Here is a 144179-nt window from a genome sequence, read left to right as displayed (position 1 = left end):
ACGGGAAAAATGACGCCAAATTGGTAAAATACCTTGTGTTTCTATAGTATTTATAATATTACTCATCTTTATATTATTGAAAGAAATAAATTAAGAAAGAAAGTTATAAAACATTAAATTGTAAGGAGGAAAAGATAATCAAATGCCTCACTTCCTTGACCTATTTACCTATATTCTCACTTATTATATTTACACCACAGAGAAGTCCAAATCCTGGTTCTTGACGGCACTGGAGTGAGCTGGACATAATCCTGATACTCATTTTGTTAGTACTAGAAGAAACATTGAAGCTTTCAGTAGATATCTTCCCCCAGAGCTGGAGAAACATCTTGAGATTTGTGGATTTAGTATGCAAAATTGTATATTTAAGTTTTCTTATCCATGTTTGCTTTCAAGTTTTTAGTTCATTGAAAGTATTTTGTTCTATTTAATGGTATGTTTACTAAGTATAGCAAAACAATTGAGGAAATCAGACAAATATTGGGATTTGTTAAACAGCTTTGTTTATGCAATATGATACTGTGCTTCATTTAATAACATGAGTCATTCAATATAACTTAGTCTGTAACCTTAAATAATAAGTGGTTAAATTATATTTTAATTATATTATATTTAAAAAAAAAAAAACAAAAAACTTTGGCCTGCGTGGTGTATTTTTACATTAATTACAATATGTTTTCTGTGCCGTTTATTTCATGAAAAGTAGATTAGATGAGAGGCAGTTGGATGAATAAAATCTAAAAATATGACAACTTAAGCAAGAAGGGAGATATTGACAATTCATAATACAGTATGTAATAAATACAGTAAGAATCATTTTTTCATCTTACCAAAGCTCTTCTACAACCGGTTGTTTAGTGAATAAGTTACGTGTTTCTGTATTTAAGAATGTCACCAGCTGTTTAACTTGGCCTCTGAGTGGAAATCCTACAAAGAACAAATACGTATTTGTCTTGGTAGTAGTAGTAGCTAAACTTCATGGAAACCTTGTATTACCAACCATCTATCAAGGTCATCTTAAAACCTCCAAGTTCCACCAAAAACTGGAACACATGGGAAGAGCAAGATGTGGGAGGTGTAAAAGAATTACACTTAATCCGATAAATGAAAGGAAAAGCAAACAAATAGTAAAGTAAAAATCCATTATTTTTTTTTTTTTATAATTTTATGTACATTTTGTAGCAATAATATGTATATATATATAATGCAGCTCCGACTTTCTATCGTTAAAGCAGAATAAATGATTATATACGTCAATGGATTGCCGTTATTGCACATAATTGAAAATATTGAAAAGGGCTTGCTGTTTCCAATAGTCACGCATTCACCTTGGAACATCTTACCACTAGCTATATGAAAATACATGTATTACTGTAATAGAATCAGGGTGTTTCTTTATAGTCGGTGGGACTCTGCATTCATTCACATCTTTTATTGTTATTCTTGGAGTTTTTTTTTACCAATTTGAAGGTCTGGCAAAGCGGTGAAAGGTGGCAGCATGTTTTTTTCAGCGTGCATGATTATTAGATATTTGTATAGTCTACATTAACTGATCTAGTATCTTTAACAAAACTTTGCGATACAAATAAAACATTCATACTTGTCTGATATAATTTACCTTGAGACCTATGGGATGCCACACAATGGTTCATAATGGTATAATGTTGTCGTCATTGTTCAACATTTAGATTCATTTCTGCAGATGTATACATTAACAATTTCATTTAAAAAAATATAACTAGTATCCAATTCTCATTCATTGTCTAAACCTGATTTTGGGAACCAGAATTTCAAAACGAAATATATAATATTTATATTGAAATATGTATATATACTATATTAGTTGAAAATCATACCTAGAACATGTTTATTATTTCAGATTGGTCAGTGACCAATGGTTGCTCCCACTATGGGCTAACCCAAGATCATTTGTAGAAGTGAGGTGAAGCCATGATTAGTAGATGGGATGACAGAGTATGCATGAACATGTATAAAAGGTGAGTTAGACCCGCAATTAGCCAACACCTGAGCATCCAAAAAACATCAACCGACAATTTTTTATTGTTGCAAAAGTAATGGAGTAGATATTCAAAAGAATAGGCAAATAGAAACAATGAAATTGCTGAACTTGACAACAGATAAGAACGATTCAGCTCATCTAATCTGCCATTTCTTCCTGATATGAAGACCCTTAATGAGTTCTTGGTTTTTGTCCTAATATGAAATATATGGAAGGTTTCTGTTTCATGGGGGGGGGGGAACTTCCTAACTTTTCACTTAATCTTGTCCCTTTTTTAGCTTTCAGTTATAAGTCAATCGTATCTGAGCCACATTTGATAAATCCGCCCACAAGACAATTCATTTAAATACATTTAACTTTAGGACATTAGCTTTAAGTTTTCGGTAATAATCTAGAAAGCTGTCCCAGTGATTGGCTAGTTTCTCAAGATGGCACCGAAAACGGGACATTCTTTTTACTAAATATAATGTATTTTTAAGCAATGGTACTTACATTTTCACATGCTAAAGAAATGAAGTTTCTATTTAAGCTGCTTTTTTTCCTTACATCCATAGCACAACAACAGAAGATATAAGTATGGTAAGAGTTCCATTTTAAGAAGACAAATAAAAGAAAATGCAATGCTAGGATGGTTGCCTTTGGCTCCCGCACCCCGGTGAAGCTACCTTTTCTGTGCATGACAGGCCTTCACATCCCACTTTGTGACAGGTTACAGCCTGTCCGACCACAACAGAACAAGTGTTTTCCTAGCCAGAAAACACTTAGATGCAGTAAAAACACAGAAGTTGATTTATGTTTCAAATACTTCATTTAAAAGTCCTGTAATATCAATTCCGTCTATTTATGTACAAGGACAAGCCAAGCTTTGATGCGTACGCGTTCTCTGCAGCTCTGCTTCACCTAGAAGCAGGCCAACATGTTGAGGTTTTCAGCTAATAAACTGTATTGAATGTCTACACAACAGACCATCAGCGCACACCTTTTACACAATCAATGTCAGAACCCAGCACAATGCTGAGAAGTTGCAGAAACGCGATACACACTCATTCTCTAAAGATTCATTGATTTCCATGAAAAAAAAAATCATACACAGTTATATAAAACACTTTTTTCCCCCCGAGGACACAAACTATAGGATGTTTTAAGCAGATCTCCAATTTCAGAAATGTGCTCATTGTTAGAGAAATCTGACCTCCGGAGTAATCTGCATGTAGTGACTATTTAGCCAAATCAACTTGGGTCCACAAAGAGTTTTGATCCAGCGGCTCTCTTGTTGATCTATGACTTCAATAATTTCCAAAAACAGGTATATTACAAATTTAGAATTCTGCAGTTCTATATCAGCTAGAAAAGTCAATGACCGCTCATAAAATTAAAGAACAGATGGCCAGATGCCCCTGTTTTCAGATTACAGACACCGAGAATGTCCATAAAACCCTATGGTAAATCAAAATCCATAAAGGGGCTGTCTTTTGAATTAAATGCCTTAAATATATCTACCATAGTCAGTATCATTGTAATATTATATTTTAAAACGTTCCCAAGCAAGTTATCTTAAAGATTGTACCTGGGAACTCTCTAGGTCCCACCTGGAGTCTGTGGGTGAAGAGGTGTGTATCTGCGTCTCACGATCACTTTCCTCTTTCTGTGGGCAGGATAGTGGTGTTTTACTATGCCCACCCTCCTCCAATCCTACCCCAGCACTGTGCACAGCTAGCCATGCCCCTCACTAGTTACTCACCCTGCAGAAGAAGAGCTTTGGGTAGTCCATCCTGGCAAGTTCCCAGGTATGATAATGCATCAATGCATCAAAAAAGACATTATATGTTTTAACATTGGTTGCAAAATGTGAATATTTTTGTTTACCAAGAAAATTCAACTTTCATTCATGCACAGTGATCACACCTTAATTGCTCTGGGCTCTATGCCCTAAAGTGGGAATTTTTTGCTAGGTTTTAACTCATTTTTTTCTTTAATGCTGATAAGTTTCTCCTGCAAGAGCTGGCCCTTTATAATGCATACTCCATTTGGTGAGATGACCTTCAAGAAACCTCACCATTAGTTCCAATTGCATAGAGGCAAACCACAGTTAATAATGTGTTTATAATTTAAAAATGTAAAATGTTTGTCACTAGTCTTTTTAAATGGTAAACTAAGTAGCAAGGTATTAGTTGCCCTGCCATAGACACATCCTGTCTGGGCTATGGAGCGCTATTGTGGCATGTAAGCACATCAGCGGCCAACTTCTTAAAAAGTATGCCAAGGATTGAGGAGCCAGTTGTATAACAGCCCTGATAATCTGAAAATTTTCCTCAATAGGGAATTTAATTTGTCAGTTTCAAATAACAAAAATGTCTAAATACCAGCAATTTCAGGAAAATGAAAGTAATGTATTTTTAGTGACCGTATATCTTCCTAGTTTTCATGTTTCTATCTCTATTAATTTATTGTATATCTGTCAAACCATTAATCAATTAGATTAAGTAAGGATCTGATGACACTTTTTGAACACAACTGGCTACAATATTGTTGGGCATTGGCTCTATGGTAAATAGAAGGTTGAGAGAGTATTAGTATATTTCCAGTACCTTATTTAAATATGTAAGTACAATGGTATATGTTTATTTAGCTCCATTTAACATAATATGTTGTAGTGAACAGTCATCTACATCATCAATATGTACTCTAAATAAACATTGTCGGTATAATGCTAGCGAGTCGTCAAACACTGTACTCATTCTATTACTTTTGCATACAATGAAGGTCATGTACAAACATCACAAAGTACATTGTTTAGGACAAAGACGCTTTTTATTGTAATCATTGGTGGCATCTACATAGCAGGTATAAATCTAAAGCTTATAACATAAAATTTACTGATAAATACCAATAATTAGCTGTATCTTGAACAGGTTTTTTGGTCACTTTGCAGTTTTGTTATCCATTTATTGTGACCATTTCCAAAATATTTTTTTTATTTCAGTGCACCAAGTAAAGTAACATTGAATCAATAATTTATAAACACTTATTATCAAACTCCGTGCTTCAACCCAAGTATATAACTCCATGAGTTGAAACATCAACGTACTGGATCTCATGACACTTAATGACACAATCCATTCTATTTAATGGGACAAAATGTGGCATTGCTGCTGACATTTCCGAGTGGGTAGAAATCAATGCTTGATGTCATCCCAAATACTATCTGTTATACGGATCTCACTTATTCTGTACTCTTGAGCATGAAAAAGGATTATATATAAAGAAAATAAAGAAACAAATAAAGGAATACAAAAACACCTTAGATAGATTTGTGTTTGGCAGCTGTTAGAGCTCATTAAACAATTATAACAAATGCTTTGTCCTTGTGGTACCGTAACGTATCCTGTATCCAGGGCCAAGAATCTCAGTCCTGCAGTCCCAAATTTACATGAAAAAAAATTCTGAAAAATCTCAGCGGTTGCATGAAGGTGGTGGTCAAGGTGACTGGTGGCTGCTGTAGAAGACATCCACTATTCACTCTAATATGCCTCTTCTGCTCGGAGCTTCTAGTGTGTGATAGCAAAAGTTTCATGCGTGTGGCTGCTATAAGATGGCATTTCAATTCTAATTGGCTTGCTCAATGAAATTGCGACTCGTGCAGTCTATTTTGGGTGAATAATATTTGTTCTGGCTCGGGTTGGCCTGTGTGCACTTGTGGTTTTTAGCAAACCGCTCTCCTTTTAATGTTAAAAACAGCTACAGATTATTGTAGCATGCTCCAAAATACTATTCTAAAAAAATGAAAAATTCTGTAATTCACATAGACATTTCTGAATAACCAAGTTGTTTCTTTTCAACCAACTTTGGCTGGAAGGAACAGCTTGGCTGCCAGCTTCCAACAAGCTGCATACAGGTGACGTAAGCTACCTAGATAGATAAAATAGACAGATATGGTAAGATAGATAGATAAGATGGATAGATAGATAAGATGGATAGGTAGGTATATAGACAGATAGATAAGATAAACAGATTAGATAGATAGATAGATAGATAGATAGATAGATAGATAGATAGATAGATAGATAGATAGATAGATAGATTAGATAGATAGATAGATAGATAGATAGATAGATAGATAGATAGATTAGATAGATAGATAGATAGATAGATAGATAGATAGATAGATAGATAGATAGATAGATAGATAGATAAGATAGAGCATCATATGTAAAATACTTAATGGATTAGAGGATAGAAAATAATATCTCAAATACTTACTAAATTAGTCTTATGTCAATGAATATAATGATCTAGTGATATTGTATCAGCAGTTTTGAACGGTTTTGAAATGTGGTTGATATTTAAAAGAACAAAAACTAACTTATCCCACAATCCCCTGAAATTCTGTTCTTCCTATATCAATGTTTTATCTTTGTTAAGTGGTATATGTGTATGTTTACAGCATTTTTTACAACTAGAAATTATCCATTTTCCCTGTCCTTTCTCTGTAACTTGCTCAGCACACTCAGCATGTATATCACCGTATATATATATTGTTCCAAAACAGCAGAATATTTGCAGCTTATATAAAAATGCATTATCATAAAAAATGCCTGGACATATGAATAAATGTATTAATATATAGGCGAACATTCTAATTATGCCTGGCTATGTTGGAAGGTCCCCTCTGTTTAGCAGATGCCAGGCCTCTCCTTTGACCTAACACTGAGCTTTTCACGTAAACTGCCAACAGCCCATGTCAAATTGTTGTAGGTAATTTGGAGTATGAAATGTGTTAAATTATTCAAAGGGCTGAATAAGCATAAGCAGCCAGCACGATGGAAGAGATAGGCATACCTTGCGATTCCGGAATGACATTTAATATATCATATTAGCAGTATTGTTAGTACAAACACATCCAACCACTGCACCCTTGTCATGTCTCAGGATAAGGTTGAAATCGCTAGAATGTATTTTCTAACCTTAGAAATATTTAAAGGTACATTGCACACTGGAGACAACAGGGATATTTCCCACTTCGACAACATAATAAACAAGGAAAGATCAATGTTTTATCAAGAAAAACCTTAAATAGAGAATATTTTTTTTCCAGTTTACACAAACGCTTTTGTTGGTCACTATTAATCATTATTAATTGATCTGTGTGTTGTGTAAGTGGTATATGATAAATGCCTCTATAACAAAGTGTATGTCTTCTCTTTTGTTTATTAATCAATGTTTATATGTAGGCAATAAAGATTCATTTTATATAAGGTTATGTGTATGTATGTATGTATGTATGTGTGTGTATATATATATATATATATATATATATATATATATATATATATTTATAAAGGAAATTAAAAATGCATTGTGGCATTTTATACCCATATTTGATCCCTTACCTGACTTTCAAATACACTCAAAAACATTAATTCTCGAAAAAACAATACATATTTATTAGCGATCCCCCCCACACACACACACACACACTGTGAGAATAGCTACCCTAACTTCCTTTTTATTTGGCTTGCTTGAGTATTTGTCCCCATTAAGTTTTTTTTTTTTTATCCCATTTTGTAATTTTTCTTCTTTGTTGTGAAGTTGCTATTTATGCAAAGGCGAGGTTGGAATATAATATCAGCAATGGTGTATTCTCTCCTAGATCTTCCTTATTACCGAACTAGTTACACTATGGATATCTTCTCCTAGCTGACATATCCTCCTTCACTACCTTATCCAGCGCCATGTATCCTTAATAGCTCACCCACTGGGACATGACATCATATCCCTGCTCAAGCTTAGAGGACAGCTGCCATAGAAGTGCATGGTGATGGTTGGGGTGCTGCATTAGGTCAGGGCTAAGGCGTTGCTCCACAAAAAACACTGATCTCTGTGCAAGGACGGAAGATGAATTCATATTTTACTTCTGCCACCAACGACAGTTTGTCTGGGGCATAAGTAGGGACTAATTTAAGTGCAAAAAAAAAAGATTCTACCACTATAGGATCCAATTCTGTAATTTTACCTTGATGAATATGGGACCTGGTATTGTAATTAGTGTGTATTTAAAGCAATCCTTATAGCTAAAGTCACAGTCCTGTCTTTGTTGGTTTTTTGTTTGTTTGTTTGTTTTGTTTAGTTTTTTTACAAAAAAAACAATAAACTGAGAAGATAACACAAAGTTAACAGTTCCTAATTGCAAAAAAAAAACATTAATCAATTAATGGCAACGTATTGCGTCTCCTCTCGTTCTACGGAAAGAAGAAAACACAGGGGTAATAAACTTCCATTCCTTTATTCATGCTTTCTCTGACATTGCACATTTGCATGGTAAGATTCGCTCTGCAATAACACAGCTTTTGTACGATATCACAGCTGCATCGACTGTTAATTGCAAGTAGACTCTATGGGAGAATTATACTTTGATAATACTTAGAGAGAGAGGAAGAGATCATCAAACCTTTTTCATGCCAATAAATTCTGGGAACATTTGGTGATTTAACAACTGAGTAAGATACTTTTCTTTGGGCTATGCACAAATGATACCCTATAAATATTCTTGACAGGTACAGTAGATGTTTATTTAGTTGATAAAACAAAAAAAAATACTGTTAAGAGAGTGCTTCAAATGCACAGACAATAACATATTCTTTCTACAATTAACATAAGCATCTTGCCTACCTTCCACAAATATAGATACACAAAAATATAGTATAATTATGTAATGGGGACTAAAACTGGTTTATTCTTAATATAATGCATGATATCACAAGTGGGCATTCCTTTACTTTATCACTAGAAGTAAGTATGGTACAGTGGCAGATGATAAAATAACCATTAATGGTATATGTAAAATAACATTTGATCTGATGTTAAGCACATGTAACTCTGAAAGCAAATCTATGGGCAGCCAATTGATATCAAATTTATTAAACGACTTGATCATTGTTAAACTAGCCATATGTCCAGATCTCCTTTATACAAACTGATATAAGATTGATACAACTTTTACATGCATGTCACCTACCTGTTGGTCTGCAGTCAGGGTAGTGCCTTGAGGTCCGCAGCCCTGAAATGTTGTCAGAGACATCCACCATCTGGTGTCCCACTCCACTCGAAGGGTGTTTCTCCATCTGATTCCTCTCCTTCTGCTCCTCCGGTTGTGTGTATAGCCACACACATGATGGACAGGGGTGTACATCCAAAATGGAGCGACTTCACTCCTTCTGGGTTTTGGCACCAAATCTAAATTTGCCGACTTATTTCCTCCTCAGCCCTATAAGCTTTAGAAACCCATTACACCTTCCCCATACAGAACTAAGGTGCAGCCCTGCCCCTTACTTCCAGCTATATGAAGGGAGAAATAGCTTATGATGTAACATCCTGCTATTCAACATGGAGGGAGAATGCCATTAGATAATGGATGTATGGTGGTGGTTGTGGCAAGCCATAAACATTGATGAAGTAGTCCTTGTGGCCCTGAATGATTTGTTAAAAGGTTCTTTATTTGAATTACACGATGGTGTCAGTGTTCACCTGCACAATTGCCCCTATGTGCTCTTTTGTTTCTTTGTTTTATTCTTTATGAATAGGCAAGGGAGGCCATATTTAATGCTCAACACCATCCGTGTTCTAGGAAGGAGCAAGTCAGCATAAGTACAGGTCTCTGCTCCTGTAAGAACCCATGCTGTTCACACCTCCAACCAGCAGTATCACCCTCTTCTTGAACTGTTGTCTCATCCAAGATGGCTGGTGAAGATGGAACCCAAGCAGGAAGTGTGCCTCTCTTTGGGAATGCTTGCTGGTCATAGCAGTACCCTGTGTAGAAGATCTAGCCATGAGTGATTCTTGTAATGTCACATCTCTTGAAATGCCATTTTGACCCTTCAGTTTTGAAACCAGTAGTGTTACAGCTCCCCATTCAGTCCATACAGAAGCAGACAGAACACAGCTGGAGAGTTTCAGTTTTAGAGAGTCTCATGGGAGTGGGAAAGCTGTCCTTGCTAAAGCCTTAGGTTACATTCCTACTTAAACACTACTGATAAGCATTTGCTGAAATTTTTTAATATTGTATGTTTTTTATTCTCTTTTCCTTAATGTTTTTGGTGTTGAAGGTTATATGAATAAAGTAACACCCACGTGAAAACATTGCAGGCTTAGTGTGCCAAAAATTAATGGTATTAGCGAGCGCATTATTAAACACTCAACACATTGCAGCTGCATGAATTTATACTGTGCTAGTGTATATGTGTGTGTATATATATATATATATATATATATATAATTTGTTTAAAGATCATTGTTAAAGAAAAAAGTCTACAACAAATGCTAGAATAACTGTAAAAAAAACTTCTGTATTTCATTTTTTTGTTTTCTGTCTTCTTTGATCCCCTTTTCGTACGCCCCCTCCCCCCACCTCACATTGCACTTCTGTTTCAAACTATACGACATGGAGAATGAAAGAGCAATTACCTAAAAATTCACAGACAACATACCATGTCGGTGGATCAGATGTGTTGATGTGTTTGACTTTAATACGTGCAGCCAGCCCTGATGCCCTGACTTTGGGCATATGTCATGTCCTTTTACCGTCAGCGGTTATTGGCCTGATTCATCTAAGCCTAAAGTGCTTGCTCTGACAATGTAGCTACCTTGTAGCTCTTAATCCACAATCCATGCGGCTATTGTTCACCTCTTTTTTTGGAAACACTTTCAAAATAATGGCTTCTTTTATAACAGCGATTATAGACGGAACGTGTGCGTGTAAAATGTAACTTCTAAAAGATTCAAAAGTTTAAAACTAAATAGATCATGTTATTTGTTGAATGTACACACACACATATATATGTATATATATATATATATATATAAAATATATATATATATATATATATATATATATATATATATATATATATATATATGCATATCTGTCCAGCAGGGGCCCTAAAAGAGCCTCAAGCTGATTTAAGAGGGTCCCTCCAAACATAGTTAATGGAGTGTAGTTTATGCATTTTTTTAAATTGCCTACTATAATCTATCATGTGCCTATCTATAAACCGCTAATACAGTATATTTAAACTATTATGCTGCAATTCTTTAGAATTCACATCACAAACTTTGAGCTTTGTACGAATGGCGATGGCCAGGAATGTTTTCCCATCTGTACAAGGGCCTAAAACAACAAAACATCATTTATTTGGAATATACTTCAAGCAGTCATTTTTGGGTCTGAGTATTAATGAACCATGCATATATACACATACAGTATATGGACCATTTATTATAGCTGTCGGCGTTTCATAGAAACCAACAAACATCATTTCTCTGTAATTTCCGTTTCTTTTTTTTCCTACAGGCTTCAGCTTATTACATAAATCAATATATTTAGTTTACGGTGTGTACGTGAGGCTCTGATCACAACAATTGATTTAAGCCCTAATTGGACAAGCCTTTATCGTGAAAAGTCAGTTCCTTAGACACCTTTGGTGATGTCATATGAAGAATGGGAAAAGGAAGAGAAGACTGAGTGCTTAAGTTTTGACTCCTCATTATAATTTAAAAGCCTCCTCTGTAATTGATTTTTGAATGTCTGACGTGGACGTTTGACATCTGTATTTTATATCATTGAAGGCAGTACTATATGTATAGCTTTCCAGATAAATATTATTTTTATTAATGCACAATAATGGGGCAAACTATTTCCAGTAAAAACTGTTTGTAGAACAAGCATTGCCATATTGTTTTTAGGAATTTCCCATGTGTAACATGCTGAGGAGCAGAGATTAGGCTGACCTTTTTCTATGGTCTGGTAACCTTCTAACGACTTTAAATTAAGGTATAGAAAAGGTTTCTTAGAAGAAAAAAAAGACTCTTAGGTAGGGAGATGCAGATGAAAAGAATGATCTGATATTCCACATCTTCCAGCTGTGAACACTTCCTAAGTGTATGGAAATTGCATCAGCTTTCACCATGTGTAGTTTCTGAACAAATTTGAAGAAGCATTTTGATGATTAGTGCACAGGATAGGATATGGTCAGCAGTATATTACTTAAAGTAAGTCCATCTGAGGAATCGAATTATCAACCACACTAGTGTCTTGAATGTAACTTATTATTATCATTAGACTAGCTATGATGCTGAACTCGGGCCTTAGTAGATACTCTGAATTTTTTCAGTTCAGAAGTTCTAAAGGGTTGAAGAGATGAACATTGACTTAACCCAGCTTTTCAACAGATTTTGCAGAAGAGGAAACGATTTGCTATTTTTGACAATTGGGACAGGCTCCATCCGACATAATGTTAATATTATTGTTTGTAGTGATTTGCACAATCTGGGGATTGTTTTGAGTTGCTGTTTTTATAACTGTTTGGGTGTGATATTACGTGGCTTCGGTTCTCGGTGTCAAAACTGTTAATTATACGTGGTGAGGATTCTTTCCACCTTCAGACCACACAATACTCTCACCTATTTCACAGTAACTTTGACTCTTTGGTAAAAAATTTTTCTATCACATACTGACATAACTCTATAGTATCATTATCTATCTTCTCTGTTATTTTGTTCTTCACTCTGCATCTGTAACCCGCTGCTTTTAAAGGTTGAACAAAACACTAAAATGCTGTTGCCCCAAGCAAATAACACTTTTATCTAACGTTTACTTTAGATATAATTTCACTTTAATACCTAATATACATGTCATATAAAGATATGGCATCCCATGAGTCTGCAGCTAGACACTCAAACAAACGAATAGTGAAATACAACAGGGCTATAATTGCATTTTACATTCCACTAAGAGGATCAGGTGTTTGCCCATACTATCTGTACTCTGAGCTACTGGTATTATTTGTTTCTAGAATATGCCCCTAACCTATCTATGTGTCTGTTTAAATAAGCATTAGGTTCATAGTTTCCAGCAGCCAAATGAGACAGCTGAGTATATGAGAACACTGAGAATAACTCTGCCTTTTCCCTTCATGAATGGATGAATGAAGTTTGGATTTAACCAGAAATTCCAAGGTTAACGGAAGTTTTGTTTAGGAGCCAGAAATGATTGCCAAGAGTATAATAATACATTTATTGAATAGTTTAGAATTCCGTATCTAACTTTGCCTCATTAGATACTAAGACTTAAACACCATGCCCTTCTATTTTAGAATTTGGCTGTGATTGCTTAAATGTATGACCTTGGAGTCCACAAAAACATTTTTAATTAAAGCTGAAGAAATATTAATTGTTAGATTGCTAATAATCATATATGTGTACAATCCAGTATGTATTTATTTAGCATAGGTGCATAGTAACTAAAGTGGTTATCAAAGATATTGATCTCTCTTGACTTGAGTTACTTTTTAAAAAACTAGGACCATTACAACTTATATGAAGTTTCACTTTTCTTATGAAAGTGAATTTTATTTAATCATAACAGAGCAAGGTTAATAAATATTATTTTTATCATTTATGTATATATTCCTTACAATTTGTTCAGTGTTTCTTACAATACGTACATTCAAAGGGTATGAACAAAGCTAGAATTGACAGACTAAGACAAACCAAAAAATTAGGTAAAGAGGGTCATGCTCACACACTTACAATCTAGAAGGCATGGGGTCTAGAAAGACAAAAGGTAAAGAGAATGAGTGTTGCCTGTGAGTCACACTTTGACTCGCATGCTGCTGAGTTACTGTTGGCTAGACTTGCTTACAAGGCTGGTGCCAGAACAGTTGCTACAAAGAGCAGGAGTGGAAGCAGGTAAATATGTGACAATATAGATGGACTATGATGAAAAAGGGCATGGACATAAAATAACTGAAACTATTATAAAACATATTATAATACCAGTAAATAATAAATCCCAGATTTCAGAGTGGTGTAGAGTCATTTAATGTCAGTACTATGCAATACATGGCAGAAATTATTGGTCTGGGAATGACAAAGTGGCCCTGGCACTTTAAGGCCAGTGGCTGCTAAATGAACCGCTTCATCCTCTCGCACAGCGCAGCTGTGGCTATCCAGCCACCAACCACACACTGTAGTTGAACAATGTAGTTCAGGTATAGATGCAATAAACAAAATAAACAAAAATAAAACACAGCCTGATATCAACTGAATAACACACAAACACAGCCTTGCAGGTATAGATCAAGTGAAAAATCACAAACTCAGCACTGAAGCTATAGATCAAATAAATAATGTATGGGAATGTTAAATTGCAGATCACAGGTAGCAAACCCAAAAACCAGCCCTGGCACCAAGACTGCACACCTAGGACTTGTCCCAGGACACAGATTGCATCCACAGGGCCTGCCTAACATCCAGATTGGAGGCATGACACTTGGCATCTTTGCCTCCATATAGCCTGTGGCATCATTGACCCCATAAAGCCTCACTGTGGTATTTGTGCCCCCAAACAGTCCACTTGTGGCATCTTTGTCACAAATAGCCTCCCTGTGCCATGCTATGCATTCTAACACACATATTCATTCTTTCACTCACTCATTTACTAATTCACAGGTAATCAATCACAGATACTCATCCATTCCCTTATTCAAATACATCTGGGTTGCTCACACACTGTGCGAACAACTTCTCTTTTACCACGCAGAGGAACCAGGAATGCAGCAGGCTCATGGGACGTAAAGTAACGTGGCTCCACTGGGTTGCTGCATCCACTGGGCTGTACAAGAAACATTGCTCGCCTCTGTGGAAGTAATTGCGGGGGTCAACAGGGCCCCCAGGAGTGGCGGACTCGGTCACAGTTGCGACTCTTGCAACCGCGGTTGCTGCGGGCTCAAGGGGCAGCTGCCCCGTTTGTCCCACATTAAAGAAGGCCCTGACTAAATATACATTGACTTGGTCATTTATTGCTTTTCTCTACCGTCTTTTTTTTTGTGATTGTGTATGAGGTGGATATTTAGAGAGTAGTAGATAATTTAAGACAAGACGGAGCAACCTTTAAGGAGAAGTGTTAGATGTTAACCCCTTCAAGACCGGGACATACCTGGTACGCCATGATTACATGGTATCTGCAGACCGGGACGTACCAGGTACGTCATCTCAAAAAAACACCCCCACATTGCCACAATTGTGATGATCACGGGGGAGCTGCTGCTGTCTGCCCGGGTGTCTGAGCAGACCGCACAGCCACCCAGAGTCCACCCCCGAGCCTTCAATCACTCCCACTGATTTTGTCGGCTCAAATCCGTTTTTGGTATTGAAGGGGTTAATACAGTAATGGAATTTAATACATAGCATGATACTATGCTGAATATAAGGTGAAACCAAGGAACAAATAAGGTTAGAGATTTGTACATCTGGCAGACTAGAAGTGCTGAATGGTTCTTATCTCCCATCAAATTTTATGTTGCTTAACAAATGATTCTGAAATACTGAATTTTAGTTTGTTGACTTTCTGCAGAACTAGTATAATCACTTTAGTGCTGCATTTGGGAAAGCCTTACCTGACAACTAGCAGAACAGACAAATGTACCTGGTTCGTGAAATTCTTTTGGACGGATTTGAAAAATCATTTGTAAATAGCTCAAAGCAACAATTATTGAAGTTGTTATAGTGCTACAAGTTAAAGTTACATTACAAAGTTGCCTTTAGAATGTACCTACCTGAACTTGTTGAAACTGGAACACAGTGGCTTATTTTCCTCAACACCATTCTTCAGCTTCTTGTATTTGAAGTCATCTCTAGCCTTAAGAGTGCATGCTTTTTTTCTGCACAGGTATGGGGGACTTCAAAAAGGAACCAATCAACAAATATAGTATTGACTTTCTAAATCAGTTTAACTGTAATTCTTTAGAATAGCTAAATAGAAAAGTGGAAGAAGCCTTGGCTTAATAATTGTAATTAAGCTAGACAAGGGGGCACCAAAGTTAACTCTTTGAAATCATGGGGCAACAGCAGGAGATGTGGGGATAATCATACCAGGTGAAAACCAAGAATTTAATTCTCACTCACACAAATCATTTACACATATTCATTAATGCATTCTCACACATTCATTAAATATCTCCCTCATTCAGACAATTCATCCGCACATTAATTCATACTCTTCCTCATTCAGACAATTCATCCACACACTAATTCATGTATTCTCTCACTCAATCTCACTCTTTATTCATTTCAGTATAATCTACCCCCCTCTCCCTCCCTTCTCATCTACCCCTCTCCCTTCCTAACTTCTCACAATCTACTCCCTCCATCCAAATTATCTACCCTACCCCCCCCAACTTTGTACTTCACTTACCTTCCAGCAGTTCTGCAGCGAGAGTCTCTCTGCCACTGTGCACGTTGCTTCTCTGCTGAGCGCCGGAAGTGACATTATATTCAGGCGCTCAGCATTACAAGCCGGCACCGAGACCGAGCAAGAGGGCTTGCAGAGGAGAGAGAGGGGCGCCGAACGGGTACTAAAAACTTGATACATAAACCACTCGGTGTCCCTCTCTCTCCTCGGCTTAAAAAAAAAATGGCGCTTGGGGCGGCAAAGTGCCGCCTCTTCAAAAGTGCCGTCTGGGGCAATTGCCCCACTCTGCTCCATGGTAGGGCCGGCCCTGAATACAGGTACTTGTATATATGTAACAAGCCTGCTCCAAACTTTGTTTTTGTCAAATGTAGTTCTCTATTGTGATATTGACCTGGCTCTATGAATTGTTTTGGATTTATCATCAATAACATTGAACTCTTCTATATTTTGACACCAATTGTTGTATTATTTAAGAGACTTTTTTTTATCGGGCTGGACATGGGCAAAAAATCAACCCTGTATAAAAATAATATAAGCAACTAACTCATTCTTCTTACTCAGCACATAAAAACTCTTATCTATTTCATAGACCTTTGACTATCATAGGCTAGCATATTCCTTGACACAGTGTCCTCATAGCAGACTATACTATACTTATCCTGGCCCAAACTCTGCATTTCCAGCATTTTGCTGAACATGATACACGCCTATTTCTGGTTATTGTTCTCACAATGGAGCACCTGTTATCAACATGCCTAAACCTTTGACTTTAAGCCATATTGATTCACTAGCCAGACACTGCCCATGAACACTATCAGAAAAAAACGACAGACAGAACTTCCTCTGTTGAATGTTAGTTTGCATTAACCCATATTACAATTAGAGCATTACATTTACGTATTATTTACTAAAGTATAAAAAGTACTTATTGGTCATTATTATTCCAGCAGCCACCTGGGAATCCTGATGATTATGCTATGCTTTTTAGGTTGTGCGCTCCCCTTTCTGTATATTATTTTGCTGTGCATATTTGCAGGTTCTGTCCAGAGAAGGCTTTAAAATGCTTGAGAGTCTCTTTTGGGTTAAAATGCAGTGCAGTCCCACTGATCGAGGTCCTTGGTAAGCAATATAGCCATGGAAAATGAGATAGGGCTCGCCAAACTTTGACGTAGTGGCGGACTTCCCCAATATTTATGTCTTAGGTGTTTTTTGAATGGTATGCACTGAATTCTTTCTTTATGTGTACTTATTGGTAGATATTATTCTAGCAGCAACCCGGGAATCGGAATGTGTATGCCTTTTTTATTGTGAGCTCCACTATTTTGTATATTTTTTGTATTCAATTAAAGTATTAGACTGCTAAAAGAATAAATGGCAAGTCTAGTGGACATGTGTTGGCATGGTCATTCCTCTTGCACACCTCATCCTGTGTTATAAGGAGAAGGCAAGTACATTTCAGACGCATTCTCAGCTGTTAATACAATAGGAGATGCAAATAGAACAATAAGAACAAACTATACGTCTTCATATTAAAGCTGGAATAGTGCAGTAAATCCATCATCACAGTGTAGAATTGAAGCACCTCTTATTAAAGCAGATATGTGGTTGGCATGGTCCAAAATGCTTAAGACCTGTTGAGTCCTCCTGCGCATCCTTGCTTGTCAGCGATATTTACTGATATTAAAGTAGAGATATATGCCTTGTCATCGGCAGAGCCATCAAAAAATAATGAGAAAATAATAGGACGTTCGGTCAGGGTATACTATTACTTCCTGTGTTGTTAAGGGTTCATTTTTGCGTTGCGGAATGTAATATTTAAATATTTAGATCTTGTTTAAACATATTCTTGGGCAAAGCTAGAGAATTATATTCTGTGAATTCTAAACCAAACGCTCCGAACGACACAGTTACCCCACTTTACCAAACACCAAAATGAGTACAGAGAGACAAAGTATAATGCCTATAATTAAAGTGTAAAAACGACTATTGCAAATGAAAAGAAATTGCAGCTTTTATCATTAAAGTATTGTTGAAGAACAAATGAAACCCTGTGTTGGTTCCTATAAACAGGTTTGTGGGTCCATCATGTACACTTTTCAATAGCCAAAGAAACAAGAACATGCATACTAATAGAACATGTTTCCTCGCGGAATTATTCTATTCATTGAACTTGAAGCGAGTTTACTCTCTTATATATGTGACCACCTAATGAAATGAATGCCAAGAAGCTAAATGTATATTAATTAGACATCTCAAGTCTGGCATCAGCTACAGTAGATACAATAATCCCAAACTGATGCCATTGCAGGCGCTGATAGCTTCATTTAAATGTCTGAATAAAACATGAAATATCTATAATGAGAAATGGATGTACGTGTCAGCGGGGGAGTAGTTGTGATAGTGTTACTAGTGGAGATATCACAAATGAATGCATTATACAAGCTGCTTCTGTATTACGGAACAAATGATGGTTGTTAGATAATGTAAATCCTCTTCAGAGATTTCCTCCAGCTTCTGTTTTATAGAAAATTGATGATTGTAAGATAATGCAAATCCCCTTCAGAGATTTCCCTAAGCGGGTGTTCCATTGGTACTAAGAGATCATGGCTCACACCACGATATTTTCAATGTATAACTTTTCGGCTTAAAGCTGCTGTTCCACTTACGCAAGACATTAATTGCAGTGTCTGTACTGTTAAGCAAATAAACAGCACGTCTGTTATTTTATTCTTCCCTCTGAAGGTTTAAATGTACAGACAACACAAAGTTTTAAGAAGCATTTGCACAAGGGTGGGAAGCACCATGTTACCCCTAGTAGTTATCTCCCATATCCTTATCAACCCCTTAAGGACAATGGGTAGTGCTTTGGTACGGGCTTTGTCATTAAGGGGTTAAACAGAGATGTTAACACTTTTAAACATCTCACACTAAGACTAAATGAGATCCTATCTATTATTACACACCATAACTAACCTTCATGAAGGCTGTAAGATGAATCTGATGAATCTGATGAAGGCCGGAGTGTCCGTTTTAAGAAAGGATTTGGTTAGATAACGTGCCATCTCCCATGTATCTCCCCCCCCCTCCCATGAGTAAATCTGACAAGAGAACATAAGAAATCAAAGAAACCTGATTACAGATTTAAAGTCAAAATCAAGGTTTTATTTTATATAAAAATCCAGTCACCACTTCTACTACTTCGCTTTTTTTGTAGTTAATAGGCTGTGAGTTTGAGGAACCATGAGGAACGGAACTATGATTATGATAATACAACAAGTATCAAAAATATGTCTGTACCTGTTTTATTTTATATTATTCTACACTGCATTTTGCTAGCAGTAACGGACTTTTGTTAAAAGTATCCAAAAGCGTTTTGGAACAGAAAGGAATCTCATAATTCTAAGAGGCCATTACAATCTTCAAACAACAGGGTTACTGATTACAATGGGGAAAAAAAACCTCAACATGTTGATATATTTATATATTATATATTATAATATTATATATTGGAGTTTACATGTAACTAGTCAATAGTTGAACTGCTTTTTATTACAATTTAAATTATATGCGCTGTGGAACTTCAACATATTGATATAAAACAAGGGAAAGGGCTCAGTTCTAATAAGTTACAACGTAGATATTAACATATAGGCTACAGCTACAGATAATACCCTCTTGAACAATTCTACCTTACCTTTACACCAATACTTCCAATGTTAAATTAGACCGATACTCAGCAATATCACAGTATCCTACCCCAACATTCCAGGTGTCCAAATTGGGACAACTGTTGGAAGTGTGGCAAGACTAGGTGCACCAGCACCAATGTATTTTATTATTTAAATTTTTATCCGTATTTATATTTCTATTATCACTTTGCGCATCGCTTATTTGTTTTTTTTTCTTTATACTTCTTTAAACACCTTGTCCTAAAATGGAGGGTAAGCTATTTATCTTGTAAATGGACAATGATATGTCCCTTGCATGTCTATTAAACAAAGTAAGGATGATGGTGGTAGACCCAGCTGAACTTGTTACACTAATTAAAATACTAATTAAATAATTAATTTAACAACACGTATGTAATTTGTTTCTCATTTGTGAATGAAATTCACTAATTTATTTGGGGGGGGGTATGTACGATGAAGGCAAACAGTAATGTCAGTTTTCCATCCCTTCTTGTATGATGCCATTAACATAGTACAGGGTATGGCGATGGTAATCCAACTGATGCTTGCACACTGCACTGACAACATCCCCATTAACATTACTTATGACGCCTCTAAACCTTGCCTATACGATCTGAGTTTTCTGAGGGAATAAGTAAAAGGACAGCTTTAGCAGGTAGATTTAAGTCAATCACCATACATTTAGTCACCAGTGCTTTCTAGGGCTGTCAGTTTCTATCTGGTTTACAATGTTGAGCCTGTGCATAGCTGTGATGTTCCGCACGAGTCCACCAGGTGGCAGACACAACTATCTCTGCGAGTCTGTCCCAACGCATGAAAGGTAAGACATAATCACTTCAGGTAGCCAAAGAAAGAATGAGCGTTTGAGTGTTAAAAATTTTAGTGTGGCAATTGATACATAGATTTAATCATGTTAATGTTAGGGGGAATGATTGAGATTGGTGTCTATGCTATTGAACCCTATCCTCTAGATGGTAAGCTTGTTTCTGTAAGTCAGATTGTTAAGAAATATATTACTTATGATTACTTATCAATTATTGTATGTCCTGCCTACCCATTGTACAGCACTTTGGAATATGATGGCGCTATATAAAACTATAAATAATAACACAAGCTTTGATATTAATCCTAATAACATGGAGGATAAGAAATAACATTATTCCTTCTGTCTGATGATGACTTGCCTTTATCTAGATCGATGGAATTATATCTTTGAATGGTCAACTCAGTTGACCCCTGCTTTTTTCAATCTTCCCACTAAGATTCCCGCTGTATTAACTATTAACTCCTCTCCCCCTTACTCGTCTTTCACTATGCCAACCCAACCTGAACACTGCGGCTACGCTTTCTTTTGTCACCGTTCATTTGTTGCCTCATAATGCAAATCGCTTCATTGGCTCCCCATACCCTCCAGAGTCAAATTGAAACTCCTGACGCTGATAAATAGAGCCCTTAACACCTCTCCCCCTCTCCTACATGTCTACCAACCCTATCCACTCTCTTTGTTCCTCCCATGACTTGTGTCTCTCTTCTACACGTATTACCTCTTCTTATTTACATGCTCTACTGCTTTTCTGGAATTTCAAACCCCCTTGTATGTTAATTTCAAAACTCTCTAAAAACCCACCTTTTCTGATACACAATACAACCTTTCCTTCTATTACTCTCAATCAAGCCACCTGACAGATAATCAATTCTACATATACTCCTTACTTCAATCAACTCATCCTCATCCAAGAAGTCCCCTCCTATTGTCAAGTGCCTTCGCTTCCTTCGGTACCAGAATGTGTTAACGTGTGTTACGTCATTTTAAATTGTTGTTTATTTTTACTACCTCTTATTATAACAGTGCTTGCGCTATATAAATAAATGTAATGTAATACTAAGCATTTAGACATTTGCTCCTAAAATAAACTGTTGATAAATAGAGGCGTACTGAGAACATTGAGTGTAAGGTACTGAGTATGGAAACCCAACTGCTGCTCAGTGTGGATACATGTCAGAGGTTTTGCATTATCACTCTGCTTTTGAATACTAATGGATACAGCAGTAATATAAAAAAGGAATACTAAAATACAGGTGTAAAAAGGTGACATTTCTGTCTTTCTGAGAACATCGAAAAGTTTTCATTCTGAATGTATGTGTTGCTCGGTGTATAATTTCAACAGGCAGGTTGAGAATGTTCTCAGGTCAAACAGGTATATACATTACTTTGTTGTGTCAGTGCAGATGCTCCAGCAGGTCTTCAAACATCAAGTTACATCTTACAAACTGCTCAATATATACAAGAAAATGTTGCAGTAATTGGGTGCCAACTACTCAGGAGGATTGCAAATGTTACAACCTCACTTGTTTTGATTGTATCAGTTTCTTCAGCCAAAGAACGGGTCACAAAAGTCATTTCTCAGTATGTAGTCACACATATGGTGTATTTTGTGAAACAAACTGAGCGGAAATAAAATCTAACGATAAAATGATTTTTATTTAAATCTCAACTTCATTTTATTACATAGTTTGGTCCAAGACCTTTGTATCCTCTTCACTTATTTTTATTTTTATTATGATGATTATTGGAGTTTTAGGGAGCGAAGAGGCAACTGTAGACTCCTGCAGCTCTGCGACCTTGCCTGCTGGTCTAGAATGATGTAAAGAGATATTTACCCCCGCTGGTAAACATTCTACTACTTCTTATGATGTTATTGAGTACTTAGGCAATCAATTAATTATTGTATCTGGTAAGGTAGCTAAAAGCCATTTTCACGTTTGCGTCATTCCAGTGAATTTGTCCTAGACTGAGAGAAATAAAATATTACAATGTTAATAATTGGAAGTAAGGTGTTCGAGAAAACGCAAGTGGCATAGATGTTTGGTTGTTTGGTCCCCTCTGTTGGTGCTTTTACGGTTTCCATTTACATGTACTGCATGTGGTGGCCACTAGAATTCTTCAACACCAAACTCGTCAAACCATGTCTTTATGGACCTTGCTTTATGCACAGGGATGCAGTCATGCTGGAACAGGAAATGGCCTTCCCCAAGATGGCGCCACAATGGAAGCATACAATTGTCTAAGGTATCTTTGTATGCTGTAATATTAACATTACTCTTCACTGGAACTAAGGGTTCTAGTTCAAAACCAGCCCCAGACCATTATGCCTCTTCCCTCAAACTTTACAGTAGGCACTATTCGTTCCCATAGGTAGTGTTCTCCTGGCATCCACCTAACCTAGATCTCAGGTAGTAAAGTGTAATTTGTCACTCCAGAAAGCTTGTTTTCCACTGCTCCAGAGTCCAGTGACGGCATGCTTTACTCCACTTAGCATTGCGCATAGTGAGCAGCGGCTCAGCCATATAAGCCCATAAGCCCACTTTTTACATGCCATGCACACTTTAGCACTCGGCAGCCCCACTCTGTGAGCGTGCGTGGTCTACTGCTTTGCGGCTGAGCTGTTCCTAGATGCTTCCACTTCACAGGAGTAGCACTTACAGTGGACCGGGGTACATCTAGCAGGTCAGAAATTTCACTTGTGGTAAAGATGTAATCCTATGACAGTGCGGCATTTATCTTCACTGAGCTTTTCAGTACCACCCACTGTACTGCCAATGTTTGCCTATGGAGATGGCTGCTTATTTGCTTGATCGTATACACCTATACATATATTCTATAAGGGGTTCAGGTTGTATGGTCTGATGTTGTAACCTGGTTCATGGACTAACAAGAGTGTGAGAGGAACGATCTCTGTTTATGTATTAAACCCTGGAAGACAGATTGGGACCGTTTTCACCTGGGTTTGGTCTCTACTAACCAAGTAGGGCTTATGCCAACTAGACTCTAAGTAAACACAACAGATTGGTTGAACATAAGGAATATTAACAGCAGTCATTCTAGGAGGTAATGGTGGCATGCTGAATGAGTCCTATAATATTATTATTCTTTGTATAACTTCCAGCATAATCCAGTTTAACTACAAATTAAAATATAACTTGAAATAACATAATAATTATTTTTGTTTCACTGCCTTGAATCTCTGTAACATAAAACACAATTTCTTCTTTATGGTGGAATATTGAATTAGAAATGAACAGACATATGAGTTCATCTGTAGCTACAGTCACCTCTATTCACCCGGCATAGTATTGAACGAGTCATATGTGTCTACTTTAAATCCCAAACATGTCATTCTTGGCTAACGCGCCATCTTATTATCTCTGTTACTAAGTATAATAGAAGTGGCAAAAGTAAAGTATTATGATACTGGCCCATGAGATATAATAAACTTTATTCCTTATACTTTATTTCAAACATAACCCCATGAATTTTCCCAAGATATTAAGTTCCAGAATTTAGAATTCCTTTTATTGTAATTTATATGGAAGATAGCTACTTTCTCTAATAGCTACCTGTGGGAATGGGGAGGGTACATTAAAAATTAAAAGGCTGAATGTAAGATTGGTGCACATTCTTAGTTTTATGGACATTCTTAGTTTTATGGACAGAAAAATGTTTAATGACAGGTGTTCCTGGAATAGCTCTGGCCTTGGAGACACATATCTCTTTATTTTATTTTTTAATTAAGTTTTTATTTTCAATATTTCCGCGGCTTTTCTGCTGATATGTATTTTTAAATGATGTTGGAACTTGCTTTTAAGACGAGAAATCAGTGTACTTTTCACTCCCTCGAGGGTATGTGCGAGCCGTGGAACAGAAATACAAATGACTTGTCGTTGTACCGATGTAGTTCCACAATGATCCGGTGCAGAGCAACTGAGACTTAACTAAAGAATATATTAGGTAATGCTTAGCACTGCCAAGTGTTGAATTACACAAGGAATCAGGCACACTTTTCCCTAAACAAAATGCAAAATCTAATTACATTTCTGGTATTACTTAACTTACATGTTGGACTTTCCACTAATCATGGATACAAAACTCTAACTCCTAACACAGATTCACATTGTTGGCATATATATAAACTATGCTGTGCAGACCCATCAAGGACAGCTTCCTAACCCCATCTCTCCATTCCCCAGCAGAATTCATGTGCAGCTGCCTGGGGTCTTCAGTCCCGGTCAAATTCATGCTGAATGTCCAAAGATTCCTGAACAGAATCAATCTTTCTTGGTCTTACATAATTAGAAGCAATAATCATCAAAAACTACAAAAGGTTTTTATCGTCCTGAAACCCAGACCAGGCCACTTTAAAGAAAATCTCTTTCCTTCCTAAAACCACCTATGAAGACAAGCTCAAGAGAGCTAAAATATGTGGCAAAAAAGTATCCAAAAAAATCCCCCCTTAGCTATTCGCAAAGATTTCAACATCAAAACGGAGTAGTAACTAAGGAACAAAGTAGGAATAATCTTGCAAATACTGCATTAAGTAAGTTGGTTGCTTAAACATACGTTTATTAAATGTAAAATGTGTTTTTAGACAAAATTAGGGATTTGACTTAATTTTTTAGTATCCTTGATGCTTATACTAAATGATGGGACCAGAAATGCATTTGCACCAGTGGCATGCACTGTAGAAGAGCATCAATTAAGGGGTAGCCCCTATGTCATATTAATAGTGACATCTACCTGTTGGGCAGTGGGGCTCCACCGTGCACTGCGGGTCAATGGGGAAAAGGAGGTCCAACCGTAGTATGTTGTACCCTGTGGTGTACATCACTCTTTGGTGGATATGACTTCACATCCTGGCACATGGCACAGAGGGCACATGACGCGAGGTAGGAGACACTGGAATGTAGGTCTTAAGGGGCTACGAAATAAAGCACTGTGTACTAAATGTGTGAAAAGAACAAGGTTGTTTCCCAAGGACACAACCTGCAGAAAACAATTCCTCACACAGTTTTTATTTATCTTTGCAAAAACAAGAAGGCAATCAAATTCAACTATATCCACGAGTCCTATAGGCACGATATTCTAATATCTACAAGAAACAAACAATCAATGATGTTCCTAATGCACAAGGTCAGAAATAATCTCCTCTGTGAACTGAAAAACTTTGAAAAGCAAAGTTAAACTTAGGAAAAATGGGTAAAAAGTTATTTCAAATGTTAAATCCCCCCCCCAATCACCTCTATCTCAGCATTAAACCTGCATAGAGATAAAAACTAGGTGCCAGGTGTGCTGGGCATGTACAGGCACACAACCACGATCCTTTACACGATGTTGTTAAATCCCAGAATGATCTATGCGCATAAAATTCAATAGAAGGCAATGTGGATGAGTGTACATTCATACGCATTACACAATTTCATAAACAGTTTACTGTACAGAAGAAAAAATGTGTTTGTGCCGATGATTAAACCCTTTGTTTATCTAAATAAGCGCAAGGTCATAATTGGCATTGACAGAAACGATTAGTGTTTTGTTGAGGTATCAGTGTATGGCTATTGGTATACAATGGGATTGGAGTAATGGTGTATTGCTCTTATAGAACGTTCTCCCACTTGCGTTAGAATCCATCATGGTACCGAAGACAAAAGCTCTGTTATTTTTTTCTTTTGTGACTTGAGAGTAGGTCGCGAAAATCAACTTAAGAAAGCGGCCACGTTTTGATTCAGTAGAACCGAGGATTTCAAAACGAACCTTTTAAAAATGCCATCGCCTCGCTATAAACCCATTTATGTCATAATAACAAACTGCTCCAAGGACTTTTAAAGAGGAAAGGTCTCACATTAGTGAGTCTCTGTACTCTGATAATTGAATAAAGAGTGGTTATCCTTCAATGCAGAAAACAGATAAACATCCACGGTATTTACACGTCTCTCTATAGACCCACTGTGTGACTAAGTGTAGCCAAACGCAAGCTTAAATTCTAAAAAGCAAAGAATGTTTTTGTTCGGCTAATGGGAACCTGTTATCACAAAAGAATTTTCTGCTCAAGGTGAAAAATCCCAAAGAAGATGCATGAATTATATTGAAAATGCATTAAGATGTGAGTAATGAAAATTTGCATACAAAGGTAAAATAAAAGAACTTTGTAAATAATGTGAATTTTGCCCAATGACCCTGATGTTCCCATGCCTATGCCTGCCGTAACAATATAACTCCTGGTTAAATCACAAGTGAATGGGTGAATCTGTTGAACTAAACGAGCGGTATTAGAATTGGCGATAGGCTTAATACTATGAAAACACATCAATCCTTAACTTTTGAAAATTAATATTTTCATGATCTACCGTTGTTATTATTAACACACCGCAGTTAAGACTCTTGACTCTGCGTAGCCGCTGCTTAAAGAAAAATACGCGAATAAAAAAATACAAAGCCGGGTGACCTCTGGTAAGGTTTGTATTTGATTTTGAGAATTGGTTCTGTTATACAGTTTCCAAAGTATGCATTACCAGATAAATACCCAGGAATGGAGCATGTATTAAATTTGAAAAGATAATTCACGGAGTCCAGACAGGAGCCCTGACAGTCCACTCTAAAGGAATACTATCAGGTGCACTCACTCTCAGCATTTGAGGTGCAATTAATAGTCTTTGTTGAGAAGGTTGTGGCAACCACAGACTGACACTAGCTCATAAAGGATCTGGTGAGTTGAGATGAAAACTTCAAATTCAATTAAGTTGGTACCATTAAACACAGAAATGAATGTAACTTAAAGACCCCCCTTTATTAAGAACTTTTTTGGGCTTTTTTTTGTACCTTACACTATTTAATGTCACAGTAAGAGCCCAGATTTAACAGTTCATTGGTTTCTACTTCTGGTCCTTTGTAGAAAATAATTTTCATCTTCAGAATGGACTTAAGTCTCTTTTAGGGAAGAACTTAAACATTTCTTGTGGGAATGTTGTTTACTATCATGGCTCACTTGCTATATATAGGACAGCCTTACAGTTTTGTGTGTCTGTCCCAATTGTCGTCATTATTATGGTTAAGTTCACCTGGTACCTTTTAATTGCTATGGAGTGGTAGCATATAGAATACCCACACAACTGCTTTCTACCTTTCTGTGTCTACTGGTGTATTCCCGTGTCTCTTGATGCTCCCTTCACATGCTCTTATCTCCTACATCCTCTTGGACCTTTGCCTCTGACAATGCTGGTCATTCTCCAATTCTCCCACAAACCTTTAATTCTCATAGCATCGGTGACATGGATCTACGTGAAATCCTACCTCTGAAACCTTTTTTTAGCGTGGCACTAATTCCCACCTCATACAGCTCTGTTGGTGTGCTTCAGGTCTTAGTTCTGGGGCATTTACTCTTCTCTACTTAGACCTCCTTACTTCAGAAAACTAATCATTTATTCTTGAATCTTGTACCACCTCTATGATGTCTATCAAATGTATCCTTCCTCACACAAGAAACTAATAATAATCTATTGCTTTGTACAAATCGTATGCCTACTAAATGACCTCTGCTTTAACTGGTCCGTTCCATGTTGAACAATTCTGAAAGACTAATTTAACACCTCACACTTCATCCCACTGTGCCAGTCCATCCACTGTCTCCCCATACCTTCCAGAATAAAATTTTAAGCTCATTATCTAACATGGCACCCACATATATATGCTCTTATCTCCAAATACTCCACTCTTCCTTTCTTTATTTTCTCTCCCCACTCCCATATCAATATTTTTGTAGTTCCATACTTATTCTCTGATATTTTGTTGTTCTATCACACTCTTACCCAACTTATTCTAAAACTAGCTATTCAACGAGGCATACAATCTACCCTCCAAATCCCCTTAACCTGCATCCTGAAAGAAACCATCTATCCTTCCCACCTTCTGGATCTCCACACCACTGCCTTCTCCACCTCACTACCACTACAATCAAATCATCTGCACCCTAACAGCCCCTCACCTTCTGTTTCATTTCCCCATCACAACCAATTGTCATCTTGCAAGAGCAGGGCCTTTACCTTCTGTACCATTACATCTTATTGTCCGCTTAAATGCTATTGTTCATTCTCAATGTCCTCCATGGTGCTACAGAATCTGCCCGTGCTTTAATGTAATTAAATGACATGTAAACTGGATGCCCTGTCACTTTATGCATGCCGAGTCCTGGAATCAAAGTCCTGGAAACACTCACAGAAATAATTGGCTTTTTTTTTTATTTATTTTTTTGCAGATTTCAACTTTCACTCACCTTAAAATAAAAAAAACGTCTATGCTGATTCATTAAGATTCTTCAGTTACTGATCACACAATCCATTTCCATAAATGAATTCATTGTGATGTGGAGATGTATTGTAAGAGAACACACGTTTTAAAGACAGGCTCTAAATCTTATTAGAAGTGAGACGTCAGTCTATTAGTATGATAATAGTGGGCCTTATTCAACATCCCAACAATAAAAAACTTATGCGTGGCACACACCAAGATGGGAATGACTGAGCCTTTTCTTTCCTAGTTTTTATTATAACAACAGGACCTTTTTTTCCACAAGGTCAGCAACTTTGGTTTCCAGTTTTCTCTTGCTCCCCGTTGGCCCGGCAGAAATAAAAATTAATCAGAATGAATTTGTCTCTCTCCATTAATGAGTACTTTTTAAAAGAAAATAATCCTTACATTTTTTTTCTCCCATTTCCCTGAAGAATGTAAGATTTGTATCTATGCCCCCTTTCAAATTTACAAGATATTTCTGCCACTTTGTCTTTCATTCACACAAGGGAAATAACAAAGCTTCTTGTGATGACTGTGGTGCGTCACCATGGTTACGGTTCAGAGATACGGTAAAAAGCAATTATGGAGAAACAGAGGAAGAAATGTGCCCTTTTGTCAGAACTTCATAACAGCTGTAATAACAGGACAGCATCAGGCCGAACGCAAAAAAAAATGGGAAAAAACTAAAATATTGTGGCATGTTAAATGCCAGCGCATTAAAATAAGGACTTTGCTGTCATATTATTAAAAATGACAGGAAACATTAATTCATGATTCTGTGAGATGCTAGTTAGGAAACACAAGAAAACAGACTATTGTCCACAGATTCAAAGCAGGGACTGTACTTTGGGAATTTTTACAGTGGGTCGGCCATGTTGTTCTATGTCTCTATGTGCCTAACACGGACAGTGGAGTACACAGTTTGACAGTATGATGCATGTATATGCTATTTATTAGTTTATAAAAAATTCAATTTAAAGGTTTTTTAACATTTTTAGCTACCACTTTTGTACCAATGGTTTTATGTCAATAAAACACTAGAGAAGCTACACAAGTTATGAAGGTATAGGTGTTTGTCTGCTTACAGTGGCTTCTCCTATAGCTTCAGGGTTCAGGTTTGAAGGTTGTCATCGCCTGCTAGACGTATCCCACTGATGGGAAGTAGTGTATTCTAGCCTAGCCCCCCACCCCCCGGGCGGCAGCACCACTTCTCCATGAGCTGTTGGGGAGTACAGAGATCTCCCTTGTAACTGCCCCAAGCTGGCACAGAGTCCATACCTAAATGTCAGCATGTTCTATGTCTTGAGAATGCAGAGCGCAGGGATACTATGTCAAATCCCAGTGCCTACCTTAGAGGATAAATGCCATGGAGGTGGCAATTGGGGTGGTTAACTGAGTAAAGCATAGGACAGCTCCCAGCCAAACGACACTCCTGCCTACCATCAAATAAAACAAAAAGGGTCAAGCAGCTCTGCAGAGTAAAGCATTGTAGTCTTGGGGACTTCAATATTTGCACAAAGGAATTGTCATGTAAACAAAAAATATGAATTAGCTGATTACAAGGCTCGTAAACCTAGGAAGGCACGTTATCTAGAATTGGGTCCAAACTAGCCATCTGGCAAACATGTCCTGGGCCAGGGCTGATGGTGCATACACTTACCTTTAGTGTCACTTCCGGCAGGGTGCTTATCTTCCCCAGGCTGGTTCTGCCTAAATATCACTTGTGTAAGGGTGCTATGGGAGGCAAAAGGGAGGTTGTAGCTCTGTCCGTTCCTGCATTCATACTTCATTTTGGGGCATGTGACTCCCAATTTGTGTGTTCTAGGCCATGCCATACCTAGAACAGGGGAATGTAATGTCATTCTTTTGCCGGAGGACAACTGCAGTGTAAACCCAGCCCTGCTGGTGACCGGTATCTGGAGCCCAGACACGAGCTCCTGTAGGTCCATGTATAAATAGGATATATTGCAATGAATATTTAGACTTATCACCAGCAGTGTACAAGAGTGAAGAATTTTCACTGGGTAGACATTGGGGACTGAGTATCAAGATTCTCTTTTAAATGTTTTTGTGGGTCTACGGTTGTCAGTCTCCTAGAATAATTATGTGTCTTTCTTGGAGCGTAAATTAAACTACAATATCCATAACATAATGATATTTTATGATGGATTTTCTGTTCTATGCCCATTTGTCACATACAGACAGGCAACTGATTATCTGCATCATTCGGAAAGTGTGCCAATGATACAATCATATTATTCAACGTATTCCTTCTGCTTGTAGAAAGATAAGACTTCCACGTCCTCCTATTGTGATAAGTAGAATCATTTCCAGAAAACTGGGAAAAAATATAGTGAGGTAAATTAAGAAAGAAAGTAGTGTTGTAAAGAAATGTATGCTTTCATGAACTGGTAATGTGCTATGATCTAACCCAGTCTGTAATTCAGATATTAATTTCAGCAAAATTATAAAATGGCAGACATGAAGTTTGTTTTAATCCAATTAAACAAAATATATTGTATAATAGATACTGTATTCATAGATTTTATAGTGTACAATATAAATTTATATATATATATATATATATATATATATATATATATATATATATATATATATATATATATATTGTACATTATAGTGTGTGTGTAAATAATCACAACTACTTCTTGTGCTGTTTTGGTTTATTAACCCATGGTACAGCGCTGCGGAATATGATGGTGCTATATAAAACAATAAATAATAATTACAATTGAGAAGACTCTGTGAGGACTATGTGTTACATCTCTTCATGAAGTGCCCTTTGGCTGAGCATGACAAGGATTAGGTTCATTTTGTACACATGCACCCTATAGCATTTTTTGTTGGGAACCCAGAAATAAGCATTGCAACATTTGGCAGAAAGCCTAATGTTATGGAGTCAAAGCAAACCAGTAGCATTTTCTAATTGCCACACAGAATTGATTTACATATTTCACATCAGATCAGCAAGCAGATCACACGTGCATAGAAGAAAGAGATCACACGTGCATAGAAGAAAGAGATCACTCGGCCAATGGTGTGGTTCACAACAGCTGGAGTCCACTAGGCACCCAACTCACATTAACCTCAGCCAGCAGCAACAAAAAGGGGTTAAGATTTTTACTTTCAGGGTGATAAGCGTTAAAATTAAAACACTGTAAAAATAAAATTAGAATCTGGCATTTAGGAAAAAAAACAAAACATTCTGGCAATCTGGAAATCAAATGTTACTGGGAAATGCATAAGGTCCGGGTCCTGACTGGTTTGAAAGTGAACACCCTTCATATCATTCAAGCCAAGCGGTGACAGGCGCATTAAAACACTATTAAACTGCTGAAAGAACACTGTGTAAGAACAGATTTAACCTTCACACCACATCCATCTAACCCGGTTTCTTTCCTTACATTTTTGGACAACTGGTTTATAATGACTTTTACTTATTTTCTTGTTGCCACTTCTGCGTTTCCCAAATGCGAGTGTTATTTGCAGATGCTTGTGACAGATGTGGGATTACGATGTTTCTCTGCGTTTACAATATTGAGCTGTAATAGCCAGTGATTGCATGTGTTTTTTTTGTCATTTGTGTACACATGCGCCACACTTTTTGTATGTCATGACCACTATTGCTTTTATTTATAGAACAGGAGGGGGTGGATTGAAGTTTAGGGGAAGCATTGTTAGTTTAAATAATCTATGAAACTAGATTGGATACTGTGAGTAACTCTTACCTTCTGTTACTACTTTGTGTAATTCGGACCCACATTTCACTAAGACAGACAGACTATGTTTAGATCCAGCTGAGGACAAGGAGCAGGCTGACACGTGGGCCTAGGGGGGGCAATTGCCGCCTGGGCTTGTCCAAAATTCTTCAAACAGGGCCAGTATGACTTGGACCAGGCCACTCTCTGAGGCAGGAGCAAAGCGAGGCCATGTACCAACATCACACGTGCGAGCAGGTATTAAAAAAGGCTCTAGGTAAATGTGATGTGGAATAGTGTGTGAGAAAGTGAGGTGTGAGAGATAGAGTGGCATGTGATAGAGAATGCATGTTTTAGTAATGGGTGAAAAAGAGGAATACATTATGTAGTATTTGTTACATAAATAATCACACTGGGGGGGGGGGACAGGTGCTAAGGACCGCGCATGCAAAACTTTATGTAAGTTTTCCTGCTTCAAGTAACAAAAATCTACTTACTTAGGTGTCCTATTGACAACAGAAACATGCTATGTATTTAATAGTTTCATTTTTTTTCTTACATACACCAGTCCTGTTCTGGTATAAATGGCACTCCATGTCAGAAGAAGACCCTGCAGGAGCATCAGGGCTTTATGCTGCAACCCCCAGTGTGCATGTGCAAAGTCTTCCCATTTACCTCAATGGCAGCCTATTGAGTTCATTAAACGTATTTTACTGCCACTGATGGACAGTTTAAATAGCTAACTAGTCACATAAAAATGTAAGATCGTGGAAGAAGATTTAGCAAAATGGCTGTAAATTCTGCGTCTAGTAAATGTGTTATTTTTGTTTCAGAATAATGCATTTTAAAGTATTCAGAGGGTTAGGGTTACTCACAGAATACCTTAATATCCATTCCTATATAGTAAGGGTGTCAGGAACGCTAAACTGCCCCCCTTAATGTATGCCCTTGTTGAAAGAAACAATTGCCCCACCAATCCCAAACCATATATAATCTATTAAGGAAGTGGAATATCGATGTCGTGTGCACAATACAACTCCATGTTTTTTCTTAATATGCCACTCATATTCTTAAATATATCTGTATTGGTAATCTTAATTGCTTACTCTTATGTTTAAATAATGACAAAAACCTACAGCCTTGGTAATGTTAGTATTGACCTTTACTTGCAATTTTCTTGTCAAACCCATGTTACATAATTTGGCATCGACTTCAATGGCCACCTCAAGGTCATTTGTTAATAAAATGTAAAAACATAGGATACGGAATTCAACATTGTGAAACTCCACTTTCAACTATAATAGCATCAGAGAAATCTGCATTTAGCAGCCATCTGCCGTCTAGAATTTAAACCAGCTTTCTATCAAAAGGACAAATGCATTTCTGGTAGACAAAGTTCCCTTGTTTTTGTAGGTCAATGTCATGACTGTACTGGAACAGATGCTTCAGAAAAATGCAATTAGTCTGCGTAAGTGCTTCAATATGTTAACACCTTCACTAGCGTCCACCTACAGAAGTGATAGTCCCTCTCGGAGAGCCTAATCCCTCTATTTTTGTTTCCTCTCGGATGTACTCTTAAGAGCTCCAAATTTTGGAAACACTAGTCCTAAATGACCGAGTTACATAAATAGTTAAATAGCTCTTAGTAGTTTACAATTTCACATAAGTCTTGGTATAGTCCATCTCTAAAACAAAAGTTGAGACTATGTCAGAAGTTGGTAGATATGTTTCGGTTTGTTTCAAAGAATTGTTCCATGTTAATCCTACCCTGGCGGTTGGGTTAATGAAGTAAACCATCCATGATGGGTCCAAGCCTATTACCCTAGGTAAATATATCTGTGACACCACCCCACCTGCATTCATTTTCTTTCCAAGCTAGGAGGAGAAATAGCCATCTTGTTATATCCCATGTTATACTAGCCAACTAAACAGACCAATATTCTGTCCCGCTCAAAGGGTGATGCTTAGCCGTTTAATATGGTAACATGTCATTGTGTTGCATAGCGTTTCACTTACAAAAGCTACATTGTGTGAAAGTAGCAAAAAAAATTCCACATTCGCATTGTGATAAGGCAGGAGGGGGAAAAAAGTATTACTTCAAGTCAAAGACAGTCTGAGTAATCCCTGAATCAATCAGATTTAAACACATATCTGCTAATGATGTCCCTTGCATCAAGATGATATGCATCCGTCTTAACACGCTTAATTTTCTTAGGATTCGCTACAGAGGAACACAAATCAAATATTTACAATTAAATGTCTTGAACATAACATACATTGAAATACCAATTAATCGTGCTGCCCAACTCAACTATGGACTCCTTGCAATCCTCGAGGGAGCATGGTTATTGATCAGGAGGAAACAGTAGCAGCCTTTGGATGCTTATCACAGCATAAAAAGAAGCACTTGTGATGAGAAGTGATTTAATTAGTGGACAATCACAGTTAAGAATGCGCCAGGAATACCAAAAATTATGTAGAATACGATTGGCAATGATAAATGCACAACACTTAAACGGACTGTAAAAAGTTATATAAATGTAGTAAGGTCAGCAGCTCAAAGTCAGACATCTTAGAAATGTATGTGTTTAGGAAGACAAAAATAAAGAATAAAAAGTGTACTAAAAAGTGAAACGCGTCATCAAGCAGATAGGTAACAATGACCAAATGGCAATCTATTTTGTGAGCACCATTATAAGTCATACCTAGAGGAGGCTGTATTATTATGCTAATATTTCTCATAAGGTAGCTTTAATATTTATTTTTTGGAGAGTTTTAACCAAGACCCACTTAACATTCCAGGCGCAAAATCAACTAAGCCCACCTCTCAATAAAATGTACAAATGTCATGGGTGTAAACTTGGCGACACATGACTAAGTAGGAGGCAGTGCTTCATTTGGCCAGAATATGTGAAGAATGGACAATAGCAGGTGGGGTTTTTAAGTCCTCCTCTTCCATTTACCACAAGGCCAGTAAAAGTAAAAACACGGCACTTTGCTTGTCTGGTTCATTGGAAATATAGTCCTTATTTTCTGGATAATATGCAAAAAAAATGGTTCCTCTTCTGATACTAGACGCTAAGATAAGCCACAGTCTAAAGGTTATGAGAAGAAGTACAACCACAAATGTTAACAGAAAAATGCAAAGAAAGAAAAATGCAAAGCACTCCAAGGGTTTCCTCAAAATACAACTTTACTGGGCCACGCTGGGCCATACATAATCGCTCATTTACAACAAAAATATCTTTATTTGGTACAAAAATACAGGTCTAGGTGATGACAGACTATACATTTCAAAGAGACAGTTTTACAGTCATTAGAAAGCTACCACCTTGCTTAACAAGAGTGAAGCATTTATATTCCCAAAATCTGAAGAACAAGCAATTCCTTATAAAATCTGATTGTCTTTGATTTCCATGGAAAAAATATATATATTTTTTTTTTATTGGTAACAAATATACACCTTTTTAAAAATATCACTTTTTGAAGAAAAAAAAAAAACAGAACACGTATTTAAATAATTCTCTGATTGCTTTAAAAGAACAAGTATACACCGAAACACACACAAGGGAGTGTTTGACCTTTAAAAAGTACCTGAATAAATTCATCAAGGTCAAATATGTCTGTACAAGCCTACAACAATGACTAAACTCATCCAACCCACAATGAAACAGACACAAGTCCCTCAATCAAATGCTCATACAACAATAACGTTATTTGGTGGTTGGTCTTCGTGGGAATTAAAAATTAAACATTTTTTTTCTTTTTTAAAGACCTTTTTTTGAGGTATAAAAATACAGTTCTTTGGCATGTTTATTGAACATTCAACAATATTTGAATCTTAAATTCAAATGGGCAAAATGGCTGGTATCAGAAGTAAATTCAATATAAAATACATAAAAAAGGTACAAATTATTTTCTTTAACAGAATTAGACATGCATTTTTTTTCCTTCTGAAGAATGTTATACCACATCTGCCTACAGTCTGATATGTATACAAATATATATATATCTATCTATCTATATCTGTTAAATAATTCAACCGATTCCCATAGTCTGTGCAGAAAGTGCAAGTTATTCTATAAATATACATATTTATCTTACATAGCTATTTACATAATTTGGCACCGAGAAAGGTGCTAATGCAAAGTTCCCTTTTTTTTTTTTATTTAAAATTAAAATAAATACATTTCTTTGGGGGGAGCTTTGAAATCCAGTTGGATGTTGTCACAAACAGGGCAGATTATAAGGGTATCGCTGGTTAACCATAGGCGTGTTAATCACCAACTCCACAATTCTGATTAACACGCTAATCCGCAAAGAACAGGTTACCCTTAAATCAGGACTGTTTGCAACGGCAGAGATCGGGGGCCTTCAACTGGATTTGATGATTTAATTTTAGGATAAATGGTTAATAGATTAGTGGTCTGTATAGAACAGGAAACAGACTCCCTTTTAGGGCTAATTTAACACAAAGTTTACAGCTGAAACAGGCAAGCCTTACGACTATATATTATAAAGCTCCAACTCCAGTCTGTTTCTCCTGCCAGAAGGGTTGAGGTGGTCCTGTATCATGGATAGTTCAGTCGCTGGGATGAGGCCCAATACCCAGCCTCCATTAACAATACATTATGCAGGGCAAGCTTATTGGGTTTCAGATACAAATGCAATGTACACCTGAGGACACATCAGGAAGTGTACAGTATGGGACAAGCAAGAGCTTATAGCAGGTACCTCCGAGTGAATGTTTTAAGGCAGTTTTTATAGAATCTCTTCCAAAAAAATAATTTTAAAAAAGCTATAAAAAAATCTAGGTAAAAAAAAAAACAAAACAAAACTAGGCATTCCCACCATTAAATTATTTGTTTCTCTCATTCCTTTGCATGACATTTTTTTTTAGCAATAAATTATCTTTCAACAGCCACTTAGGGGGGAAAAAAACAAACATGATTGACTGCAAGACAAATGGCATGTTCTGTCTACAAAATGGTTGGGAATATGAATCAGAACATTTGGAGATGTCATCTCTCTACAATGTGTCCTTAAAAAGTTGAGGCAGTGGTGGAAATTAGTGTTAATTATTTCTCGTGAAATGGTAAAAAGATGTCTCTACAGCCCGCTCCGCTTCTTCCTGGGGACACCTTGGTTGCTACAGGGTTTTAACTCGCCATACTGCACCTGTGAAAATAAATAGGCATGGCGATTACTATTAAAGGCCTCAAGCTTTTGCTGAGAAAGTTAATGGCTCCCTGAGGAGAGAGCCAAAGAACCTGATGAAGACGAAGGCTAATGAATCATTTCCTAAAAACAAGAACACAGAAAAATAATGAAAAGGTTTCAGAAATCTGACTTGCAATTAATTTCCTATGTACAAATATTATATGTAAACCGGCTTTAATGAGTCGTATGGCTTACTAGTTGATTTTACCAGTGCCACACTGGCATCTTTTATGGACTTAGGGCTATTAAACAGCCTCCAGAGTATAATTCTTGTACCCCAGCTTCCTCAAACATCATTGAAAAGTAATAGCTTAAGTATATGCCTATTAACATAAACATGCGCAAGTGCACAGAAAACCACGGGGAATTTATTTAATACAATAACAGGAAAAGGTCTTCATCGCCTCTTCTGATCTTACCGAAGCATTAGCGCCTTTTGGATACGTCCGATTATAATCAGAAGGGCAGGGTGGAAAGCAATCATAATAAACACCAATACAATATTTTGTAACTTTTTCTACACAGAACTGCCGGTGATGATTGTAGTAAATGTGTATCACTTCTGGTAAGTGGAGATTGTTTTGATTAAGGTCAGACTCTTGCTTCAGGAACAAAATGGACAGACTAGATGAAGCAAATGGTTCTTTTGTTCCATCAAGTGATATGTTTCTGTGACCATGATTTTGTCTTTTTTTTTTGCTAGTCAGGATAGGGTGATCTGGTTTGTAAACGTTTGTGAGAGTTTTTCTCCACGCTTACTTTAATACGCTACTATTGCCCAAGCTATACTCTATATCAGATGAGGCCACTCTATAGCGACGTTACTTACGCCTTACGGAAGTGATCGCTAAGCGTTTCAAGGCTACCTAGTCTATGTTGAGAAGGACATTTTGATTAAAAAGACCCTTGCATTTTCCTAAATATAAATGTAATCCTCATATAAGGGAAGCAATATTGTTTACAAGAGCAGTAACCCTTTTTGTGCCAGAATAAGAAGTAATACACTTGCTGCTTCTAGTAACCCTGTTCTTACCAGAGCATACGCTGGACAGGTTTCTGGCATCATATCTGTAGCAGGCACTTTACAGCAAACAGGATAATGGTTTTGAATACGCTACCTATACAATTACACAACTGGAATTTAGAAGCGTTTACTTGCCTTTTGAACATCCGATGGTACCCTGGAGAGGAAATCTAGAACTTCGTTATTGTCAATGGCATATGGGTTACGAAGCTTTTTTGTAAATTTATTGATGCCTGCGAAAACAAAAACATAAAATGAGACTCTTCCGACAGTTCAGAACGACAGAGTACCAGCATACCAAACAAAGCAAGGTGAGCAAATTCACAGGTTAGGAATGAGTGTGAATCATGTTGCTGGGGTTTTTATTACTCACACATGGCTTTCTCAGGAGGGAAATGAAAAAAGGACATCCAGCTTTATATACAGTCTAGCACTCATCTAAGACATAACTTTCACTTCAACAATTTTTGCTAACCGACATGGGTTTGGAAAATTGCATGTCTAGTAAAAGGTCTGCATTGATAAGTTATCACCCTAAGTACTGCGCTTAATGCAAGGTCGATTCACCAAACTGTGAATGTACAGATGAGCAGGAGTGATATGAGAAGCTTCATCCCTTGAATCTCCTTGATGCAAAGCTAATTGCTAAAATTACAGCCAAAAAAATCTCTTTCTACAGTTTTATGCATGTTTTGGGACTACAACACTGGGGCAAAGAAAAACAAACCAAAAAAAAAACACTTACCCCAAATTAAGATGATGTATCTTAAAGGTATAAAATACAAAATAACTGTGGCCACCAAAAGCACAGAGCAGGCGAGAATTGAGAGGAATGGAACACTCCAGTTAAAAGTGCTGTCAAAAGGAAAAATATGTTAATAAGGTTTAAGCAATCACATAATTACAGTCACATGATCTATACAGTCCAATACAGGCCGTGTGTACCATTGAATAAGAACCAAAATCTATAATCACATCCAAGCCTAATTTTATGTTAAAAACATCACATGAAACGGTTTTAGATAATAACCCAACTCTAGATCATTCTCCATAAAGGTTTTCTATGATTGTCATCTCTGAGCCAGAACATTAGCTCTAAACAGACACATACGTCATCCATCTCTTTAATAAATATACACTTTTCATTTTAACAGCTGCTGTTGCACTACAACTCCCATGGTGCTTTGCATACCTCTTGGAAAATAAAGTTTTACACGCTTTCCATCCTTGCCGTATAGGTATTAAAATTAGGGCACAACTTTGTATCGAATTACAAGCCAATAAGTTTTCTTGATAACGCATAAGATCTGATCTCCAAAAGTTGCGTGTAACAGACACAAAAATAAATCCCATAGTGGTCCCAGAGAATATATTCCAAGTATTTGTGTGATGGCTTTTGGTGGACCAGGCTTCATTCGGTAAGATGCAGTCACCTAAGCTTTCAAGACCACTCCCAACTTTTCTCCTTTGCCGCTAGTATGTCCTACCGCAGGCTAATTTTATTGTCAATTTCAATGGTTTTGTCAATTTTGTAATTGTAATCACTAACTGTAATAGTGCTCAGGAACTTTTCATGGAAAAGACCTCAGCGGACGCTTCTACATTTGAGGTCTTAAAACTTTGTAGGCTCTATGAAGACTGGTCCTTTTAAAGGCATCGTGAACCTCTTCAGACCATCTAACGGACTTCTTTTTTTTTTAACTAAGTTCAATGTATAAAGAACAAACTTCTTATGAAGATTCTGTTCTGACACAGGATCTAGCTGTAATATCACTTCAGCTGTTAGTCAATGGAGATGGATCCCTGAATGAGCAAAACTGTGTACAACAGACACCAAATTAGAAAAATCTCCTCTTATGCAGGCTTCATTCATTTACAAAGATAGTAGAAACACTGTTTAGATGCACGTTTAATACTTTATGAACATGCTTTAAGCGCGTGTCACAAGAACACATATTTTGCTCACAGGGAATCCATTTGCAAGAGAATCAATATATTTACTAGATATCTTCGTAGCACTCTGTTTGTCTGGTGCTCTTACATGAGTGCACATGTCCATGCATAAACAACACTGTATGAGCCTTGACAGCGGTTGAACAAGAGCTCATGGGGCTGCTGGTCCACCTCCCATCACCATTTAAGTGTTCTGTACGGCTCTTGCCGCTTCACAGTGGAATTCTAATTTGAAGCCCTATGGAACTAGCGCTCTTCTCAAAATAACCGCTTGCCCAAGTTTCATGCTGAACAGGAGATGCAGCGGTGTGTAATCAGGAGGGAGTTTAGTCAAGCTCCTGGGGAGTTTGGAAAGGTTGGATTGCCTTTTTTTCCTTGAATGACTTTAAAACCTCTTACAGGAAAATGCACTGACAATTAAAACGCATACCCTGAAAAGTACAAAAAGAAAGCACTGCCGTTTGACCACACGTTTCTGACATAGATCAAACACTAACATTTAGACCAAGCTGACTTATGTGTTCTAGAACACTCGTCAATGCAATTAAAAACTCCTCCTAAAACACTTTATTACAGCATCATTTGAAACAGCTTTCTAATTTTCATAAATTTTGATTACCTATCAGGTCTTACTCTTCCAAATGGACCCTCTGGCTAATGAAAGTCTATGAATGAGCATAGCCATAAGCATTCAGCTTGGTGCGGTATTTTTGAAAGTGACCCAATTACCATGATGACTGCTAACAATGGTAACCTACATTGCTACCCTAAATTACTGTATACAGAGATGTTTTTAAAATAAAATAAAAAAAATTGTCCAGAATGGGCAGAACTAGAACGCAAGTAGTCTGGGTTATTGTCATAATTATTATACCCACGAGAAGGATGCTCTAGGTATACAACAAGACATTCTAGAGGGTAATCGAACTTGACTATGCTACTGTGGATTTGTTGCAACACAAAGCCCTAAGTCTCCACTAGGGAGTTGAATAGGAGTTTAATGGGGAAAGTGTTATGCCACAAAGTCATTAAAATGGAAACTTACTTTTTAATCCTTTCGCCAAAGCATGCTATTTCTTCTAAGACGTTCTGAACAGTTATTACAATGTCTTGTACCATCTGTATCCGGTCTCTTATGCTCTTTTTTTCGGATTCCTAGGAAAGCATGGAAAAAAAAATATATAATTTTTATACATACTTACACACACACACACACACACACACACACACTATCAACTTTTAGGAGTTAGCAACATGTAAATGTATTAATAAATTGTTTATTAAATCAATAAAATCATGGTATCAGGCTGGCAAGTTACAAATACAAAACCGGCTCCTTTTGAATAGAAGCTTTTGCAGCTTACAGGAGTCGGTTTCTAGGGATAACCCTTCACTAGACCCTCCACCTAACCCCCAATGTGTCATATAATACTATTTTCTATGAATATGTCAATATATACATGCCATACCCAACAAACACATAGCATGAAAGGATTTTATTCCATATACACCAAGTTTGTCTAATGAATTAGCATTACTTTTATCTCCTTTCATACATATATGTATGCTGGGTTATCGATTATGCATTCTCTCAGAATGTCATCTGTTGGTGAAGCCTGAACACCCTTAGATTATATAGATCTACATACACATAAGCTATACATATATAAGACGGCAAAACCCCCCGAGACTGTGTGCCAAGCATAAATAAAAATAGATCAATAGGCAACAAACTAAATTATAAAAGGCCCTAGGTTGTTATATATATATATATTTCAACTGACTCTTTGTCAAATGGAAAATTTTCTGTAAATAATACGTTGGGAAGGCTGATCTTCCAGGACAAGCCTGCTCCTGCTGAAATGAACAGAGGGAGCAGGATTGTCTGGCAGAGACAGAGACATCATGCTGACTTTATTTACACATTTCAGATTGAACCAAGAAATGTGGCGATAACACAGTTTAACAAGTACCACATTACTTCTGCTGTAACTACCAAGCTGCTCAGGAAAAGCCAATGTTGATTCAATTTGAATCAGAATAGCAATCATACGGGACTTGCGTTAATAGACAATGGAGAAAAAAGGGCTGATCAAGAGGTTGTGTTTTCTTCCTAAGGGCTTGACAAGTTTCTAGACAGTTCAGAAGGGCAAAAGTCGGTCTAAAGCGATCGGCGAGGTGATGCGTTAGAAAATGCTAATTTTACAACAAAAAAAACCTGCCAAAATCAGAATGTTTTGTCCTCTTTATGCATAATATTGTGAAAACTGTTATCTTTTCCTTCAGCCTGTAGATTTATATGCTTTTTATATACAAAAACAAGGGTCGCAGGCAAGTTGAGATGCAACATTACCATTCGCTATGGATTTTAAAAGCCAGCTGCAGCAAGATGGGCCAAGATCCGGAATGTCAATGCAGTGATGTTTCTTCAATGTCACCTCAATGATTTACCTGCAACTTTTTGCAGATTTAACTGAACTTTTATTAGTTATGAAGGCTCAACACAAGCTAATGTCTCCAGAATGAGTGGCTGATCTGGCCATGTACGCTGCATCACTTAAATAACTTTTACTGTACACTACCCAGGGCCAGCCAAGGTTTCGCTGCAGCAGAATCTCACTGGGTTTGGGCTGATGTATATTGAATCTCTGTTGGTGGCATTTACCTACTTAACTAGGGTCTCTTAAGGGCCAAACTCAATTTTTAGTGAATACGCCACAAAACATCTGTTTGTTGGGATTTCTGAATGTTTTTCCTTACTTTTTCACTCTAAACAGCATTTACAAGGGAAAGGGACAAGCAATAGATATATGTGTGCCGCCGCCATTTTAACTTGTCCGTAGCAGCAGTTACAGATTGATGAGAGATGGAGTTTGAGACAGTGACAGCTTATGTACTGTTGTAGGGTGGATTGGAGAAGCTGTAGCGACTACTGTGTGTATTACAAAAACTGTAGCAGACATCCCCCCCCCGTTCCTGGGTAGAGTTTAGTTGATTAAAAGCAGTTGCCCATTAATGCTACTAGCCAACCTATAATTTGTGGACAAGTCAATTTTGTGTTATCTTTCGGTCATATAATCACTCTTCATTGATAACTATTGGTGACAAACCAGGTATTATAATATATAATATTGGGGAATCCAGTCCTGCATGTGCCCATCATGTCCCACCAGTGTCTGCCTGCCCAGGCCCAGTGTGCTCTACTACTGCTGCACCTCTTTGACCGTTCTTACTCTGGGGAACATTTTTAAAATTTCTATAATGAAAGGAGAGTCGAGACTGTGTCAGGGACCCCCCCCTCCTTTTTGAAATGCCCACCGAATGTCGTTCCAAATCAAAAGACCTCCAAATTTAGTTTAGAAATGAACGTCCAGGAAACAAAATGAAAAGTTCGTCCAAACCGATTTTGCTTGCCATGCACGTCTACATCCTTTGTTTACATAGTGGATCTGAACATCTTTAAAGATAAAAAAAAAACCAAACAAAAAAAAAAAGCAGTTCAAGTCAACTATGTATACAGGAGATGTAGACAAAAAATACATGGGTACTGATACACCTTCTTGAGAAGGCATATGCGCCGTCAAAGCCATATCTCGTTCCATCAAATTCCACCACTACACCAAAGAACAAAGCTTTGAATTCCAGCCATAGTAAATATTCCCACTGGTTCAACTAAAATGAGGACCAGACAAAGAAACAAGCACTGTTCAGCTTCAGCACACAATAAATCAGACTGAAATTAGAAATTATGTGATAAACCAGCATAAACTAGTACATACTCTTACATGAACTGTGCCTCTTATTATAGCAAAGATTAAAATAAACCAGTGGTCAATCATACGCAGTCAAAAGAACATCCTGTTTCTATAAGGAGCTTCAGAATTAATTAACATCTTTAAGTTACATTTTGCATATTCTTTCCACGGCCAGATGTGGAACACAGAAGCTCCTATGTTGCACCCTCTTAAAAGATTCCTGTGTATTCGGGGGGAAAGGCAGACGCACAATACAGCCAGATTTGTTTTTGGCACGGATCATTCAACACTTTTATTATGCGGTGTAAATTTGTGTTTAGAATGATCCTTTAATTTGTTATACTATACAGAAGGTTAAGCACAGTCAATGGACCTACCTAGGAGCCACTTCAAAGGGGCCATTTGCAAATATAGTATACTGATAAGGACACAAACCAAATATCTGAAATTGACTTGTATTTAGCAGAGATACACGTGATGCAGGAGGCAAAATAAATCAGAAAGAATCCAAAATGCAAACAGGACGGACTTCAAAGCAGCTTTCCCCAAAAGATCTGTGCCCCTAAAATCAAGACTTTACTTCCTTGTACGTGAGAGGCTTGCCCCATTAGTTTTAAAGACATCCCAGCAAGGGAGTTCTACAATTGCCCCAGATAACCCATGGCAGGCAGAACAATATAATTGTTATAAAACAACCTCCATTGATTAATGTTAAGCCTCTGCCATAGTAGGGGCATTTAGCCATGACTTAGTTTGAAGACTAGCAAGCAGGTGAATAATTCAGATTTGATATTGTGCTCTTGCTCAACTGAAGGACTGGATGATATATATATATATACATATATACACTTTCAGTCATATTAATCAATTAAAGCCATCGTGTTTTTGACATTCAAGTACATAAATATTTAAAATATGCACCCTTGGTATCCAAATAGGTGCTCTTTTTCAAACAGCCGATACTGATAAGTGAAAAGAGAGGGTAGTTTGTCACACCATACTGCATTTTTGCTAATGCCCCAATACACAATCTGAAATACTTTTGCTGGCTTCACTGAGCGCTCACTTATCTAAACTATTTTTATCAGTCCATCTATAACGGTGTACGTAGTGTTTGGAGTTGGAGCACTTGCTATAATAGTAGCCAAGCAAGCAAGCAAAAACACATTTGGGAAGTCTTAAGTGATTTTAAGATTTCTGGCACACGCACACATTTTCGAAAAAAAAATATTTTGCCATAGAGATACTGCAAACACTAAAATTATAGAGATATCCATAAGGTCAAAATATACTTTTACTATAAACACACACAAGCAAACCTTACTTTTTCATCATCTTCGTCATCCTCCCCGATATCCATCCCCTCCTGCGAAGAGAGTCAAATTAATGAGTGTTTTTAAATCCTAACTCCATATACACCTATTGAAAGCTGCTACGTGAATAAACCTTAGTTAACCAAGGTATTTATAAAACAACCAGAAAGGATAAAGGTTAAACAGCCAGATATTATCGCAAAGTTCTATATTTCAAGCAGTTACTGGTAAGCAGGATCTTAAGGAAACAAATGGCTCCTCCAGACATAAAGAGATTAGAGGTGAACAATCATATTGCTCCCTTAAGGAGGCCCGGCATCTAGGGACATGTTCTATAAGCTAATTAGCCCATTGCCTTGGGATAAACACAATCAAGACTCCGTCTCCTGAAGGCAAAACATATGTATCTTCGTACAGCAGCACGAACAAATACAACTAAATCAATATCAGCCTTAACTTACCAGGTTGTCCTGAGTGCTGACCTTCCCCGTCGTAATCATGGTGAAGTTGTAAGCAAAGAGGAGTAACAGAAACAGAGGAATCATAAAAAGCTCCAGGTTCCAGATCGTTAACACAAAGATCTGCGAAGAAATAATGAAGGTGAGGTTATACTCATTACTCATTTCAATAGACTTTACTAAGAATTACTAGATCTGACCTGCTTGTAAACAAGTTAAATCATTTTAGTCTGGTTTTAAGGCAATGGATTAATATAAAAAGTTATCAAAATGTAATTTAACCCCTTAAGGACAACGGGCGGTCCCTAAACCCATTGAAAACAATGCATTTTGAGCCCGTACATATACGGGCTGTCATTAAAGGGTTAAAGGAAGTTTACTTCTCTTCTAGCAAACGTGATGGAATTTAAAACAATTTTATACTAAATATAAAAGGCAAATATGAAAGACCGAATAAGGTTTTAGGCTTTCATAGCAGAAAATTCTGCAGGCTAGATGGGTCGAATGACCGCTAAACACAGTTTCGGCTTTCAAAGATTAAATCTGGAGTGTGATTCACAGTTATGGGTGGAACAAAGACTGGCCCATCAGTGAAGCCACTGAAGAGTTTTGAAGATTGAAGAATTAGGTGTAGAGGAGGAAAAAAAAACAAAAAACAAACATGTAAAATACGCCAAGCTTTGTCTACAGGATGATCTCTTACTAGGAAAACAAAAACCAGAAAAAAAAAAAACGAAAAACACATGGATGGCTTTAAAACGGATAGCACTGTTGCCTACACACTATAGAAATCTGTTTAACGAGCATCAGTTGCAATGCCTTATGAAGGGCCACAACTGGACGGTTCCCTTTGCAGGATGGCTTGAGCTGGCCATGGATAATATATAGTTCAATTCATAAGACGATTAAAACACAAAAACTTCTCACCGATTTACCAGTATGAATTATAATGCATGGGTGTCCAAGCTCATCCGTGAGCAAAAGCTCACAGGGGGATGGGCTTTCATAGTGCAAAGTGAAGTCAGTCAATTGAAATCACAGCTCTAGTGCCAACTCTCTCTTTAATGAATAAACCCCTTAGACAGTGATGGTAGATGCAGCTTTCTGTAGACACTAATATTATATGTGTAATAAAAATTTAATTTTGAAACCTGCCTGTGAATATAAAAAGTGATATAAAAACTTAGTAGTCTTTCCACTCTGCTCATTGAAAGAAAAAGAAAAAAAATAATGATAAGATGCCATAAAAGTATTGTTTTGCATCTTAACCATTTGGTTGTTTTCCCTAAATTCTTTTCCATAGACCATTTACTTTTAATGAGAGACCGACAAGTCATATTACGCAAGCCTGTTCAACATATTTTGTGCTAGGAAACTGTTCCAACTCCACAAGTTGAAAAGAAGGGCAGCAGAGAAGATATCCCAAGTGTTTTTGTAATTAAACGAATATGCATAATGAACCATATGCCCAAAGGGCTTGTTCTTCTTGTAGGCCAGATTTTTGTTTGAATTTTTAATTTTTATATACAGAGATAACACCCAGCCTACCACAGAAATGGGGCTCTGCTGTCTAACATGTCCCCATTTTGCGGTTGAATATGGATCATTCACTCACTATGAACTTCAATAAAAAAATATAATGATCATTTTATAGTTGAAACTATTCCAATAGTTTATGGGAATGAGAAGCTGCTATGACCTCAAACAAAACAACAAATTCTGGGAGCAAAGAAAACAAAACAAAAAGTTATTGGATTATGTGCTATATGTCAAGTCTGATTGTTTAAATTAGCAATTATGGTAATATTTCTTAACTAAAAAGTATACCACTAAATGACCCCGAGTTATACATTAACAAGGTTTCACAAGAAGGTACACCAAGAATTTCAATATATGTTTATCTAATGCAAACTAAGCATTTTCTTTTTTTGTTTTAAATCACGTATTTGAAGTAATATGCTTTTCTGGGGGGGGAGATACAAAAAATAAAAACAAATAAAATAAAGACAAACTACAAAAAAACTTTCAGGGACTGATAGAGGAGAGGGTCTCCTTTGCAATCCTGAAATACTCAAAAAAAATCCTTGCTTGTCTGTGTTTTAGTGGCTATTCACTATCCCATCTGTTTCAGTCAGCATAAATGACGCATTTTTAGATTATACAGTCCACAAAAGCGTCAGGCAGCCACTTTGGCATGTAAAGAGAATCAAATTCACTAAAAACTGAATTTAGAAGAAGTGTTTTGTTAACACAACCATGAAAACTTTTTTTTTTTTTTCTTTTAAAATATACTTAATAGATGCAGCGCTCAACATTGCACAAGGAGGCTGGTAGTCTACATATGGCTTCCTAAATGAGAAAAACAACAAAACTAGTCCTAAAAAAACCCAATTCTCAATCTTCAAAAAAATAACTTGTGTTATGCTTCTAGTTTGTAGAAATTTAAATATTTATTTTTATATGCTGTGACAAAAGGTGTGGTAAAGTGATAGATGGCAGGTATATTAGACCAGCCTTGGTCAAAAGGGAGGCCTGTCACAATGCTAAAATATATATTTTTTTTGTATAACATTGTACAGTGCTAAGAATACATTCAAGCTTTAAACGGAAACAATAATTACTGTTGGGGTGGGGTCAAAATACAGAAATGGTCCTAAGTGCACTTGGTTAAACTATTGCTGGCATATAGGATGTCACCTGTGTGAAAGAAGTGTATTCAGGAATGCTTAAGTTGTTTGAAACAACAACAACTACCCTGCCAACTCTCATTGGAAAAAAAAACCCTTATGCCTTGTAGACATACAAGTATTTTGTTTGTATGCTGCGACAGGTTGACAACATGGCTTCACTAAAGGATAACATTGTGGGGTTTACATGTGAAGGATGTAATTGGCCTCCCCAAATAATGGAAATGTATATAGCTTTCGGAAACATTGGAAGAGACCTTTAAGATAACAAAAGCATCTTTTTATAGTGGCAAGAAAAAGTAAGCACCATTTCGATTACCAGTATTTATTTATGAATTTATCCTAAAACATGATCTTTATGCAAGGTACAAAAATGAACAAACAACCTCTTAACTCACAACACAAGTTATTGTATTGTTCATGTCCATATTTAATACATCATTAAACATTCACAGTGTGGCTTGGGTAAACCCCTTGGGTAATCACTTCAACAAAAGCTAACTGGAGTCAGGAGTTAGCAAACCTGGAGTGCAATCAACGAAACAGGATTGGAGGTGGGTTTTGGAGCTACTTTCACATAAAAAACATTTAAAAAAAAATTTGATTTGTATGAAGCTGGAAAAGGTTACAAAGTGATCTCATATAATTTACATATTCATCAGTCCACAGTTAGACAAATTGTTCAGAAATTGAGAAAATTCTGTATTTTGGCTACTCTCCTTAGAAGTGGGTGCCCAGACAAGACAACAGAGGGCACAAACAGAATGCTTAATGAGGTAAAAAAAACAAAAACAAAAAAAAACCCTGCAGAAACGGCTAAAGGCTTTAAGGAAACATTGTGACTGGTTAACATCGCTGTTCATGAGTCTACCTCACTCAAAACAATGAACAGGCATTGAGTCTATGGGCAGGACACCGCAGACTAACTGCTCTCCAAAATAAAATAACATTGCTGCCAGTTTGAAGTTTACTAAAGAGCACCTTGATTCTCCACAAAGCTACTGGGAAAATGTTTTGTGGACTAATGAAACTAAGATTGAATTGTTGAGGAAGAACATACAGCATAAAAAGGGCACCGCATACAACATGAAAACATCATCCCAACGGTGAAAAGTGGAGGGAGCATCATGAGTTAGGGCTGCATTATTGCCTCAGGGCCTGGACAGCATCCTAACATCGAGGAGACAATTAATGCACAAGTTTATCAAGATATCACACAGGGTACTATCAGTAAGGCTGTCCACCAGCTGAAGCTCAGTAGAAGTTGTGTAATGTAGCAGGACACCGGCTCCAAACATCAAAAAAGTAAATCTACAGAATGGCTTAAAAAAAAAAAAAAAAAAAAAAAAAAAATGGCTTACACACACACACACACACACACACACACACACACACACACACACACACACACACACACACACACACACACACACACACACACACACACACACACACACACACACACACACACACACACACTGAATCCAGCACTATACGCACACTGATACTACAGTACACACACACAGCCGTGGGCGCCAGGAATTGGTTTCTAGTCGCCATGGCAAACTGGGGCCCAGGGTTTGTCGAGCCATATTTTATTAGCTTAAGCACATTGTGTTTTAGATGTAGGTCAGATCACATTTCATAAACAATTAATGCAGAGAACTAGGTAATTGCAAAGAGTTCATTTACTTATTATAGTCACTTTATATGTCGACACAAATAAAATGCATCTCCTAAGACAAAGTCTCAGTTGTCTTGAAACCCAGCACAGTAGACATTACTGCGCATGGGGCATCAGTAAGAAGCAAGAGACTTAAGGGCAAAATCAGATAACCAGATTTACTTTAAGAAATTAGCCCTCCTCATAAGAGCAAAGACTAAAGGGATCTTAATAAGTATGGCATGGATAAGAGAAGAGGGGGAATGTGACAAACATTTAAATACATAAAGGAACAAAGCACAGGAGGGGAGTTTATTTCAAAATTGGAGAAATGTTAGAACGTTTTACTTTGATGAGAGGGTGTCACATAAATGAAATAGCTTCCCAGCCAAAGTGGGGGAGACTTATACGGTGATTAAAATGTATTGGATAGCATATGGCTACTCTAAATGTAAGACAAGACCAAGAAGTAAGGTTTACGTCCCTACATCACGAAACAGGCTAGATGGACCAAGTGCTTCTAATCAAATTCTACGTTTCTAGGTCAATAACATTTTCACCAAAGACATTTCACTTACGAACTTAAAGTGGTGCCAAGTTTGTTTCAATACTTGTGTTGCAGTATCTTATACCATTCCAGAAGAATTTGAGAACTTTCTGTTCCACATGACTTTATTTAGTGTTTCATTCTAACACAAAACTGAATATCTGAGTACAAAAAGTTGGGAATCAAAATTGTGCTGTGTCCTAACATTTCTAAAAATAGACTTATTGTCCAAGAAATTAATTTAAATTGAATAATGATATACTTAGAGATTATACTTCATAATAAAACCCACATAGCTTTAGGGCCATTGTGATTTAGCAACAGTTTAACATTTCTAAAAATGGTCCATCCTAAAGATTATGGGAGGGAGGAATAATTTGAAAATCGAGATGTGTTTAGCGCTTGGAAGTCATTTATGAGATTTTGGTGCCACCTACAGGACTCCGTACGTCACAAACCCTTCTTAACATGCGTGGATGTTTTTTTAAAAGTAGGAAACCATAGCATGAGCTTCTTATGGGCAAACGTGGATATTTCTGAAATTAACCTAAAGGTTTTCATGTTCATGAAATGGACGAGTAATTTGCACATGTATCTCTCTACATAACTTAGTATGGTATTAAGGAAATGATTGCTAGTTTTAACACCAATCATATTAATTGTCAATATATCTCCAGCACAAGGCTTGTCCTCATACAGTGATTCTTTTTTTGTTTATTGATGAACTGATTTAATGTCTTGAACACCAAAATTCAATTTGTATGTCATATACTTTTTCATTTCAAGAGGTGCAACCTTTTAGGTTGTATTATAAAAGTATATGAAGATATATCTGTTTCTGCATATAAGCACTGCTCAAATTCAGTGGGCGTAGTGATCAAGATATTAGGTCAAACTAGTGGCAAAACAATAAAGAAAAACAAATAAACCCCCCAAAATAACAGAACAAATTATACCATAGAAAACCTACAATAAAGTATGCCAACATAAAACCCGTTAACTGTTCAAATTACAATGAGACAGAAGTTATCAATAACCTTTGAATGAAAATAGGGACATCTCGTACTACAACACCTCTTCCCTGCTCTCTTGTGACCACTACATAGGTTTATTTTGAAGTGTATCAGATCAGTCAGCTAAAATTATTACTCTGCCTTACTTGTAACCATCACCTGGGATGGGTATAATTATAGGCTTTGCTTGGAGAACGCCCACGTCATATGGCAATAAAAGGGACTGAACGCTTGCCAAGTTCAGACAGACAATGGAAAACGCAAGCCACCCAAAGACAGCCAGCAAAGGATCAGCCAGGGACACCAATAAAAATGACAGCTTACAAATAAGTGACAATAAAGCATGGGACAGAATAGAATAAAGCAACATTCAATTAACTGGAAATGTGAGCGCTCAAGGCAGATCTTTCAACAATATCAGGAAGACCATTCATGTATTGAGATTCTATAATAGAAGGACACAGAAGATAACAAAAACATAGGGTTACAGGTGGTAAATTAACACTCCAAAATATTCATATTTTAGGAGTAAGTATGTATTATACGGATGTAGAAAAACTATGACCTCTAGAAGTTTTCCCTCAGTATTTGTTATGCATACGATACCTGGGGGTTTTATGGCACCATGCCTTATGAAGGGATAATGTCAGTGAGTGTGTTATTTGAAAGGGGAGTGATGACATTCAAGTCAATGGTTAGTGAACAGGTTTCATTGAGAGGAATACCAGTATTACTCTGTGTTTTACAGTAAATATAGAGATTACCAAAGTCATAATCAATGAAATAATGCAACCTGATACTCAAGTTATTCTTTTAACAGAATCAGCTTCCACGCAGTAGTCGAAGACAAAGCAACTGTATAAACCTAGAGATGTCTTAGATGTATTTATCCATTTGTAAGGGCTGTGATTGTAGATTTAGTTTAACCGAACAAAAGATCCAGTGGACAAACACTATAATGCAGAAGCTTCTCTTATAACAATGTTGGGGAGGAGGGTGCCAAGAAACCCCTCACTAATTGACATAGGCAAGAATATGCCACTCCAAGGCGGAGTTGAAAGTAATGGACCATGACACAAAGCCGGAAGACCTTATTCATCTCAACACGGTTATCAAATGATATAGATATATTTTATTAAAAAAAAAAATGAAGAACTTACCAAAAATGCTATTAAGCTTCTCTTTGGAGATTGCCACTGAAAGCAGCTCTTTATGAACTGTAGTGTATTCCATATTGCCAAACTAATCTTCTTGACACGATAAACATTCCTTGACAAGATCTGCCAAATGAAAAACAAAACAAATTCAAGACGAGATAAAATTAAGCGTACAAGTCATCGTGTAACCGATACACAAAGCTGAATGCTTCAGATTTACTAGGACTGGTTTAAGTACATAGCCCCATTTTATAATGATGCAGACAAATCTGAGACTTCTAGTGTCGTACATAGCGTGTCAAAGCCAATCCAAACTACCAAGCAGGATCAGGGCAAATATGTCTGAAACCAATCCTTTAACGCTTTCTGTATTCCATGCCATCAAGGAAATCACACTGTCCCTTTAAATGCAACTGTTTCTTCAGATAGACCCACTGCAACGCTGACCATTTATGAGAAATCTGACCCTCGGACACAAAGACAACTTAACCGTTCAAACATAGTGTGGAAAGTGAGTTTTTGCTCCAAGATTTTTCATCAAGAAATATATTCTTGCAAGATATCTGGATAGAAGCCCTGATAAGACATGTTTCCCTTTTAATACAGTGCTTGTAGTCAACCATGAGAAAAATACTACTACAAGTAAGGCATTTATTCCAAGCCAGTTACGGAATGTTAATATTGTGGCCGGGAAAATCAGTGTCTGTGTCCATAAAAGAATTCATTTTTGCGTGCCAAACCTTTTTGGAAAACTTGGGGTTATCTTCCACAAAGCGTTTTTCTCGTGGGTTAAAGGTCCTGATACTTGCTTTGACCTGTAAAGAAAAAAAAAAAGAAAAAAAAATAAAAATCAAATACATCGATCTAGGAGTTTAAAACATAACTAAAGCGGCACTTGGCGCATCTTACCGGGTTGTAGATGATCTCCATTTCTAGGTATATCACTCCTTTAGAGGCACTGCTCAAGTCTTTGTTTTTTAATAAATAACCCACTTGCTGGCCATTCTTTACCTTTGAGTTTAAAAAAAATGGTTTTATTATTTATGGATTTAAACAGCACCATTATGGGTAAGCATTGTATATGTGTAGTGCATTTGTAGTTTTTTTTGTTTTTGCCCAAAAAAATTTCTCTTCCAACTAAATAGTAAAACATGCATAAATGTACTTTGCTACTGATATGTGGACTCATGATGTAACTAACACTTGAAATGTATGTATGTATGTATGTATGTATGTATATATATATTAAAAATATCCAACGTCATCTAGTGTAATTTGCATGGGGGGGGTAAAGTATGGCGTTTGTGACTGCAGGGTTAAACACCATACTTCATCATGAACAAATGTTGCTCTTAAGATGCAGAGAACCCAGCTAGCTCGACGGTACATAATGACACATTAACAAATAAGCGCAACACAGCCAGCCAAATGATCTTCATTCCTAAAAGTCCAACGACCCTTTAATACAGGTGTAGAGACACAACCATCCACCAGCCCATGTAAAATTACACACACAAAACAAAAAAAGCGGACGTTTGTCAGCTTCTGAAATGAGCCTGCACGTTCTGCTAGCCGATCCTACAGAACATTTGGCACGGAGTGGTGCTGCACATGAGCATCTGCTCAGACCTTGCTCTTCCAATAACACCAATGATACGAGGACTCGGGGAGACATTAACAGATCAAAACCGACACAAAGCACAGCGAGAAGACCTGGTTTCCGTGTAGGCATCAGCACTTTTATTACAGCTAGCTTAACAGGGATCACTGCATGATACGCTGGATAGAAAGGACGGGGATTTTTTACATAGATACTTTAGCAGTCCAGTTAACCAAGTCCCAGAATGATGCAATGAGCTGCTTCTCTTCTTTTTGGTGTGTACAAAAGTAATGTAGAATTGTAAACATGAATGCTATTGTGTTCTATGTTGTATTATGGAATTAAGCAACACGTAGAGTCCTAAAATCAAATGGCAGGTATGTTGCATCTAATCACAATAAGGTGCACTACATGAAAGCATTGTGCATGTAAGAATGCGGCCACAAAATTGAGAAAAAAAATTTTTTTTTTAGAAACCCCTGTTCAAGAACAAACTAAATTTATTAATAGAGGTGTCCAATAGGTGCAAATATACACAGTTTTACATGCAGGCGCTCTGGCAGTAACTTACGGAAAGTAGAGGAATTGCTACTTTTCCAAGGAAATCAGGTGCCTTGTCTCCATCTTCATCAAACACAGTTACCTCAAGAGCATCATGGATATCTTTAATAGGGCTACAAGACAAACATAACAGTCTCTGCAAAAAGCATAAAATAAATGTAAACGACTACCAGCATTTCCAGACCTGCTATCAAAAAGGAAGCCCAACTTGGAGGATGTTTTCCGATATTTAAGAACCTTATACAGTTTTGACCCAAAGAGTTAAAAAAAACAGGAATCGGAGGTCCCCTGGTTCAACATTACCTAAGCTAAAGGGACACGTCAATCATATGCACTTTAATGCATGATTTTATATTATCTTGTGGTGTATTTCTTGCAAATGCATGGGGGGGTCTGCACAATCGTCCCATATGCATTTGCCACCCCCCCAACCCAGATCAGTCATGAGGCGCAAATAAATATAATAATTGTTTTCAACCTCTCAGTGTGCTAAAATTGCATGTACAGCAGGAGTACACTTACACTACTATACAAACTAATAAATAATTTAAAAAAAAATCTGGAATACCAGTTTGCCAATTATTTTTAGGCGTGATCACCCCTAGCTAGGACAGATTGCTAAAAATCAGTTATTGTACATGTACATGTGTTAAAGTTCACCTAAGAAAAAGGATGACTATACCACTTTCATACTAGATGGAATCCAAAGGAATCCCAGTAAAGCAGCTGCAGGAAGGCATTTACTCCAGACATTTATATCTGTTCTTTAGATGGCCTATAAAAACGGTGACGTCTGCCTATGGTGATCCATAAAACCGTATTTACTTACAACGTGAAAACTTTGTTCCATTCTGGGTTGAGGTTTTTGTAAACAGTGTGTGTCTGCAGCCGGTCATTTCCCACTTCGAGAACGCAGAAAGGATCGCTCTTCCCTGGAGAGAAATATTGCTTTTTGGGTTACAAACGCAGATATAATAAATTGCCCCCATATAGGATTCCTAGTATTTTCTCCTTACATCTCAAAGTACCTTACGTTTTTCTTGCAGACTTAGAATATTGCTGTTGAATATTCTAACCATTGCAAAAAACAAGGAAAAACAAACATTATATACATACATATATATACACACTCTTCAAATACCTTGTTTAGAGAATTTTTTTAGCCAAAATCCCACTCCCTTCACTGAGAACATGTATTGTATGTTCAATAAACCTATAAGAATTTAGGAATGTATTGAAGCCGCCCGGGACGCCAGAACATTCAGACAGCTGTCAAGGCAGGCTGTGGCCCTGAAGCGGTTAACCATGGGAAAATGGATCCAGGCCCGAGTACCGTTTGTTTTTAAGTGCCGTGTATTAGCGGTTGTTATTTCTGCAGTGAAACTAACATTGGTTATCCATAAACTTTACCAGCCATCACGAAACAGACTTTATCAGCAAAAAACCATTATCTTGACAGAATAACGGCTTTTTAGGTTTATGGCTCCGGTGCAGTACGCCTACATTGATTTTTTATTTCTACATATGTTGCACTAGTGGCTTTTTCCAAATTGCTCAACTGCGGTTAATGATGAAAAGTTATGGAAACTGATCGTTTGAGCCTTTCGATTTCAGGTTAAGATCCTTTTACTGACATTTGCTTTTTAAAGGCTGAATCCAGAGACGCTGCCAGAGTTTTATGCTCTCCACCAATCTACCGTATTGTCCAGAATAGAAGATGCACCCGATTATAAAATGCCCCAGACCCCAAATTTGGAATAACTACGTCAATTAAGGAGATTCTTTGGGGACATTTTCATTAAAAAAATATATATATTCCCAAAAATATGGCATATTTCCCCACCATTTATTATAACTAGTCATCAAAATGCTTTTTTGTGATCATTTATAATATTTGCATGGCTTTTATAGCAATTTTTGTGGCATGCAAATTGAGTACATTTATTATTATTAATGTTACGATATTAGAGTTATAAAACAGTGAACTCCATTTTATCGCATGAACTCTTGAGGAGGAAAACGAGACATTTTCTCCAGTATCTATCTGGCAGCCTCTGCTAAAAGCAGGAAGTATACTTAAGTACACTTCCTGAATAAGCACTTCAGCACTCCCACTGAAACTGATGGGAGCGGCAGAAATTAATTGCAGCCGTCAGCAAGCAAACATGCAATGGATTGTATATGCATTTTAATGGGAGGGCTACTGTAAATTAATAAGTACACTTCCGGCATTAAAGTAGAGGCCAGAAGGAGGGAGAAGGAAAATAAAGCATTTAAATACATGCACCGATTTGCTTGGGGTTTAATGCACTGGAGTCAATGCAAAATATACTCCTATAGGCATTTTCCACAAAACTTGTTACACGCCATCACTAAAAAAGTGTCCTCCTCCACCCCCCCACGTGTCCTCCTCCATATATTTAGGTAAAAGCCGACATTGGTAAGACTCACACCATGTTGAGTAGCTGCTGTGAGATTGAAAATCCCTATATACCATTCCCCACAGGTATTTCCCCGAAATTACTATTTTTTCGTTAGCAATGTAATCACCAGCTTTATCACATTATAAAAAATATGTTCTCTACCAAAGAGGAAGTCCTAGCTGAATAGGTTTATGGCCGAAGTTCACCCTAATTAGAATAGTCTTAAAAATTAGCTGGCATGTTGTGCTTGAGTTTTACAACTTTAACCCCCCCCCCCCGGTTTTATTTATTTCTCATAACCCCCCCCCCCATTTACTAACATCTGCTATACCCAGAATTCTCATTGCCCTTCATATCCAGGTGAATTCTGTAGAATTTACTTTATTGATGTAGATGAAGTTAGAACGTAATTAAAGTAATTTGCTCAATAAACTACTCATTACTAGAACTAAAAGCTGCTTGCAGAAAATTTACTCTCTGCGGCATGTTGCAAACAAAAAAACAAATATACTGTTCTCGTCACTGCTGTTGTCGTTGGCCCTAAACTCTTTAACAATCCAACAGAAACTACTTAAAATGCAACACAGATAAAAAAAAAAAAAGAAAGGAGAGAAATAAAAAATAAAATGTTTTTTTAAAAACCCACACATTTTCACCCTGTAATTTTGTGTTCCGAGCACTGTTTTTGGTCAACGAGCAAACGCAATCTGTGAAAATAACATGCGCATGTATAAAAACTAGTCAATGAAGCAGAAAAGTCATTTCACATTGACAAAACGATTATCTACAGCATCAAAATTTCTATATGGTGGTTCAAATTGAACTTGCTCGTGTTTTGGCGATAGAGAAGAGGCGCATCCAATTCATATTCAATAAAGAAACAGGGACGCGCACATAGCTTTCCCCTAACCGTCCCTATAAAGGCTCCAATTAGCTCAGCTTCTGTACAGTATGCAGGAAGAGAAGACAAGAAAGCCAGCTGAATTAACCCCTTCCACTGCCTAAACACCAAATAGTTTAAAAAAATATTAAAACTACAATGGGGTAACGCTTCTGGTTCACACAGGTCAGATGTACGAAGGCAAGGAGCTGGGATACCTGAAAAGTCTGCTGCTAAGAGATCTTCTGCTTTCAATACTTTAACTTGGAGAAAGCCAATGTCTCTTAAATTCTGGAATGAGTTTTTCAGGCACTGGAAATTAAGACAAAGTAGTGTCACGAAACAAAAAAAGCAACAATGGCAATTTTTACAATATCCTAAAATTACACTAACACATGGCTACCTTTGAGACGGGATTGGGAAGTGCCAAGCCCCATAAAACAAAAAGTGATGACCCTCTCTAAGAAATCCCTCCTATTGGTTCTAACCTCTACATACTACACATACAAGAGCAGAAATTGGAATGCATGGAATATTGAAAGCCAATAGTAAGCGGGCTGGCAGGGTTACTATAAGAAGCAGCTTACATATCTCTCCTCAATTTGCATCTGCTCGCTTGGATCAGCCAGTGGGCAAACACACAGATCGGAAATGGTGACGCCAGTGCAGGGTGTCAGCGTGATCATCATATGTATGGAGCCTTGGTTGTTTCCCAAAGGCAGCTCCAAACGATTAATCTTCTGCAATGGCAAAGCAGCAATATCCACTTTGCACCTGTAAGGGAACAGAAGATTGATTCACACAGAGTTAATTCAAAGGAACCTGCAAACATTGTAAAAAAGAAAGAATACAAGTGCTGACCTATGATCTTACATTCATAAGGGATATCAAGTACATACAGCAAACAGCAAAGATAAGTTACTCTTCACGCTGTCATAAATTAGTAGGTTTACATATACATCTAGGGAGAGATGAGAAAGAAGAAGAGAGAGGGAAACAGGCTGACCAACCCTAACATATTTGCAGTGGAAAGACTTACATCCCCATCAGGTCCTCATGTTTTCGGTTATCTTTTCCCCAGACTTCAATATCCAAGATTCCCATCCTGTCAGAGAAGTAGTGGAAATCAAAGCGCTCCCTCCACTGAGGGTTTGAGCTTTTACAAAGCGTCTACAAGAAACATGCATGGACATATTTATTATCATCACACCATCAGCCTAACAAGGTATGGAGTTTACTACAAGAGGAATCTCTCTCTCATCCAATTATGCAACAATAAACGGATATTACAGGGTTGGCCCCATACAGAATATTCCAAAGAAGTACGAGATACCGTTCAGTGAGACAATGTCCATAGAGACACATAAGCTTTCAAAACCCCAGAGGTCCCTTCTTCAGATGAAACAAAAACTGTATCCAAATGCAACTAAGAGGTCACTCACAAGGAGTCGTACTGCATGGTGCAGCTAGTAAGATGGTGGACAACACATTATAAGTAGCTATATGTGTAGACATTACGGGGTCTGAGTTGGTATCTGACTGGTTGTATGCGCACCTCATTTAGAACAGTATAGTTTAACAGGGAAAACAAAAAATCCACTTTATCCCCGTTTCAAGATCCCCGTATTTCAGATACTTAAACCGTCACTCAACAATGTCTGTATCCCTAAAGGTACTTTTAGAATATTAAAAACAGTAATAGGAGGTATAACATGGTGTATATATCCAGGCTTTATTGTACTCTTGGAACTTAATTGGCGTTAATGTCAAAATGTAATGCCTCAATAAAACAAAACTTTACCTTGCTTCTGTACTTCTGATCACCAAGTCGGAACCTTACAAAGCTGTCCATGGAGGCTCCTTCAGAGAGGTTTATCCCTTCCAGCAATGTGATGCTGACAATTCCATTCCATAGCTGCGTCTTCCTAAGCGATTCGGACAATTGCAGGCTGTGGATTGAGATCGCCTATGAAATATAAAACAGTGAATCCAAAGGCTCATTAAACAGTTAATTCACTTCATTAGCAAAGCATATCATGTAAAAAAAACAAGTTGTGATACAAGTACTTTTGGAAAATGTAGTGCGTAAAAGAACTTCTGTTATCCAAAGAGTTTGTGAAATGCTCATCCTCATTTGTAACTTAGACTATACATAATAGCGTTGCATTGAGGAATTTATGTTTTTTTTTTTTTTCTTTTTTTTAAATGCTGATATACATACAAAACTAGTCTAAATTACTGAAAATGATTAGCTGGAAACTACACATTAACAAAAGTATGTGTGTGTGTGTGTATATATAATATATACAGTATATATATAAATTTATAGACATTTTGTCTCTTTTACAGCTGTGTATATATATATATATATATATATATATATATATATATATATATATATATATATATATATATATATATATATATATATATATATATATATATTCAAATGGCTTCCCCCCCACATTCATTATATTCTCTAGGAAGTACCCGTTTCCCATTTGTATTGGCCTCTCTTCTAAGAGATCTTAATCAGCTGATTAATTTACTTGCATTGATGTACAACCTCTAAATATAAATCACTGATTTAAGCGATGTTCTCTTAGCTTCCCTATGTTCCCTAAGAAGAACCGTCACCCAAGAAGAGTTCGCCCTTGACATATGCGCACATGCAGTGGTGTTAACCACGTGTACACGGACTGCCTTGTAAAAATTATCAATAATTTTCTTTTTTAGCATTTTGACCTGTGAGCTTTATAATTAAAATAACTTATTTTCAACGAATACACTTCAAGGTCATCGTACAATTTTCTCAAAACAATTTATAAGAAAGAAAAAAAAAAAAGCCAGAAAAATATGATTAGGGAGTATTGTCCATCAGGCAGGCATCAAAAGATACATCCTGTAGTCTGGCAGCTGCTGGGGAGAAATGGCAGCTCTTCCATGAAATATGCCCTAAAATAATTTTGCGGCTTGGTATGTCCTAATTTCCAGCCGAATGTTTATTTTGGAAGCGCTTCTATCCGAGCTATCCATAAAGCAGCTCCACTTAGCTGAACGAGGCTTGTGAAAATGGAATCTAAAGCTGGCTATTAAAAAGGGGACTGGAGATTACTTCCATATGGCAGAACAGCATGGGAGTGGAGGGACGGGCCTACAGCATGCTGTACTTGGCCGGGCTCGGAGTCTATCCATGGACACTCATTGCATTACACCATAACATCTGGATTATTGCTTGTAATGTCCCTGGGAAACATCCACTTCCCATCAAAGGCTTTATCTTTTGCTGTCGTACTTTGAACATTTCAGCATTTAGAGCAGTCATGTTTGAAGTGATGTTCTGCGTGTCCCCTGCCCCCTCACTCTGTTGCTTTTGTCCAGTTTCCAATGAAAGAAAGAAAAAAAAAAAAAAAATCTAAAAAATTATATAAATACCTGACAATTATTTATGTAGTTTGCTGCAAGCTTAACCCTTTATTGCCAAAAAGACAGGATAAAAAAAAAATTGCAAAGCTGTAGATGTGTATGACCTTTGTTAAAGCTATCTCAACAAAGCCATGGTTCTGAATGCAAACGAGAGCGGCTTTCAAGTGTCTATATTACTGAAAAACGTATCAACTTTGCTATAGTTATTAGGGAATAAACTGAAACCGCCAAAAGTTCAAAGAGCAGGGCCCTGTTCTCCTTCAGTAAAAGCACATCTTAATGCGGCAATTTTAAGGCTATCGTTGATTTCCATTTTTCTTTTTATATATTTTGTCTCCTGTATTCGTTGTGCGTTAAAACAATTCTAAAGTGATTAATATATGCAGATATATGCATCTAACAGTCTTGAAAGATCAACATCTCTTTTCGATCCACGTTGGTGCTATATAAAATAATAATCAGAACAGGTGCAAAAGATCATAGTTGCTTATCTTTTTCTTCACCCCCCCCCCATTGATGCACGAGAGGTCTCTATAAAGGTCTCTTCGCCTCTCATTACTACTGCTGTATTTCCACAGCCTCTCACTTCTCCTGTATTCCCCGCGCGCACATCTTTTACGCTCTCGCCTTAACGCTGTTTTCCAAACTGCCAGTACTCTTCTACAGGCCAGGGTTTCCTAACTAAAGATAGTTATTGATGTACTGCTGTTTTAGTGCCGTAGCAGAATCAATAAACTAGAGCATGCAACTGTTTGTAGGGTTTTCTAATGCATTATGGGAAATTCCTCACTGAGCTAAATGGCAGTGCGTTCATACGCCGTAAACCCTGCTCTGCAGGATAGGACCGACGTTCCAAACGGGTTACAAGTGGTGTTTTGCTGCCCTCTCCTGGCCATACAGCAGTGATGCGGTGTTACAGACCTAAATATAATTTATACAACAACAACAGTTCTTGACATTAGCTTCCCAATATTTCCAAGAATAACCAAGGATACCTACCACTGTCACACTTGCCTAAGTTACTTTCCATACACGTTAGGTTCATTACTTTCATTTACAATGTGACAATTTTCAGCCATAAAAATAAGCTAGCGCAAGACACACAGAACCACTAAGTAAAGAAAATGGTGTCCCGTTAACAGCTGCCCCCAAAACCACATGGTTATTTAGGTTCAGATGAATGCACCCATTAAAACATCAGAACCTTGGTTTTTGCTTTAAGGAAACAAAACGCCCTTCTGGAGTAAGGAAAAACTTGTGTTCCTTTCTTAATCAGTAACCATTCCTTGGCATTACATGCATTTTATTAGCAGGACATTAAGATGTTAGCCAGAGCCCTGAGAACCAAGGAACCTGCCAGAGCAATGAACAGCCTTATCTCAGTTATTAACAGCTTCCAAAATGCAATGTATAAGACAAGCTGTGATAAGACGAGACAGGCTCTTTGGCTAATTTGGAAAATGCAAAAGTACTAGATTATTTTCCAAAATATTTCTCACAGACCAAAAAATAAATAAATAAAATAAAAATTATAAAACTCATCCTTATATTTATCAAATTCTAAAGAATGATGCAGAAAGCATCAAATAGTTTTAGAAGATTAGGAACAACAAGATGCACTTAAAGCTAAGGGGTATACCCTTAAAATGCAGATAGATTCACAAATGGTTCAATGGCAATTATAGTAACATGCTCGTGATACACCTAGGTTAATTGTGTTTATAACCCACTGGTCCTCAATCATTTAGCGCCACCGTTACCCTTGCCTTTAACACACCCTACTCCATATGGTTATGATCAAAATACAATAACCAAGAACATACATATTTATGTATCCTTATTGTGATCCAAACCGGGATAACATGTTACTTTATAGGAGAAAACAAATTGTAGATTTCGACAAGCACCTACTACTGAATAGACACCCCTTATCTGTATAGTGTTTGAGGCATGGTCTGTGTTCCATGAATGTAAATTCTGACCCTGAGTGAAACAAATTACACCAAAAAGAACCCAGAGGCTGATAAGAGCAGAACCGGTACATTGGCAATATGTAAAGCCATGTAAAGTATTAGACAATGAGCCAGACACCAAATTAATTAGCGCAAAGACTTGTACAACAATGAGTAGTTTACCTTGGAACCACCAAGTTTCCTCCGGGTTGACCATCTCTTTTGGAAGAACATGTAATGAAAGAGGAAAACCAACACTGTTAAACTAAATTGTAAGGACATAGGATACGAGAGCAAAAGAACTGTTGTCCTAGTCACTCTAGTACCGCATCTCCGCATAATAATTCAGTGTCTTAATTCTCTATAGGCAGGACGGACATCCAGACGGTCACTGCCAAGTTAGGTCAGTGGTGAGGTGTGACCAAGGTGCGCTTCAAGCTGCTTCTCATAAGGACATAACACGTGGGGGAAGGGAGAGTGTGGCCAATAGTCACATTCACCAGGAAAATTGTTGGAACTTGATGAGATTCAGAATGGAGTGTACGCCCAAAGAGCACGATTAACCCCTTAAGGACAATGGGTGGTCCCTAAACCCACTGAAAACAATGCATTTTGAGCCCGTACATGTACGGGCTTTGTCATTAAGGGGTTAATTTACATGGGAATATGTCCAGGTGCTAGTTAAGCACAAGTAACAAGGATGCTAAACTTATTAAATCATTCAGAGTGTCTTAGAGGCTTCCCTCCAGGTTAACTTTTGTGGCAAGCAGATACCATGACAATTGAAGGCGTTCTGTCCATTTAAGACAGAGCTTTAAAAACCACATGCACCTTAGGTCGGGACAATGTGATAGAGCTAAGATTAAAATGACTTCACCTGAATAGCTGCCTACAAGCTACTGCATCAACTTATTTGATGCACTTTTAATGTATATTATATTAATATATTTCATACATATCTTTCTCTAATCACAGAATTTGAACTAGCCAGGTGATCTGTAACCAACTCATTAAATGGCAGTAAAGTAACACCTACTACAGGATATTTTTTATTTCTCTATATTACTCCATATCACTTGTTCTGAAAGGCTATCTTTTTTTTTTTTGAAGCAGCTAATGGGACAACAGAACATTTAGTGTTTTATATTTAAAATATAGTAGCAAACTCCAACTTGCCATATAGTTTACTTTAAGTGACTAGGGCAGCATTTTCTTGGCATATGGATTCTGCGTAATAAAAAAGGTTATTAACGATATACGCAATCTCTCTGGTTTTTATTTTTGCGATAAGGTTCTAAACATTTCGACACTATGCACAAAACAAAACTTTCCTATCAAATGGAGGAGCTTCCATGATAAAAGGCTTACATTATTCTTTGGGTCTCTCAGCCTGATAGTCAACCCAACGTCTGCCACAATCACCCCCATATCCTCCTCCATGCTATTTGGATCTTCCAGCCGGAATGTTTTTTCTTCAGTCCTAAAAAAAGAAGGATAATAACGACTTGGTGAAACTGCGTGCAGGCTGAATGCACCTTTTCATGTGAAACTACATTATGCCAGAATGGTATAAAAGTTACATGATCATCATATTCACAGAATTATGGTATCAGAGCATGTTTTCAAGTTTCAGACACAGCTAAAATGGTCTACAACAAGTTGGGTCAAGTGGTACAAAACAATTGTAACAAGATGTCTCTTGCATGGAGATATCCCTACAATGGGGGAAGATGATGAAGACTGCATGGGTTAGGCGGCAGAAACTGGGGGTGCAGTGGGGTAGGGAACTATCTGAAAGTACATACTTGTTCAGTTCAAGTTCTTGCAGGTCTAAAAAGGCAGATCCCATAAAATCATCTGTGGTCAAGTCTCGATCATATACCTGAAGAAGTAAAAACATCAATAAGACTGCTGTGTTACAGGCATTGAGTGTAGACATCCCCATATACTAATAAAAAGGAATTTGCTGATCATCTGCCCCTTTTTCCTGATGTAAAAACTCAAACCTTAAATCAGCCCTTAGTCTCTTTTAGGTACAGGATAGCCGAATGCATGTTTAAATTCCCTTACTGTATCAACCACTATCTCAAATAAAAGTAAAATAAATCACACTGGTTTTGTGATAAGCCACTGCCCAAATGTCTTTGTTTAATAATGATTTGGACTCGATTAAAAAGCGTATCGAGTTGTATACTCTTCAAAGCTTGCGTTAAAAAACTAACGCAAGCCACAATAATCATTTCAGATTTCAAATGCAGGCCAGAAAAACCAAATCAGACATATGTTCTGGGGCATGCTTAAGACACCATCTACTTCTGTGCACTTAAGGAACATATTGGGGTTTATTCATTAAAGGGAAAGCTCTCTCACTTCACTATTCAATACGGACTACAAACGCTGGCAGGATTCTCCACAAACAATGGCCGAGCTGGCCCTCTATCATGCAACGAGTGAGGAGAATTTGAAGAAACCTCACGGATTTAAGCTACATATTATACAGGGCCAGCCAATTGTATTGTGTAGCAGAAGCCCACTGGAGTTGGATCTTCATAATGTATAGTAAACCCAATCAGTTTATACCTCCTGGCAACTACTGATTGTTTTCCTGAAATACGTAAGAAAAATTAAGTCACCTTTATTTGCAACTTTTGGTCAAGACTCTGGATAGGCAACACAAAGGTCTCATCCCACACTGGGTTGAGGTTCTTATACACGACTTTACTTTTATACAGTGTCTTCTTGTTAAGTTTGACTTTGACGTACGGATCACTGGTACCTAAAAAAAAATAAATTAATAATAATAATAAACAGATGAAATGTAAGGTTAGCCAACATCATGTAGGTTTCTGAACAATAAGCTAAAAGGTACAGAATAAGCGTCTCGGAACAGGGACCTGTACATCTTCTGTTCCAATCTTCTGATTGCTGTATAATTAATTACCGTATTTGCTCGATTATAAGAAAAATACCCCTCATCTTATAATTGGGGTAGTCTTATAATTAAGACCACAAATGGGTCCGACTATGAGAGCAAGATCCAGATCCCCGCAGCTCTCCAGGGGACCTGGATCCTCCTGTCTTATGCCCCCCATTTAACCCTTGCCTACGCCAATCGCATAGACGTCTACCCGTTGCCCCGGCTACACACCAGGAAGTCAGACGCACCGGTAAGTTTGGGGGGGGGGGTTTAAATGGGGGCATAAGGCATTTCTTTAGGCAGTGCTCTATGACATGCCTTTTAACCCCCTTAATGTCATTCTGCCTCCAGATATGCGTTTAACCCCCTATATGAAACTCTGCTCCTGAAATGACTTATACCTCCCTATATGCCACTCTGTCCCATAATATGCCTTTTAACCCCCTAAATGCCAGAGTGGCAAGCCTGGGGGCAGATGTGCATAACTGGGGGGCAGGATGGAAAAAAAAAAAAACAAGGAAATTATGTTTTTTCTTAATCATAGCTTTTATTAAAAAAACAGTTTACATGAACTAACATTTACTAGTAAAACTTTTTTCCTATAGGGTAGTCTTATTCAGGCTTTCTTTCCTTCCTAAATTAATATTCAGATTTGGTGGGGCGAGTCTTATAATTGAGCAAATACGGTATATGCTTGCATTCTGCACTCTGTTTCAGGAACACAATTTATTGGTGCTTTATAGATGAAGAATCACATACATAAACATAACTGCTACACTTGCATTTGTGATACTTTTGATATAAAAATTAAAAGTGGTACCAATTTTATAGTAGGAACAGTATATGGCAACAGTTGTATCAATATTGTAGCCTAACATTTTTGTTTACAAGAAACAAAAACTGTCTGCGCTTCTTACCCTAATAAAGTTGGCAACAAATATATAAACATAATATAAATGAGAGGTTTTGGTTCTTTTTGTTTGTTTCCCTAAAAGGGAATTAAATCCACCAAATAATTAACGTAAAACATTATACTCTTAAGGCAAAATACTAAGTTTTTAACAATACAGACCAGATATGTATGGCTATTGAAGAGTTAAAATATACAGGTCTTTTTACATATTGCTGACAATAGTTAACTGTATATTGTGTTTGATGATTATAATAAAATAACCATACTTTTAAACTTTGTCCTCATTATTCTACATACGGAGTTCTCAAATGAAGCACAAAACAAGGAGGCCAAATGAAAAAAAGTTAATGTTGCAGCAAGGGGGGGCAGAAAAAAGCCCCCCCGCTACCAAGAATACGCCTGTAGCATGTTTTCTTAAGTTTTTAGGTTTAGGCTAAATCAACATGATATTTTATGTGTAGATATTTAGATATATTATTCTGAGATGCAAAAAAATATAACTGGCTAGTAGTTTATAAATGCATAAGGCATTTATTTAAAAAAAATAATAAAAAGTTCATGAAATGTATCCAATATTCAACAGAATAATAACTACTACTACTACTACATTTATAACACTCCAAATTAAATGAATATATTTGAGACTCAACACGTTAATTTCAACTATATCCATTAGCAACATTCCCCCCCAGAGTAGCCAGACTAACAATCATTCCAACACAAAAAAAACAGCGGGAAAATCTGCAATAAAAAGAGGCTTTTAATTAAAGGAGATTGCCACTGTGGGATCAGGGCTTCATGCCTGTCAGCTTCCACTCCAAATAAACAGCTCAAAAGTAGGCCTGTGTGGTGTCACTCTCTCACGGGCAGTGCATGCTGGGTAATCCCTAGGCATCCTGACAGCTACATAATGTTCACACAGTTTTGATGGGTGAATGGCGGCGCTCGCGTGAAAGAAAATATTAATCTGTGGAATTAATGGAAGAGGAGGAAATTATTTACCAAGCAAGAATGAGCGTCAGGTAAGCCCCGAGTTAAATGTTGGGAGAAAATAATTGAGGAGGAGCACGCCGAGCTGCTGAATCTCACCATTGTCTCACCGTTAGACACCGTAACGTCTCTACTAACCCATGCAACAAATGGTAGGTGGGAGAAGAATACACCGCCTGCTCTGAGATTATACAAAATGACAGCATGTCACCTGTATTGACAGACAACCTGGAGCTATGCCACGTGTTCAAATATTCATTGGGCATTTTTATATCCTCCTTTGTGGCTAAATATATATTTATACATAATTACCAATTAAAAAGATGGCTTTTTTTGTAATTGACTATATGTAGCAAATTCTTTTTTTAAAGTAAAAATACAAAAGAGGGAAGATGTGGCTGAGATTGTTATATTTTGTCATGCAGTTAAGTGAAGAACAAAAACAAAACAAACACACAAGCACATCGTGCCTTGCAGAAGTATTGAGGTCCCTTAACAACTTTCATATTACTTAACTACAAATGCCACGTTGAGTTTTTTCTGTACTTTGAGATGTAAGGTGAGATTGGTTTTAATGTAAAATGTCATTATGATGTGATCTTTTAATACATAAAGATTCAACCTCTGTCTTCTGGAAGCTCACAGTTTATACAAGGATTTCCCATAGAGGACCTTAACCTGTGAACCATGCGGTTAAAGTCCTAAAGTGTCCCATTCAAGTCCCGATTTAGAATCTCATTGAGATCTATCACACTATTTGTAAATTGCCGTCAATGAGTAGTGCCCAACCAATCTGAACTACTGGGAGCATATCTACAAAAGAAAAAATACTCCAACACCACATCAAACCCAGCGGTATGTTCTCCAAGAGGTTTAAAACAGGGAAAGGAGACTACCAAGCAATGTGTGGAGGTCAAATAATTACGCAAGCACCATATACTTGCTAAAATAAAAATAAATAAAAACTTTTAAAATAAAAAATTGCTAGAACCTAACACAATGAGGGATTTTAAACATGCATTGGATACCTACAAAGCTATCCTGAATCTAAGACAAGACCAAGGACTGATTAAGATCCAAGTCTTTACATCAGGAAAAAATGGGTAGACTGGATGCTGTCAAATTCTATGTCTATGTGTCAAAATTCCCACGTAACCTTGATTTTGAGTTAGTTTCTCTGCATGATACATTAAAACACTAAGATATCACATATTTATTAACATGAGAGAAACTAACAGTATACTCAGGACCTCATATGGACTTTAAAGCATATAATGGCCTGGTATTACCCAACAATTGTGTTTTCTTCAAGCAAATGTGTAGAGAGAGGGATTTTAGCCATTCCTTACTCTGAACACAAGTTATTTAAATCAGTTACACGCATTTGGTTTGTACTGCCTTTCCCACAAGTGGCATATCCTAAAAGCCTGGCTGGGTTGTAGGCTGCGTCTCAGCTCCTACCCAGGACAGCGAAGGTGTGAGGTCCTCCAGTGATCACTCAGGAGCATACACATTTGGCTCTTCTACCAATTTCAGTGCTTCTACTTCTCTGCCAAAACCGCCGGGAATCGTAGAGATGGGAAGTTACATTGAAGCGCTGTACCATTTTTATGCACAATGGAATAAAGAGTGTATTAAAGCACTTTCATATGCATTCATGTTTGGTGAGGCTGTTTGGGATTGTCAACTGTGCCTTAAAAAGAGTTCTAAACCCTTTCAGAAGGCATTGTATATATCAAACCAACACATTCAAGGTGTTTCAGTGGGTCAAGATAGGAGAACTCTTTTACAGAGCATAGTCTGATAAGTCAATATTTTTTTAATTTACATATTAAATGGCGATAATCAATTGCAATTTAGCTGCCGATATATAAAGGCAAATAAGACACAAAAGGAAAAAAAGATGCAAAAGTAAAAAGCTTTTTCCTTCTGCATTACAAGACAAAACGGCTTATTTTATCACATCAGAACTTCAGAGTGTCACTGTTTTAGAGAACAGTTTTGGTGTTAAACATTGCAGTATATGTTCTGTAGCAGGTTCCTAGAGGTTATTAGAGAGGACACCAACAAGTGCTGAGTGGTATGAAAACACTGGACTCAACTATATACTTTTCTAGAGTGCTAATGGATTACAATTAAGGACCAGCACGATGCTAAAAAGTCTTCATATGCAGCAACAAGCTCAATTCATTTAGCTCCAACAAGAAGTGGATGTCTCAGTTACTTTATTACCCCAGCAGAACCCACATTAGGTCTCTACCATTTCACTCTGGCAGCTGCTCCTTCACAGGCACAGAGTCCCTGCCTGGGCAATGAAACAGTTTGCAGGCTATAGCTATAATTTAATTAATACTTCAGCTGTTGACATTACATTTCCCATGACTCTCAGCCAGTTTGGTATCATATGCACCATGGGAAAGGTTAGCTTTTATATTATTATGAAATTGGTACTGCAGCTGCTGTGGAACACACTTCTCATGATTCTCAGCCACTCATTTGGTTGGCTGAACATCATTCTCTTAAAGAATTCAGCACATACACAGACAAGCATCAAAAAAGATTTGTGTTCAGTAGGTAAATCCTTACATAATGGCTTAAGTTAAAACTGTAATAGTAACATTCCACAATTGTCAATCAGATTAAAAAGGGAAAAACAAAGCAAAACAAATAACAACTGGTAAATCTTGGTTTTGCAAAACCTTACATTTCCACAAGATGGTGCTAGTTCAAAAAGTGTAAAGTGAAAAGAAAAAAAAAAAAAAAAAAAAAAGAAAAAAGTTATATATACACGGTATCTATATCCAGGCCCGGACTGGCCATCGGGCACACCGGGCATTTGCCCGGTGGGCCGGGCCACGGCAGGGCCGCATTGACTTAGGGGCTGATGGAGCTGCAGCTCCAGGCCCCTACCCTACCTACGGCCGCATTAACGCAGGGCATAAGGGGCCCCTGCCCCTTAAGCCCGCCGCAACTGCGACCGGGTCCGCCACTCTAAGGGGCCGGGAAGTCCCCACCAAGGCCGGCCTTACGGGTCTGCGGCCGCACAGGGCTTAAATTAAAACATCGGGGTTTTTTTTACTTTATTTAACATGGAGGATGTTAAATAAAGTTGAAAAAAAAAAAAACCCCGATGTTTTAATTTAAACCCTGTGCGGCCGCAGACCCCTAAGGACGGCCCTGGTGGGGGCTTCCCGGCCCCTTAGGGCAGGGCCGACCTTTGGGGTGTGCGACCGCACAGGGCGCCACACTCCAGGGGGCGGCCGCCACACTCCAGGGGGCGGCCGCTCATCAGGGGGTGCCAGCTTGCGGCACCCGGCACCCCTCCAGAGACGGACAGTAATGTCCGCCGCTGGAGGAGCAGGCTCGCAAGGGAGCGGTATCGGAGGTCTTTAACAGACCTCCGGTTCCCTTGAGTGATTTTAAGCCGGGTTCAACCCGGCTTAAAATCACTCAAGGGAGCCGGAGGTCTGTTAAAGACCTCCGATACCGCTCCCTTGTGATCCGCGCGGCAACAGCTGCTGTGCGCCGGGGTTTGTTTTCAGATCCCCGCGCACAACACTGAAGCCGCGCCCACTGCCGTCCGTGCCCTCTGAACCAGGAAGAAGACAGAGAAGACAGAAGAACTGAAGAAGAGGAAAAGAAGCTGAAAGAAGAAAGGAAAGGTAGGAAAGCATTAAGTGAGAGTGGATTGGTATGTGTGTGGATCAGTATATGTGTGTGGATTGGTATATATGTGTGGATTGGTATATGTGTGGATTGGTATATATGTGTGGATTGGTATATGCGTGTGGATTGGTGTGTATGTGTGGATTGGTATATGTGTGTGGATTGGTATATGTGTGTGGATTGGTGTATGTGTGTGGATTGGTGTATGTGTGTGGATTGGTATGTGTGTGGATTGGTATATGTGTGGATTGGTATATATATGTGTGGATTGGTGTGTATGTATGGATTGGTATATGTGTGTGGATTGGTATATGTGTGTGGATTGGTATATGTGTGTGGATTGGTATATGTGTGTGGATTGGTATATATGTGTGGATTGGTGTGTATGTGTGGATTGGTATATATGTGTGGATTGGTGTGTATGTGTGGATTGGTGTGTATGTGTGGATTGGTATATGTGTGTGGATTGGTATGTGTGTGTGGATTGGTATGTGTGTGTGGATTGGTATGTGTGTGTGGATTGGTATATGTGTGTGGATTGGTATATGTGTGTGGATTGGTATGTGTGTGGATTGGTATATGTGTGGATTGGTATATATGTGGATTGGTATATATGTGTGGATTGGTGTGTATGTGTGGATTGGTATATGTGTGTGGATTGGTGTATATGTGTGTGGATTGGTGTATGTGTGTGGATTGGTGTATGTGTGTGGATTGGTGTATGTGTGTGGATTGGTATGTGTGTGGATTGGTATATATGTGTGGATTGGTGTGTATGTATGGATTGGTATATGTGTATGGATTGGTATATGTGTGTGGATTGGTATATATGTGTGTGGATTGGTATATATGTGTGTGGATTGGTATATATGTGTGTGGATTGGTATATGTGTGTGGATTGGTATATGTGTGTGGATTGGTATATGTGTGTGGATTGGTATATGTGTGTGGATTGGTATATATGTGTGTGGATTGGTATATATGTGTGTGGATTGGTATATATGTGTGTGGATTGGTATATGTGTGTGTGGATTGGTATATGTGTGTGTGGATTGGTATATGTGTGTGTGGATTGGTATATGTGTGTGTGGATTGGTATATGTGTGTGGATTGGTATATGTGTGTGGATTGGTATATATGTGTGGATTAGTGTATATGTGGATTGGTATACGTGTGGATTGGTATACGTGTGGATTGGTATACGTGTGGATTGGTATACGTGTGGATTGGTAAGTGTGTGAGAGTGATGGGTGTTATGCTGTACCATTTCCAATGTCTTTTTCATGATCTAATTATGCTCTAAAAGTACATCATAACTCCCATCACTCTATACTGTTCCATACTTTGGCAGAGCTGGGAGGCAGAGGCCTTGCACCCCCACCGCAGGACTCCTGAAAGGTAAGTGAACTTCAAAGAGGGAGAGGGTAGATAGTTAGGAGGGGGTAGTTGCGGCGGGCTTAAGGGGCTCTGCGTTAATGCGGCCATATAGGACCTGTCAGTCCGGTCCTGAGTGGGCCTATTTTAAGGTGGGGGCCTGGAGCTGCAGCTCCATCAGCTCCATCAGCCCCTAAGTCAATCCTGCCCTGCCGTGGGCCCGGTCGCAGTTGCTGCTTGCTCCAGCAACAAGGTAAGTAGGGTGAGGGAGGGGGGTGCAGTGAGAAGGGGCAGAGGGGGGTTAGATAGTGAGAAAGGGGGAGAGGGGATAGATAGAGGCGGTACATATTGAGAAGTGGGGAAGGGGGTTACATAGTGAGAAGGGGCAGATAAGATGAAGAGAGGGGGTAGTGTGAATGCGTATGAGAATTAATGAATAAATGTGTGGATGAATTGCTTGATTTGTGAGACTGCATTAATGAATGTGTTAATGATTTGTCTGAATGATTAAATGCAAAGATGGTACATGAAGGGTGGGCTTTAACAATAAATAAATAAATAAATATGGGCTGCTCAGGCTTAAATGCCCGGGCCTATTTTTTGTCCCAGTCCGGGCCTGTCTATATCTATACATATACATTCATAAAACCCATTTAAGTGGAACATGTATATACCGTATATATTTTTTTTGTTTTAGCCCCTTACCAGTTTGGGTTACCAAAGGAAGAATGCCAACATAAAAAAAATAACCTACAAAAAGGTTTTAAAATCTGAATCAGGTGGTCACAAGATTATCTGGCATTAATAACGTACCACACCTTTAGTGGATAATGCCAAGTGAACGTGTTATTACCCAGGTGTTGAGGTTGGGCACTCCTTTCAATTGTGGGTTTTTTTCTTCTCAAACCAGAAGTTGTGACAGGAGGGAGGGTAACAAACAGCCTTTACAAACTAAGCAGACAAAACTACACTGTCCCGATTGGACAGAAAATGAGCATGTTTTTAAAAAGGGGAATCTATGCTTAAATGATATTTGCTTTTCACAAAACTGTACTGTTGGCATACCTCCCGGGCAGCCACCTACAGACCTTTTCAGGCACTTCTACTTATGTGTCTGTGCACACATGCACTGGCGTACCCGCACTTGTAATGAACAAATTGTAGGGAAATACAAGATTTAAAGTTTTTTTTTCTATCAGAGGACATCAAATAAGAACCTAGTTATGCGTCAGAGCATACAGTAGGAAGTTACATACACTAACTGAAGACAGAGCCCGAGTTGAGAATTGCTCTTGCAGTGAACCTAAACTGCAGCTGCAGGATATCCCATTCTCAGCTATTTTACGTAAGAGCTGATATGGTTTTATGGAGAGTGGCAGACGCTCTAAAGGAGGTCTGTCTTGGCTGATGCAGAGGGACTCTTCTGCACACTTTTATATGGGCATATCGATGCCCTTAATCTTGTAAGGGGCTTTCTTAGTATTTCACCTCCATCATTAAGTTGTATTACATAGTACACTATAATTTGTTTACCATGTGGGTTTTTTTTTTTACATAATCATGATTATGTCAGGGTCTTTTATTTGGATACCATCTGGAGTATCCATTTAAGGTTATACTTTATGTATCATTTCACGGTTTAAGGTAATGCATAGCAGTATCTTAAATGGTTATCAGAGGGCCTTTAACAAAACAAGCACACGTGGTAACACAGTATGGCACAAGCTTCGAGGCAGACAATTACACAATGAAAGCATTTCTGGAGGCACTTTATTATCGTGCAGCTAGAATGACCCAATTCTCTGTAAGCCTTGTCATATAGCTTACCCAAGTTAAAAACAAAATAAAAAAAATTACATGTAGAATATTACGACTGAGAAACTCTCTCTCTCCCTGCTTGCAAACAGAGGAATTGGAATAGCAAATTAGCTTCTTGAGCAAGGATCTGCAAAGGGTATCGGCCTGCATGTTAGAACTTACTGACATAATGGTGGAAAAGGAGAGTTTTAACAAGCAACCAGCCAACCCATTTGCGAGATACAACATTTTGGATAATTTGGGGTCTTTAGATAAAACCAGGCCCTGGCCCTTGGGGAGCAGCAGGGAACATAGTCCATTACATACACTTATTTATAAAGCCACATTTTATTGTTAAATACTTACTTATACAACATGATAATTTCCTGGAAGCCATCTGAGACCATGATCATGAAAGACACACGCAACTGTTTAATGACTATAGTCAATTTAATCCGAGGAAATATATTTTTTCCCAAACATGAGTTTTTAAGGCTTTGATGCCCACCAAGAACATTGGGAAATATGGTTTTACCTGAACGGTCTCTTACAACAAGATTCCGACCTTCCTGTAAATGTATGGTAAGGAGATAAGACATAACACCAGAAAGACTGCTCACACTGTCTTCAAAACCCTGTAAAATATGAAATTAATAATGTTATCTGAATGATAATGCAAGATACCCAGACATATATAAAAAAATAGTACAAGTACAAACATGCCCCATGCTTCAAGATAATTACTACAACATGGCAACTGGAGCACAGCTTCACACGGTGGCTCCTACAATTTCCAAGTCTCCTCTTGTGGCACCAGCAGTCCTGCCGTTTGGTTGTAGAGCCCAAAGAAAAACCACAGTGGTTCTATTGACTGTGCTAAGGTTTTAGGCCCACATCATTTTTTATATTCTCATATAAGCTGTGAGGGTAATATATCAACATTTTGATATTGCATTGGGAGAAGGGCAGATAATTATTTTTGCATCAGATGGCTGATGCTTCTGCCCAAACAGCTGACATGTTCAGTAGGTATTACACACACAGAGAGATTCCACTGCACTGTGATAAAAAGATATGGGGGGGGGTTATTGTCCATATATAATTTTTTTATTTCTTTTTTTACTTTTTTTGACATACTGGAACAGACTGAGAAGAGGACCTTGCCATAACGAGCCAACAATCTATTATCAAGGACATCACAAACTCTGAAGCTGTCCTTTCAGGTACACAGTTGTACTTTACAACAGAATACAAAATTCAGCCATGAAATTCCCTAGGATGTGCTATAAACAAAAACATCCCTTTCCTACTATTTGTTGAGGCTTGAAGTGACCTATCTATAGCTAAAATTAAAGAGGGAAGTATATACTTGAGCCCAGTGTTGGGCTCTTTTGCCTTTATAGGATGGGAGAAGCAAGGGATATTCCAGCTAAAATGTCTGGGGAGAACCCACATGTGGAGGGCAAAGCAGACTGACAGCAAGACGGAAGGTTTCATCTTCCGGATATACATTATGTAATATAAAACTTTCCCGGGTGTGTTTATAATATAGGATGGAATACTACACTAAGACAGGTGCATTTCAGATTTTTTTTATTACTTAAAAATTCACATTCCGTGAAAACAACTGAAAAGGATTTCAATAACCACATAAGGACGCTCACAATTTACATTAGGTAATATATATATATATATACATACGCTATATATAACCAACTACTTGTGTTGTTACAATAAGGGGAGCCGTTTAATAAATACAAGCATAATTGTTCATGGAATGTGATTGGAGTAGCAGCTAAAAATATAACAAAACAAACAGGCGTCATAAAATAAAAACAAATAAAACTGAACAGCCAATTATTTCGTTATAATTGAGGCTACACCTTATGAGTAAATTCAATCCTTAATCAAAAAAACACCCTTTTACGGCTAGACATTTATATACGTTTGGCTTAGTTATACTTTATTATTACTTTTTAATAGTTATATAAATGCATCAATTTATTGCGTACATTTTGAGGCACCCCTTCAGTTTTTAATTTTGTATCTCCTTCCATTAACGTTTCAACTGAAAGATTCACATGTTCAAACAAAAAAGGTTGTTTTTTTTTTGCAGACTAACTATGTCTGCGTACATCGCACAGAACATATTACGATAACGTGCAAGAAATAATAGAGCTGAATCAGGAAATGCAAAACATTTGTTCAACAGGTCTCTCATACACGTCAAACTCATTACTTATCATGCCTATACAATGAAAACCAACAGTACTTTGCCGATGGGCAAGGCAGTCATGTGATTCTGGTAGGGAAGTATAATGTACGAGGCACAACAATACACTGTATGTGAGAATGTACCTTTACAGTGACTCAGGAAAGTCAGGCCAGTTTTAGGCACAGCTGGTCATCTTTGTACCCAATTCATGATTGTCAGCAGCTCTAGCCCTTCACTAGTTTGCTGTAGAAATGTCTGAATTCCAGGAAGCCAACACCCCACATCATGGTTTTCTAAGCCTGCATCCTTATAGAATAAACATATTAATCCTAGATGACTTGTGCACTAAGCCACAACATCAATAAAGGGAATGCACATGAAAACAACTAGATAGTCTGCTGGGGCGAGTTTGTCTTATTCTTTTTCCTAAACAACCTCTAGAGCCACAGGTTGGTCACATTTTAACTCTTTACCCATCTAACTGATGGCGCTTTCTAACTGTTGGAGATCCATAAGATAGCACAATCTTGCCATTAGAAGGATGGCCTTGAGACAGCCAAGCATAAGGGCACTTACCACCAGCTCTTCTGAATGCTGTGAAGACAGAGATGAGTTCAGATCAGTGCCTGAAGGATCCTAAGAAGTGAGAAAAAATAAATAACTTAAATCATAACTTTAAACAGTAAGGATCTTCATACCCTGTTCTACAAACACTAAGAACGTAGCAGAGAATTTGTGCATTCACATGCATGGTTAATGTTAAGTTACATATTTTACCAGTCCATGCAAACCTCAACCATATAAAAGTATCCGTCTAATAAAATATTATTTGTTTTATATTGCGCCATCAGATTCCGTAGCGCTGTACAATATTTATCAACTATCAACGAATGTGTTTGGATGGATTTAAAGCCTACCGTTAATTTTATGTGATCCATGTGCTGTTCATTTGGAATTTCTAGAAACTATTTTGTACATTTGCCTAGAAAAAGTGTATATAGTACCATGATGATCAGCAAATACTGGATCCAACAAGTGCATACGGTTGTGTAGACGGGTAAAGTCTATACAGCTGCTGAGCCAACAATTAGCAGGACTGAAACAAAGGCTGGAATACAGCACTCAGTAGTGAGATGGTGGTACCCTGGCTCGTGCACCAAGTCCTTCAATAAATCCAAAATAAAGAAGCAGCGGATCAGCACTCAAATAGTAAGGTGAGTTTATTTCTCACAGGCAACGTTTTGACACACAGGTCTTTCTGAAGCCTTGAGAAAGGCCTGTGTGTCGAAACGTTGCCTGTGTGAAATAAACTCGCCTTACTATTTAAGTGCCGAGCCTCTGCGTCTTTATTTTTTAACAATTAGCAGGAGACACAATTTTTTTTAGTTTATATTTATGGCCAATTTGTGACCCATACTTTGCCAAGTAGGCAACAAAGGATTTTCCATACTTAAAAAATGTCTAAATCAGTGTCTAAATGTAGCGACGCGAAACAGCAAAACATACACAAACTAACAACGTGTTGCGGAAAAACACTTCTATACGCAATACCCATGCCCAATTTGCATGTTACTTATCTTACAGTCTACACAGAGTCTAACAATTTTGTATCATGGTCTTGAATAAAGCAATGGCAGCTTGAGAATTCCCATTACAAGCATGTTCCTTGTACAATGCAGCAAGTAGGCAGAAAATCCAGAATTAAAATTTCAAGAAGTACATATCAGATGAAATCACAGCAGCCCTGCTCACAGGCTTTGGTGTCCTTAAAGAATGCCAGGATATTTTGCTGGTTTGGAAGCCTGTTGTCACCTCTGTTCTACGCACTTTAATGCCAGACCCTACATGACTGAACAGCTGGTATGGCTTCGCGATGGAGCTGAACTGGGCAACGTACAGCCAGCAAGCAACAGGACAGAAAGCCGATCCCTGCAGGGATTCTGGCACAGGCTCAAGGGGTAGTCACAGCATGTCAGGTAATTCACAGGACAAAAGTTGTTTGCCAACCATGGTCACGGTTTAACGCTTTCACTTCTATCCAACACGCCCAACAGGCAAAAACCTGGTTAAGTACGCAGCTAATATAACAAAACATATTTCCTTGCCTCGTCACATCTTATGATAAAATACCTTTTTGATTATGTTTTTGTAATTACAGACCAATATAAAACTATAACATAGGGAGCACACAGTCATCTTAGATGTGCAAATGCCCCTATTGAACCGTCTCTGAATACTAGTAGTCTCAATAATAAATAAAATAAGCACCATCATTCAACCTTGATGGTTATGGTTTGTTTATTAGTACATTCTTGGTGGTCGCAAGTAGTTTTAGTTGACCTAGTTACCAGCAGATATAAAAAGGTTGGTCCTGCAATGTGCATAGCGCAATTTGAGAAATGAACCGAGTCTGTTTTTGTTTCTAGAAACACACACGTTGGTTATTGTGGTCAATGTTATAATAGGGAAGTTTGTGAAGCATAACGAAGTCCAAACTGAAACAGAGGTATGTTCATATTATGCAGGAACAACAACAACAGTATCATAGAAAGCCCAAACATCACAATAAAGCCATTTTATTACATTTTCAATGTTTGTTCAGAACTTTAATACTTTTTTTACTTGATAAAGCCTAATAAGCCTTAGGCTTTTGATTTCAGAACAGTGCACATCCTGTTAGGTAGATTGCTTAACAAGCAACTTCCTTGTCTGCTCCTTCAATCTCGTCTACTGTAGTTAGAGTATATAGACATACACTGGATAGATGCTTCGAAAGGTTTCATTCTGTAAATGTGCTTTTAGTTCCAGGGAAAGACAATATATTGTATTTCCTTTTGCCTGTTGACATACGCTGGACTTTATGTGACTAAGGGGCTGAAACACAAGGTTCCTACACCTCTGTTCTACAAACAGAACGCTGAGCAGTGAGAACAAAACTGTAGTAGCTATGCCGGTTTGTCCATATGTATAAAACCATCTCTATACATACAAACACACAAGTAAAAAATAATATCTCTGGGTCCAGGGTTCCCAACCAGTGGCGTTCACCTTCTCTGGGCTGATTTGGACCGACTACAGAGGAGGTGCGAGTAGCCTATTAACTATACAAAATTCTTTATGCAAACTAATCCTGCCCAAGCCTAAAGTTTGGGCCAATAAACATGGTAATCAAAAGATTTTTCACAAATGGGTATGACACCTAAAAACGTTCAGAACCACTGCTCTTGGTTACCATACATTGTTAGAAATAGAAGAAACAAAAACTGTCTGCGCTTCTTACCCTAATAAAGTTGGCAACAAATATATAAACATAATATAAATGAGAGGTTTTGGTTATATGAATTGGCCAAAGCATAATTAAGCTCACCCGCCACGTCAAGGCACACTCAATAGGGTGAGAACCTACTCTCACCTCCTACATAGTGGGCACACAAAGCAGTTTATACTGCTACCAAAACCTTATTAATGTGTTGGGGGAGGTGCAATTAAACCTCCTCCCTATTAACCCCTGGACAGCAAGCTGCAACCAGAATGATGAGGAGCCAACAACCTCAAATATGTGCAACATATTGTTAGAAATAGTGAGTATTTATACAGCTCCCGTAGTAAACTTTGCTTGACAGATGCCTACGGGGATCTGTCAAGCAAAAGGCATTTCTTTGGGCTGCCAAATGAGAGCAAAGTGATGCCCCTTTTATTGTTACATGGAAATTTAGAATATCAGCCCATCTACTCTGACCATTTTTCCTGATTAATTTATTGTTTTAGATTTATTATAGTTTTTTTTATCTACCAGCCTGCCCATTGAAGGGCATTGCCAGCAGAAATAAATCAAGGTGTCTTAAATCATCTCTCATGTTAGCCAATGCCTCCGATGAGGCTTAGGGCACTCCAGGGTTTGTAATAGGTCATTTCTCTTACTATAGGACCATGGTAACTCCTGTGTAGAACCATGGGCATGTGGCATGCAGGAAGAAGCAGCTAAAAACTACAGGAAAGGAAAAGACTGGGGACCTTGGCTATTGACATTTTACTCATTACAATCCTAAACCAAAATGAAGTATTGGAGGCCTACAGAAGAACGATTTAAGTAAACAGCTTCCCAAACTATCTCCGGGGACAAGGAGATAGTCTGCACATCTGACTCACACATGTTCCAATAACATTGTAGGTTTTTTTGGTTTGTTTGCCTGGTCTACCTTTGCCAAAAAATAATGAATTCTGAAAAAGAATGTTTAATTTTATAAAACCAAGGTTTACAATTTAAACGAAAATATACCTTGCCAAATAAGCCCACATAGAGATTACCTGCAAAATCCCAAGAGTTTATACAACCTTAAATCTATTTCTATGTTGGCCCAGTAAAAAGTATTAACTTCTACTAAGATATAATATAAATATAATATAGAATATAATATAGATATAATATAATATATATACACACATACAAAACAGGTCATGCATGAAAAACAAAAAACAAAATCATACCTCATTTTTTCTATCAGTGAAATCATCACCCATGCACTCCTTGTTCATCAGCTCTAGGATTTTCTTCTCATCCCCATATATCTCCTCTTCTTGGGTTTCAAAGTTTGAACAGTCCAGCACATCAGTCTCAGTCACTGTGATTTCCACACGTACACTTTCCTCCTGCGTCCAGGTGCTGGTTTCGTTGGCCTGCTTAATGTATTCCCTTTGTCTACTGTGGGACATCACCGGGGAGGAACGGCTGTTAGAAACAGAACTCGTACAAACCATAGACTCCATGTACTCATTCTCCTCCTGAATTGTACATCCAATGTCCATCATATCAGGCACAGAAACGCTCATCCGGTGGCCCAAGAAGTGCCTTTTACGAACATCCAATACCTTCCGTGAGCTTCTCTTGGATTTTCGGACTGTTAAGTTCTGAAGTAGGGGCCGTGTCTTTTCCTTCAGAGATCCCCAGACAGACTGTTTATCAAACTCCATTGTCGCAAATACAGGAGTTTCTCACACTTCCCACTTGGAATTTACTTAAACCTGGAGTAAATACAGACACACATTTGTAAGTCATTTTTAGGAATCGCAACCTGTGTTTAAAGTACTGTAGCGCTAATAGCTCCGAAAGAGAGTCCTCTCTACCCATGCCTTAGCCAAGTCCACAAATTCCAGCTGCTCCCCTTCATAGAAACCCGGTTTTTACTCATTCATTTTGTTAGAATACAGGCAGTTTACACAGTCTTTGGGAATAGGTAGTAGTGTTGATAAGATATCATGCTTAATGTTGACCCAGGACAAATAGCACAGGGTGGATATCAACCGGTAAAACAGTTTCTCTTTTCAACGTCCTGGGCTGAGAACGAAGGATGGCATATGTGCCACAGAGCGTTTATCCAAGAAGCATGCTTGGACAAGCCATCCATAGCAAAGCAAAAAACAACCCAACACACACACACACACACAAACATCTATGTTTTCTTTCCAGGCATTGGGGTGCCCAATAATGCCGAACACTGGTTAAAAGATAAGAAGCAAGAAAGTTATAAATGGAATTTGTTCTGGTGTTGTAATTGAAGACAGGGTACCACAGGTCTCTATCCTTGCTTTTTAATTTGTGTATTAATGACATACAAGTGTGTATTCAAGGCCAAAAATTAGCAGAAAACAATAAATGTGAAGAAAACACTAAAAATTGTGTAGGATTGGAATTTTAGCACGACGCGTGTTTGTTAGTGAATGATCTAATTAGAACAGATGAGTAGTGCCATACAGTATTGAGAATGTCCCAGTCATCTAGAGAAAATGTTCCAGTAGCAAAAACAGCTAACTGCCGGCTGCCATATTTTGAGTCCCAATCTGACCTGAAATGGACTAAGCAAATAGGTCACCCAACTTGAAATACTCTTAAAGAACATGTAGGGTCCCAGGCAAGCTAGCCCAGTAATGTAACCTACACCAGCTATAACCTGAACCTCTTCAGATGGAGTCCAGGAGAGACTGAATCTATTTAAGAGATGCATTAACCCCTTAAAGACCAATGATATGCCTGTCACGTCACAGCATCAAACAAGCTTAGAAAGATCTAAGATCCTGAGAGCCAGCAAAGGCAGATCGGAACACTGGATGAGAGACAATCTAGTGTGGCACCAGGGACTGTTAAATATGAAGTGCATATTAAAGCATTGATCTCACTTAAATTTACAAAATACACATTAATACTGGAAAATGACAACACTAATTTGATGATACTACTTAACACTTATTAATTACCAGACCATCACAAGTTCTACTAGTTCTTTTTCATAATATATACCGTACATTTATAGACAAATCTACCTCAAAATGAGCTCTGAGTGTTTCTCGTGGTATAACATCTTACAAACCATAACCAAACTTATTTAGATAAGTGCTTGATCTTAATGTTGACTTTATACTGCGTACTACAATTGTGTAATTATGAATGTACAAGCCATGTATATGTACACTATGTAAAGAGTAAACGTTTCATGTCTGTAACATGGGGAAAAGACTAATAAGATATAACTTGTATAACTATAGGGCTGCAACCAACGATTACTTTCATAATCTATTAGTTGGCCGATTATTTTTTTCGATTTAATCGAATAAAAGAATGTACATTTTTCATTTTTTAAAAAATAATTTGACAAACTGGATGTTAAAAACAAAAAATAATTTGATAAAAATGCATTTCTTGTTCTTATTTCCCAACCTGCCCCCCCCCACACAGTTATGCACATTTGAGCCCAGGCTTGCCACACTGCCTCCCACATATGCCTTACACCCCCCAGATACGCCATAGTGAACTCAGATACAGACTTGCTCACAGCACACTGACACAATACGTTTATAAATAAATACAGGATTAATCTTCACTGCCCCCAGGATTTAGATTTACTTTTTCTACTGTACGTGGCACAGAATGCCATTGAGTCTCTTCTTGAGGGACTTTGCTTTATGCATTAAGATGGGTTCTACCTACAGGTAAGCCTATCAGATGTTTTTCTATGCTACTGTAGTACTTGTCATAACATAATAAAAAGGAGATGAGGTGAAACATTTTAGATACATTTATACAGTCTTGGAACCCACTGCCTTGATGTTAGTAGTGATAGCTATACAGCAGTAAACAAAAACAAAAAACACACAACATATAAAAACTGCTTCAAAAGCTTTTCAAGTGTGACCTGATAAACCTAACCAGTTTTCTGCTCCGATATCCTCTACTTAAAGCAGCCTTTGTAAGGTTCGATTTAACACCTCAGAAACATTACGGGTGAGATAACTAAACAGAAAGGAATAATCACACAAAAACCTACGGTTTGAGGAAGTGGCAGATCTGCCCAAAGAGCAGAACATAGTTGTACAATGTTACTGAGAACCGCATCAATGTGGTCAAAGTGTTACCATCCATTAATAGAGGCCGGTAACATCAGCAGTAACTCAGGGGTTTCATTCGTGAACTCTAAAGGTTCCTCTCAGCTGCATTTCCCATGGATTCATGAGGGGAAAAAAAACAACAACAAAAAAAAACTATGCAATCTTAGAGGGGGGGGGGGGGCTGCCATGGCCTTACCAAGGCTTTTAATTTTTTTTGGGGCCATTTTTACCATAGGTGGGTTGAATCAAGATTCCCCTTTTCCAAGTTTGATGTACCCACGCAAATAAATCATTTTTCAGAAAACAAAATATGGCTTTCATTTGATGCCATAGTAAAACATGCAAAAAAAATTACTGAGTTGTAGTATATACAAAACCACTAATATTATTCCCTACTTGACACCATATAAAGGCAATTAGGGGGGTAGATTGGCAAATAGTGGAGGAACAAAGCATATCTGGGTGGCAGAGTGGCATATGGGGGGTATAAGGCATACCTGGGTGGCAAAGTGGCATATAGGGGGTATAAGGCATACCTGGGTGGCAGAGTAGATAGCCTTGGGGCAGATGTGCATAACTGGAGGTCAGGTTGGCAAATAAAGGAAAATAAAAAACAAAAAAATGTTTTTTTCTCAATTATAGTCTTTATTAAATCCGAAAAATAGTTTACATGTGAATATTTACTAGCAAAACTTTTTCCTATAGGGTAGTCTTATATTCAGGCTTTTTTTCTAAATTAATATTCAAATTTTAGGAGGGGGGCCCATCTTATAATCGAGCACTTACAGGAATCCAGTACTTACAGGAATTTTGAGGATTCAACCCTACTAGCAACGATGTTTCCAAAGCTACATTTAGTTGCGTCAGTGTCAAATTCAGCAGAATAGGTGTAACAGCACCTTTTTTAATATAGAGTCTAGTGTACCCGACATGCCCAACAATAGAAAAATGCCAATCCATGGCAGAAATCCCACTGAAATCGGTGCCAGGGCTTTCCACACCTAGCACGCAGCCTTCATGGAGGGGACTACGTCACGTGCAGGGATACGCGTTTGACTGAAGAGATCCCCTGTATGGCATTTAGATGGAGGATGGGGAAAGGAACAAATACTGTACATTTGGGGAGATTCTGCAGAACAGGCCATGCACCTTTAACATGCATTACAGAGTATATGACGGCAGGAATGCCCCATTACAACATAACTCATGGTGTCAAAACTATGCACGCAAATCAAAAACTTAGGACACCATTTCTGCTCACACCAATAACTTACATTTAGTAAATCGCTAGCCGTACAGAAAAGTATGATAACGTCGTGAACTTGACAGACAAACACAGGAACTTTGTCATCACTCGTCACTGGAGATATATAATTTGTACAAAGGGCGAACAACAAACACACATTCCACTTTTTCAGATTCAAACATGAACCTAAGGTTTATATCTTGAGATTTTCACAACGTCATAGTAGCGAAACATAATTCAATATTTACATAGCTGGTGGTGATTTTCTATAAACTCCAGTGTTCCGTCAACCTGGCTACAAGATTGCTCAGAGCTGCTACGATGGTGCTATATAAAATCAATAAATAGTAAAATGTATATAGTATATGATGGCCAACTTAAGGATTTTGGGAAAAAAAGAAATGTCGGTGCGCTAAGCTAGTCACAGGCTCAAATAATACAAATGTATAATACGAGGCCTACCAAACAGGTGTAAGCATGCTGCAAGAAACAGTGTATTGGCTGTACAATGTATACAAAAAACAAAAACTGTCTGCGCTTCTTACCCTAATAAAGTTGGCAACAAATATATAAACATAATAGAAATTAAGGATTTTGGTCTATAAGGGAACAAGATCAGTATTTGGTGAGAGAGTGATGTCAGAGTCCTTCGGATTTTCCCTGATGTTGCCCACCTTGTTTAAGCCATAAGAAACAAAAACAAAACCAAAACAAAAAAACACCAACATTTCCTCTTCAACAGGAAAGGCTACCAAAGTAATTTAGCTTTGCCGTCACAGCGCCTCAGGAAAGGGAGCCTAGCTTTAGAAAAACCGCAAGTGCGGATATTTGTACCGATCGTTAAGAGAAGTGCCGCCAGTCAAGTTATTTACTTGGCTGGAATTCAAATACGTGGGAAGATGCTGCATGCATGCTAAAAAAAAAAAAAAAAAATCCAGTCAAACAGTCAATTTGCCATATCCTATTCTTTTTAAACATGTATTTAATGGTGGTCAATATATAGCATGAAGTTTAGAATATATTTTCTTTTAAAATAACCATTGTAGGAAGTTGTAGCTTGGGCTGCAATGTAAAAAGTCTTCCATGAACTTACAAAGTTTGTACTACTGCTTAAAAAGTCTCCGCCAGCCTCACTAAAGAAGAACGCATATTAAAGTACGTTGGTAGAACCCGTATCCAAATGCTCACAAAAATATATAAAATAAATGAATAAATAAAATCCCTTAAGCAGAAGTTCCCCACAGGAATGTCCTACCATTGGAATAAAGGTTCCAGTTTTGCTATTTCACAGTTCAATGGCAAAATGTTTACCAAGAAACAAAAAGGTATTGTGACAAAAACAAAAGCAGGTAGGGAAAACGCAATAACGTGTTGGCCTCTTGGAGTCATTTGGTGTATCCGAGTCTGATGTCAGTCTTTGGGAATGGTTTACGAACCGGCGTGTGCAGAATTGGCAGCAACTTGCACGGCTCACAAGTAATTGAATAATTGTCGGGCTGTTGCTGCGAGTTCATTATTATTTCCCCATTCAAATTACTCTGAGATTGAGGCAGGAGTTCCTGGTCGCTTGTACGTGTTTGCCTAACAGCGTGTCTTGTTTTGGTGTATTATACACCAGAAATATACTATTTCATGATGCTATCAAAATATCTGCTTATATTGATATACTGATACCTGGCATTATCAAGATCTGTACACACGCACCTTGGGGAGGGGGGCTAAGTGGGTTACTGAACCTGTCAATATACTGTATTTGCTTGATTTTCCAAATATTTTTTCAGAAAAAAAAAAACTAGAATAAAAACGACCTTGCCTGTTATTCAGACCACAGATCCACCCGCAGATCCTGAAATATTGCATTTCCACTGCCTACTATAGCCCCCAGGACACATTATATGCATTCAAAGACTCTGAATTGCAAGCCAATATGCGGTAACACGTAGGCACAGGTCACGTGACCCTATCACTAAAGAATAATGTTCACAAAGCAAATCTCACACTCCTGCCTATCAGCCTGTGCTGTTCTTTACAAGTTATAGAGAGGAGCTGGTTCAAATAAAGGCAAAGTGCAGTAGACTACATATCCCATGATACTCAAGCTACCTTACTTAAGGTTGAAAAAGCATCATGGCATGTGTTATTCCTAAAGATGTGCTACTCAGCTCTTAGCCTCCGATAAGCAGGTGATGATATTTTGCACACATGAAATACATAGTTGGGTTATCTTTTTTTCTTTCAATATGATCCAAAGGGGAAGTCATGTTATAGTAGAGCAAATACAGTAATGTGTTATTGCCCATTTAATGATACAGTCTGACATAAAGATGATAAATAAAATGATGCCCTTCTTCATGGACATATGCCTTTCCCTCAGTAAAGCAAGCTGTGTTACATAGTTTATTCGTCATCCCTCAGCTTCCTTGCAGGTACTGGAGTCAACTCAAGATTGCATGTGCATTCATAGTATAGTATTGAACCATGCTTTTTGTTCAACTGTAGCCACAAGCTCCTCAAATGAGAAAAAAAAATTACGTGGATGTTTCTTTAAGTTTAGATTTTTATAGTTGACATGCAAAGCCTAATACAGTGTCAAAAGCATAGATTTACAAAAAAACAAACAGTTACAAAGAGGAACATACATTTAATTGACAAACAATATTAGATTACCCAATATTAAAAAAGGACCCAGACATATTATACTTATATACACACACGTTGTAGCGGGCAGAGAGTGCTTCATAAATCAGATACTATGCAGTCATGTGAAAAAAAAGGTACACCCTCCTTGAAGTCTATGGATTTACATACCGTGACATTATATGTGCACAAACCTCAACAAACTAAAGCAACATTGTATAGAAGAGGGGAGACAAGATTCCTCCGATGCGAGACTGAATCAAAGTTTGCATTGTTTTTCACACATGGCTTCTCCATTTTGGCTTTATTTTTGTTGAATAAATCATGACACCATAATAGGTTATGTACATTTTTAGGCCTCCTAAGGAACAGATGATTGTTATGTTCCAATATGTAAACCATAGTATTCATGGTGTACTTTTTCAGATGACTGTAAATGCACACACACACACACACAAAATACTACTACTACTACTACTACTACTTTAGGATCTGCACATTAAGGCATAATAGTGTACAACAGTTTCACCTGCAGACTTAAATCAGAATCAAATAGTTAATCAGAAGTTGTCTTTACAATGGTATAAGCAGAAGAGAAATCCTGTTTAAGAACAAAAATGATCTCCCTTGGATTATACCAGATTAGAAAACCTCAATTGTGTTTTTTTTTTTTTTTTTTGTTTTTTTTTTTTTACAACGTTGCAGAGAAGATTTACAGAATGCATACACTACCTCCAAAAGGTTTTGGACTTTATGTCTTTTAAACCAGCTTGCACTGCCATGTATTTACACAAATATGATGGGGCATTCCCCCATGGATCCCCAACTTTGATCATACCTACAAGAGAAATTAATTTTCCTCCCCGCTCTTTCTATAGGGACAGAAGATTCTGAGCCAATTGCTAAGTAAATATATCTGGCGACCAGCAATTGTTCTCACCCACAGATCTAGCGCGGACGTGCGAATAACGATCAGGAGACAGACCTTGTAAGTTAAATGTCATCCCTGCAAAAATAGCCAGCATTACTTCCTGGGCAGAAAACAAATACACAGCCATTTAGTTTTAAACAGTTTACTCACCCACCAAGAACAAACAGTATAATGTGTCTATTCAATGCTTTGTCAAGAGCTAGACTTGGGTAGGTCTATGGTTTGTTAAAGGGACAGTTTAATGTCCCCAACATGCCAATTAAAGAAGAACGCATATTAAACTACTCTGCGAGTACATTAATATGCATTCAGTAGAACAAAGACTGGTTGACTGAAATTAATAGGAATGCTTGCCATCCATGCACACAGGGAATAGACCATCCTGCCTTCAGCTTCGCTAAACCAGCAAACATCTCCTGCATGCAAAATATCTGAGGCAGGACAGATGCTTTTGGGGGAAGTTCTGTAGAATCCCACTGTACATTCGCAAAAGAAACACCACAGACATTTAAAGGGACCACGCAACTATCATGTGCATTAGGCAACCAAGACCAGGTGAATATTGTTTATGATAAATTGACCCTGGACCACTGTCCTGACTTGGCTCATCCTGTAAGGTGGACAAGTGGACGCGTCCTGGTCCTAGCCTTTCAAGCACCAGCCCGACCCACCACTTTCAGCCCCCCTCTTGCTGCACTTCTAGCATAAGTGTCTTGATATAGACTTGTAAAATGCAATATACAAGGTCATGTAAGCTCTTCCAGCAAGAAAGGATCACTGGGATTGGTCATGTGCAGTGCAAAAACACTGCAACTCCCTTGTTACCTCTTGCTTTAGGGAATAAACCTGGCTGTTCTGAATATGGAGAGCTAGTAAACAGGAGAAAATAATTATAAATAAAGGTTTCCTAACCTGTTCTGAACCTGGGGAAGAATGGGAGTTACATAGAAGGGACAGTTTTGGTGTAAATTGAAATCTTGTATTCCCAATAAGACTCAATGAAATACCCCTGATGGTGCTTCTACTTTTCCGGTTTACCGTAGACACATAACCCATAGGATTCCAAACCACTACTGCCCTTTGTTTTGACAGAATACATAGATATATATCTATCTATCTGCAGTACAGTTTATCAACTCTCATGACTTAAACACATACCACATGAAGCAGCCAGTCAGTGGGTGGCACTGCAGCTTTTCTTAAACTTAATAAATGAAGTATTCTGCAGGTTTAATGAATGCATATTACAGTACTTAGAATATACTTTAACATGCATTTGTTGTCAGAGGCTAATGGAGTATGCTTATAACAAATTGTAAAAGAAATGGATATACAAGCAGTAAAGTTTTTAAATCATCATCATAAAACAGAATACATATCAGTGAATAATACTCATGCTTAATTTAGAGCTTGTCAGGAAAACTTTACATAAATGGTTAATGTGTATGATGAAGTACTCTTCTCTGTATTGAGAAGTTCCACCGTTTACATCCCATAATTAACTCGGATTAGCTCCCGTTTCTTTTAAACCCATTCTATACACTGTCCAGGACATAGGATGAGCATTATGACATCATAAATAATTTAAACACCTGTCATCGAAGTAAAATCCGGATACACGGTTGTAATGTTTCTACGGCTTCAATAAGCTTAAAACTATTTTTCTTCAGCAGAGAAAAGGTTAAGAACTTTGAAGAACCATAGCTATCCTCTGGACATACTAATCACTATAAATACGTCTTACACTGGTTTAGCGTGCTTACCATAAATCACAATGACAGCTGAAACGCAGATAAGGCCAGACTGCTCTAGGTGGAGCACCTGTACACAGTCATAATGGATTTAGAAATTAATAAGAACCTGGGGTGTGGGGCACTCATGGCTTTTAATGTGGGTTACACTCATCCAGGCAAGGAGGAGCAGATTTAATGTTTGTCAGAGAAGGACACGTCTGTACAAAGTGCATTAAAAACAAACATTTAGGTTTGTTTACTAAAGCGAGTGGACAGGAGAGCGCAGAGGGTTTGGAGTTCCAAATCATTTAATTCAATATGCATTATGAAGGGTCATTAGCTACAGTATGCATTACACACATACCTGGGAACTCTCTGTTTGACCCAAAGTCTATGGGTGAAGAGCTGGAAGGAGAAGGGGGTATCTAAACACCCAACCCATCTATTGCTACCTGGGACTAGCCTTGCCCCAGAGGAGGGAGAGGTCTGGGTAGTCTACCCTCAGAAGTTCCCACAGCTGCAGCACAACATCCCTCTTTAAAGACCCATTGTCACACCACTACCACCTGAAGCAGCTAATGAGGCGGTAGGAAAGAGCTCCCAGTGAAATTACTGGGGGCCATTTCTGTGCACGCGCACAAGGCGTCTCATTAGACCTGGAACTCTTGGCCAAACACCTTCCACAAGCCTAGCAACTGGATAGTAGGGGATCCTGCTAAATTTCTCCATGCACTTGCAAGGAGGAGAAGACAAACATGTGTTAAGTATGTACTGTTAAACAGAGAACAATATATGCAGTAGAGACCTGAACTATATAATTGGAAGGGACAGTCCTTATTTCTGATATGCATTACCTGCTATAAGACCCACTTGGCCCTTTATAGGGTCTTTTATTCATGATAGTATCACACCTATTCCATATACGCTTAAAATCTCATCTTATAGCATTAATACTATAAAGTATCAAGGGACCAAGCAGAAACTCAACAAGGCCTCCTGCATCTTCAGATACCCGGAGGTCTCACCGAAGCCAGGTGAATATTTCAGATGCTCTCAACAATGCTTCAGTGGGAAATACGAGGGCATGAGGATGCAAGAACCACTTTACAGTTCCTTGCCCTTATAAAACATTAACCAAGCAAGACTACATTTTCATCTCATTGCCACCAGTTAGCAAATATATAAAAATATATCGATGGGAAAAAAGACCTTTTTTAAGAAATAAAATGAACATTTTAAAATACAGTTTATTCAAATATTCTATAAATATCATATTTAGTTAGTGAGAAAAATAAAAAGTACACTAACTAACCTGTCTGTTTTGAGTTAGCTTCACAAAAGCCATGGTGGCCCACCAAATGATGATGGCCTACAAATTCTCCACCATGAGCCTGTGTTACCTTGCGAGAGTCTCTCCTAAGAATGATATAGCTTGTGCCTGGCAGCTGAAAGCTACATGAAACAGGTCAAAAGAAAAATAAAGCAATACTGGAGAATGACTAAAATGTATTGGACGCTGACCTTTTTTCCTTCTATTCCTTGAATCTGGAAGGATGGGGTGGAGACTGCTGAGAGATGTTTAGACCAGGGACTACATTCCCAAGTCTAGGAATAACACACCCCTAGTTCCTGTAAACTTAAGATGATTTTTCAGAAAGTGGGAAATCCAGTTCTACCACTAATTGACAGAAGGATGTTATTGGTCTCTCTAAATTTACAGGAAAATGAAGGCATGAGAAGGAGGGGGTATGCTAGCACCTAGTAAACATACTTCCTTAACTAGTTTTGCAAGCAAATTGTTTCTACCTAGTTTGAAAAGAAAAGCACTATATATTCTTCTAAAAGGACCAATGTAGCTTTAGTTCCTCGCCATGGGATGTTTGCTGGGCTAATCTTTTTTTTTTTTAAGCAAAAAGCCATCAAGTGAAGAGGGACACTATTTCTGAGTAAAGTCATTTTGAGATTATGTGGATTCATACATGGCCAATAGTAAATAGCCACTTGGCTTTTTTGTTTGAACTTTTTTTTTTTTTTTTTTTTTTAAAGCAGAACCAATAACAATGTAACAAAAAAACTGACACACGTCTCATTATGTTTTAGCTGTACCTGCCCCTTGTATCGATCTCTGCCAGCCTGTAACTTAAGACCCAACAGGCAATTTTCCTTTAAATCTAACCAGTCAACAAAGAATTTGAACAGTGGCCCATTGAAGGCAGATATGGCAAATGGCTTGTAAGGATTTAACAGCCAACACCAAAACTATGCAACGCAACACTGATACACTCAAGAGTCATCCCCGAATACAGGCATAGTATTATTGCAGGAACACAAGACTTGGAGATTTAACAAAGTGCAGAAGAATGTTTCAGAGGAGAACGTTAGAACATGAGGTCATAGTCTAAAGCCACTTTACCGACAGCATAGTAGACAAGTGGAACAGCCTCCCACAATAAGTGGTAGAAGCAATACAGTGAGGGATTTAAAACATGCATGGGATACACATAAAGCTATCCTGAATCTAAGGCAAGACCAAGGACTGATTAAGGTCCAAGTAAAGATGAGCAGAGTACATGGGCCAAATGGTTCTAACCTTCTATGTTTCATGGCGGATACATGTGAGACACCAAATAGACTTCTTTTTCAGCACATACACGGTTATTTACTGTTCCCTCGACTGAGTGGCCATTTGAAAGAATAAATTGTCTACTCACATTAAGAGCAACTGTTTACCAAATAGAATCAAGTCAAATAGTTTACAGCAAAGCTTTATAGTCAAATATTTACATAGCAGACAAATTAATTGCGATAGCGTAGTTCTATTTACTTAAGTCTTCTCACACAATTCCCATAGGAAACAACAGGTCTCTAATGGATTGAATGGTACTACGTCCGAGTTCTTAGAGGAGGAAATAGACTTCTAGAAAGCAGAAAAAGTGGATTATGGCATACCAAAGAATTTTAAAAAAGATTTTCATTATTAAAAAAAAAAAAAAAAAAAAATAAGATTTTTCAGCTTCTGTGTTTATATGCAACTAACCCTTAGGAAGAAAAAACATTTTGATTTAATATTTTTTCGGTAATACTTGTTGAATTGTTAGATTAAGTGTTTGAGTACTCAAACGCCTTCAGTTGCCCGCCACAGGCCACCTCCTTCTACTCGCAGACAGTACATTATAAAACGCTGTTGGATCCATACGTTCGTTGCAGCAACAAATACACATGTCAGGAAGCGATCTGTGTTGGGTAAGCGATGCTGAATTTTACTCAAACACCTAAAGAGGAACTCTAACCATTTTTTTTTCTTTTATTACTAGATTAAAGATAAAAATTCCCAAATATATCAAATACACTCGCAAAAAACCTGACTCCCTATACTGTCAATGGAATGGCACAGTCTTAATAACCCACTCAGACACTAACTATTGAAAACTTATGTGCAAATGGAATCACTCAGCATAGCCATAAAGAATCAGCTTAGTGTGGTTAAAGTCACCCAGAATGACAACAACGGCAGCTTCAGGGTCTGTTTACTGGAACAAAACGAGGAAAGAAAGAAAGAAAAAGTTTAACGATTCTAAACCGCTTTTCAGGAGAAAAAATAAAACTTATTTTTTCCATGAGAAGTTCACTTATAGGCAACACGTTGTAATTTGTCAAGTTATTTTCTTAAGTTAAAAAGTAGAGTTAGTTTTCAAAGTGGAACAGCATCTTTAGTGTTTAATGCTAAAGCCCTTAACACTATGAAGAGAAGCACAAAAAAAAAAAAGAGAGAGATCCAAAAATATGCTACAATCCTAGCCAAAGGTCTCCAGGTCCTCTGGGTGGCCAGTACTTTAAACATTCTCAAAATGCCCTCTGTCATTATCCAAAAATATTACACAAACAGTCTGATACCCCGAGCTGGTGGTAATAAGATCAGGGCGGTAAACGTGATTGTCTATTTTTAACCAGTTTAAAATAAATAAAAAAATAATAAAATGAAACACAATAGATGTCGCAGCCACAAAACCTGCAAGTCTAATCTGCTGATGAAAGCTCATTTTTTCCCCGCAGATGCCGACTAATACTAATTTCCCGGAGTACTTTGGGGCAATTCTTGGGTCTGTTATTTGATAGAAACACATCATTAAGGGGGGGGGGGCTGAATTCTCCATTCTTGGTTCTGCAATGTTATTAAATAAAAACATAATGTGGGTAATATAATAATAAATAATATTTATTTTAAAGTGATACTCTGTTGTTTTATTTTTGCATTAAAACTAAATAAATAAGCAGTGAATTTACCCCAAAATAAAAGATGCACACTGCCGCCAGCTCCTGAAACACCAGATATACACGATGCACGACCTTATGCATATTATTATTTTGGAGAAAAGGCATAAAAGTCTAGGAAGCCAGAAATCCTTAACCTTGATTTCCACAGCAACTGTTCATCATTTAATACTTTCCTTGAATTGTTTTATATGCTGCTTAGTAGATAAATCTGGGAGGGTGGTAGATAAACAGAACAGCCTCCCAGCAGAAGTGGCAGAGGCTGATACAGTGAGAGAATGTAACCATGCATTGGACAGGCAATCAAAGGCTGATTAAGATCAGAGTCTCTACACCAGGAAAAACATGTAGACTGGATGGGCCGGATAGTTCTTATCTGCCATCAAATTCTATGCTTCATAAAAATGATTAATTAACATGGATACCTTTAGCGTGACAAGTTATGCCGACTACAGGTAAAGAAATATATGCTTTTAACGTGTAAGCGTTCTAAGGCAGAACTACAATAGCTACAGAACGACTTCAAATATACTTTGGTCTTGGATTAGAGCTATAGCAAATGCTTTATACACCAAACACATAGAGTGGGGGCAGATAAGTGGAACAGACTCCCAGCAGAAGTGGTAAAGTCTAACACAGTGAGGAAATTTAAACATACATCGGACAAGTTTAAGGATACCCTGAAGACCAGACCAAGGATGTGATGGCAGGTAGAACCCATCTTGTCATCTAACAGAAAGTCACGCTGTAGAAGAACTGTCACACATTTACACAGTTCATAAGGGATCAGTGACTCATACAATAAATAAACCCAATAAGAAATCTATATATTACCAAGTGCAGTAAAAGAATAAATCACGATATGCAGATAATGTAATAAATCATTGTTAAGAACAGGTGCCCACAAACACACGTGAGACCAGCCACAGCACTAACTGAGATATATCCTATAACCAAGGATTAAACTCATGCAGGATTAACACAGCTCTGTATAGCACTCAAGAGATGGGCCATGCATTGTACAGCACATCCAATACATAATAACCAACACTTAAAGAGAAGTCAACACTGACCATGCAGAGTCCATTCTATAATGTAAACCTTGACACCATGGAGCCTCTGACGTCATAAATCAGGCAGAAAGGAGCTTTTTCCATTGACTCTCATTGGCAGCCCAGGATTAGTCTTCCATCACCTGCAACCTCCACCCACACTAAACTATGGCTTTAAAATACAGCCTAAAACATAGTGCAATAATACAAATATACGATTACAAATATGCCAAAATAACAAAAAAAAAATAATAATTCATAAAAATAAACAAACAGTCTCACACCAACAACACACAGATCAGAAGGAGCTATCCTAAAATTCTCAACGTAAGAACAGAATTCTTAAAAAGGTTACGTTAAGGATTCGTAATCAGAAGTTACCAAACTATTCTGTCCGGTACAAACTTGCTAAATCTCCAGCTGCAGCCTTTTCTGCAGCCAACGCTGAGCATCGGGGTAACCGTGTGCCGTAAGGAAGTTTCCGTGTCCCCTCATCCCAAACCCGCCCCGGCATCCCCCCCTCGCCATCTCACCTGTCCACCTTCACACTGACCATGTCTCGGGCCCCGCTGCCAGCACTCACAATGTATCCACAGCCAGGGCTCTCCACCTCCTCCGCAAACAGGACTTCCTATTCTGCCAAAACCCAACCCCTTAAAGGGGCGGTGACGCCCAACCTGTCGGAGAGGCCCCTCCCCGCCGGGTAATGGGGTGAGATGGGGGGGCAAATTTCACTCATCATACAGGTGATGAGGGTGTTTGGAGCCTTCTGGGAGCCTTCTGGGGCACCCTGGCTATGGGATCAGCCCCCGTGGCCACCTCCCCTGTTTATGCATAGCTTGCCAGACATGTAGATTTAATATAAACCATGTCTGAGATTGAACAAGAGCACCAGGAAGTAAGAGCTTTTAGGCAAAATAAGTGTTATTGATGTATTTCCACTAGACGTTTGTTTGGTATAAAAGGATGTCCTGATTTCCCCTTTAACCCCTTACGGACTAGGGGTATAGAAAGGGGTTTTAGCACTTTTTGCTACCTTTTTTAAGCATAACATCCCCCCTCTGTCATTTCACGGAACCACATGAGTTCTATTATACAGGACTTATTTCAGATACCTTACATATATTGATAAACCATCATTTATTATAAAAACATACCCTATATGACATATGACGTGTCATATAGGATATGTTTTTATTATAATAAATGATTTTTTGGACGTTGAAGGGTTAAAATCGGATCATGTACATCCACATTTTACATTTCTTTTGAGCTTCTCTTTATTTTTAAGAATGTTTTAACACAGATTTATGGATCTCTACTAAGACAAAGCCCTCTAACACAACCCTGCTCCCATCCCTATGGGAGAAAAATGAATTAACCCTTTAAAAATGGGTAGCTTAACAGAGTGATCAGCAGCTAAAAATCCAAATTATTTAAAAACATTTTGGCACTCACTCCAGCTTTGCCTCTCTCAGGCTCACAATCAGGAAGCAGAGAGAGGCATCAATTACTGCCAGCCGCAATATAAAAACGTGAAAAAAATATATTTTATGAAACAGTAATACCCCACATGCTCAGGATTCATTTTTTATGGGCAAAAGGTTTTTTATATACTTTTGGATAACTTTTTGCAGTGCAATGTTATTATAGACCTCCCTGGGGCCATCATTGAGTTATTAAAAAGTTGTGACCACATTCTTTTCAGGACACAGTAATATAAGGGTAGGGAGGGGTTAATGTATGCATCTATTAAACAAGCAAATTATATAATTTAAAGGGACACTCAAGCCATATATATGTATATATATAGCTGATAACTGAATGGTCACCCCCCTCACATTATTCTGAGCATTTTTTACATAGCTGCTTGCTGACCGTGTTTTTACCGCAGGGTCATGTGACACCGTGTAATGTGACCCCGGTTCTCTACCACCCCCACGAGTGGGCTGGTCCAAGTATTTCATACTCTGTTTTAAGAATTTTGGAATTTTGCCCAGGGGGCAATTACCCCTTGGTTCAGCCGGCAACTAGGAGTGCCTGGGGTAACGGGGACTCAATGCAACATTTACATTGATCTATCCGTGCCCCTTCATACGTTTTTCTATGCGTTCCCTGTGTAAATGTGTTTTGGACAGGACTGCATAGTGCTCATTGAGCGTGGTATCGTGGGCTGCTTTATTACGGAGTCACTTGGGAGGATCTGCCCCGGGCTGAATGCTACCAGTCCTCCCCGTCTTTACTTAATGCGAACATGTTACTTTTCCAGATTCCTTCACGTTACAATTCTGTACATTAAATTAACAAACATAATGTTTGCAGTTTAGTACACATTATATATGTTTTTAAAACGTGTATCCTACAACAAGGAACTTCTCAATACTCACATAATTAGTTCATACCCATTAAGTTATCCCCCCTTTTTGTTAAGTTGCTGTTTGTTTTTAATTGGTTCAGTCAGTCAGTCAGTTCCTGTTTTTTTAGGATTTCCATAGATCGGCCTCTTCATGAATTTATTACTCTGTGCTTCTTAAATTATTCCTCCTGTTATGATAGTTTTGCCGCCTTTTGCCAAAGGTCGTAATATACCATAGATAACCCAGTCGTGGCTTTTAAACTAAATATCTCCTAAGCAATTTTACTGAATGAAAAAAGTACTTTGTGGTGATAAATGTAATTATGCCGGCTTCTCCGGGTCAACATCCTCCGGGTCAGGGGAGCAGGATCTTGACACGCCCCGCTCCCCGCCCATTTCTCTTTAAATGGGGGTGTTTTTCCTGCAATGTCAGCGGGAACACCCACTTACCTCAGTGGCAACGCCCCCAACATCAGCGGGAACGCCCACCGACATCAGCGGCACCTGACATCAGTGAGCAGTCCTGTCCGCGTCCCGCTAGGGAAGGCTCCAGGTACCCGGAGCTCAGAAGTTCCCAGGTACTAATTGTTATGTTCTGTCTACCCTTTGTACAGCCTTGTGGAATCTGATGGCGCTATATAAAACAATAAATAACAATAAATCATTTCCTGGCAGTACTATAAATGGCCTCGTTTAGCTGGAGATTGGTGTTGAGATTTCCAGGATCATGCAGCAGTAGTTTTCCTGGACATTCTTTCGAATGACTGAAATACAGCAGTGAAGTCTCGGTATGGACTTCCTATGTTTATATTCCAGTAAGTGTGTGTTTGTTTATGTAGAGATTTGCTATTGGTAGTAATGGTACAATGTGGAAAAGAGTCCCATGCTGGAAGATATGATTCAGGCTCCAGAGTTAGAAAGTTATGTAGTTGACCAGAACTTTTCTTAACGAGCACAGCTATGTAAGGTTAACTGTATACAAATACGGAGCTCAAATATGTGAATGTTAATGTACATCAATATACGTTAATATACATCAATTCTGCATACAAGATTACACATCGAAAAACATGCAAGTGAGCAAAAAAAAAAACACTGTAGCAGAGCCCGGGGTAAGATCCTCACCCAAGGTTTCAGCCTCTACTGTGGATTTCCCCTTGATTGTTTGGACATTTTTCTGATCTCTAGGTTCCAACTTGGAAAGAGCTGAGAACAGAGCCGGCCTTAGGTGTTCCGGCGCCCTGTGCGAACTACTCCTCTGGCGCCCCCCCTCACTACCCCCCCTCTGCCCCATCAAACTACCCCCCCTGTGCCTTCAAACTACCCCCCTGCCCCTTCAAACTACTCCCCTCTGCCCCTTCAAACTACCCCCCCCTGCCCCTTCAAAATACCCCCCCTCTTCCCCTTCAAACTACCCCCCCTCTGCCCCTTCAAAATACCCCCCCCTCTTCCCCTTCAAACTACCCCCCCTCTGCCCCTTCAAAATACCCCCCCCTCTTCCCCTTCAAACTACCCCCCCTCTGCCCCTTCAAACTACCCCCCCTCTGCCCCTTCAAACTACCCCCCCTCTGCCCCTTCAAACTACCCCCCTCTGCCCCTTCAAACTACCCCCCTCTGCCCCTTCAAACTACTCCCCTCTGCCCCTTCAAACTACTCCCCCTCTGCCCCTTCAAACTACCCCCCCTCTGCCCCTTCAAACTACCCCCCTTGCCCCTTCAAACTACCCCCCCTCTGCCCCTTCAAACTACCCCCCCTCTGCCCCTTCAAACCGCACAGGGCGCCACACTCCAGGGGGCGCCGCCGCCGCCGGGTCCTCCCCCGCCGCCGCCGCGGGGTCCTCCTCCTCCGCCGCCCCCTCTGCACCTAAATGAAAACGTTGTTTTTTTTGTTGTTGGTTTTTTTAACTTTATTTAACATCCTCCATGTTAAATAAAGTTAAAAAAACTTTATTTAACATGGAGGTTATTAAATAAAGTTAAAAAAACCAACAACAAAAAAAACAACGTTTTTATTTAGGTGCAGAGGGGGCGGCAGCGGAGGAGGACCCCGCGGCGGCGGCAGCGGAGGAGGACCCCGCGGCGGCGGAGGAGGACCCCGTGGCGGTGGCGGCGGCGGCGGCAGCAGCAGCGGCGGCGGGGGAGGACCCGGCGGCTGCGGCGGCGGCGCCCCCTGGAGTGTGGCGCCCTGTGCGGTCGCACAGGTCGCACACCCCAAAGGCCGGCCCTGGCTGAGAACATACAGATCTGAAACCATCAAAGTGAAGTGGTCAGAAAAGTTAAGATAGCAATTACATAAACACGCAGATTTAAAGATTTTTTGAAAATGAGATGCATTGTGAGCTTGATAAATGTGAACAGGTATTGCGGCATTTGATACACTGTCACATGCAGCATGGTACTGTCCCATCATATTTTGCGGTTGTCTTACCCATATGGCTGGAACTGTAGAGAAGGACACCCGTGCCACACTAGACAAACCTTATGTCTGAATCATTGCAGGTTCATAAGTCCTCCGGTTGACTAATATCCCACATAAAAAATACATTGTCAACACAGCATAATCAATGTCAATGAAAGACAAAGAATTTAGTTGCCACTTTAATTTTGTTCAAGGCAATAATGTAGCTGTAGTGTAGTAATTAAGTTAAATGGAGTGTTTTGATGGGCGGTCAACCAAACAAGAGACTTTGTGAGTACTTTAACACGCTAGAAACATGTTAGGTGAAGCTGCAGCTCCAGAGCTGTAGCACAATGCCTCCTTTGTGGTCTGACATTTTATATAACTGATTGAAATAACTGTTGAAATAAATTTACTCAGGCGGTCTCGTTAGATTCCCCTTGAAACACTCGCCAAGTCAGTACTAAAGCTGGCTGGTGGTAAGTGCCTTATGTGGCAGGGAATATGTGGTGCCGAACTCATCTCCTACATCTCCTACAAGCCAAATAGCTGTTGGAAGGGCAGTGAGGGCAAACACATTTAAGGAGGTTCATCAGAAACATTTGCAAAGGTGACCACGTGAACATTTAAAGGAGGACACTCAGTGATCATATAGTGTATATGATGGTTTGAGGTGTCCCTTTAAATCTTAATGTCTAGGCTGTCTGATGTAATATTTATCATTTACATTTCTGTATAGATAGATGCTATGTTTGTATCATACCTTGACTTGGTAATACTTAAATGGATAACAAAATGTTGCATATTCAGAGAAAGGACTTGTTACTAGTGGGGTATCTTGGGGATCAGTATTGGGACCTGTACTTTTGAATCTTTTTATTAGTGATATTACAGAAGGTCTTAATGGTAAGGTATGACTTTTTGCAGATGATACAAAGGTCTCCAACAGGGTAGACCTTCTGGGTGGAAAAAGCTAAATGGCAAAAGATTTAAGTAAGAATGGTCGAGATTGTGGCAGCTGCAGTTTAATGTTGATAAATGTAAAATGATGCACTTGGGGCGTAAAAATTCCAAGTCAGTTCGGATGCTCTGTCAGTGACAACGGAAGAGAGGGACTTCTAGGCAGGGCTGGACTGGCCCACCGGGATACCAAAGGTCTCCTAAACAGTAACTTTATTATTGATTTCTATGCCAAACACCTATTCATGATCCTCAGCTATTTGTGAAGCTAGTTATTGTAACTTGGAACACTTTTGGAGATTGGAACACAGCACTGATTGTGTCATACTTAATGGAACACACAACTTATTCAACTAAATATTGTAGGGGACAGCTCACGCATGGGGCGGCAATGACAGTTTCACACAGGTTTCCAACGTAAAAGCGCGTTTATTTAGATGTTGTAGTCACAGAGCACCTTGTAAACAAAACAAACTATAAGCCTGTCCGGCTCTAACTAAACAGCAGGATACCTCTCTAGCAGCCTAAGGTCTGACGCAAAGCAAAGTAACCAGTTTTGTATGGGGTAAAGCTTCATACCTGGTGGGCTGCAGCGCTGGCTGTAGCTGCTCCTCCATTCAGGTTCTCCCTCTTTCTGCAAACCTAACAGCCCTCTCTTTTAAGGCTTCCTCCCCAGTAACGAGCTTAGGAAGCCTCACCTGAGAGCACCTGGGTTTGCTACCATGCCTGGCTGAGGTAACCAGGTGAGATATATATCCCATCAACCACTCTCCCATACACTTTACCACATATCCCCCCCGTCGACTCCAGACCAGAGGTCTGGACAGCGTCAGCAACCATACAGTACACCCTGGACAACGCATCCGCATTCCCATGTAACTTCCCTGGTCTATGCTCCACTGTAAATCTAAAATTTTGCAAGGAGAGAAACCATCTGGTCACTCTTGCATTCCTCTCCTTATTCTGTTTCATCCATGCCAGAGGAGCATGGTCAGTCACCAACACGAATTCCCTGCCCAGGAGATAATATCTCAGAGACTCCAACGCCCACTTGATGGCGAGACACTCCCTTTCCACTATGGCATAATTTTCCTCGGCTGGGGTCAGTTTCCTACTCAAGAAAAGCACTGGGTGTTCTTCCCCATTAACCACTTGTGACAAAACTGCCCCCAAACCTCTAGCAGACGCGTCTGTCTGAACCAGAAACGGTTTCCTAAAATCAGGGGAAACGAGCACTGGCTGGTCACACAGGGCAGACTTCAGACTCTGAAAAGCCCTTTCTGCCTCGGGGTTCCACTTTACCATCACTGACTTACCACCCTTTGTTAAGTCTGTCAATGGTGTGGCCATGGAGGCAAAATTGGGCACGAACCGACGGTAGTACCCGGTTATGCCAAGGAAAGCCCTCACTTGTTTCTTTGTTACTGGCCTAGGCCAGTTCTGTATCGCCTCAATCTTATTGATCTGGGGTTTAACCAGCCCCCTACCAATGATATAACCCAGGTATCTTGCTTCCTCCAGACCCACTGCACATTTTTCAGGGTTTATGGTTAGGCCTGCATCACTAATGGAGTCTAACACGCCCTGTACCTTACCGAGGTGACTTTTCCAGTCAGATGAAAAAATTACCACATCGTCCAGGTAAGCAGCGGCATAATCACGATGTGGTCTCAAAATCAGATCCATCAGCCTCTGAAAGGTAGCAGGGGCCCCATGTAACCCAAATGGCATCACAACATACTGGAACAGGCCCTCTGGAGTGGAAAAGGCAGTCTTCTCTTTAGCCTCCTCAGTTAACGGTATCTGCCAATAGCCCTTTGTAAGGTCAAGTGTTGTAATGTACCTTGCCTTCCCAAGCCTCTCAACCAGTTCATCCACTCGGGGCATGGGGTACGCATCAAACTTTGAGACCTCATTTAATCTCCTGAAGTCATTACAGAACCTCCACGTCCCGTTGGGCTTTGGGATTAGCACTATGGGGCTTGACCATTCACTAGTAGATTCCTCAATAACACCTAATTCACGCATGCGCCTGACCTCCGTGGATACCGCCTCTCTACGGGCTTCTGGTATCCTGTATGGCTTCAGGTTCACTTTACTGTGAGGCTCAGTTTTAATATGGTGTTTTATGAGGTGGGTACGGCCCGGTAGGTCCGAAAACTTGCGTCTGTTTTCCTGCAGGAACTCCCTCACCTCCTGCTTCTGGGGCACTGACAGTGCCTCTCCTATTGTTACTGGGGGAACTGGTTGCCCCACTTCTTTGACCCCTGCCTGGGTCGCCCCCAAAGACTCCCGCTCTTTCCACGGCTTGATCAGGTTTACGTGGTAAACCTGGAAGGGTTTTCTCCTGCCCGGTTGATGGACCTTGTAGTTCACCTCACTCATCTTCTCTACAACCTCATAGGGACCCTGCCACTTGGCTAAAAACTTACTTTCGACGGTGGGCACTAAAACCAGGACCCTGTCCCCAGGATTAAAGGCCCTCAACCTGGCAGATCTGTTATAAATTCTGCTCTGGGCCTCCTGCGCTCTTTGCAGATGCGTTTTAACTATAGGCATCACCGTCGCTATTCGCTCCTGCATCTGAGCCACATGTTCAATAACACTCTTATATGGGGTGGCCTCGGTCTCCCAAGTTTCTTTGGCAATATCTAACAAACCCCGTGGATGTCGGCCATAGACTAACTCAAAGGGGGAAAACCCTGTAGACGCTTGGGGCACCTCCCGGATAGAGAACATGAGGTAGGGTAATAGACAGTCCCAATCCCGACCATCCCTTTCTACCACCTTTTTTAGCATATGCTTTAGGGTTTTGTTAAACCTCTCCACTAACCCGTCTGTTTGAGGGTGGTACACTGAGGTACGGAGGTGAGTGATTTTAAACAACTTACACAGGTCTTTCATGACCCGTGACATAAAGGGCGTACCCTGGTCAGTAAGAATTTCTTTAGGGATCCCCGTGCGAGAGAACATGTAAAACAACTCCCTAGCAATATTTTTGGAGGCCATGTTTCTTAAGGGTACCGCCTCTGGGTACCGGGTAGCATAATCCAAGACAACCAAAATGTATTGGTGTCCCCTAGCAGATTTGACAATGGGCCCTACCAAATCCATGGCAACTCTCTCAAATGGTACTTCAATGATGGGAAGTGGCACCAAGGGGCTACGGAAGTGTGGTGTTGGGGCACTCTTCTGGCATGTGGGGCATGACTCACAATACCTTTTTACTTCTTCATATACCCCAGGCCAATAAAACCTTTGGAGGACCCTCTCTTGTGTTTTATTAGTCCCCAAGTGCCCCCCAAACACATGGTTATGGGCTATGTCCAGCACCAGGTGTCGGTATGGTTTTGGCACCAGAAGCTGTTCCACAATTTCCTTGTTAACTTTGGTGACCCGGTACACTAGATCCCCATTCATGGCAAAATGCGGAAATTTCTGGTCAGCTTCGGGTTCCTGTGGTACCCCATTTACTACCGTGACATTTGCCCGTGCAGTTCCCAGAGTGGGGTCTCTCACTTGCTCGGTGCCGAAGTTACCCCGAGACATTTCTAAATCTAAGACCTGTTGGCCGGGTAGGGAAGTTTCTTCTTCTTCCTCCCCAGCTAACACCTGCAAGGGGAAAGAATCTTCACTATACATTTCAGGTGGGCCTAGATCCTTTTCATCATGCCCCTTACTGGTATCATTGTTCCCAATGGCCGTCTCACCTGACCCATTATTTACAGGGAGGGGTACAGACTCTGCCGGAGTTTGTTCCCCAGCTGCAGAAACGTTCCCCCTTCTCCACAACTCCCAGAACAAGGGGAAATCGCGGCCTAAAATAACCGCATGCATAAGTCTTTTTACAACTCCGACTTCGTAGGTCACAGTTCCAGATGGGGTCACCAACTTAATGGGGGCCACAGGGTAAGCTACAATATCCCCGTGGATGCATAGCACTCTTATGTGCTTGTTCGGCACATAGTCCATAGTCACAAGGCCAGCCCGAACCAAAGTCACCAGGCTACCCGAGTCCAAAAGTGCCTTCACGGAGCAGTCCCCTATCTTCACCATACAAAAATGCGGCTCAGTCTCTGATTCTGGAATGGCTGCACAAACAGGTTCTGCAAACAGGGACTGACGCCGACTAGCGTCACACACCATGGGCTCTGAGTTAAGAGGGCAATAGGCGGCTATGTGTCCCCACTCATGGCACCTCCAGCACTGGGGGGTCCCTGGCCTCCTTAGTAGGGAGCCCTTTCTAGGATTGTGGGGTCCCAGGGGTTCAGGATCAGTCTTTTGCCCTTGCCCAAACTCTAGAGCCCTGCTCTCTCTCACATTTTCCATACACCTCCAGCTGGAACTCTCTTACCCAAAGATGTCGCGGGTCTGACCGTCTTGGAAGGTGCTGGTGCCGCAGGGACCTCACGGAGGAAGTCCTCGGTTGCTATGAACCTTTCCACCATGTTGACAAGCTGCTCAGCAGTTCTGGGGTCTCCATGCCCAACCCACCGTTGTAGCTCCGCCGGGAGGGCGCGGAGGTAGTGGTCCACTACCACCTTTTCCACAATCTGGGCTGGTGTAGTGGATTCTGGTTCCAGCCACTTGCGTACAAGATGAATCAGATCATACATCTGGGACCTGGCAGGCTTGTCCATGGTGTATTTCCAACCGTGGACTCTCTTGGCCCGAACAGCGGGCGTAACACCCAGGCGAGCAAGGATCTCCATTTTTAGTTTTGTAAAGTCCCGGACATCCTGCTCCCCGAGGTCATAGTAGGCCTTTTGCGGTTCACCAGTCAGGAAGGGTGCAATCACTTCTGCCCACTCTGCAACTGGCAGTCTCTCTCTCTCCGCCACTCTCTCAAATACAGTGAGGTATGCCTCAACGTCGTCGTCGGGTGTCATTTTTTGTAAGCCCCGCTGAACGGCCCTCCTCATGTTAACAGTCTCAAGGGGGCTTGCCTCCACTTGTTGGGGCTGAGCCACAACAGTCTCTCTGAGCGCAGCAATCTGCTCCATTAACAGGCGATTCGTTTCCTGTTGTTGGGCCATAGTCTGCTGTTGCGCATGTTGCTGGGCGTGAAAAGCCTCTGCATGAAACTTCCGTTGCTGTTCCAAGGCCTGCTCATGTCTCAGGTTAGCCTGTATCAGCTGCTTTATCACTTCCTCCATTGTGCCGGATGGGCCTTACAGTGCTGCAGCCTTCACTCAGGACATATGCTTCCGGCCCTTTAAATGTCCACAAAATTCAGATGCTGTGTTTTGTCCTGCCGTTGCTCCTAGCACCACTCTGCCCGCATTCTCCACCAATTGTAGGGGACAGCTCACGCATGGGGCGGCAATGACAGTTTCACACAGGTTTCCAACGTAAAAGCGCGTTTATTTAGATGTTGTAGTCACAGAGCACCTTGTAAACAAAACAAACTATAAGCCTGTCCGGCTCTAACTAAACAGCAGGATACCTCTCTAGCAGCCTAAGGTCTGACGCAAAGCAAAGTAACCAGTTTTGTATGGGGTAAAGCTTCATACCTGGTGGGCTGCAGCGCTGGCTGTAGCTGCTCCTCCATTCAGGTTCTCCCTCTTTCTGCAAACCTAACAGCCCTCTCTTTTAAGGCTTCCTCCCCAGTAACGAGCTTAGGAAGCCTCACCTGAGAGCACCTGGGTTTGCTACCATGCCTGGCTGAGGTAACCAGGTGAGATATATATCCCATCAACCACTCTCCCATACACTTTACCACAATATTAATACCGTAAATGGTGCCAAAATGTCATTTTTCCTTATGTTAACTCTTTTCCCTCAAGAAACAAAACCTACTTAGCACACAATGTTAGGTACCTTATTGACAATATAAACATGGCACAAAAAATACAGTGAAAGTTCCTTGAGTGCAATTCAAGTTTTGTCTAATATCTCCATCACCTATGATACAGCAACTACCATTTTGATAATTTTGGAACATATCTTTTTTAGAAAGTATGAACATTCCTGTACGCCTCTGTATGATTTGTGATAAATACATTGTAAAAAGAATTCTAGAAACTACTGGAATTCCAGATTCTGTGGAACATCACTCACATCATCCAGAATCAGCCAAGAGGGATAATGCATACGAGTAGCCAGACCCACCAAATCATCACATTTGATCTTTCCTGGCATTTACTTCTACTGGAAATTTTGCAATTTTGTATATTTTGAAATCATCAGGAAATGCTTCTCCAAGTGCTGCCAGTGACATCATTGCACAACGACGCTCACCATCCTCAGCCTGTTAATTATAATAATTGTAATAAAGTCAGTGAAGTGGATTCTCCCACTCTAAACTAAATATTGTCTGAATAGTTTGGAGTATTGAAGATATTTCAACAAATTTTACACTTATTTGCTTCCATGAGGACGTAGACAACCAATACATTTTAATGGAATGTTAACCGATTTCTGTCCTTCATGTGGCACATTACTTGTGCCAATAGAAATATTATAGGCTCTCTTTATCATGATTCACACGTGGTTTCACAATCACATTTGGACCCAAAGGAAGTGCATATAATATTGGCAAAAATACTTTTGATCTAACCCATGCCTCGAAATTGAGTCACTAACCCAAGCATCATCGGTTGACCTTAGATGTTCTCCTGAAATAATAGTAGTTTCTATTATTAGAGCACAACAGGAAGCTACCCACTGTACTTGCATTTTAAAATGTGTTTGAATATAAATTTATAGTCTATAGGAAAATCCCATCTGATGATGTCACAGTTAGCTCACATGGGTACACTACCATTCAAACGTCTGAGGCCACTTAACTGGATACTTCTAGCACTGTAGCATAATTGCGAGCGCCTTTTAAACTTAAACTTGGGTTAGCTAACACAGTGTACCAATGGAACCAGTGGCGACTCTAGAAATATATAGGGGGGCACACAAGATACCACAGTCAAACTGGGGCGGCATTCATAATTTCCAAAAGTAATGTGCTATGGAATTATACTTTTGTTATTGGGCTAAAATAATACTTGATCATTCAACATGGGAAGCCTGAAGCCACAATTGAGTGCGACTAATCCTTGAAATAAATATTATAACACAATAAATAACTTTCCCACTAAATGATTTCAGGGCCTTGAACGTTTTGTCCCCTGAAGTCACTACAACTTCAGGAGTGCATTTTATCTCTGGATAAATATAAATTAAATAATTCCTACTGTAAGTTAAGTGCCAGGAAACAGATGACCAAACACACACACCAACACAGGCTCTGTCACACCAACACCCAGACACACACATCAGGACAGGCTCTGCCACACCGACAACCAAACACACACACACACACCAGGACAGGCTCTGCCACACAGACACCCACACACATCAGGACAGGCTCTGCCACACCCACATCCAAACACACACACACACACACCAGGACAGGCTCTGACACACTGACACCCAAACACACACCCTAGGACAGGCTCTGCCACACTGACAACTGAACACACACACCAGGACAGGCTCTGCCACACCAACACCCAAACACACACCAGGACAGGCTCTGCCACACCAACACCTATACACACACACCCGAGGACAGGCTCTGCTACACTGATAACCAAAAACACACAAACAGCAGGACACAATCTACGTCACAGACATCTACATCAGGATGGATTTTTCACACTGCATTGTCGTTTATACCCCCCTTAGTGTTTTTGCCCCTTGTGTATTGATGCCCCTGCTGCCCATATATATATTAGCCCCAGTTGCCGATAGCAGGTATAGATCAACACATTAACACACAAACCAAGCTTTACATGTATAGATCAACTGATATTCACTTGTGATCTCAGCACTGAAGGTATATATCAAATAAACAGAATCAGACATACAAATCCTGTATTTGCAGGTATACAATAGTATATGAAAAGTAGCATTGCCAGTATAGATCAAATAAATACATGGAAACAGCATTGCAGGTATTAATCAACTGAATAAGACATACACACACTGTATTTGCAGATATACATAAATAATGTATGGAAATATATAGATATGGCTCTACAGAATAACGCAAAAACCCAGCTTTGCAGGTATAGATCAACTGGAATTCACATAAAAACACGTCATTAAAAGGTATATTTAAAACCCCCTAAATTACAGGCATAGATCACAGGTTGCGTCCACACTGCCCACACAGCAATCACACTCCTATCATACCAAGGCAACCAGTAAATGCTGGTACCTAGGCAAGATGGGCCTGTGCTTGCTGTGATTGCTGTTAGCAATCACACTCCTATCATGCCAGGTCAGCCAGTACATGATGGTACAGGGTGGCTGTAAGTGATGTGTAGACCCCATACTGCTGGCAGCATCAATACACAAGGGGGCAGCTAGCTAGGTTTCAGCATGTACTGGCTGACTTGGCATGATAGGAGTGTGATTGCTAACAGCAATCAAAGTCCCATTATGCCTAGGTTCCAGCACTTACACATCCAACCAGTAAATGCTGGAACCTAGGCATGATGGGACTGTGATTGCTGTTAGCAATCACACTCCTATCATGCCAAGTCAGCCACTACATGCTGGTACAGGGTGGCTGTAAGTGATGTGCAGACCCCATACTGCTGGCAGCATCAATACACAAGGGGGCAGCTAGCTAGGTTTCAGCTTGTACTGGCTGACTTGGCATGATAGGAGTGTGATTGCTAACAGCAATCAAAGTCCCATCATGCCTAGGTTCCAGCACTTACACATCCAACCAGTAAATGCTGGAACCTAGGCATGATGGGACTGTGATTGCTGTTAGCAATCACTCTCCTATCATGCCAAGTCAGCCACTACAGGCTGGTACAGGGTGGCTGTATGTGATGTGCAGACCCCATACTGCTGGCAGCATCAATGCACAAGGGGGCAGCTAGCTAGGTTTCAGCATGTACTGGCTGACTAGGCATGATAGGAGTGTGATTGCTAACAGCAATCAAAGTCCCATCATGCCTAGGTTCCAGCACTTACTTATCCAACCAGTAAATGCTGGAACCTAGGCATGATGGGACTGTGATTGCTGTTAGCAATCACACTCCTATCATGCCAAGTCAGCCAGTACATGCTGGTACAGGGTGGCTGTAAGTGATGTGCAGACCCCATACTGCTGGCAGCATCCATACACAAGGGAGGCAGCTAGCTAGGTTTCAGCATGTACTGGCTGACTTGGCATGATAGGAGTGTGATTGCTAACAGCAATCACAATTCCATCATGCCAAGGTTCCAGCACTTACACATCCATGCTATCAGACACACACACATTCATTCGTATACTCATTCATTCACAGATTCATTCCCTCAATCACCCATACTCATTCAAACACCCTCCCCATCCCCTTACCTGCACTGCAGCTCCTCGATGCCGCTCACAGACTTCAGCAGGGGACGCGGCCTCCCTCTGCGTTCTCTGCTAGCTTCCGCTTCTTCTATGCAGTACAGAAGACCCTCCCACAGGTAAGTAGCAGGGCTCGAGGTGCGGCCCAAGTAAGATCGGTTGCCCTGGCTGCCGATCTTACGCGGGCCGCACCCTCTCTCTCCTCCACATAAAAAAAAAAAAAAAAAGACGGCATTTAAAGTCGCATTGCGACTTTATTCCAATTTCGGCAGGGGGGCAACAGGGGGGGCAAGGATTAACCTGGGGGGCCCCCTTGCCCCCCTGTAGCGACGCCACTGAATGGAACACAGGAGTGATGGCTACTGATAAAGGGCCTCTGTATGCCTATGAAGATATTCCATCAAAAATCAGCCATTTCCAGCTACAGTACTCATTTACAACATTAACCAACATCTATACTGTATACCTGATCCATTTCAAGTCATTTTAATGGACAAAATTTGTTTTCCTTTAAAAAACATGGAAATTTCTTTGGAACGGCAGTGGTAGATGGGAAGTATTTACAAAAAAAAAAGTGTGCAGTATTGAAAAAAAACGCATACAGGAAAATGAATTCTAGGTTGGGTTTTTGGCATCTATAATATATGTGTCACATGTGTAATAAAAATAATAGTTATTGCATAACTTGGAGCACTAGGCTGCCCGTGTAACAGCATGTGACCTTGAGTCACTTTCTGGCAGAATATGTTTGGTTACCCGCTATGACGTTTTATTTACGTGAATAATTACAGTATTTGCATATGGGAAATGAAAATCCAAAAGGTGAAATTATGTGTAAAGCTGGTATCTCGTTAACACATTTCGCACACATTGTTCTTTATCTTTTTTATGTGCTCCAGGTCTATATAATTTGTATCCCCAGCACACACAGCATTAATGAATCAAACCTTTGGTTTTGAAATTCTTTAATCTGCTGGCTCGCATATCCTGAGATTCGAAAGACTTCTGTGAATATAACTTGGCCATAGCGAGAAGCCTCTACTTTGTCTGGGCTAGTAACCCCTAGATACTTCAATACTACATCACACAGTTGCAGCAAAATGAAAACATTCACTTAACCTAACCGCAATAATACCTAATATGTCTATAGCTTTCAAAAAAAAGCTTTTTTTAGAGACTTTTAGTCTTTCCATACGGGCCAGTGGAGGAAACACTGCAGAGGTAATAGCCCCATTTTTACAGAAGAAGCAACTAAAGAAGGTTCCTGTGGTGTGGACTCCAATGCAGGACTGTATGACCACACTACACATACAAAGGCATTGATCAAAACTAGCATGGCAAACAGTAATTTGTTAGCAATACTGTATTAAGGAGCTTTTGGCCCTGGAGCAATCACAAAGGAAGGGCTCCTTCTCTGTATTTCCTGCCTTTAGCAAGCACTTTTCCCCCTTTTTCTCTTCTTTCTGCCTCTTGCAGTGATTTTTCTTCTGTTCTATTATTTCCTCCTTCATTTGGCAATTTGTTTTGCCCTATCTCTTTATTTGTACCTCACTTTCCTCACTTTTTTCTTTCGCCTTTCCTTTTTTCTTTCATCTTTGCTTGCCTGCCTTTTTTTAATTCTCTTTTAATTTCTGCCCTCCTCACACACATAGATACACACACATCAACTAATATACACATATGCACATACATATACACACATATAAATACAAACACACAAACATACAGTACTGTGCAAAAGTTTTAATCAAGTGTGAAATTGTTTATTTTTATCATTTAACAAACTGCAAAGTGGTGATCATTGATTTAATTTTGATATTTGATGTGAGTACCCTTTGCCTTCAAAACAGCTTGAATTCTTCTTGGTACATTTTCACAAAGTCAGGGATTTTGTAGACATATAGTTAGGTGTATCAGTAAACAATTATAGCAACCAGATGACACCCCCAACCCCTAATACATATAGGCACTTAAGGGCCCTCTGGTTGTAGTTCCACAACACCACCTATGACCATACTAGACAGATGTCTAGAAACAACACCAACAATCTGGCAATGTCCTGTTAAATTACATCACAAATCCCCCATACCGAGACCATGCCCAAGTCATTCCCCCCTAAATGGATTGCCAGGACATCCAGCAACTCCAAGAGCCAAGACACCTGAACCTGCTCTGGAAAAACAGGACCCACCACGTGCCCAGTGTACCAAACCACAAGCACTTCCGCTGAACTTGACAAAAGCCCAAGGCGCCCCCTCCTGGAGACGCAGCTGCCTGTCACTGATCCCGAAAGATTTATGAATAGCCTACAGGCCAAACCTTCCGTGATGGTGGACCTGCAAAAACAGAGCAGATTAAACAGAAGTCACCTCGCTGGGCGCACATGTAAGAAAAACAACACTACTCCTATCTGCCTATATGTTGAATTGCGTGCTCTGCAAAGCCCAGCCTGGACGCCTCACATTCCGCCCCTGTATGGAAGCAATGACCCCTAGCTCCAGCCGAAATGGATGGGGGAACCACCCTATATCGAGCAAAACACGCCATCAAATCCAGTAACAATAACATCCACATGTCCATTTTTCGAATATCTGATCTGAAAACCCAGAACCCCTGGTTCCCACAACATATCCGTAAAGCCCCCAGAGGACCTGCTTCAATGGACTAACCAGCTTCCCAATCCTCATAGGCCTGAAGAAGGCCAATGTGAAGGCCAACCAGAACAGCAACACCGTAAACCTGACCAGCACAGCGTCAGCAACACTTGGAACAACACCAAAAGAAGGGCCCTCAATACAGCTCACGATTATACCGCCATCGGCAGCCCTTCTTCCCAATGTTAACAACCTACCACACTTCCGAAACCCCTTGGTAAGATCCTGCACACCGCATACTTTAAACCGAAGGCTCAAACCTAGCAATTTACCTCCCACCGACCCCAGACCCCGATCCAAGCCAAGCCATTCACCCCAGAGCCTGCCACAGTGATTTGCCATTATAGCTAGACAGGAACATATCCATACTGTTCCCGGCAGCCCTAGCCGGATAATGTGCTGCAGGCACATAGCTCCCGATGTAACAGCAGCCAGCCTCCTATTAAAAATCTGACCCATGGACATGATCCTAAAGACAAAGTTCAACTTTCCCAGTAAGGATTGTGGCTGCAGCAGCTGGATCTTACGAAGATCCATGGCACCCAATACTGAAGCACGCAGCCCTAGAAATTTGTCCAGGGGCAGACAATAGTCCACCGCCACTGAGTCAATTTCAGTGCCCAAGAAGCTAAGCCAGGTCTTGTCTGGCTCCAAACGATTGGATAACTACATGAACTGACGAAGCAAATAGCTGCGAACATGCAGGACCACTGGGCTCACCAGAAGAAAATTGTCTAGGTAGTGCAGAGTGCCTTATCGCCACTAAGCGCTCCCATGTGGTCCTGGACTAAAGGAAAACTTAGCAGGCTTGAGGAGATGCCTCAATCATGGAAAGGAATGCAATTCCTATACCTGCTTAGCCATAGGCACATGTCCACTGGCGTCTTTCCTTTCTGCCCCCTTATTGCTTGTCTCCCCCTTTCACCCCGCTGAAGCAGCAGGAGGCAGAATGACACCCATACAACTCGAACACTCATGTTTGAATCTGCAGCTCACGCCCCACTTGCTGTGACTAACAGCACCCAGCGCAACTCTGTCCGGTCTGCGGAGTGGGCGATGCCATCCCACCACCCCCTGACAGAGCACGACAAACCACCCTGATGTAATGCTAGTAGTGTCATTATGGCCAACCACAGACCTATATCCATCTGGTCTCAACTCAATGACTGGCGAACCACCAGTCTCTGGAAGAATAGCCCCCACACTCATTAATAGGCCATGCTGGCCTATCTGCACCTATCTGCCAGATATCCTCTCTGTGGTTTTCTCCCTAGAGCGAGGTTAACCTCACACTAAAGTGAAGGAGAGAGGGAAAGACACGCTATTGAACTGACGGCAGACTCTAGCATCTAATATACAACCCGAATCACAGCTGAAGGAACAATCTCTCTGCATATATATACTTCATGCAGAATAATTCATAAGTATGTAGGCTGCGCCCATTTCAGAGGTAACACAATGCATAACAATAAAGGTTATGAGTGCAAAGCAAATGCCGTAAATGGTTTGTTCACACACCAACAGTGCAGGGCTAGTCCAAGCAAATGCCTGGAGCTCTTGAATTTTGGGTGGCGCCACAAAGTGGCATATTCTTCCTAGGGAGACAGGTCTAACATAGTAGTAGTCCTTTCCCAGTGACAAATTGCTATATTGGGATCAAAATCCTTGTTTCCATCCTCCCCCCACTGATGCTCAGGATGTTTGCTGGGTGTAAGTGGGGAAATGGGGAAGAGAACAGGGAGGAGAGGCACCAAAGAGTATTCTTGTCTGGGGTGCTTTTTGGTGTATGTTCAGACCGGGCCAGTATGCTGTGTGTACCTCTTACATACAAACTGACCAGCTACATAATGTAGCTGTTTTGGTTTCCTATATGGATTATCTTGGGAATCATTATGTGTTTGGTTTCAGGAAGCAAATCGACTTTATAATGCAACTTTACTGGTTTGGTTTTCACATACGATGTTGGCAGGAAGCCCAAATACACAAACTGTGACTGGTGTTCATCCAAGCAACAACCCTGTTCTGCTTCTGACATTCCAATCCTCAACCCCAAATGCTACTAATACATTGAATAGCTCAATGGCACATTGTCATACCGAGGAACTTCCCAGGGCTTTCACACTTGCTACTTAAAGGCATCAATGGATTTACCTTCTGCGCTGCCATAGGCTCAACCTAGGACAGAGTCCCTTAGCTGCCCCCTGCTTGTCAGAGTCAGCACTGTGATTTTAAGACACGGAGCACCTGGATATGATGTCACCATGGATAGTGTAAATGGGCCAGTTGAGGAAATCAAAGATCTCCCCTGTAAACGGCTCATTGAGCAGTGGGGTACTGGGGGGCCCTGATTGTCCAAGCAGTTAAATACGCTTTTGCGATCTCAGCGGTCTCAAACTAATTAAACTAAAGAATACAATTTTTACATGGTGACATCATATCCATGGCCTCAATAATTGCATTGATTGGAAACCCCCCACTCAAATAAAGGAATATGGATCAGGATCATGTATCAGGATATGAGACACTGACTCAGATCTTAAATTTGCCTAAAATCGTATCCGCATATGACATCACATTAACCCTTCGCATACCAAAATGGTGTGCACGCAACATGACAGACCAATTAAATTTGCTTGCGACCAACAATACAGATGATTAACCCACTCAGCAGCCAGTATCTCCTGACGTAAACCTGTGAAACTGGATTTAGCTTCCATGGCCTGAATATGTTGTATCTGCTGTGGGAGGTGTGGTTATAATCGCAAAAACATCCACACTTAATTATTCAAGAGAACACTATTGTGCTTCCTCAATCAAATGTCTTCTTTGTCTTGTATATTCAGTTCATGAAATTTCCCATTGAAGTTCACGTGAATAAAAAATAAAAACAAAAAACAATGGTGCTCTCTGTCTGTGAATCTTCTTTCAAATCAAAACAAGTTGATGTTCACTTACATTTTACAGAGCAATCGACATTGTAATACAATAGGAATCTTCAATTGGTGGTGCAAGGGTTAAAAAGGCTTTTCACTCAATGCTAGGGAGCAGAGATTCATGTAAAAAATACATAGTGAACATAGTGCAATCTTAAAATGTATATATTTTTACAAAAAAGAACAATATTATGCTTAATCAAAATCAGGAAGTCCCGTAATGCAGCGAGAATCCTAACTCCTCCTTGGCGTTCAAAGTCAAATGTGAATAGGTAATAGATGGGCTTCACCCCTCCCGCGGGGGGAGAGGTGCTGATGTACGTCACTGTAAATAAAATATTCCCAAAAATGTACACAAATAACTCAGAACAGATGGATATGATCAACAGAATCATGGCAACCTAATTCTTAAATATAACTTATATAACGCACACATAATCATCACATATGTATGATTTAAATCAATTGCATAATCCATTAAAATAGAATCAACTAGAAGAATTACATATAAATGAATGAAAATATAACCCTTATTACCATAATTTACATTAATATATTAATAAAAAATATCAAATTACTATGCCATATTATAAATACACAAATGGATATTTTACTATATAGGATAAATGATATAATACAAATATACCGGTAATTATATATCCATAATAAAATATACATAAATATAAATTAGAATAATTTACAATTTAAAATAATTATAAAATAATAAACATATCATTTGGTGTACCCCCATCTTAGCTGTATTTTGTCTATATCACTAAAGACAAAAAGACAAAATGTAAAACGGTATTTTGTACCTAAGTAGCCTGTCTGTGCAGTAGAGATTTTTTTAGAAAGTGAAAAATGTTCCAGTTGACTTCACATCAGGCTGAAACCAGCATTTTGTGTACACCCTTGGGTCTCCTCTGCACATTGACACAGATCTCTTAAACAGGCAAAATATAATTTAACAATAACTTTTTTTATGTCCCAGGTTGTGTCCGCACATTACATTTGTCTACTCATGTATCATGGTATAGGGAATATCCAGACAGCGGCTACACTCTGGAGCCCGATGTGCCAGATGGCCAGGGTGGGTCGGGTTGAGTCTAAAATTGCAGATGCAAATTAGGGTGTCCATTTAACCATGCATAAAAAAATTAAACAGTGTAGTACCTTGTGTCTTTGTGTGCGTGTGTTAGACATGGCCGCATTGGCATAAGTCTTTTTTAGTTTGGTTGCTAGTCCAGTTGTCTCCCTGATCTAACCATGCTAAAAATCCATTGTTGGATGTATACTCTCCTTCAACACACTTGTATATCCCAACTATAATATCACTTCAATACAGGCAGGGCCGGCCGAAGACTTAACGCCACCTGGGGCGAAGTTTAAAATGCCACCCCCCCCATGCCGCCCCCGGCATTTTAAACTTCGCTGACGCCATTATTCCCCACCCCCGGCGGTACTTACCTTTAAAGAGTCCTGCCGGCGAGTCTCCCTGCTCTGCCACGGTGCCGGTTTGTAATGCTGAGCGCCGGAAATTGACGTCACTTCCGGCGCTCATCATTACAAGCCGGCACCGAGACTGAACAGGGAGACTCGCCGCAGAGGAGAGAGATAGGGGCGCCGAGCGGGTAAGCGAAAACTACTCGGCGCCCATCTCTCTCTCCTCCGCTTCAAAACAAACAACCAAAAAAAACGCTTGCCCCAGTCGGCTCCATTGTAGGGCCGGCCCTGAATACAGGTAAAGTATCTATCTATCTATCTATCTATCTATCTATCTATCTATCTATCTATCTATCTATCTGTCTATCTTTCTATTCATCCATCACTGTAAGGTTTATTCACTAAAGAGGGAGTTTTCAGCAGAGTTGCAGTTTCAACTTTCTGACTTCACTACGGATTATGATGGGCCTACCCTGGCAAGGCTCTTCTGCATAATACATAGTCCAATCAGACAAGGTTTTCAAGAACTCTTACTATTTTAATGATGCATTATACAGTACACGGCCAGCCACGCTCTTCTGCACGATAATGGTGGTTAAATAAACATGTGCATTTTATATACTGTATTTGCTCGATTATAAGACAACCCCCCAAAATCTGAATATTAATTGCTGAAAAAAAGAAAAAGCCTGAATATAAGACGACCCTATAGGAAAAAAGTTTTACCAGTAAATGTTAATTCGTGTAAACTATGTGAACAATTTTTTTTTTAATAAAAGCTATGATTGAGAAAAATATTTTGTTTTTATTTACGTTTTCAACCTGCCCCCCCCAGTTATGCACATCTGCCCCGTGGCTTGCCAATCTGCCCCAGAAATGACTTATACCCCCTATATGCCACTGTGCCCGATGATATGCTTTTTAACCCTTTAAATGCCACTGTGCCCAATGATATGCCTTTTGACCCCCTATGTGCCACTCTGCCTCCAGAATTGCCTTATACCCCTATATGCCACTCTGGCATTTAGGGGGTTAAAAGGCATATTATGGGGCAGAGTGGCATATAAGGAGGTATAAGGCATTTCAGGATGCAGAGTGGCGTATAGAGGGTTAAAAGGCATTTCTGGAGGCAGAGTGGCATTAAGGGGGTTAAAAGGCATTTCACAGAGCACTCTGCCTCCAGAAATGCCTTATGCCCCCCATTTAACACTCCCTCCCCCTCCCTCCTCCAAACTTACCAGAGCTTCTGAGTCCCCGGTGCGTAGTCCGGGCAGCGTGTAGAGCTCTACGCGTTTTGCATAGAAAACATCCGCTGCAGCCGGGAGGAGGTGCGGTTAGCAGCGGGGGTTGTCCGCGTCCATCGCACAGACCTTCCCCAGCTGTCAGAGATCATGACAGCAGAAGTTGTGTACGCGAATTGCTTAGAGCTCTACACACTGCCCAGACTAAGCACCGGGGACTCAGAAGTACTCAGGGGGGACAGGAGGATCCAGGTCCCCTGCATTACTGCGGGGGATCTGGATCTTAGTCTCATAGTCAGACCTAGTTGAGGTCTGATTATAAGACGACTCCGATTATAAGACAAGGGGTATTTTTCAGAGCATTTGCTCTGGAAAAAACCTTGTCTTATAATTGAGCAAATATGGTATATCCCACAGTGTTCTTTGTTTTAGATATGAATACAGGATCTTGTTTCCGGTGTTTACTGCATACTCGGTGAACGTGGAGAACATAATAATATTCATTTGGCACAAGCCAAAGACACTCAAGTCTGTACCGCCAGAACACACAGATAGATGTGCTACATCACTTATATAATAATATATAATATATAATAAGCATAAATGATACGAGAGGGGACTGGGAAAGGCAGGTACTAAATAATTTACCTTCTGCACTGCAATAGGACAAACCTAGGGCAGTGCCCCCAGCCTCCCCCTCCTCTGCACTACTTATAATTACGTTATATCCAGGATCTTTAAGGCGCACCTTGCCTTTTAATGCAGACTATGGGGGCTTTGCTGAGTCGACACAACCTACATAGTGTAAATGAACTAGTTGAGGAGAGCAAAGATCTCCCCTGTAACCGGTTAATTGAGCTGAGGGATATTGTGGGGCCTGATCACCTAAGAGGGCAGTTTGTCCCCCGGTTTGGCAGAAAGGGGACCCTGGACTAGTTGGTCAGAATACGTCACTGATTCAACATATACAACAATTTGTTTTTGGGTGTTCAATAACTAACAATTTTGTAAATCCTTTTGAAATTAAGTGCAGGAACAAACAACTTTTCACAAATCACGCAACCAGGATGTCATCTGATTATTTTGTCTGGAGCTCGGCAGCAAATGCTAATTAACCTTTGAAGTAAATGGCTTTCTTTGCTTAAAGTGATTTCAAGCAAATGCTTGGCAGAGAGTCAAAGCTGATATTGAGGGTTTTAGGCATTGTTACTATGTTTCCTTAAAAAATAGACACAATCATATCTATAAGGAATAACTGGGGCAAAATTTTACATACTTGAGATTTTTTACATCATAGCATAGAAATAATTGATTAAAATAGCAGATTTAAGGGACTACATATTCTGATAATTGGATTATCTAATTTGTCTCTAAAGTCAAATACTATACTGTGTTCTTGCTCCTCAAAATCAATGAATAAGAAATGTCATAGTTTATTGACGGAGATACAAAGGAGTAGGCAGTACTAATATTTATTTCAACCCACATACTTTCTATTTCATCCTCCTGTATGTCACACGTTATACTGACCACAACATAAAATATAAATCCAATATCCATCCACTGACAGTTCTATTGCTGTCTATAATACTGCTACTATTAGAAATAATAATAGTTCCTAATATATAATATGCAATTACAGAATTCTATTTTTACAGAAGCACCTCTTTATCTAATCTATCAGTTTATGTTAGCCTGTCAATAAGTTTTATCATACATTTTGAATGTATGTATTTTAAGAAGCACTGCCTAATTTGTTGGCACTATACAAGCAAAATATAATAATAATAATATGTATTTAGGTAAATACTGGGGCATGAAAAAATGGATTGATGATAACAATGTGGGTAATGTGGGGTGGGTCCTCTTTCCATGCAATCAAGTAAGGGGAACAAGAAGGGTATTGTTAAAAAAAAGTAAATATTAGAGAGCCTCCATGCTAAACCACACTCGATTTTGGTGGAAATTCACCTTAGGGCAAAATGGCAGCATTTTGGTGACGCCCTCTCCCCCGATTGGCAGAAGTTTGCGCCAGGAAATGTTTTGGATAAAATTCTGAGCTTTTTGCTTTGTTTTAGTTCACTTTGTGGGGGGGGGGGGGGCTGGCCACATTTTTGGAGCTTCATATGAAACACCAAAATCAGTCTACAGTACCCCTGGGAAAAACATGTGTTGTATCTCCCCTTTCTCATGAACTTATTTTTCATCATCCATCTACATTTTCTTTATCTTTTTTCTTCTTATCTCTCCTCCTCTTTATCTCTCCCTATTTCTCATTATTTATCCCCTTTTCTGATTATCTCCCCCTTTCTCTCCATCTCTCTTCTTTCTTATTATCATCTCTCCCCTTTCTTCCCATCTCTTACCTTTCTCCTGCTCCTTTTCTCTCTTCTTGATTCCTGTGGTAGGAGCTCCCTTGCGGTGTGTGTTGCTTCCCCAACAGGCCCTACTCCTCCGGTGTCGGATGGCTCCTTGTCGGATGGCTCCCCAGGCAGATGCCTTTGCTGCCTAAAACCGGCCCTGATTCCTGGACTCTATGCAACCCTACATAGTAAGTACTAATGCAGGGGTGTCCGACCTGCGGCCCTCCAGCTGCTGCAGGACTACATCTCCCATAATGCTCTTTCAGCTAAGGGGCTGGCTGAGGAATATGGGAGATGTAGTCCTGTAGCAGCTGGAGGGCCGCAGGTTGGACGCCCCTGTACTAATGTGTTGTGTATTCCATTGGGCAGTCTTTTGTAAGTTAAATATCTTCTTCTAATTCTAAAACACCATAAGGACAGCTGGTTTATAGTAATTATTTAATGGTTTATAATAGTTATACCTAAATAATGAAATAGTTATCAATGATTATTGATTATATGATGACTCTATATAATAGAATTTGCCACATAGTATTTGACAGCAGATAATAAATATTTTGGCTCATCTTGTCTAATGCCACAATTGCTACTTGACACCATCTACTAGCAAATTAAACTAGTGGCATAAAATATTTTATGAAAATATTGTTGATGTATTTATATCCTGTAATGTTTCCATTTTGAGCACATTTGTTAGGTATTTAATGTGTGATCCATGTTCCAGTTTTATCCAGGAAGACAATGTTCCATCTCTACAGGAGGATGTGAACACAAAAGTAAAATTCTCTTTTCCATTTCCACACCAGCAGGACATACAGAGCCAGACTTGTAGCAGTTGTTAATTTGTGACTTGGGTATCCTGTTTATATCCTGTAGCATTGTAATGACTTTGGTGTGGATCTAAGATCCACACTGTTACCAACCACAAAAGAAATGGATTTACTTGTTGTCATTACAAAACCACAACTACACCAGGTATATTAAGTATTTTTCTTATATGGCAAAGAAGCCTCTGCTCATTGATGAACCACTAAAGGAGAACAAGATTTTGTAGGTAAAAACTAGCAGTTCAGAGGCTTAGACTTAATGTAAGTAAGTGCAGCCCACCCGCTGCTGTTCATTTAATATAACTCCACATGATGGCACTAACATATCCTGAGTCCTTGCGCAGATAAAACCTTCGTTATGGGAAGACATGTTTTAATAAAAAAATTTAAAACCGTGTGGAGAAAAGTGACTTCACAGAAACCCATATAAGAATCATCTACCCACAATAATACATTCAGATAACATGATCAAGTTAAGCTACAATTCTCTGATTATACTCTCAAGGACCAGGCTGTTTTTTATTTTTTGTACCCTTCGTGACCAAGGCTGTTTTAACACTTTTGCAGTGCTTGTGTTTACCTGTAATTTTCTCCTTTCCTGTTTAGTGTACACACAGAAGTTATATATTATTTTTTTTCAGGACACGAATGGCTTTCTTCAGATATCGTTTGCCATCTTTGAAGCCGGGTAATTCAACCAAACTATATATTTTTATCATAAATCACTTTCTAAACTTTCTTTAATGCCACGCACGTCATTGGGCCTTAAGTGACTGCCAGGCATACATCTTAATTCCCTGGTTTTGCCTAAAGGCTGCAGAATTCAGAAAGCCTCCACGGCAAAGAGTTTGATCTCTGAATGAGAACTGGCAATAATAGGGTAGTAGATAAGCAGGACAGCCTTCCAGCAGACATGGTAGAAGTTAATAAAGCAAGGGAAATGAAACATGCATAAGGACAAATGACGAATAAGGATGAAGACTTTTCAGCAAAAAATTATGTGCAGACTGTGAATGTGTGTTATATCAGGGTTCACTGGCGTAACTACAGGGGTCGCATCGGTTGCAGCCTCGACCAGGCCAGTGCTTCTAGGGGGCTTAGTGCAACCTCTGCGACACCTTCTTCATATCTCCTCCTATTGGTTCAAAATTGTTTAGAAAGGGCCCTTCCGACCTTGACTGCACTGATCCAGGTCGGAAGGGCCCTTTCTAAACTATTTAGAACCAGCACGGGGAGAGAGGAACGTATCGGGTTCACATAACATCACCTGACCACGCAATGAAACTGAGATAAAGATATATGTATATGTACTTGTCAATGTGTTTGAGCATGCATGTGTACTTGTTTGTGTGTTTGAGCATGCATGTGTACTTGTGTGTGTGTGAGCATGTATGTGTACGTGGTGTGTGTGTGACTTTGATCATGGATGTGTACTTGTGTGTGTTTGATCATGGATGTTTACTTGTGTGTGTGTGAGCATGGATGTGTAATTGTGTAAATGGGGTGAGATAAAGTGTGTGTTAGTGAGTATGAGTAAGTATGTTTACATGTGTTGGAAGGAGAGGCAAGGGGCAAAAAAGGCACAGACCAGCTGTTGAAGTTGGGGGGCCCGAGGCAGGGCCCTGTATTGTAATGTCACTACCAAATGTGCAAATAAATTGTGATTTAAATTCTACTTGACTCATAGCCTTCCATAATTATTAAGATACAATTTTAGTGAGTTTCATTGCCAGGAGTTCTGAAATTGGTGCATGCCCAAGACAATATTTATTTGAACACACCTAATCACAAATAGTTAATAAAACTTAATTTTACATGCAGAGGTAAAGGAGCTCAAATAAATCTATATATGCATGTCATGTGATTGACTGCAGACTACAGTCAATCATTAAAAATGTTTAATTCTTTTTTCTGTCCACCAGATGGCAGTAATTTTCTCTAAAATATTGCATAGATACAAGTGTCTTAAGAAACTTAAAATAATTCTTGCTATTTGTAATCTTCATATGGTAGAGTCTTCTATTTGCTGTGACACCGCACCAGTCTGCAACGCTTACTGGTGTCTCTAAAAGATCCTCTTGATACTAGAACCTTCAGTCATGTTATAACATTTGTAGGAGACATTTACAGTTGTGTTTAAAAAGCGAAAGTATCTGCTCACCATTCCATTGCTTGCTATGAAGATAAGGAAGCTTTTCAAAATTCTATACATAATCAGTGTTTGATCAATCTTACGGAAGGTGTGTCAAGGAAGTTATGAAATTTTATGAGCCAATTTTCAGGTCTGACAGCAATAGAGTTCACATTTTTCTTTAACACTAAAGATTAACCCTAGAACCAGATAGAATTATTACCATAAGATATATTATTTTTGTAAAACCTACAATAATTGTTGTTGTGGTCAGATGTTGGTCAATAACACCTTTCCTGAACTAAGGATATGCACAGGGGCGTAACTAGAAACCAAATGGCCCTGGTGCAAAAATTCCCCGGGCCACCCAACTTCAAGAGCTGGTCTGTACCATCATTGCCCCCAAACAACCTGTCTGACTTATTTGCACACAACTGCACGTCTATGCTCATACACACATATATACAAACACATATCCTATACCTTGCAACATTTCAAAATGTGAACTCACCGATACAAGCAATTGCACTTTACAATGTCGCGCTTGCATCGCCACTTAAAACACACTTCATTTTTGTCAGCACAGTCATGCATATTAAAAATAACCAGCACATTTAATTGAATTCCCATGAGGCTCAGCCAGACATACTACTGCCATGATGCTGGCTGAGCGTCATGGGCAGTGGCGGAACTACCGGGGTCGCAGGGGTTGCGACTGCGACCGGGCCTCGGCGGCAGGGGGGCCCAAGCCAAGGGGCCGCCCGAAATCGGGCAGGGGCGTCCAACATGCGGCCCGCGGGCCAGATGCGGCCCGCGAGACCTCGAGGTGCGGCCCGCGTAAGATCGGCAGCCAGGGCAACCGATCTTACGCGAGCCGCACCTCAAGCCCTGCTACTTACTTGTGGGAGGGTCTTCTGGACTGCACAGAGGAAGCGGAGTTCACGTGACATCCTACTTCCTCTGTGCTTTAGCAGAGAAGGCAGAGGGAGGCCGCGCCCCCTGCTGAAGTCTGTGAGCGGCATCGAGGAGCTGCAGTGCAGGTAAGGGGGTGGGGAGGGTGTTTGAATGAGTGTGTGTGATTGAGGGAATGAATCTGTGAATGAATGATTATATGAATAAATGAGTGTGTGTGTGTGTGTGTGTGATAGCATGGATGTGTAAGTGCTGGAACCTAGGCATGATGGGACTGTGATTGCTGTTAGCAATCACACTCCTATCATGCAAAGTCAGCCAGTACATGCTGAAACCTGGCCAGCTGCCCCCCTTGTGTAGTGATGCTGCCAGCAGTATGGGGTCTGCACTTACAGCCACCCTGTACCAGCATGTACTGGCTGACTTGGCATGATAGGAGTGTGATTGCTAACAGCAATCACAGTCCCATAATGCCTAGGTTCCAGCATTTAATGGATGGATGTGTAAGTGCTGGAACCTAGGCATGATGGGACTGTGATTGCTGTTAGCAATCACACTCCTATCATGCCAAGTCAGCCAGTACATGCTGAAACCTGGCTAGCTGCCCCCCTTGTGTATTGAGGCTGCCAGCAGTATGGGGTCTATACATCACTTACAGCCACCCTGTACCAGCGTACAGGGGGTCATTTTCGGTTTTGGCTAAGTGAACCCTGAATGTTTTGGTCCAGAATTTTCATTTTAGTTCATCCCTAGAATAAATCTAGGGAATCCTGAATTTGTAGTCGCAAAACTTTCTAGGCCCAGAAATCAGTGAGAGGAAGAGTAAAGGTTTTGTGTCATTTTACTTTATTTTAATCTGCATATTTTATTGAAGGCCATATTTTTTGTCACAGTGAAAAATGAGTGCGGCCCGCGCACGTATAAAATTCTGATGAAGTGGCCCAGTGCAGAAAAAACTTGGACACCCCTGGATTATACCCTTTGTACATGCGCCCGTTTTTCTTTGATTTTTTTACAGATATGATTCAATATGTAAATTGAATTTGTTGAATTTGTTGAAAAAAATTGTTGGGTAAAAATCATGTTTTTTTTGGGGGGGTGAGGGGGTGGGGGGGCCCTTAACACATTCTCTCACCCGGGCCCTGAGGCGTCTAGTTACGCCCCTGGTCATGGGAAGTGCAGTAACAGTAAAGCTGCAGATGCTAGCTGTGAACTAAAATTCCTATGATTCTCAGCCAGCCAGGTGTCCACCATAATGCTGGCTGAGCATCATTGGAAGAGTAGTCCACAGCAGCAGCAGAGATTTTTTTAAATTAAAAAAGGCTAATGTTAGCCTCCCTCCAATGACCCTTATACAATGCCTTTACACACACCTGCCCATAAACACACATATACGCATACACTGCCTTTACACACACATATACATGTACACTGCCCTTAAACACACACACATATACACGTTCACTGCCCTCACACACACACACATATACATGTACACTGCCCTTAAACACACACATATACACTGCCCCCCCCCCAGAGGCACTGGCCTCATCACAGCTGCGACCCCTGTAGTTATGCGAGTGGATATACACCGATCAGCCAAAACATTATGACAGGTGAAGTGAACAACACTTATAATATTGTTATCATGGCCCCTGTTAGTGGGTGGGATATATTAGGCAGCAAGTGAACATTTAATCCTTAAATTTGATGTGTTAGAAGCAGAAAACATGGGCAAGCAAAAGGATCTGAGCAACTTTATCAAGGGTATCTCCAAAGGTGCAGCTTTTGTGGGGTGTTCCCAGTCTGCAGTGGTCAGTACCTATCAAAAGTGGTCCAAGGAAAGAAAAGTAGTAAACCGGCAATAGGGTGGCCAAGGGTCATTGAAGCACATATAGGGGCGAAGGCTGGCCAGTGTGATAAAATCCAACAGACGATCTACTGTAGCTCAAATTGCAGAAAAAGTTAATGCTGGTTCTGATAGAAAGGCGTCAGAACACACAGTGCATCACAGTTTGTTGCGTATGCGGCGCGTAGCCGCAGACCATTCAGGGTCCACTGCCAAAAGGACCTACAATGGGCACGTGGCCATAAGAACTGGACCATGGAGCAATGGCAGAAGGTGGCCTGGTCTGATGAATCACGTTTTCTTTTACATCATGTGGATGGCTGGGTGCGTGTTCGTTGCTTACCTGGAGAACACATGGCACTAGGATGCATCCATGTAGGCCCCACCTCGCAACTTACAGGACTTACAATACTCCTGGATTTGAACTTTGGGTATCCTGCACGCAGTTATAGCACATTTCATTAGAAACATAGAAAGTGAAAACAGATAAGAACCATTCACCCCCTCTAGTCTGCTCAAACTCTAGTCTGCCCAACCGTCTTTTATCACAAATATATAAATTGCCTTCTTAGGTGCTCAGTGATTTTCTAGGTTTTTCAACTCATTGACAATTCTAATTAAAAAAAGACTTCTTATTTATAGTCACACAGTTAATGCAGGGCTTAGCTGGTATATGTAAAAATACCACAGCGTGCATTGTTTGTAAGTGAACTGTTTGGGCTACTGTATTATGAATCCTATTCAAAGGTTTTACAGTAGATGTTATAGGCTTCCAATAGGCATGTCTCAGGCAGCTGTGACACTGTGGGCTCATCATGTATGGTGTGTGGGAAGGCACAACAGCAGAAACTTTTAGCTTGCCATTTTTTTTTTCTAAACTTTGCCATAATATATAATGGAAACACAACACCTAAATGGGTTTATAAAAAGCAGACTGGGTAATGGATATGATGCTTGGTCAAGGATTGGACCCTTGGTCTAAAACTACTAGGGAATGCCTAGGTGATGACCCATTTTAAAATCAAGTAATTGCATTATACAGTATATAAATTATAACTCTAGGGTATAATTGACTAGGATAATATAAAAAAAACAGCTGTGCATGGAGTACTGTTTTTTGCAGGTGACAAAACCATGTTTTTTTATCCCTTAATGCAATATTTCAGCTAAGGGTTGGTGTTTGGTTGTTAATCACTGGGTGGCAGCATAGGACCAGAGAAGTTAAAAAACGTAACGAAAACAGCAAAAAATTATTATTTGGTGATATGTTCCACCAGAGTGCTGCTGAGCCAGCCACATGTGTAATTGGTCCACCTGAACTCACGAAGAGAGATCTTTACGACCTGACCGACCTGTTGGCTTGTCTTAAAAGGCTAGAGATACACGCCAAGCAGAGCTTATGTAATTCAAACTTAAAATGCTTTTAGATACAAAAATAGCTCTTAAATTTATAGCATTGTAAAAAGAAAAAAACTCAACTCAAGAAACTAAAGAGATGAGGTCAGAAAATATATGTTTTAATAAAAGGAGGTTCAAGGCAATCATGCAAAGACGTCAAGAGAATAATCCAGAGTATCAAACATGTTCTGTCCTTGAAAAAGCTTATAGTAGTATCCAATGTGGGGACCATTAATGTATGTTTATGCATCAGGTATTAGTCATTCTGATTTGAAATGAGTGATTATAACATTTAGATTCTTCCAATTTTGTCAAAACATTTCTATAAGAAAGTAATAGTCATATTACACACATAATATGGCCCAAATAAATAGAATGCACATTTTTGTGAAAAACAGTGCCAGGTGTTACATCGATTTTAATTTTACATAGTTCCAAAACAAACGGTGTGTAATATGGCCCAAACTGACAAAAATGTGTTTACCAACCCATCGAAATAACATAAGTTGTTCCTTTCCATTTGACTTTTATTAGCTACTTATCTGCTGATACCATACACTCTGTTAAAGTCTAGCAACATCACTACTAAATTTATGTGCTCTTTGTATTATTTCTTTTCTCTCCCTCTCTTTTATAAGACTTTTTTTATTCCTGCTGCTGCACACAACGCTATCTGCCAGCCCCCCTTGCACACAAAATTATGCTGCTGTGCTTGCCCCTTCACACAAGGGCCAGGGGCTAATGCAGTGAGGTACCGTATTTGCTCGATTATAAGACGACCCTGATTATAAGACGACCCCCCAAAATCTGAATATTAACTTAGGAAAAAAAGAAAAAGCCTGAATATAAGACGACCCTAAAGGAAAAAAGTTTTACCAGTAAATGTTAATTCATGTAAACTATTTTTTTTAATAAAAGCTATGATTGAGAAAAATATTTTTTTTTTGTTTTTATTTCTTTTATATTTTCTATTGTATTTTCCAACCTGTCCCCCAGTTACGCACATCTGCCCCCAGGCTTGCCACACCAATATGGCACTGTGGCCCATGATATGCCTTTTAACCCTCTATATGCCACTGTGCCCCATGGTATGCCTTTTGACCCCCTATGTGCCACTCTGCCTCCAGAAATGCCTTATACCCCTATATCCCATTCTGGCATTTAGGGGGTTAAAATGCATATTATGGGGCAGAGTGACATATAGGGAGGTATAAGGCATTCCAGGAGGCAGAGTGGCATTAAGGGAGTTAAAAGGCATTATATAGAGCACTCTGCCTCCAGAAATGCCTTATACCCCTATATGCCACTCTGGCATTTAGGGGGTTAAAAGGCATATTATGGGGCAGAGTGGCATATAGGGAGGTATAAGGCATTTCAGGAGGCAGAGTGCACTATTAAATGCCCCCTTAACGCCACTCTGCCTCCTGAAATGCCTTATACCTCCCTATATGCCACTCTGCCCCATAATATGCCTTTTAACCCCCTAAGTGCCAGAGTGGCATATAGGGGTGTAAGGCATTCCAGAAATGCCCTACACACACACACACACACACACACACACACACACACACACTTACTTACCGGTGCTTCCAATTTCCTGGTGTATTGCCGGGGCAGCGGGTTGACGTCTCATTCCGCGGCAGCCGGAAGGAGGTGGAGTTGGCAGCGGGGGTTTGTATGCGTCCGTCGCAAATACCTTCCCCGGCTGTCAGAGATCAGGAACTCTGGAACTCTGACCTCTGACAGTCGGGGAAGGTATTTGCGACGGACGCATACAAACCCCCGCTGCCAACTTCACCTCCGGAAGCACCGGTAAGTGTGTGTGTGTGGGGGGGGGGCGACGACAGGAGGATCCAGGTCCCCTGCAGCGGTGCGGGGGATCTGGATCTTAGTCTCCTAATCAGACCTCTATTTGAGGTCTGATTAGAAGACGACCCCGATTATAAGACGAGGGGTATTTTTCAGAGCATTTGCTCTGAAAAAAACCTCATCTTATAATCGAGCAAATACGGTAATTTAAATATGCATGGGACAGGCATTATTATATTATTATAAGACATAATACTAAGGACCAAAATAAGGTTTGAGATTTTTGTGGCAGGAAATAATAGGCAGGCTACACATATCTCTATGTTCCTTGATCCATAGCCTTTCATGATTAAACAGATTCATCAGGCTAAATATTTTTGGAGTTTCTGTCCTATTGCCCCTTGTTTCATATTCTCATAGTTGTAATTATTACAACATTTTCTCATAATGTTATATTCTGATTTAAAACTCTGCAAGCTCCATTTCTATCTAGGTGGATTTTTTTTCATTGATTTTGTTTTGCTTTTTATTAAAAAAAAATATGGTATTGAGTCTAGAATGTCCTTTAATGCATATTTGTTTTCTAAACAAAACACAAGCTCAATTTAGCACCTATGGCATGACCTTGGATGGATATGCTTTCAAGTCAAAATGTTTTGAATGATAAAATATTTTTCTTGTAAAATCTAAAATTCAGGAAGGTAGGGTCCCTCTTCAGGGATCTAGGTCAACTGGCAGTCTGCTGAGTGGATGTGACATATTTATTGCCACTCTGGCTTCTATCCCCACCGATGCTCCTGTATAGCCATTAGGTATGGGCAGTAGGAAGTCAAGAAAGAAAAATGTCATCCCCTTCACCATAATTCTAGAAGACAGTTTTACAACCTGCAGATTAAACTGAAAGCAGCTATGTTTTTTAGTGTTTATTTTCTGTAGTAGCTTAGAAAGAAAGTCTTTTCAGGACCATGCCTTTTTTTATATTCTTGAAGGCTTTGCTAAGAACTAACATGCCCTGCAGACTTTGCCATATTACATCACAACAAAAACATTGTGTTGCAAAATTGGGGCTGGATTTTACCATTTTGAAATGTATAGAGGGCCTGCTTGGACGCGTTTACAGGTTTGGCATTGTTGAACTGTACCCAACTTTCAATGCAGGTCTTTTGATCCTCAGTTGGTAGGGGAAAAAGTCAACTTGAGATTATTTTTATTCCATTAATATTATATATATATATATATATATATATATATATAACTCAATTATCCATACTTTAAATTAGTAGAAGAACATAGGGTTAAAGTGGGCCTGTCATTCATGAGCATATGGGTTATATGGGTTACAAGGTTTATGGCAAGTTATACAGATATTTAGCTACTATATGCGTGTATGAAACTTACACATGGATGATAACAGACATCATTTATATCCTGATCAGACAATTTCTATGCTCTTTTAGTTGTTTTTTCCTGCAGACTCTTTTGGTAAATGTGTACTGGGTAACACAATTAATGTGCATGGAGCACATTGCAGGGGTGGGCACCATCATTGGGGTCTGGGGTCTGTAGTGGACAACTTAATGATGTTCTATGGATCTCTCAACCCTTGCCACAGACACTGGTGTCCTTGTACGTACACTTTCCTATCCCAGCCACATTGCTTGTTTTTGGCCTGCCATATTAACAGGCCATTTCACTGGGCTTGTTCCCCTGCCTGATAGCTCCCAGTCCTCCCCTGACTGCAGAGGTTACTCTCTACACTAAACCCTCCTACACGTTAACCCCTTCGTAACTTAATTTTACCCCCCTAAATGACCAGAGCTTTTTTGCCATTTTTAGATTATCTTTGTTTAACCATCATTACCATTCGCCGTGTTTAGTGTACCGTCACAAATTATATAGAGCTTTCTCCTACCACTTTTTTGTACAGTATGTACTTTATTATGAATACTATTTCTTTCACAAATTAGGTCCCACTAATGAAAAAACCCTTGATTCATGTTCAACAACCTTCCCTGAGTAGAATAATATCCCACATACATACATTTTTAATCTTATCTTCACCACTAGCATAATTCGCCCGATTCAGAAAGGGCAGGGAAACAAACTTTTCCATTTTCCCTCATTTCCTGTTAATTTTTTTCTTGCCTCTATATATATGACTTGTAATTAATTAGTTGAATTAACGCAGAACCCACTATAAACATGTCAGCCATTCTTTACTATCATTCTGTATTTTACCCCCCTGCGTTTGTGATTTGCACATATGAGATATATGGAAGAAAGAAAACCAGCTGCCCCTGAAACCAGCAGGGCTGAGAGCAAAGACCGTTAACTCAATTCCCCGGAGGTCTGACACTTGCAACAATTTGTAGTAAAATTACCCTCTGAGCTCAGTGTACCGGCCCCAGTGAGCTTTCCGGCGGAGGGTGTGGTGCCAGAGCTGCAATTTTCTGTCTCCAGTGCCTTGAATCTGATTATTGTATAAACAGCCAAAGTTTACATTGTGACCTCGTTCTCTAGGGGCCACCAAGACTAGGAGGCTGATTATATTACATTCAAAAGAAGCTGGGAGGACAAATCAAATTATATGTAGCTGTTTATTAAATAATATGGTAATTCTTTTTGTAAAGTTTTTGTTGTTTAGATGTCCACCTTGTCAACCTCATAGGTGAACAAATGAAGGAGGTTGACAAAGAAAATAATCATGTGTTTATTTATGGCAGACATCTGAATCTAGGACACTCAGTTCAATCCGTTTTATAACCCAATGTCTGTGGCAAAGATCTCAATCTGATCAAAATGGGGTTGCCACCTTTTGCCGAGATGTTTCCTGGAGACTCTTTGAAAGGTTGTGTCTGGTCAGAGGGGACAGAGGGGACACAAAGAAAGAAAGAGAAAGAAAGAGATCAGAGGAGAATGAGAAGGAATAGAGAACAGAAAGAAACAATGAAGAAGATGCGAGAAAGGAGAGAGGAGAGAACAATGAGGGAACAAAAAAAGAGAGACAGAGGAATCCCTTTTACCTATTAGATACAAAACCTAGTGTAAGTTTTAGTGCTCCAAATTGTCACCATCTTTTACCACAGAATCAGCACTGGCAAATCTCCAGGACATTGATCCTTGATCCTGTATCTGAACCTACTCTTATGCATCAGCATAAACACACACAACATATCAACTCTTTCCCCCACCCACACTGAACATTGTCTCTCCCTCTACATGTGTTCTGTGCATATTCCAATGCTAAATGCAGAAAAGATCCAATATCACTTGTTCAAGGGCGGCCCAGTGCCCTTCTTGCAGAATCTGGACTCACATAGTCACCAACCCAGCATTAACTGGGAACATAAAGAGGTAAAACCGGCACCCAGAACATACATCATATATCAGGATGGTGGCAACCTCGCATATGAATAATGTCCATGTGTGCTGACAAAAGAGACCCTGTCTTAAACTTAAGATTTTTGAAATGAAATTCTGATACTTTATTTGTATGATTGAACAACATACCTCCCAGCATTCCCACAAATCATACAAAGCGTAACCTGCCCACCAATCTGGCATCCAGCACCCTCCCACCTGTAGAACATCAACCTAGCTGGCACCAATACCCAATGGAGCACACCCCTGAGAACATCATGTCCCACCTCGACTTGACTTTACGTGCCTCTCAATAAGCATTTCCCCTTCCTCGTCTTGCTGCAGACGCTTCTCTCGCAGAATGTCTTCCAGTCCATCTGGTTGGCTGTCCTGCTTTCAAAGAGGTGACATTGCTTCCTGACACACAGTATATAAGACTGAAGAAGGATTTAAACAGAAAGCCAATCTCCACATCCCAGGAACAGATCAATACTTTGTGGAAAAGAGCCACATAGAACAGTAAAGAACAGGTACTGTAAATCTGGCTTGTAGTCTGGTCAAAGACGCCAGCACATTTAGTCAGTAGTCTATGTATATATATATATATATATATTCATCAAGGTGCCTGGAGTAGAAAGGGTGCTTCCAAGCTAACACCAGTAAACAGAGATAAATAAAGAAAAACGCTCTGCACTTATTGTAGCTTAAGAGTCAGCTATAATGCGAGTGCGAAATGCATTAAGCTGTTTATCTGATCTGTGCCTTTCCTGTTATGTTTATGGCATTAAATAATTGAAGCAAAGAGTTTTTTTTCTCATTTAGCAAGAAGTATACCAATCATGTGGTGGGATAATAAAATAATGTATGTGTAAGGGGCCTAACAAAATGCATCACTTTCATTACAAGTATAGGGGAAAGGGTATTTTATTAACAGAAGCAAATTAAAATAACCCTTTATTTTCCTCTGTTCCCTAAAAGATTTGTTTCTTGCATTAAGCTTTTCTTTTGGGCCTTACTCCCGAACTCCCTTCAGTTCCCCAAAACATGATATTTCAGTTTGTTTCTTTGCCCAGCCCAGGTTCCCATGCATGACTGCCTCCGGCATTCGTGTCTTGAAGGTGCAAAGATGGAAGCTTAACATGAAAATACTCTTGCAATGTTCCCAGAGAGTAATGTTACAGTGCAGAAGCTGCTCAAGTTATCTCTAGAATCTCCAAACTTATTCCCATGACCAAAGAGAATGATTCCCCCAGATCTGTTGAGTTAGTTTTGTAGACCACACATTTAAAATGCCAAGGCATAAGTCATCACTGAGTTTACTCAAAATATATTGTATAAAGGTTACAAAAAATGAAAGACAAGTAGAAATAAGTTAAAAATATGGCTACAAAGTCATAGAATGTACCATGTGTCACTACTCTGGTTCATCAACTAGGAATACTGAGATGTCTGCTTATAGATATAGTCCTGTTTAACAAATTAACACCTGTGATCTATGTGTAAATATGCCCTTATCTTCATCTCAGATTAAGAGCTCTTTGCCTTCCACGCGAGAAAACTGATTACACTGTGAAGATGGCAATGCACGTCGATTCAATCTTCTACCTCAGCAGCCATTGACTCAACGTTTAAAATGGCCAGAAGCAGTATGATCGCAGTTATACCTATAGTGCGCATGTGCTATGCATCACATTTGGTACTTTACTCCAGATGTAAACACCACAATTCTGTTGACCAGTGCTCAGATTGATTTTGCTTATATTGTTAGAGTATCTATTATATCCTTCTTGTTAACTGATTGCCCTGGATCCCCAAACTGTTCACACTTTTCCATGACTTCTGTTTTCTATGTACTGTTTTGCAGTTGAGCCTCTGTGCTTAAACAGCTGATGTACAATCCTTGGTTCCAAGTACTACTTGCGGGCTGTACTAAAGCCCACGGGGGCCAGCATGAACTAGAGTGGGCCTTGACAGAGTGCTGAGCAGGGCTAGGCTAAGGCGGGAATCGTGGAATTTAAAGGAGAGAAGTTTTGGTAAGAGGATATTAAAGGTTGGTCACAGGGGTAAGGAGCCATTTTGTTTAACCTACCCTTAGGTGGTTGAGTTTTTGGGGTGGTGTTGCTGCATTAGTCACAGTCTTGGGCGGTAGCTTGCCAGGTATCCCAGGTGGTTAATGTGGTGGTATGATCATTGGTGGTCATAACTGGTGCGAGGTACCTTGCAGGGAGTGGTGCTCGGCACCTCAGCTCTGGGTTGGGGCATCGAGGTATGTCCCCTCCCAAAATTGGTGTGTGGCATGGTACCTGGATAACTTGGCAAGCTAGGTTGGTTTTGGTGAAGTCATCGTCTCTGTTAATGTATCTATGTTTATTATTTCAGGTTTTCATGGGACAATGACCGTGAAATAAAATGGCGGTGGGCTTTTCAAAATGTACATTTTAAAAAAAAGTCGCTTTATCTGGCTTGTTATAGTGAAAAATAAAGCCTGCAACGTTACAAGATTTCTATGTGAAGCCTGACAGTCTCCCTCAAATACTATACCTATACATACCGTATATGAAAAATAACATGGGGAGTCCATGGATACACGGTAGAGATTATGCTGTCTATTTTTTATTGTATTTATTTATGAGGTAAACATGTGCCTAAAGTGCTGGAAGTCACTTTTTTCTGGCTGCTTGGTTTTCTCATTCCATGTGCATCTGCTCAAATAAACTTCAGACCATGAAATAAATGGGAAATATTGCCCAGAGGCGGCTAGTTTCATCAGACTGCCTTTGATAAAAGAGGAAAACACACGACTCACGAAGACTGTTTATGCTGACATGAAATTAAAAGTGACTGAGGTGAAATGAATTTAGAGATAAGAGCTACAAAGAGGCTAGGAAATGCACTCACACCACTGTGATATGATACGAGTCTAGGAGCAAGACCTGACAGCACATCTTCAGGTTTTTTTGGGGAAAAAAACATATTTTCAATGCAGAAGTGTTTTAGCTTGGCTTTTAAAAGCAAATGACAAGTGAAAGTACACAGGTGGCAGTAATTTATTCTGTGATTACACAGAACGAATGCTGGTAAATGGAGGATGAAGTCGGAGCAAGGATATATTAAAAGGGGAACCAGTCCCCAAAATCAGAATGTGATATTCAGTGTAGCGGCTGTGCTCATTTATAGAGCTTGAATCGGGTTTCATTTCAGTTTTGGCTAACCAGATGTGGTATTTGCTTCTTTCCACTGCCCCTGTGGAGGCAACTCCAGTGGGAAGAGTAGGCCAGCCCCATCCATCACTAAGCCCTTGTTTTACCCAGACGTGGGTACATTTGTGAAGGACCATCAACTGGATTGAGTTGAACCAGATCTGTGGTCATCACGTGTGATTCACAAGCTCATCGGAGCCACAGTCAAGAGAATCTCAGGGTTTTTTTCCGCCACAGCCATGACTGTATGGGCAGGACCGGACTGGGAATTAAAACCAGCCCTGGAAATAACTGAATACCAGCCCCATATTTAATCGTGCCATATCTGGGCACATTGCACATGTCGGGCTCTGGCTCCAATATTTTTTGGACAAACCTTGCATGTGAAAAAAACATCATACATCAAAGTATGACATTAACCATTTCCAAATTTATTTAAACAAATTACAAGGCTATTTAAAACACAGAAATTACTTTCACAGCAGGCAATAAACATTATGAATAAACTTGTAGCTCTTAGAGCATTGTTAGAGTGGCTGTGTGTGTATGTAAGTGAATGCTTTTAGATTGTGTGAGTATGTGTGGTGTTGGAGTGTGCATGCAGGTATGTTTATCTGTAAGTGCATGATGTTAAAGTGGCTATGTGTATGTATATATAAGTGTTTGATGTTGAAGTGGTGTGTGTATGTATATGTAAGTGTATAGTGTTCGAGTGACTATTAGTGTGTATGTATCGGTAATTGTATGTGTATTTTGTAAGGGTGTATATATATATATGTGTATGGTGTTAAAGTGGCTGTATGCATGTACGTGTCAGTACAGAGCTGCCCCTTATCATTATCATACCCCTAGTATCCTAATTAATTCAAATACCCAAACACGATCATTATCCACCAACCACCATATTCATACCCCCATCACCATATTCCTCCCCACCATAATTTTTATCCCCCTACTATTATCAATCCACATTTCACCACAATCACCCCCCCCTGCATCTTCGCGCTCCTTAACATAACTGCTTATCATCTTTATACCCATCCTTCATTCCTTTATTTCCTCATCATCTTAATACCCTCCCCTTAGCATGCCCCCTTCATATTCATACATATTCAACAATACTTTTCATTAATTCATACAATTTAACAAATATGTCACTAGAAACCACAGGGCTCCGGTGTTGAAATTGCTTGACCGCCAACTTTACAAGGAACATGTTCCGCAGTGTCACCTTTGTCCCCAAACATATAGTGATTGCCACCTTTGCCCCCAAAACATGAACAATTGTATATGAATGCATGTTTATCAAGTCTGCAGAGGATAGAAGTTGTCAAATTGTTTATTAAAAATAATGCAGTATTAAAGTAGTTTCTGCACTAGATAATCCCTAGTTAAATGGCTCATTTGATCACTCTGATACAGATTTTTTTATGTCTTTGATATAAATAATGTAATATGTTTATACAATGCAATGTAACATCTAAATTTAAAATTCCAACTCCCATTTGGCATGGAGCGGATTGCCTGCCTTGTGAAATGCTTACCAACAATCAGCTCCAGTGGAGGGTCTGTAAGCATTGTGGGAGATTTAATGAGACAGAAAGTACTGTAATGTAGGACCACGGAGATCCTGTTGAGTTGCAGGTCTGGAGCTGCAGCTTCTTCTAAAAAGCAAGCAATTTTGCTCCTGAAAATGTTTAATAATAGGTATTAAAGTACACAATAGTGCTCACAAAGAACTTTAATATACATTCTTTGTTGAGAATCATTCTTGGAACACTAGAGTGTTCCCTTAAAGTGGGTTATATATGCATATGTCTTCTTAGTCCTGCTTTTTAACTCCGATGATTAATATAAAGGGCACACTATCCTTCTAAATTTAGCACTAATAGATGAGAGAAGGTAAAAGCTTGCAGATCACTGTAATATCCCCCCCCCCACACTTGTCTACATGGCCTAATTCTTGGGTGGGAGATACATTGCTTACACATGTGTTCAATGCTCAAGTTTGCAGGTGTCTACATTATACAGCTCAGCTGCCCTTCTGAAAGTAAAAGGGCATATTTTGTGCATTATTGTGCAAGAACAGACTAATACTGTACACATCCTTTTTGAGAAATTAATAATGTTTTTCCATCTTATTTTACCTTCCTCTATATGGTTTACTTTTATATTGGCGAGAGAAATTGATTCATAACATGAACAAGGTTGAGTGGAAAAGGCAGCTTTTGTTTTATATAGTAAAGTCATAGCTGTCTGGGTTTCTACTGGGAATTCAGCCAATTTCAAAGAAATATAGTACTAGCATAACAAGTAGCACTGATTTCCCAAATAAAACTCTCAACTTCTGCACATATTCCTTTCTGAAATATCTTATTATATGGTACTGGAAGAACCTGTCTATATTATTTGCTAATAAAATTGGCTTCATTGTTGAGGCTAATCATGGGAGACCATTAAAATGAGATTTACACCCATCCTATAATTACAGAAGCATAGTATCTGTCTCTAATTTCTTCTCACCTCCCGATAAACATCTAGGTAGTGCTGTTTTTCTTTTCTAGAGCACAGATAAAACAATGTTGAGAAGCTGATACTGGCCTCATGTGATTAATTTTATGAGCGTTGAAGTGCATTTTTTATTTATTGATATTGTTTTGTAGCAGTTTATTTCTGTTTTATTGTTTGTTTAGTGGAATTTGTTTTAAAGTTTTTATGCTCACTTGTGTGATAGCTGAGAGGTCCCTTAAATTTTCATGGTGTCAGCCTTGCAAATGCATGGCGGGATATTGCAAAAATCCCCTATTCACATTCGTTCTTTTATTCATCCCCAGCTGTTTGCCCTGCAGGACATGTGTTTGGCTAAACACATCTCTAGGCATTTGATATACTCAATGCCAATCAACGCCAGCGATGGCTTTGCAAAAGCTCCTGGAGGGACTAATAAAACCCCTGTGCACAGAAAACTGATTGGCATGAAACATCAGCCCATGGAGAGGGCAGAGAGCTGCAGAATACCATTCCAGGATATAAACTCATGACATTGTGTGCAAGTAAAATACCCGACATAGTTAAAGAGGATTAAATTATGTGAGGTGCATTTTATCCCCTTTTTTGCAGCCTCCTTGGTTTTCAACTATCCCAGAGATGTACTTATTATTCATCTTACCCAGCAGATTTCTACTCAACCATCAATATTGACTGCAAGACCCAAAGGGCTAATTGAAGCTAGCAGTTTAACAACATGTGTTCAATAAATGATTACAATGCCAGACATACTTTACCCAACACGCATACAGATTGCTGGCATGCCAAGCTAACTGGGGACTCTAAGCATATTTGTGCACAACTGAAATATTAAGTAGGTTAGGTTTGGAACTATATTTCAACATTAAACAGAAAAGCCATAGGGGAATTCAGACCCATATACCTGCATTCAAACACAGGCGCAGCACACTAAAACTAAATATACAAATGTAAGTGTTTGTGAACAGATCTGACCTCATGCAGACAAGTGCACTGTTTGATGCTCTATGTCAGCCTATGATCAAGTGTTTCCTTCCACCAGGACAAGGGCACCTGTAAGTTGCCCAGCGTTTCATTTATTGTTGGTGTGGAGTCATATACTGTTTTTTTTTATCTGCTATTGATGGGTGGGAGCACCAGGGACTACAGCTTGCAACCTGAAGTCCAAGTGGGAGCTTACATCTTGGAATCCAAAGCAAGGTGGGAGCTCTCCTTCTTCTGGACAGCCCTGGACAGCCCTTAGTAGAAGGGAAAGTGGGTGAGGAGAACTGACTTGGGCTTGAATGGCTTCTCCTAGAGACTCTTCCAAACAGGGGAGTTTCTATGAATGCTTAGGTGTCTCATGTTCAGAACTCTATCACATGCATTTCCTCACTGTATTAACTATTTCCACTGGAAGGCTCAGCCGATTAGTTTATCCTTCCATTTAATTCACCCAGAGACCTGCCAAAGCATTGTCTCTTTTTGTCTACAGATGCCCATCATCACAGGATCATCCGGCAGAGTTGCAACCAAGGCCACCTGTTTATAGTTAATAATGTTTTGGATTTTTATCTGGCAGTTATGAACTTGGTGGTAGACTTAATTAACTCTTATAATGCAAAGCATGGGGTAACCATCCCCCAATTAAAAGGTGAAATATTACAGCAAATATGAACTATGCAATATTATGCAAACACAAGGTGAATGATGGTTGTAGGGTCCTGTTAACAGTGTTATCTGAAAAATATTTCTTTAGTAGATTCAATTCAGTTTAGTTTATAGCAAGTACAAATAAAAGTAATCAGGAGGTATATTGAGAAATATGAGCAGTGTTACAAACTAGACCTTAAATTACTAATACAAAGTAACAGCAACAATGAAAGAACCTGGTCATTTTTTGTACATATTTTTTTGCTTTTTAGTTAACTTGATTTAGATACAAATCCTAACCTTAGTCACTGATTTAGTTTAGAAACAGACATTTTATTTGCTATTGGGTCTTTCGATAACTGTCATTTGGTGAGACATATAGATGCAGAATAATGTGGTTTAAACAGATTTGAGGCAAATAGAAGCTTTGGGCCCAAAGAGGGACTGTACTCTCGAAACAGGGACACTTGGGGGGTATACTGATCTTTACTGCAAACTAAGCTAAACTAATGTGGGTCTGTGAGGTCTTACAACTAAAAGTAGTAAAACATTTTAAAACGGTGTACAATAAGGCATTCTTTGTCCTCCTTTTGGGTCTCTACATTAAAAAATAAATTGGCAACATGTGTATTTAATTTCCAGTATTCTTTTTGGCGAGTATTATTTAATCAAATATTTACCGTTTTGTAAAATTCAATAAAATATTTGTTAAAAGGGGACTGCAAATGATTGCTGACTGTGGGTGGTAACAAACTCTGCTCTGTATCTTTGGCCAGTTTGAGGCACTAAAGTAAAACTACGGTGGCATCGTACTATAGTGCCATCTGTTCATCTGGTACATGCATTAGTCGTAAGGGATTTTAGGTCTATTTATATGGAATGCATACACTATGGTGTTATGGCTCTGCATTTTGATTTAAATAGGAGCCGTTGCTTCTCACACCGTCTGCACTGACGTTTAGAAGAACCAGCCTGCTCCCTTTAAATAAACACAAGTTCATATAAATTCCTTTGGAAGGTCTGCACTTTCATAATATTTAGGAAAGGAATAGAGATGTTCTGTTTGAACATAGTGCAGAACGCGAGTTGTCACCTCTGTGGCTTCTGGGAAGAGGAGCCAATTAAACAGTGTTCTGTGTCCAAGTTCCCATATGCTAGGAATCCGTCACTCAGAAGCTACACGTTACTTCTCCCAGAAATACACTCAAGGGGATTCACATTAATTCTGAAAAACATTTTCATAGACTTTCCTATCATAAAACTGTAATCATAAAACTGTAGAGATGCCTA

General features: G+C 39.3%; 1 protein-coding gene across 2 annotated transcripts; it reads right to left on the bottom strand.

Annotated features, from left to right (window-relative positions):
* Window positions 1-37710: 37710 nt before the first annotated feature.
* On the bottom strand, window positions 37711-98177 carry MCTP2 (multiple C2 and transmembrane domain containing 2). Of its 2 annotated transcripts, none has more exons than XM_053463238.1 (23): window positions 98083-98177; window positions 82787-83320; window positions 78875-78934; window positions 76619-76718; window positions 67060-67202; window positions 66232-66308; window positions 65795-65906; window positions 64610-64645; window positions 60850-61014; window positions 60088-60218; window positions 59636-59822; window positions 59267-59360; window positions 56575-56677; window positions 55756-55858; window positions 54494-54595; window positions 54325-54399; window positions 53588-53707; window positions 46521-46640; window positions 46071-46112; window positions 42037-42146; window positions 39784-39893; window positions 39174-39271; window positions 37711-37972 (listed from the first exon to the last, which is right to left on the bottom strand). In XM_053463238.1, exons 2-23 carry the CDS (start codon window positions 83267-83269, stop codon window positions 37904-37906), a joined length of 2640 nt encoding a protein of 879 aa, XP_053319213.1. In that variant the 5' UTR covers window positions 83270-83320; window positions 98083-98177; the 3' UTR covers window positions 37711-37903. The 2 variants fall into 2 exon arrangements, with proteins under 2 accessions (XP_053319213.1, XP_053319214.1); XM_053463239.1 differs by having other exon boundaries at window positions 98103-98168.
* Window positions 98178-144179: the final 46002 nt, after the last annotated feature.

Source organism: Spea bombifrons, chromosome 4, assembly GCF_027358695.1.
Source record: "Spea bombifrons isolate aSpeBom1 chromosome 4, aSpeBom1.2.pri, whole genome shotgun sequence".
Taxonomy (NCBI): domain Eukaryota; kingdom Metazoa; phylum Chordata; class Amphibia; order Anura; family Pelobatidae; genus Spea; species Spea bombifrons.
Note: the sequence above shows the minus strand (reverse complement) of the source record. Positions and strands in the feature narration are given on the sequence as shown.

What these genes read in the sequence shown, in the direction of transcription:
- MCTP2 (XM_053463238.1), bottom strand. Translation starts at nt 83,269, where the DNA reads ATGGAGTTTGATAAACAGTCTGTCTGGGGATCTCTGAAGGAAAAGACA. An exon ending in AGCATTCAGAAGAGCTGGTG is followed by an intron (nt 76,719 to 78,874) that starts GTAAGTGCCCTT and finishes CATATTTTACAG; the next exon opens with GGTTTTGAAGACAGTGTGAG. An exon ending in ACCAAAAGTTGCAAATAAAG is followed by an intron (nt 66,309 to 67,059) that starts GTGACTTAATTT and finishes TTACTTCTTCAG; the next exon opens with GTATATGATCGAGACTTGAC.